Consider the following 144179-nt stretch of genomic DNA (forward strand, 5'->3'; position numbering starts at 1 on the left):
CATATATTTTAGATTTGGTGTCCACATGGTATAACATTCGCCCATTTAGTAAAATTATATTTCATATAATTCACCCCCTTAAGCCATAAGGTTATACTTTATATTAACAAATTAATTTTCAACTTTTAATTATTAAATTTAATAATAATAATAAAATATTAATGCATGATGAGCCTTGAAAGGCTAAACTTAGAGGCCCAATATAGACTTTAAAGCCAAATTCCAAAATTAATTGATTTGGCTCATACTCATACATATGAGGTTAGTGACTTTATTATATTTTAATTTGTATGCCTTGCTAAGAAATTATCTTCCTTTGGTAAGGTGCCAACACTGTCGAGAGAAAAAGAAAGGAGTTTGATGTCGAGACTGAAAGCACATAGTGAAAAATACAAATTATCTTCCTCTCGGGTCCTTACGCAAAAGACATCTCGATAAATATTTTTTCATAAATTATGTTTTTTTATTTATTTGACTTTATTTTTTTTCTTTTTCCTAATACATTGTTTAATATATTATTACAAACTTTAGGTTTTTCGATTAAATTATGGTCAACAAAAAGATCGAATCTTTTTTTTTCAAGAAAAATGTGTAAAAAAAATAATGATCTGTTGATTCCTCATCCTTCTGTTATTAGTGGAGAAAAATAAAATATTGAATCTTCCCAAGCTCCTTAGCGAGATATCAAGTCTTCTTAATCCCAAGCTCCTGAACGTGATATCGAGTCATCCCAAGCTCTTGAATGAGATATCGGGTCTGCTCAAGTTCCAGAACATCCTCGTAAGGTGTAGAGAGTAGAAACAAAGGAGTTTGATGCTTCTTCTTTAGAGTGTGATCTAGAACTTCGAAAGTCTATTTGAGATTACCCTCCAAATCAAAAGGACAAAGTCCGTCAAGCTTACATTAAGTTTGGGCCATATCAACCGATTCCTCCAAGTGAGGCTTCAAAATCTCATCAGTATATTGAAAAGAATGGATGTCAATTTCTCTTATTTTGGTACAAGTTATTCTCGGATTGGCTCAAGCTTTCACCACGTAAGAATGTCGCATATTGTCTTCCTTGTTTTCTCTTCAACAATCCATTTGGGCATCATTGAAATACTTTTACAAGCTAAGGATTTCGATCATGAAAGAAGATCAATGAAGGATCTAAATGTCCTTTGGTTACTTATGCGGGTAAGGATGCAAATTCTTTACATAAGAATGCAATGAAAAATTATCTTGATCTTTAGAATTCCTTGCAAAATATTGGGAGGATTATTGAGAAACAAAATTCTGAACAAGTTACAAGAAATCGGCTACAACTCAAGGTGACAATAGATGTTGTCAAGTGGTTTGTATTTCAAGGTTGTTCCTTTAGAAGACGCAATAAAGAATAAGATTTAAGAAATCGAGGTAACTTTCTTGAACTAATAAAACTTTTGAATTCTTATAATGAAGATATGGGGGTAATTCTCTTAGAAAATTCCCCTCAAAATGCATAGTATGTCAGTCCGACTTTTCAAAAGGACATTCTTTCTATTTAGGCGAGTAAAATCCAGTGATTCATTGGGGAAGAGATTAAAGATTCAAAATTTTGCATTATAGTAGATGAAGCTCATGATGTGTCAAAGAAAGAACAAATGGCAATTGAATTGTAGTTTGTTGATAAAGAAGGTTTTATACGTAGACAATTCTTTGATTTGGTTCATGTGAAGGACACAACATCGTTAGCTTTGGAAAAGACAATCTGTAACGTAACACCCCAAATTATAGAGTGTTAATTGTAAAGAATGACCAAGTAAATGATTAGGCTTGATGGTTAAGTGTTTAGTGTTTAGTGTACTCCCTAGAGGTCTTAGGTTCAAGTCATACTTCTACCAATCCTTTTCTTTATTTTTTAATAAGTAAGGATGAAATACAATCTAAAATATATATTAAATGAAGTAGAAATTGAACAAATGTAGGCAACAGCCCTAATGGTTAAACGTTTGCACTTCTCCCTTGCTTTCCCAAATTCATGTCACGCCAACCTCCCTTATTTTCCTTTTAATTTTGATAATAAGGGTAATTTACCATGCAACCCCTTAAAAGTTTAAAAGCTAACTATTTAGTCATTCTTATCCTAATTACCCTAGAATTTTGATTTCTTTTCTAATTCAATTTGAATTCTCCCTCTTTTCTCTTTTTAATCTTTTTTTTTTTCTTCCTCTTTTTCTTTTCATCAAATTTGTCATTCCACTACTAAAATTATTTTTGTTCCTGAATCAAAATTTATTCCCAATATTAACTCGTTTTTCAATTGGATTCATGATAGCAAATAGAAACATCCTTTAAACCTTGCTAAGAATTCGTAAGAACTGTCCAATCCCGATATTTAGACATTAAATTCCTGTAGAATTCCTTTTCGCGTTAATTTTAAGATCAATTAAATGATGTTTTACAAATCTTGTCGATATTTCCCGGTAATCTTCATAAATCTTGAAAACAATATCTAATTATTGCAAAAATCCAATTTGAATGACCCATTTTAAATACCTTAGATTAGATTTAAACGTGAGGATTGTCGCTTGAAACTTTGGTGATAGGTGTGTGTTATTTTATAAGTGAACGAGGCAAAATCGACCCTAGAATAAGGCTACACAGCCAACCACGCCGGCATGTGGGCCATCCATTTGGACTACACAGCCCCTCATGTAGTCATGTCCCCCTGAAATCCTAGGTTTTTTTATTCTCACACGGCTTGCCATACGACTATGTCTCCTCTGCACCTTGATTTTTCAATTTCCACATGCCCTCAGTTTGTTACACGATCTAGCCACACGGCCATGTACCCCTTCCACACAGCCCAAGGCTTTCCACACAATCTGGTCACACGACCTTGTGTCCCCTGATTATCAAATTTTACAGTTTTGACCCAGAATTTCATAATATGTTTATTTTAGTCCCTGATTAGTTCCCAAACTATTTTTAGTGTTTTATTTTATTCAATTAAGCTCTAGATAATATGATTAATGCTAAAATTCGTGATCTAACTGGCTAAATTATTAATATTATGTATATGTATGATATGTTCAATTTAGTCTCTATATATGCCCATAATAGTTTTAGAGTTTTATTTGTACAATTTAGTCCCTGACTTTGTGATATTCTGGAATATGTGATTTAAAGACCAAAGTGTTATGGCTATATTGTATATGAAGTGTATATACATACCGCTGTAATTGTGAAACAGATACCCTATTAGTGTTAATATTAACACCACTCTATTGAAATACTTGTTAAAGTATGTTAATTGCTAGTGAATGAATCAAATACATGTTAAGCATAAGTACTAGAGATGTGCATGGGCCAGGCCAGGCCCAACTAAAAATTTAGACCCGTTTGCTAGGCCCAGGCTCGACCCGATCTGAAAATGGGCTTAAAATTTTGACCAAGCCCGGCCCGAATAAAAATGTTAAAACCCAAGCCTGACCCAGCCCGGCCATATTAATTTTTATATTATTCTTATATAATTTTAAAATATATATAAACCATCAAAAATATTAAAACATCAAAATAAATATTTCTCAACAAATTAAAAATAAATTTTAAAAATATGTATACTTAAATAAATCTAAAATAGATGCAACTTAACAAGCAAATGCCTCTAAAATAATAACAAAATTAGCAAATGTCTTTAAAATAATAATAAAAATTAACAATAAAATAAGTTTTATATAATATCCAAACAATAACAACAAAATAGTAGCAACATAATAGTAAAATAGGGAGAAAATAATATTAAAAAATAGATTTTTTTTGTCATTTAGTGAATTCAGGCTGGGCCGGGCCCGAGGCCAAAAATGCCTTACCAGAGGCCCGGCCTATTTTTTAAACGGGCTTTCTTTTTTGGCCCAAGTACATTTTTCAGGCCTATATTTTTGCCCAAACCCTCCCATATTTCGGGCAGACCTTCGGGCTGGGCCTAATAAGTACTGCTAGTGTTGATTTATTCTATTATAAAGTGTGACATATTGCATTGCATGGGGTGGGATGATATGTACCGAGAAAGAGTGGCAATTTAATTTGCAAACAATGTGGTTCGATTAAAAACCAAGTTGTAGTTTTTTTTAATCTACAAATATGTTGTGCACTCACAACAAGTGGGAGTAACAATAAAACAACAATGGTTTATCAACAACCCAGAGTTATAAGGTTGGATGAGTTCTCAAAGTGTGGTGTGTAGTAGAGGGGTAGGATCTTTTCTATTAAATTGAAACTATATGGCATTCATAAAGCATGTGCATTCAAAATGTATTTTTTGTGATGACATATTTATATTTATGTATAAATTGTTAAGTGAACTGAAATACCGACATTCTAAAATTGATATTATGAATTTTGAGATACTTTTGATAATATGAAAAATCAGCACTCTAATTCACTAGTTCCCAGCGATTATTATATGTGTTATTATTTAGAATGACTTATCGACTGTTTGCACTGGTTTTGCTTGTGATGAAACTCACACTGAGCTTCATAGCACACTCCCTTTTTAATTTTCATCTTTTCAGATAATCCACCAGGTTAGGATGCAAACATGAAATTCTGAGAGTCTCGGCTCAGATATGTTTTTCTATATAAATATTTTAGATTTGTTGTTTGATGGTTTATTATTCAAAGATTGTATGAATTTATTTTTTAACTGTGGCATGAGACTTAGGTTTTAGTTTTATTTAGCATGCATGACATTTAACTTAATTTAAGATATGGTTTTTGATTAATTAAGCATGAAATATAGTTTTAATAAAACTAAGTTAAAAATCACTTTTCCGCTACTAGATTATAAATAAAATTTGGAAGAATAAATAAGTTTAACTAAGTTTTCAAAAATAGTCACCGTTACGAGGACAAGTTTAAAATTAATTGGATTTTGTTAACTCTCGTTAGTTTTCCTAAAAGTAAGCTAAGTTTTCTTCTAAGATAAATAAATATTTTAAATTGATTGTTTTATAAACTCTTACTGTACTAGGTCATTTCAGTGGCAGATGTAATCTTTCAAATTCGGGTCTAACGTCTAAATCGAGTCGGGAAGGTTACATGTGAAGTTCTTTTATGTCATTTCCTTAATGTGGATGATATTCATGGTCAATGATATGATGGTGCAAGTGATATGAATGGCGAATGGAATGGCTTGCAAGTGTTATTTGCTAAAAAGTGTTGATTTACATACTATGTTCATTGTCTTACTCATCGTCTCCAATTAACTTTAGTAGCTGCATCCAAGGAGGTTATTCCTATTTTTCAATATTTTTCATACTTTACTGGTATAATCAACTGGTATAATCAATTTGGTTTCTTTTTCAAGCAAACGTCATGATCAATTAAGAGACATTGGGGCATCTTATATCGCGGGGTTGATTGACAGTGGTGAGCTTAAAACTAGGAAAGGGAAAAATCAAGTTAGTACTCTCCAATGTCCAGGTGATACCCAATTGGGATCTCATTTAGTTTCTCTCCATAGCTTGATGAGGATGTTCGATTCCGTCTATGTTGTATTACAATATATCATCAAGTTCGGCAACCTTACTCAAAAGAGTGAAGCTAATGGAATATATGATGCAATGGCATTCGTTGAATTTGTTTTCATCTTACATTTCTTGATTGAGATGCTTGGAATCACTGATGATATTTGTCAAGCATTGCAGTATAAATCGCAAGATATACTAAACGCGATGTAGTTGGTGTCATCAACTAAAATGCTTCTCTAGAAATCCAGAGAACATGGGTGGGATCCTTCGTTTGAGAAAATGAAGTCATTTTGTAAAGATCATGAGATAAAAGTCCCCAATTTAAGTGCTTCATCCAAATATAGGCAAGGTCGGTCTTGCATCCAAAGAGATAACCTCACTATTGAGCATCATTATCGGTTTGATATATTCATTGCTGGTATCGATTCATTGCTAACAGAAATGAATTCTCGCTTTAATGATGAGGTAGTGGAGTAACTTGTTCTTAGCTCCGCTTTGGATCCAAGCGATAATTATAAAGCTTTTCGAGTGGAAGATATCTGCAAGCTTATAAATGATTTTTATTTGAATGATTTTACGGAGCAATAAAAGCTACACATGAAGATTCAATTGGAGCATTTTCAACTTGATGATCATCAAAGCATGGAGTTGTAGAAAGCTTCTATAGTTGTCGAGTTATGTCAAGTGCTAGCTAAGACAAAAAAGTCAAGTATTTATCCTCTTCTTTATATAACTATTTGTCTTGTGCTAACTCTTCTCATGTCTACTGCAACAATCGAACGAGCATTTTCAGCCATGAAAATTGTGAAGACAAGGCTTCACAACAGTATGGAAGATGATTTTCTTCCAATCTACTTGGTGGCATACATCAGAAAAAAGATAGCTCAAGAATTTTCAATAGATTTTATAATTGATGAGCTCGATCTTATGAAAAAACAAATGGTGTAATTTAGGATGCTTAGTATTGAGAAACGGGACTAAGGCCAAGTTCATTTTAATTTAATTTTTGGAATTGTAATGATATTTATGAAATTTTTAGTATAGTATTAGTTATTCTTTTTTGCATATTGGAAAGAAATATTTAATTTTATATAATGTGATTTTTTTTCTTTAAAATTTTTATAGTTAAATCGTTCATACTTTTTAAAAACATTAAATTAATTTGTTTGATAAAGAAAAAATATTCGAGAAAAACTAACAGTTTTTATGTTAAAAAATAGATCATTCGAATTTAAAATTCCATTCCTTTGAAGTAAAATCTTGAATCCTCCCTGATTTGTATTCTATACAGAACCACAGCTTAGAACCTTTAAAAATAAGTATTAATTCATTTATTTATAAGTTTTTATTTTTGTCAAGTATTTATTAATAAGTGATATAATATAAATCCGAACACATTCGCAATTACAGTTTTGAATATGAAACATAGTAAAACTGCTTTTGTTTTAAAGTAAAATTACCATTCTTTTAAGAAACAAATATTCATTTATATAATTTATGCATAAATTTTTCAAATATTAAGAATAAATATAAATAATTAAAATGTTTAAATATCAATTAAATTTTTAACATATAATTACGGAGTGACAATTAAAGTGATAAAATTGTTACATATTAACCCAAAAATATGATTCAAGTCACATCTCCTCTCCACTAATTTATAACAATTAAAAAGTAGTAGTAGGATTATAAGAATTTCATATTTGAAAAATCACGCTTCTAACATTATAATTATAATCAATCAATTTATTTTTATTTCAAAACAAATATTACTTAAATAAATTTTATTTGTTTCACCTACACATGATAAATTTAACATTTATGGTCTGATGGAGGATGACAAGACTTAATTCATTATTCATGTTGGCAAGTTGATGTAATTAACTAACCAAACACCAACTAAATTAAAACAATAGAGTAATTAATTTTATTATAAGATTGTTTATATCTAAAATAGTTTTTAAAATTTTTAATTAAATAATATAAACTATAATTATATATCAAAATTTAAAATAAAAGGTATCGGTTAATTACGTAAATAAAATTATTTTTATTTTCGTCACCTAATTTTCTTTTTATTAATTTGGTCATTCTAAACTAATTAAATTGGTGATTCTAGTGTTAAATGGTAAGGTTAATAATTCTAAAATTAAGATAAATTATATGTTAATCACTCGAAATAAGCCTTATTCTTATTTTAATGGTAAAGTGATTAATTTAATTTATTTATTTTTAAAATGATAAAATTAAAAAAAATTAAGTCAGTAAAATAGGAGTAACCATAAATGAGTAATCCCAGAACATAATTAATGAATGATGTTGAAGTCATACACATAGGAATACATTTGCATTTACATTGTGAATACCTAAGAAATGAAAGCGTAAGCTAAGAGAGACTTCGACTGTACAGAAAAGGTGACAGGTGATGATAAAGGGTGATCAGCTCAGCTCATGCATGTAAAGGACCAAGACAAGTGTCATTCAATATCACTAAACAAATTTTGTTATACCCTTTTCCATCTTCCACCTATCTATGTATATACAGTCCCTCCCTCCGCCTCCACACCCACCTTCCTTCTCTTTCACTACCCATACTTACATTCTCTAAAAACCTATGATAGAAGAATCCCATCTTATCTTTTGTTTCTTATCTCTGTGAGTCCCTGTTTGTTTCTTACCCGCCTTTCAGGCTCACCCATATCTTCTTCTTCTTCAACAAGTGTTCTTTTCCCCTTTCAGTAACGCACAATCTTTAATTAAATGCTCTCCACAATTCTCTCACCTTTATAATAATTCACTTGTTTGTCTACGCTTGTATTTTTATATTAGTGAGAAGTTCTTGTTCTTACATTGTTTGTAATGTTTTCATGTTTTTTGTGTTTTCCCCTTTGATGGGTAGCTTTTGTTGTTGTTGTGCTTTTCAGTGAATTCTACGATTTTTATTGTCTGTCGGAAATGGCCTCTGTTCTTAGGTTTAGGAAACTATGCTATGTAGAGTCAGCGGTTAAGTGTACTTCAGTGGGGTATGAATCTTTTGAGATTGATGAAAAACTCGACAAGAAGGAAGAGGATGTCCTTTCTGCTAACAACTTTGCCTTGGAAATCAACAAGAAGAGAAAACAACCTAAGAGGCAACCAAAAGAATGGAGGTGCTTAGATTCTTGCTGTTGGATTATTGGTTACCTTTGCACCACTTGGTGGCTCCTTTTGTTCTTCTACCACTGCTTTCCGGTTACATTGCTTCGGGTTCCTGAATTACCAGGCCCCGGAGTGAGGCTTAAGCTTGAAGGCTTGACGGCCCTTCACCCTGTCGTTTTAGTCCCTGGCATTGTCACCGGTGGCCTAGAGCTTTGGGAAGGCAGGCCTTGTGCCGATGGTCTGTTTCGTAAACGCCTTTGGGGTGGTGGTAGCTTCACTCAGATCTTCAAAAGGTACTTAAAAAAAATACTACTAACAGTTTCATCATTTGCTCATTTAATGACTTTCTTGAGATTGAAATTGATTGATGTTTAGGCCTTTGTGTTTGTTGGAGCACTTATCTTTGCACTATGAAACTGGCCTTGACCCACAAGGAATCCGAGTTCGTGCCGTTCCGGGGCTGGTTGGAGCCGACTATTTTGCTCCTGGATATTTCGTGTGGGCTGTTCTCATTGAAAATTTGGCGAAAATCGGCTATGAGGGCAAGAATTTGCATATGGCTGCTTATGATTGGAGGCTATCTTTCCAGAATACAGAGGTATAAATATAACGGCTAACCCTTTGCTTCTTGCATTGTGTTATTTTCATGTCCATCTCAACAAAACACTGCTCCTTTAGGCTTAGCAGTTGGCAGAAATAAGAATTTGGATGAAAACAACCCCTTAATTATAAGATATTAAATCGAGTGATTACTAATAAATGTATTTTTTATTGGGGAAAAGCAGATTCGGGACCATGCTCTTACTAGGCTGAAAAGTAAAATTGAGCTAATGTATATAAGCAATGGGTATAAGAAAGTGGTAGCGGTGCCCCATTCCATGGGGGTCATCTATTTTCTTCACTTCCTTAAATGGGTTGAAACACCTCCTCCTATGGGGGGCGGTGGTGGTCCAGGTTGGTGTGCCAAGCACATCAAGGCCGTCATGAATATTGGCCCTGCGTTTCTCGGTGTTCCAAAGGCTGTTAGTAATTTGTTCTCTGCTGAGGGCAAAGATGTTTCTTACATCAGGTTAGCTTTTCCATCTCTTCCTTGTAGTAGTAGTTGAGTGGATGAAACATAGTTTACTTGATGTTTTGTGCATGAAACATATACCATATTTGTTGTAGAGCTATGGCGCCGGGAGTTTTCAATTCCGAGATTTTGGGCCTTCAAACATTTGAACGTGTTATGCGAATGGCTCGGACATGGGACTCCATCGTGTCATTGCTGCCTAAAGGTGGAGAGGTCATTTGGGGAAACATGGACCGGTCTCCTGAAGAAGGTCATGTTTGTGACTTCTCCAAGAAAAGTCATTCTAAGACCTCTCTAACCACTAATAATGTCAACAACAGTGACCTTAAGAGAGGCTTCTTAGTCAAAGATCTGGCTAACTATGGAAGAATAATATCTTTCGGCAAGCCAGCCTCAATTTTACATTCCTCAAAGCTTCCCACTTCTGATTCAAAGGTATTATATTTAACCTTTATCTCTTTTGAAATGTACCCAGGAAAATATAGAAGAAAAGCCGCTTCCGTAGTGGCAATCAATAATTATGTTTCATTATTAGGTATTTTCGCGAACGAGTACTTCCGAAAATTTCAATAACTTTTCGTGTGGAGAGGCATGGACTGAATATGATGAGATGAGCAGGCAAAGCATCCAAAATGTTGCAGCAGATAAAGCTTACACAACTACAACTCTTCTTGATCTGCTTCGGTTTGTGGCACCGAAAATGATGAGACGAGCCGAAGCTCATTTTTCACATGGAATAGCTGAAAATCTTGATGACCCTAAATACAACCATTACAAATACTGGTCTAATCCACTTGAAACGAAGTAAGTACACATAATTACACTTGAGTTGTATGTATATGTAATGGATATATAGATTCTAAGCACATTGCTTTTCAGATTATCTGATGCTCCGGACATGGAGATATATTGCATGTATGGTGTCGGAATTCCGACTGAACGATCATACGTGTACAAGCTATCACCTAACAGTAGGTGCAAAAGCATTCCATACCAGATTGATAACTCAGTCCACGGAGAAGATGGTAGCTGCTTGAAAGGTGGAGTCTATTTTGCAGACGGGGACGAGAGTGTACCGGTTCTAAGTGCCGGCTTCATGTGTGCGAAAGGTTGGAGAGGACGAACCCGGTTCAATCCATCTGGTATTGCCACATACATCAGGGAGTACCGGCACAAGCCGCCAACTAGTCTGATGGAAGGGAGGGGGATCGAGAGTGGGTCACACGTCGACATCATGGGAAATTTCGCTCTGATCGAAGACATAATGCGTGTTGCATCTGGTGCCACCGGGGACGAGATAGGAGGCGATCAGATTCACTCCGACATCATAAAGATGTCGGAAAGAATTAACCTTGGGCTATGATGAGAGTAAGAAAAAATGAGGAGTGCCTAACAAGTAGTAACCAACAAAATGGAGTAAAACTAACATGGGGAAATAAAGGATGAGCTGAAAAAGGCAACCCAGAAAGGGTGGGTTGATGAGGTAGAGAAATTCATAACGTATGGTGGTGACTTTGAGAGAAAGGTGCATAAAATGGGGTATTCAATTTTCTTGTAATGTTGTAATTTTCCGACTTTTTTCCCCTGTAATCAAATAATAAATATTCTACTTAGCATTGGGCATTGATTTTCTTTCTAATGATTTAAGAGGAGAATCATCTTGAGAGATGCCTAATTCAGCAGCTCTTGTGAAAATGGAGGAGCTTTAGACTTCCTTGTCATCTATTGGAGTTGGATTTATTATATTAAATTATAAATTAATAAAATATAATATAATATTATTTTTTATTCATATAATTAATTGATCATATTAATCATAATAATAAGACATATGTTTAATGATTTATTATATAATAATAAAATTACCAATTCTATTAATTAAATTTATTTTGTTTTTAAATAAAATATAATAAAAAATGAAGTTGAATAAAGAATAATGTTTTTCCTTGTTGGAAACTTTGATGCCAGTGGAAGGACTGGAGCTTGAAGCTCCAGTGAAAATGTAGACGATCAGTGCAGTGCAGTTGATGTGATTAAACACGCTGAACTGAAGCAATCCAAATGCTTCAAAATGGTGCGTTTGCACTAAAAAGGTGCTTAATTGCACTGGACTGGAGCTCCAGTTGAATCCAAATGTTTACTCAACAGATCAATGATATCAGTAATATTGCGCACAAAGAATCTTATGTAACAAAAGTTATCAAACTTTAAGGCTTAATTTTAAAAAATATTATTTAATTATTTAAATATTTTTATTTAAGTAATTAAACTATTTAAAAAATTTTATTTAAGTTATTAGGCTATTAAATTTTTTTTTTTTTAAAAAAAAAAAGTCTGATTAGAGAGTTTCAAGCGACGATTCGACGGTTGATACGGTGGATCAATACCAATCAATGAGGAGAAGAGCATACCTTATATCAAAGTTCATATGACGGTCAATCTTGAAGATCGAAGAAAAAAACTGTTTGGATTTTAGTTTACAAATTCGTAATATCCAAAGTTGTTTCATGAAAAAAAAATTGAACTATAAAAGAGAAGGAAAATAAGAGTTTTTGATTGGTGCAGACAGTGAAAACATGGAGAGTCATAGAGTAGCTATTTTAACAGCTAGATAACTTAAATGAAAACATCCTCATAATTTAGTGACCATTTTGTAACTTTTTTGAAATTAAGTAATTAAAACATAAACTTACTAATAGGTTAATGATTTTGAATGTAGTTTCCTCCAAATTTTATTATAAAAATGAAATGTGGTTTTGATAAAGTTGAGTTTGTGAAAATTATGGTGTTTGAATTATATGATTCCTATTATGTATATATTTTAGATTTCTCAAAATATGAAAAAGAAAACATAAATACTCTTAAAATAATATTTGTTATTTTGTAAAATGAACAAGTTTTGGTAATTTTACAATCAAGTTAGAACCTAGTTAACAAGTAACATCAACTCAATCTATAAAAAATTGACATAAAAATTAAACGTGGTTTTGGTTGAAATGGTAGAGTTGGAAGGAAGAATTTAAGGATTTGGGTTCAAATATCATCATGTGTATGTATATTTTTTTAATTTGTATGTAAAAAAATAAAAGTACTCTCAAAATTATATTTATTGCTTTATTAAAATGTTGAGCTTTTGATAATTTCATAACTTAGCTGGGATTCGATTGAAGGAGACAAATTCAATCAAAAACTTTTAAATAATAGTGTAGATTGTGGGTAAAAACAAAATTAAATAACAAATTTGATATAAATACTTTAATGATAAAATACAAATGTTAAAAATTATAATTGTTTCACCTAAAATCTTATTATTTTCATAAAATATATAAATAACAAAATAATATATAATTTATTTTGTAAATTAAAGATATTTTTATTATTATGGGTTAATCATACCCAATATAGTATTTATAGAGTAGCCAGTTAAATGGATATAAAATGGAGATGCAGGGGATCGCACCCTGTACCTCTCGCATGCAAAGCTAGCGCTCTACCATTTGAGCTACATCCCCATGCTGCCTCAGTTTGGGCAGGATTTTTAGTTTTATATAACTAAACTTATAGGCAAAAGAATCCAGTTGACAACCCAGATTTAACGAAAGTGTTGCACATGTAACAGGTTGGGAATTTAAACCTTACTAATATTTTTAATTTAATCTTGATGTTCATGTTACAATCTATTTTGTACCGGAAAAATGAAAACCCAATTGAGTTAAAAAGATGAAAGAAGCAAGAAACCACTATAATCTATGATTGCCTCTTAACATACTTAAACTGTTTGAAGGGAAAGATGAGCATTGTGAATATGGGTGGAGGCCATTTTCTGCAATTCCTGCAAACCCCCTAATAGGAAGGGTTTGGGTATAAATAATTTTGTATGTAAGAAAGGGTGTCCAATCTCTTTTATCTGTCGAACCATGGTTGAAATTTACAGTATGTGAAAGTGATTGGGGAAGTGGTAGTAAATGAGAGGGCACGCAATACAAAATATATAAAAGAAACCAAAGGGTGAGTGAGTGAGTGAAGATCTTGTTTGTAATGTAAATGCAAGGTCCCATTATTTTTGTTGACCTTTGTTCTGAAATTGGGCAAAAACAGATGGAAAAAAAAGGGTGTAGCAGAAGTTAGGACAGCCTAAAGTGAAAGCTCATCAAGACACGCCACTAGGGTTTAGTTAGTTGGAACTAATGCCCATTTAACTATGCAATTTCTCCCTTTCACTACCACCACATCCCAATTTTATAACCCATACTTTACTAGCTAAAGAAACCATTAATTTAATTGGTTAATCGTATTTATTACAACATTTTGATTGAGTTATCAAAATACCAACATCAAATAAGTCTTTCATTAACCTCATCATTTGTTAAGAAATTAAATACTAACTCAAATTTGACGTGAAATATAACTTAATTAAATTTTACATGTGTATATAGCTACATCACATATTACTTGGATACAAAGTGTTATAGAAAAAGCCCTCCTATATTTCAATAACATTGTTTGCTTTGTAACACGTTAGATCCAAGTTATCTATAAAATATATATATGTTAAAAATATGGTCTACGTACCATGTCAAATTCAAGATAAATTTTAACACCTAAACTGGCGATTAGACTGACAAAAAGACTTGATTGATATAATATTGACACTTTGAAGATTCAATTAGAACATTTTAAAATTTAGAAACCATTCTAAAAAATTTTAAAATAATTTTAAATCATAATTTAAGGATGTCTATTGTAATTAATTATTTTTTAGATAACCTCCAAATACGAAAAAAAAAACTTAAAAACTTTTAATATACTTTTATCCTAACACTCAACTTCTCTTCTTCTAATTTTGGGCATGATTACCTAAAAAAAATTGGCTTCCGGTGCAACATCTATCGTCAAATATACATTCCAGACTGGCTTTACCCATATTTCCCAAAGAAACTTTTTATACAGCAACGTCAATGGCAGCTTACATTGAACATGAATCATCTCAGTAAGTCCTGACTCAAATTACCCCAAGACTTGCACATGTTAATCACACCTATAATACCAAAAATTAATTAAATATTTGGGATTTGGAATTATAGCAACTGAACGGACTTTTTTAATAGAAATTTCAATCATGAAATACTTCATCAACAAACTGTATATATACAGAACTTCATACCAATTCATATACATAGTTGCCATTTCCAACCTCTTCTCATTTTTCAATCACTTCTCTTAAGTGCATCCAACGGACAGAAGAAAATGAAGTTTTCAAGCAATTTCATAGTTGTATTTGTGCTCTTTGCATTTGTGCTCACAATGGCTAATGGACAACCCCTTGTTCCTGCCATGTTCATATTCGGGGACTCGGTTGTTGATGTAGGAAACAACAATAACCTCTACACTATCATAAAAGCAGACTTCCCTCCTTATGGGAGGGATTTTTTGAATCACAAACCAACCGGGAGATTCTGTAATGGAAAATTAGCCTCGGACTTCACTGGTTCTTAATCCCATAAAACCCTTTTCAACACCATCTTGAATTTGCTTGTTCATTTTTATATTGTTTCATCTTACAATTTGGTTTTGTTTTGTTAGCTGAGAACATTGGCTTCACTGATTACCCACCAGCTTATCTTAGCAAAAAGGCCAAAGGAAATAACCTGTTAATTGGAGCCAATTTTGCATCAGCTTCTTCTGGTTATTATGAGACTACGGCAAAGTTATATGTAAGCAAAAAAGTAAAAAGAAAACAAAAGATTTAGCATTATTTGTACTTAAGGATTTTGATACGTGTTGTTTGTTTTTGCAGCATACACTGTCATTGAGTAAGCAATTGGAGAACTACAAGCAGTATCAAAATAAATTGGTTGCCATTGTAGGGAAATCCAATGCTTCTTCAATAATATCGGATGGAATCTACCTTATCAGTTCTGGGAGCAGTGATTTTCTTCAAAACTATTACATTAATCCTCTTTTATACAAGTCCTATACACCTGATCAATTCTCGGATGTTCTCATTGAATCATATGCTAACTTCATTCAGGTTTCTCTCTGTTACGTCCAAAAATCTTCAAAACATAGAAATCTAAAATAATCTAACCCTAAAGAAAGACTCCCATTGTTGCACATATGTTTAAAAGCACAATGAATTCAGAGATGACTAAATCAAGCCCTCAAAAAGCTCAAAATAAGGGGTTTTCAAACATGTGATTACAACTTGGTTAAAGTTGAAAAGTTGTGTGACAGAATTTGTACAAGCTCGGAGCAAGGAAAATTGGAGTGACGACATTGCCACCGTTGGGATGCTTACCAGCAGCCATAACAGTTTTCGGGTCAGATAGCAACGAGTGTGTGGCTAAGTTAAATACGGAAGCAGTTTCATTCAACAACAAGCTCAATGCAACATCTCAAAGGTTACAGACAAAGCTCCCCAACCTTAAATTGGTGGTCTTTGACATCTACCAATCTCTCTATAATCTTGTCACTAAACCTGCTGACAACGGTACATCATCATTTCTTTAGTATTTATAGAAACTAATAGTTCAATTTGCAGGCAAGGCACTGATAGTTGAAGCAATGTTTGAACAGGTTTTGCAGAAGCAAGAAAAGCTTGTTGTGGAACCGGATTGTTGGAAACATCAATATTGTGCAATCCCAAATCCATTGGGACATGCGCAAATGCATCTGAATATGTTTTCTGGGATGGATTCCACCCATCAGAAGCTGCAAACAAGATTTTAGCAGATGATCTGTTGAGCAGTGGAATTTCTCTTATTTCCTAAGGCCCAAAAAGGAAAACAATAATCGCTTATGTCATAATGAATTTGGTTGTACTCTTTGTTTCCATGTTGTGATTTTCATTTCTATTTATCACTTGAATTATGAATGGAAAAAGAACTGGTTCTGCTTAGAACCTGTGATTTTCCATTTGTTTCATAAGTATCTGTAATGACCCAATCCAGACATACAATAAAAAAAATTATATCTTCTTCCTTTTATTGGCCAATTATGACACTCAATTATTAGGCTTTTCTTATTCGCAACTATTAATTGTAGGAATATATTTAGGTTTAATAGATATTTACCTCATAAAGCATCTCTTAATTGGATGATGAATTATGTCCAAAGCTTCAAAAGATAAGAAAGGATCCCATTAAAGTTTCTATTCACCTCTATATGAGTAAGTTGAATGAATGATTCATGGACTTGTATGTTCAGTAATGTTGCCCCAAGAAAGATTATTCAGAAGTACCAGATCTGCAACATGAAATTATCAAATGCATGTTTGGTAACATGCCGTATCCAAGCTTGCAAAACCAAAGGAAAGAGCAAGCAGCAATAACAATGTGCTAAATCAGGCTTGTGTCCAGGCATAACTAACTGATTACGAAATCTACACTGATAAATAAAATTGTAGCTAAACTTTTACTTGAGCATGATAACTCAGGATACCAAAATTTTGCAAAATTATGACAAAATCTAGGGCCATCGTTTGGAACATTGCTAGAAGTAACAATTACAGATAGGATGAGGAGCTTACATGTTGTGTCCATGACAGATATCCAACAATCTACCAATTTTTTCATTAGTTGCGTAATCCTCCATCATATCCTTCTCACAAAAATCCTTTAAAGCATTCCACTTGTTCAATATGCTGGTTATCCTTCTAAGCTGTTGCAAAGGTCAGGGGAAACACAGATATTGCAAGAGTAGAAATATAATATATGAGTGCAATAAATTGGCAGTTCTCTAATATATCTTCGCTTAACTATTGGCAATGTCAAATGAAAGTCAAACCAAAAGGATACAGCAAGAGTTCGGGCATCTGATTTTCTGCCAGAGGTGGCCAAGCTCTCATTTTCCTTTTTCTCATCAAATTGGTGATCAAAAAGATCATCTTCTATCACATCAGATTTGCTCAATAGAATAAACACATATTGGCGTAGATTAGAAGCACTCATCTCATCTTCTCGCACTCGAACTAGGAACCTTGCAATAACATTCCATAGTGCACATCGTGCTTCAGAATCATCTGAAGTAAATGGGAAAATATCAAACAGTCCCTGCAAGAAAGGCAAATCTGGGTAGCCCTGAGGTGTCAATACTCGTAAAATTTGATAACAGTCCAGATTTATGCAAAAACTCATAACGCAGAGAGAAGCTTGTATAGATAGAAAATATAAACAATATACCTTGTGATATGCTTGAAGCTAGATCAGGAACATCAGACAGAATATTTGCAATTAAAAGTCCAGCAGTCACACAGGAGGTAGAGACCTGAAAAATAAACATTAAGAGCGAGCATTATCATCCAAGACTGTTTAATGTGTAGAACTCCAGCCAACAAATGATGTTTATTACATGATCCCAATCTTTTACCGGGAAGAAAGACAAATATTCCTTAAACATGGAAAAGGTAAGAATGTCAAAGTCAATAATAAGGAAGAATTCACCTAATGCAGGCTTTCTATCACAATTTATTTCATGATGCCAAAGCAAAGTAGCCTTTATTGTATTTAGTGGAAATGAATACGAAAGGAGTATAGATTCTAATTTCAACATGCAATTCAAGTAAAGGAATCTCCAAGCACTCAGAAACAGAGAATGAACAAGACAACCAATAATTGACAAACTCAAGAGTCTATAACATATATCAGTTTTTACAGTAACGAAAGAGTTGCAAATTACCTCAACTTTATCAGGAAATTTGATCAAGTCACAGACTAGTTGGAAAATTTCTTTATTTGAGCAGATTTCCTGAGAACATACATCTATAACACAGAGGGCTTCAAGTGCACGAAGAATAACATCAAGAACAGGGTACCTGATATTGAATGTAAATCAAACATCAAGGCGTTTAGCATTCCATTATCTAACAGAAAAAAGACAGTTTTTTATTCAATATAACCATTATCATCAGAAGAAGAACTTATTGGTTATCCCATTTTAATTCACACAAGCATTTGTAGCTGTCAAGCATGAAAGTATGCTACCAGGTACCAGCTAAATCCAGATCCAATGTTTACATTCATGGACAGTTTATATAGCATAATAAAGCCACAAGCAGACTGCAGACCAGAATTTCAAGCAAAAGGAAGAATGATTTCCACAGCTTTATCACATTACTGAAAGAAAGAAGACTCCAAGCACAGAATATAACTTTTGTGAATCTCAGCCATGTTGTAACTGTGTTTGTTTATACAGTTGCGTATAGCACAACTACTAGCCAGAACAGCATAGACATGTCTTTGACTGTGAGTGTGTTAAAATTGCTCTTTGATGAGGCTTCTGTCAAAGTGGAACCCGAACCAGTGCAAAATGAGCTTGTTGGAAAACAGATGCTCATCAAATCAGTTTCCCCAAAATTTTTCAATTGGAAAAGGTGTGTAATTTTAAAAGCTTCAAACATAAAAGCATGTGGGACAAGAGAAATAAGCTTGTTAACAGTCCAGGACTCATTTCATTTCAAACTAAACTTTCAACTCTTTCGATGCAGATAAGATAGAATAGTACCTTTCAGGTATTCTGTCATTTGTAAGTTTGCTCATCTCAAAAGTTAAAAGATTAACCAGTACGCTTGCTAAACCAAGTTTCATCAAAGGCGAGAGAAGAATATGCTCAACTTCCCTCTGACTTTCTATCATGGACAATAGAAGTCCAACACTCTGTTAGAAAAACTTTCTTTAGATTCCATCACAAAAAATACAGGAATTTACAAAGAAAAAAGTAACAAAATTCCAAAATGACATATGAACTTGAATTAGTATATGCTTAGCAAACTTAACCCTCTTCATTTTCAAACATAAGAGCATTATTCATGACTCTATTAGGTACTAACTTAAGCACCACGCAGTATAGAATCCAAAATATCCAAAAATTCAATGGTCTCTTGAACATACAGGAAACCCAACAATTCTCTATCAAATTTGTACTTAACATCCTCAGATAATCACCCTTTACTAAATTAAAAGTATAAAATGTATAGATCGGTCACTCATGGTTGCTACAGCAAAGAATTTTTCAATTCTAAGATCATTTTTTTGAAACCAGCCTATACCGTTAATGGTATGAATATGACCCTGTGCATGTACAAGTTAGAAAGATTTACTGGAATTCTACAGAAGAAATGAATAGTAGATGTTGGTATAACCTTTTCAATAAGCTGTGGATTTAACGTGTTTTCCATGACCCATAAAATGCGGCTTAAAATGTGTTCAAACTGCAATGCTTCTGCCCATTTTATGCATTCACCACCTTGAAGACCAGAACTTAACAGCCTGTCACAGAGTATGATCTATAAGAGTGGTGCAGAACCAAAACAGTTAGAGCTAAATACGTGCATGTAACTATGATAGGCAACTGAAGAACATATTACATGATGTCACTGTTGTCAGAACAGATTTCCTTTGCCCCTTTTCCCTGCCCCTAAATGCTCCCCTAAATTCATTGGTCCATGTGTTATTTTCTTAGAACATAAAAGTTGTTCAATTTCTCTTATGAAAAGCCATGGTGGTTCTCTCTTGTGCTAGTATTCTTCTCTTTGGCGCGAAAATCCTCCAATCACCGGACTTTTCCCTCAGTAATCTATCCAAATCCATATGTTTCTTTATTGGTTCTTTCTGGTCTATGAAGTCGTAAATTGAATTCATGCAATTTATAAACTGATGAATTAATTTTGAGTTTTCGGATTTTAATTTTAGTGGTCTTGATGACTTATTCTTAGAATAATCTTCTTCAAATGGTTTAGCAACTGAAGTAGCAATTTTTTAATAAAAATTATAGATATGGTAAAAACTTATAGATTACTTTCGCTTCAATAAAATATCTCCCATATTTGCATCTGAAAAAAATGCAAAGAAGAAATGAAGTTTGATAGAAAAAAGAAGCTTTTAGGTTGAACACAAAAGATGAAACCACCACTATTGTACATAAGGGAAACTGAATAACTTTTGTGTTTTAAGGAAAAAATTAACATTTGGACCAATGAAATTTAGGGGGCACACTTAGGGGCAGAGGAAATCTGTTCCTGTTGTTAAGGCATGCACCTAGGGGTTGGGCCGTAGTGCCAGACAACATAAGTGCCTCAAACCCTTTTGAGATAGGCGAATTTGATCATGCACACAACTAGGTTGTATTCTTTTTTAGACAATAGATATAAAAAATTTAATTCAATTAAAATTCTCCTTGGTTTCTTTTTTTTTTTTAACTTTTTTCATTAGTTGTACCTTTACTAGTAGAAATAGATAAAATCAGACTCTTAATCCTCAATATGTGTACTCATCAACAAATATGGGCCATAAGGAAATCATGTATATTGGCCAACAAATGAAAATTAAAGTTTTTGCATGTTCTGTGGATAAACTACACCAATATTTAGAGTTTATTATAATAACTATATATTTTAAACTTATTTTACATGTATACACAAACACATTCACATATTGTGCCTTACTTCAATCAGGCAAATGCTTTTTCCACATCTTGCAAGCAATATCCAGATTCTAGTGCCTAGAGTGTGCCTTACGACCTTGACAACACTGCTTGCAGGATGCGGTACTTTCATTTCAGAACAAAGAGCAAATGTTCTCATCCCCTTCTCTAGGCATCTAATATGCTAATTACTTGCAGAGTAAAATGACAAAAGAAAAAAGGAAATTCCAATAGGTGGAAGACTAGATTTTAATGTCTTCCAAGAAAATTGTTGTGACTATGCATATGGTTAAATAAAACAAAGAGTATCATAACAATAGTGTTAGAATAACCATGGCCTAAAAGAACCATAAAGAAGATCAACATAGAGATCAGGACAGCATAGCAAACAAAATAACAATATTTAGAGTGAAAAAGAAAAGGGAGAAATTATAATGGTCGGTTATAAGCAAGTAAACATAAAACATAATATATGATTAACTCTAAATTACCGGAAAGCTTCACATAGACATTGGGTGTCATCTAAAAACAACTGATCTACTATCACAGCAATTAGTCCGTTTGAAGAGACTATATGCTTCAAGGGAACTTCATGGCAAGCTAAATTTCCCATAATTCCGAGACAAATCTCCTGAGACAAAGAAAGGACATAAAAACTCTCATGCGTGATGCATCAAAGTCCCTAAGAACCACCTAGTGACCAACTAAATAATCAAGATAGGAAATTAAAACAGGGGAAAATTTGTAACCTACAGTTACACGAACGGATTGGGTAACCATAAGGTTTGCTAAAAGAACTTCAAGTACAAAATTTTGCACCTGCATAGATATAATTGAGTGAGCCCAGGGCATACAATACAACAAGTAAAACTAGAAACTCTTGAATTACAATCAAACAACAGTACATTCCCCTATTATTTTTAATAAATCGTTTGTTCCTAATCTAAGATTTTCAGCCACCTAAATAGCTAAAGAAGTGGGTGACTGAGACCAACAGTATATAGAACAACCATCTATCTTCTTTATATTTCAGTTTTATATACCTAATCTCCAGTAATCTTTAACACTTAAACAAATTGTACTATTATTTTCACTTAAAATGCCATAAAGACAAGGAGCAAGTTCAAGTACCATGAGCTCAGCATGAGTTTGGTTTGCAGCAAGATCCCACAGAACACAACCACACTCCTCCCAGACCTCTTCCCCAGCTGATAAACAAGCATTTTCCTCCTTATGCGAATCTTCATCACCTTCCCCTCGAAAATCAGATTTAGTAGGATCATCAACAATACCCATGCTTTTACAACTATCATTTGATGAATTTACAACTTCATTATTACAATTTGATCCCCGAATTTCAGTATTATCAACGTTCTTCGGTTCAACTGGAAGAAGTTTCCTTATCAATGAAATTACATAACTCGGATCAACAGTTGTGGAAATATCAAATAACTACATCAAAAGAAAGAAAGAAAAAAAGAGTCGTTAACAAAATAAATTCAAAATTGCAGGCATATTTTCAAAACTAAATTAAAAAAAAGCAAATTTAAGCTAATTCAAAGTTAAACTAAAACCCTAACTTGTAGAATTTTAGATTGGAGAACACAAAAACGATGAGCAAAGAGAAAACATGGCTTAGGTGTTGATTAGCAACCTCATCGGGCGGTGCGGAAGGGTGATGCGAAGAGACAAAACGGTCTTCTTCCAGTTGCTCTCCTTCTTCTTCTTCTCTTGTAGGAGTTGATTCCGATGCCGCCATTTGTTGGGTTCCTTAGAGAAACCACAAATATTTGCAGTTTTTTTTTTTTTAATAGACAAATGTTTACGGTATTTGTTTCCCTCTCTTTTGTTATTTATTGGTTCTTGAAGTCTCCCCCCTTTTTGTGAAAAAATAGACTGCATTTTATATTCTTAAACCCGTAATTTTTCATTCTTTTCTAATTATGCCCTGTTTTATACATTTTGCTCAATTTCACCCCTTATTTTGCAAGCAATTTTTATGGTTACAGCCACGCCTCACTCTGAATTGATTAATTGTTTATATCAAATTACATATTAAAAATAAGAAGGTTAAAATATGCTCAATGATTGTGTTTTAAAAATTAATATTTTCGGTGCTTTGGATGATTTACTTAAAATTTTTCGATTATTTAACCAATTTTCCTAAAATCATTTTCTAAATGTTGTTATTAGTGAAACAAGTACAATATAAATATATTTATTACAAAATATTATAGTACCATTCTCTTTTAACAATTGAAATTTATTTTATAGTAAGATAATATTTTATAATAATAAACATCATATATAAACATAATAAAGAATATCTAATTTGATAATATTTTATAATAATAATAATAAATATTATATATAAATTTAATAATAAACAAAGCCTAATTAAAATTTCATTTAAATTGCATATACATGCTAGTTTCTTTTATCTCGGCTACGCATTTGAGTTAATTATATGTATAATTTTTTAGAACATCAAATATTTGTAATATTAAATATATTGTTGTAAATCATTTGATAAAATAAATGTTCATAACCCCAAATTCCATCCTATTGTAACTCCTAAAGAATGAATGTTCATAACCTTATAAATTTACTATGTTGTAACCCCTAAATTATTTGTAGGGTACCTTAAATATTGGTCTTAATGCCTTGTAACTTATAGTTCTTAAAGCCCTATAAATAGAGGGCATGTACAAGTTTATATACATCTTAAAATGAGAATTTAATCATCTTTTATTCCTTTGTCTTTTGTTCTTTCTTAATATTTGTATTCTTTTTAGTTTTATAATATATATATATATTATATTCTTCAATATTGTGAAATTAAATTGCTAAGATTAATTAATTTTATTCTTACTCTAAATATTTGTGTTATGTGATGTAAGATAAATGACAATTTTATTTAGGAAATTTTTGAACTAAAATTTTATTAGTAGAATATATTTTAAAATTTAAATTTAAACAAACATAATGAGCCTAGGAGTGATATGTAGTTGGAAAAAGAAAAAAGAAAACTAGAAATTTAGCAATGTTATTTTAAAAAATTACTAAAGAATAATTTAAAAGTGGTGTTGAAATAAAGTATTTTAGTGTTGAAATTATGAACTTATTAAAAATATTATTATTTATGTTATTCAAATAATAATAACAGTTTGTTATATGCTAGAGCATCTCGGTTCGAATCCGAGTGGCGGCATAGTATCTTCTAAAAGAGATAGAATAAGTCTTATAATGAAAATGAATTTCATTCTTGATTTCCATTCCATAAAATCTAGAAACCCAACCTTTTTTCATAATTTTTATGATTTTTTCAACTTTAGAGCATATATTAACTCATATACATTTTTCAGTTGTTTTAAACTTTCAATTGTAATCACAATTCATTTTTTAACCTTATTCTTATTAGTAGATGAAGTCGTAAGACTATATGATTCATCAGAAAAGGGCATGATAGTAACCTTTTTTTGTACAACAGGATTATAAGTCACTCGTTAGATTTATTCAGGACATTTCCCATTAAGTGATTTATATGAATCATTAATCTTTCTTTTATGGGGTTTCTCATTTATTCATATGGTTTCCTATTTAAAATTTAAAAAGCGTAAAAATAATTTAAGTGCAATAACCGCACCAAATATTATTTTTACCCAAAGCTTTGCCACTTCGGGTCTTTTGAAAAAAATGCCTCAATCCGCAATATTAGCACCTGCTCTCCAATCCCAGTGATTAATGATGCAAGTAAGTATGATGGTATATATAAAATTTATATGTATTTAAATTGATTTTGTTTTAAAACTTGGGCGAAGCCCCCGTAAAACACAGAGATATCCTTTTAAAATTTATTACTTTTTTGAAAATATAAAACACCTAGCTTGTAATTTCAAATCGCATAAGCCCTAAAAAGAAAAGCAAAAATATAGAAGTCCTTAATAGCAAATTTGCCTTTTACTTTTCAATATATAATGCTAAATTATTTATTTCAAAAAAAAAAAGGTAAATGATTTTCCTTGAATGTACGATCAGTTGTGTATTTTAGGAGGAAAATACATAATTGCATAACTTGATGATTAGGAGAATGATTTGAAAAAAAAAAATCAAATTTAGAAGAAAACGTATGATGAAGATTTAGTAATACATTCAACCAACAAAAAAAATTAAAAGGTGTTTTGAATCAAATGCGTTTTTTTGCGCATGTTATGGTTAACTTAAATGTGGTTTGGTTATAGTGTAAAATATATGAAATATATATCAGTTTTATAATAAATAGTAGTATGTGTTTGCTTTCGATATTATATGCAGGTTAAGCATGCTTACTTTCTTTCATTTTTCCAACAACAATAACAGTCATATGTTTCATAATTAAATGAAAACCACTTGACGTAAATATAGGGTATCTACTAGAATATATGATACGAGAGTGAATAGTGAATAGTGATATAGTAAAGTTGGAAGTGAAGATAATCATGACTTAAATAAATATTAGTATTTATTTAATTAAAATATTCATATTTTATACTATAAAATATTTATAAATTGTAATATATATTATTAAAATATTAATATAAATATTTTTCAATAATATTTTAAGAATATTATTTAAATTTTAAAATTATTATTGTTAAAATCTATCATTAAAACAAAATTGCAATATTAAATATTTATTAAAATAATAGTTTTTTCAATTTTATTAATAATTTATTATATTATTAAATATAAATAATTAAAATTTATCAAAAATATAAATAATTAAATATGCATTTTAATAATATCAAATATTATAATAGTTTATATTAATATTTCAGTATTTTAAAAATTAAAATAAAAATTATTAATAATATAATAATATTAGATTTTATTCAAGTTAATTTTATATAAAAATAATATTATTAATAAAATAGTTCTTTTCCAAAAAATTACTTACACTTTTCAAAAGGGCAAATCAATTTACAAGAAAATGAGCTTTTTTTTTTGTTAACCAAATTGTTTTCCATGAAACAAATATAAAAAAATATAGAAAATATTTTCCGTAAATCATTTTCTGTGAAAAAAATGGACCTTAGTCTCTACACACTTTGTACATTTGAAATTTAGTCCCCTACTTTTATTTTTAGGAATTTATCCTCTTTATTTTTTAAATTTCAAAATTCAGGTCCAATTGTTTTCATCGTTAAAATTATTCTATTAAATTTACATGTGCAACATTTTGAAATTAAAAAATATATATATTCTAATAAAAATAATATTGACATTTCATAGCCTCGTGTTATTTTTAAGCTTAACTCAAGAATGAGAGGTTGATAAATGCAAAGCATAGTATTAAAAAAACTATTAAAATAATATACAAATTTGGAACTATGTAAATAAATAAATACAAAATATATTTATACTAATAATCACATTTAATGATAATGGTTAAAAATTATTATTGTATCAAAAATTAATTGTTGAAATTTGAATTACTTTGTAGATCAAATTCACAAAACATTTTTCACTTACACTGAATGTATAATTATCTCAACTTTTATTAACTTATAATTATTTTTAAATATCAATTTAAGTTTATGAAGGAAAATAAAAAGTATTCTCGTTAATTCATAAAGTTTTCTAAACTCATGTTTTTATATATGTATTATAGATATAAATGTAAAAATATATAAATTATATAAATAGTGTTTTTCAAATAATATTTATAAATAATATTTTTTAAAAAGGTAGCTGTTGAAAAATTATGTAAAATATATTATTTAAATCAATAATATTTTTATAAAATAATAGTTTTATTTAAATTTTTATTTTATTTTTAAAGAGATGCTTCTTTTGTCGTGTAATTGATGGTTTTTTTTAAGGTGGAATAACATTTATATCTTTTGTTAATATGATTTTTTTTTTGAGTTAAATTTGGTCCCTAATCGTTTAAAGAGAGTAAAAAATCAACCATCAAACTTTCAAAAATGGTTGAATTGATATTCTTTTAATAGAGATACCAAGTAAAACCTTAGATTTTTAAATATGATAGCCAGCATGACAATTCTTACTTACTTCATACTTCTTTTTTGAATTTTGAATGTTTTATAAATTTTAAATTATTTATTGACATGAGATATAAAACAATATCATATTAGCATGAATTGCATGTGAACTACCATGCAAATTGTCACACCAACATCCTTAACAAAAATCAATGTTTTACTCAATATTTATGTTAATAAAAAAAAACTATTATGTTTCTTTTGAAATGTCAATGACTAAATTTAGTTATAAAAAAAAGAATAAAGACCAAATTGATAATAAAAAAACACTGTACACATCTAAGATAAAATTAAATATTATATATATTTTAGAATCCGAATATCTATTTTATATTAACCAATAATTTGTGGGAAATAGTTTAAATAAGTGATTTTGGATTTAACTCATTAAAATGCATTATTTAAATGAAATGGAATGGTTGTATAAGAGATTCATCATACAATGATGTTGGCATTCACAATGTGGGATTACTCATTGATACAAAAACTAAAAATGAGAGGAGAGAGATTGTATGTTGGAATAATGTGGTTTTTGAGAAGTTGGGGAAAAGAGACGGATAAAAGGAATATAACACTTAGAAATGATCAACCTAATGCCACAATTTTTTATTAATTTTCCTTTTTAACATAAATTAAAAGGAAAAACTTCGGTTAGTATAAATTGAATTGACTGTTAACATGATCACCTATGAATGTAATTTACAGCATTTACCTGAAGCCACACTCCCATGGAAAAATAACCTACATTTCGACCACAAGCTACCGGCATTCGACTTCTGCCGGTCACTAGGTCTAACCGGGTGAGAAAATACATGACGAAACCAAGTTTGTTAATTCCTGAATCCTTGCAGTATATGCTAGGAAAACAGTAGAGCAGCAAGCATGATCATATTTAGAAGCGAAGCTATGATGCTCTGAAGTTGATATGGTGACGAACCATCGTTGCTCATCTGCCCTGCATTCACAAATTCTGTTCTTCCGGAGTTAAGATTTGCCGACACATTGACGGACATTGAACCTAATCACATACAGAAGAGAACAGAATCAGCAATGATATAAACTTGATCTTCTAAAATTTTCTGCCTAAAGTTTCATTATTGTTAATCTGCAACACCGATATGGTGAAACTGCCGGTTTACCAGACTAAGAAGTTTGTTGCACCATATATTATCAACAGAACATATTGTCATTTGGAATCATAAGATCCAACTTACAGTCATAGTCAGTCCATCCGATCCGTTGATTTGCCAGATCATAAACAATGATTTTGTCTTTCAGAACAAGATCTGCCAACAAAGATCAAGGACAAACCTATCCAGTTCAATGGTCGGAAGCACTTAAGTTTCTTGCACAAGGTAATCATATTAGGAACTTAATGAAAATTGAACGCTTTCCTGAAGGTCCAAAATTCATTAAGTCTCCAAACTAGATAAATTCCAAACAATCAAAACATTCTGTTCGATGAAAATACCTCCTAAAATTGTTATTCCCTGACCCTGAATTTTCTGAAAACCGATGCACCAAACTGCAGCACCACCCTGTAAAACTCAAAGCCACCTATTCCATTCAGAAATTTGGGATATGAAAAAAAGAAAAAAAAAAACGCCTTGATGCAGAAACAAGGAAGTTCATCAGCCTACAGTTAAATTCAAAGCTTGTTTCAATAACTTCAACTTCGCGACTGAAAATTTGGCTAAAGATTAGACTAAAGCAGCATGTAAGCGTAAACTGAAAGTTCTCGGTATCTGGAAATAAATTAAGGTTGAACTCACAATAGAGCTCTGCTGCACGAGATAGTCGGGCGGATTTAAAATCAAGGAGGCACCACCAGCAAAGTTCAGACTAACTTGAGGGAATATGTCGGTGACACTGAATCGAATGTTAACATGATGTCAGTTATAACCGTGTTAGAATAATTAACAGCTGAAACAAAATGAAATAATAAGTTGGAATTTGACCTGGAGGTTATTAGATAACATTGATTTCCTTTGGAAAGAACAGGGCGCACAGTTTGCGAAACAGTTTTCGTGATCTGGACAAGAGAATCAAATGTAAATCAATTAAGCTCATGCTCCGCAATCACACACTACTTGTTTCATTAACCAGAAAGAGAAGCATCACAGATGAAGAGCATAATTTTAACTGAATCCGAGTATGAGTAAAACCGAGCAGTATACTTACAGCATCTACAAAAGCATCATAAGCTTCATCAGCTAGGTATGCCAAAGTTGTCCCAGAATCAACTATTGTTCCTTGGCTACTTGATGTTGAAAACACTGATGGGTCAATTGATAAAACTTGTCCACCAACGGAAATGCTCCGCAGATCAAGATTGTAGTGAGGCCTGAGATTTAGTGGTGCAAGATTGATTAAGCAAATTGTCACAAGCCCTTTTATAATCCAATCATAAATAATATATTATCAAACAAGCTGAACGATGATCTTTTATATCCTTCCCACATGATTAGTCTCTGCAAGGGGTATCTCAGCTAGTACAATGATTACACAAATCATGTTCAAACACCAATCAACCCTAGTTTAGAGCCAACTGCTAAATACAAGGACTAGGGTTTATTCACTCAGAAACTACACCGTAAGAATGAAAACCTCCAGTAGTGTCTTTTTTCTTAACACTCTTGGATATAGCAGCCTAGCAAACCCATTGCTCCTATGCGGTTAGTAAGCTAGTACGACCTGAGCCAGAGAAAATAGATGTCTGAGTACTAATTAGTAAACTGAAACAACAGAATGATCAGGCTTTTTTGCATGCTCGGTTTGATCTCAACTACTAAGAAACCTGTGTATGATTATGTATCATATAACCGCTATTGCATAACATAAAAAATCGGAAGGAACAGAAACAGTAAAGAAACTTACAATGCAGGGACCATTAACACAAATGATTAATAACAAAAAACGGGAGCTTCTACAATAAGATAAAACAAGAAAGAAAACATAACAATTCCAACCAAACGATAAAAGAACGTACTGTGATGGGACGAGCGGAGTATAAACCATATTGGGTTCCAAAATCTCTCCGAAAACAAGTATACCCCCACCACCATTTTTCCCTCTTAAGCAATGAGAAAACACTCTAGGTGCCATTCCCTGTGATGAAAGTTGTGAGATTACGGACAAACTCTGCTGTCCAAACCCGAAGATTCCATCAACTGCTCGATCAGACTTTGTCAAGTCTCCGGTCTGTAACACACTGCACCTGTTACACAATCCATAACGTAATAAGCCAACAAATCAAAACACACACAACTAGTATAGCCACATCGAAAAACTATTTGGCTCACCCAAACATAATGGGAGCTGTAGAGTTTGCAGTCATGGATCCCTCAAGAATTGTACTGAAATGCAACAAATCAGCTACATAATACCCTGATGTTCCACTTCCATCTCCATACTGAAATGTGTAACTGCATTGATTTCCCTGTCCGGAACAACCCGAATCGGATGATTGAACGCCCGCATTACATCTTTGGTCTGAACATGAGACCAATGAAGATGTTGATGAGCTTCCAGGATCATACAAATTAAGTTCAATCTGGCAGGGTAAAAAAACAAACCCGACATAATAGCTCTAAGTTCTTTATGTTTCAATCAAAATACCAAATTGAACAATAAAAACAAAGGAAAAGTAAAAGAAGAAAATTACTTGAAGTCCACTAGATTCAGGGCAACCATTGCAGGAATTGCAACCTATCCATAGAACATCACTTCCAGTATCAATTTGTACATAGTATTCCTTTGGAGGAGAACCTATTTGTAATTTTGTATAATATAATCTATAAAAAAGAAAGAAAGAAATGGAAACCCGATGAAAAATTTAAACTCAATCCAAAATTAGAAACTGGTGATCCAAAAACGAAGCCCAAATTGAAAAGAAAAAGTAAACAACTTATTTACCCAACAAGAAATGGATCATAGGTGCCTCGAACAGGAAAATCCACGACACCGCCAGAAGACTGCAACAACCTTCCATGCCTGAGTCTATCGAATTCTCTGAGTCGACCCAGCTCCACTTCATGACTCACCAGTGGAATCCTTCTCTCCAGTTTCAAACTCGCTTGAAAACCACCCATAACCAGGCTAGCCTCCAAAACCAAAATCGTTACCATGATCCAGGCGGGAAAAACCGCCGCCATTTCCCTTCTCTTACAAAAACTTCGTGACACCATCTCCTTGGTTTTTTTTTTTTTCAACGAAAGTAATTCTCTCCCTCAAACAAAACAAAGATGGGAAATTAACAACAAAAACAACGACAAAACTGGGTGTGTGTTATCTTTTTTGCGGAAAACTAGAAAACAAGAAGCAACATGATTTTAAGACAAAGATTTAGAGGCAATGAATTTGGGTCAAAGAAGATATATATACATGGGAAAGTCTGAGAGACAAGAGCAATACATCAAACAGCAGAGACGATAAAAGCAGAAGCTTTGAACAAGACGTGGATTACGTTACGTTTATAGAGTTGCATATTTATATTTCTACTTTATTTATTAAAAAAATAATTTAATTTACCAATATGATTTACTTTAACGAAAGGTTTAAAGGCTAAAGATCTTGTAGAGTCAATTACTGATATAAAAAAGAATACTTTATAATTAGGTTTAAAACATTAATTATTTCATATGTCTGCCAACTTTTTTCCTTGAATTAACTTTAAAGCTTATATAAAGAAAAAGTTCTAGAAAGAGTTGAGATGCAGCTCAAGATTATGACTCCCAAATACAGCAATCATAAGTAAGTGAGTTGCCCAATCAATTAAAACTCCATAAATTCCACTCACTCAAATTTATATTTTTTTATATTATAATAATATATCAATCGAATTAAAATTAAATTATCAATATTTAATATATGTATTATTGGCATATTTAATGTCTTACGCTGTTTTCTATTGTGTTTATAAAATATTACAAATTTATAATATTTTTATAATCATATTAAAATTAATGGTTATTTTATTTTGTTTATATAATGATAATGATAATTCTTTTTGAAATAATAATGATTACTTATTGTATGATACAGTCATTTCCGAAATCATTATATATTTGATCGTTTCTTAAAAAAAAAACTTTAAATTATAACCATAAAAGCAAATTATTGGCAGATTTTTCTTTACTCACAAATTTGTGGGGACAATTTTCCTCAATAGAACAAGTTTACAAAACTTAACCATTTATTTAAAATATGGAAATATTAATAAAATAGGTTAGAATCATACATATCAAATTTAATAAAAGAACAGGCTAACATTTTAAATTATAACCATAAATATGATATTTATAATCTGAATAAATATTATTTTTGAGGATATCTTTCTATTTTATATTTTTATATAAAATTTAAATAAATATATATAGAATAAGATTTAAACTCAAAACACTAAAATCTTCATTATCTTAATATTATCATTTCAATCAAAACTAGATTTATTTTTAAATCAATTTTTATTAATTTGTTAGATTAAGTTTTTCGCCCACATCATGGATGTCTCATAATTTAGTAACTTTTATAAAATTACTTAAAAGTCCAAAATCTTTTCCATTAAACTAAAGAATAAATTTGGGATAAATCTCAAATTTAAATATGATTTTCAATCTAGTGTGTGATTTAGTGCAATTAAACACATAAAATTTTGATTGTGGTTTAAATGTATACATGAAACTTTAATTTTAATTTTGATGTAATTTTAGATAATTAAAAGAAATTAATACTTTAATTTATTTTCATATTAGATAAATATTCTTATTTATATATGCAACATAGAAATTGTAAAATGGTGGTATGGTAATAATATCATTTGGGTTAAAATATGCTCAAAATTTTGTACTCTTCATACATTTGGAATTTAATCACTCTACTTTTATTTCAAGGATTGATCCTCTATTTTTTTATCTAAAAATGTAAGTCCATTTGCTAACAATGTTAAAAATTTTCTATTAAATTCAAGTTCTTTACAATATTTTTTCACTACATGCTACCAATCATGTGTTTTTTTTATTTGAGAATGTTACACCTACAAATTTAACAAAAGAATTTTAATGGTGTTAATAATTAGACTTGAAATTTTAAATCAGTAAAGTAGAGTAAAAATAAAGGGATTATATCTCAAATGTATAAAGAGTACATGGACTCAGAGCATATTTTAACTTAATTTTTTTATTTGTAATAATTGAATAAAATCAAAATTTTAGATATAAATTTAAACAAAATTAAATTTCATATATCACATTAAACCTTGGATCAAAGGTTATGTATAGTATTGAAATTTATTTAAAAAAATTATGAAAGAAATATCAAAATCGAATCAAACATAGTTTTTTATTCAAATACCATCATTTTTCTTTAAATATTGTTTGTTTTGGGATTATTTCTCACAATTAAAACCCTAAGATATTGTGAAGTTCGTGAAATGTTATTGTGAAATGCACGATTAAGAATTCAAATTGCTTACAAAGAAATGACAAACCCCAAGTGACCTTTTTTTTTTTTTTCATCCAAATAGCAAAAACAAATTACTGAAACCATTTTGTTGCACCAACATAATTCATCCCGCAATATATTAGCTTACATCAATTTGAGCAACTTTTATTGATTGTTGTAGCAAACATAACCACCAAAAATTTTACTTGCGTCATCTCATAACTCTATCCTTTTTCCATAAACTCTAACATTAAGTAACCAGGCGATTTTTGCTAGTATCTGCACTTGAATATAACCACCAATAATCTTGCTCATGTCACCAATTAACCCTAACCCATTTCCTTAAGCTTTAAACCTTTGGGTCCTGTATTAACAAACCACGTCTTCTAGGCTCACCTTGAACCGCAATTTGGGTGGTTTTTAATTGTTGGAAATATACTATGGCAAACAAACCATTCGCACAGATAGGAAATCAAATTAAGAATAAATAAATAAAGCAATCATTGTGTCATGGAAGAACCATTTCTTTAGAAGCGATTTTGCCCTGATCAGTGTAATTGAAAATGGACGTCGTCCCCCAGGTTAACACAGTACTTCTAAATTCGTACACCTGAATAAGGAAGATGAAACTTAAAAGGATTACTCATCTCGTAAAATTTCGGAGATAACTAGAAGAAACTCGGGTAAATCACACTAGGTTTAATTCCTGGGAAAGATTGGAGGGGTCACAGACGGTCCCGCTTAAAACCCAATCTCCTAGACAGAATATCGCACTAATGTAATTTAGTAAAACACTGAAAATTTTAGAGAGCAAGAATGGGAGAGAAAAGAGAAAACTGAGTTTTCCTATTTTTTTTGTATTATGAAAAATGAGTAGAATAATCTATTATTTATATTGTTTACAAAAAGGGCAAAATGGTAAAATAGTAATATCAATTTCAAAAAATAGTAGAGGATTTTCCTCATCCAGAAAATATTTTTCAAAAATGTTATTGATTTTGCATTGCCAACATTATTCATCTAGAGAGTTCTCTTAAATAACAAGGAAACTTGTTTGTGCCGCTAACAAACCATAATTCATTTTCCTAAACTTAAAATTATGATTCCTAACCCAAACATGAACCATAAACCTTAACTTGAAACATTTGATAAATGTTACACCAATTTGTTTTCTGGCGTCATATTCAACCTTAAATGACTTATTAACTCAAGAATTTCTATCGAGCTCTAACTTCAAACGAAGACAACTCAACTCTCTAAACGAGAATGTGTTTTCATAAACATGAACCTCCTCAAGTTTTATAGCATTAATCAAGTACAAAAACATCTTTAATGACTAACCCTAAAGGGGATTTATGGTTTATGATAGACCTTGTTTACAATTAGTTTGGATGATGTTTCCATAGTTGAATAATGCTTCAACACTTATGGAAGACAGTGGTCATAAAAAATAATAGAATCAGGTGAATCCAAATTTCCTCTGGTTAAAGTTGGAGTTGGATTAAAATCCTTGACCTAGAAATGGATTTATCTTAATAGGTTAGAGGAAAACAATTCAACAATCATTTATCAAATGATTTAATTTAAGGTTTAGAGTTGACAGAAATATGATAGTTTTAGGGGTAGTGGGTTGTGGGAAAGGACTTCATTCAACATACGTTTATAGGCCAAACAAATCATGACCTTGACATCAATGAATGTCAATGTTTTATTAATTCATACGAGATTTCATCAAGTAATTTCAAAAAATACCCTAATCTTATCACCTATAGATGTCGAGGTCTAGCTTATAAGACTTTACAATTTTAAACTTAGGGCTTAGGCTTTTATTTCTCAATGCCAAGCTTCTTTTCGAAGATTCCTAACGATATCTTGTACAAATTAAGAGGACTTCAATGCCCATAAGTATAGAGGTCCTAATACACTTGGCCTTTAAATTCAGGTTGAGCCCTAACCCTTTTCCACAACCTACTAACCTTTGGGATTCGGGTTCAAGGTTTAGTCTTTAAGATTCGGGAAAATGAGTTAGGGATTTTCAATGATGCAAACCCTCAAAGATAATCAAGGAGATACTTGAGGACGAACTTCTAGTCAATGTTCCTGGAAATGGCTATTATGGAGGCCTTTTATTTGTTTGTAAAAGACCAGATAAATGACCATTTTCATTAAGATTTCAGAGTGCTTAATTAGCTTAAAGACACTTAATTTGAGATAAGCTCAAAACATGAAGGTAAGGATGATCTTACTGCATAAAACTATTTTACCAACAAAAATGATCTACGTGCTTTTTATTTTAATTATTCAACTTTAGGGTTTTAATTTAATTTATTACCATTTTTTTTAAATTTTCTTAATATAATGATATCATTTAAATATGATTAGTCGCTTTCAACATTTAAATAAAATGTATGAAATAAAATAAAATTTAATTGAATTAAACAAAATAAATAAAATATAATTAAAATGTTTTATATTTTTAAATAAATAAAAAAATCTATACAGTCATTAATGCATTCCACACCCCATTAGGTGTAGGATATGTCCAAGATTCTAGTATAGTAGATGTTGGACATGATTTTCATCACTATTTCAATGTTGATCCCTTTTAGATGTTAGTATTAAAAATAAAACTTACTACCAAGAGGAAGATGCTAGTGAATAATGTTGCAATGGATGGAAGGGATAACATGTGTTTGGAGTCATTGGGCCAGATAGTTTAACTTGAAGAACTACTTTAACTTGAGCCCCATACTTGGCATATCTATCATTGGCGCCCTAATCAAGGATGAGCTAAGTTTGAATGACCAACGCCATCGCCAAACTAATATGAGAACACACTCGAATAGTACACAAGTGGGACAACTCCAACTGGTTTGACAAGTGGGTCAGGTTAAACAAGTTTGAGAGATTGAACACGTATGCTCTAATACACCTATCTTCAACTAGTTGGTACCCATTATTCCCTAATTAGAGGATATTATCCTTTCGCATATAAACACAATTGATAAGTTATTCAATATATATTGTTGATGATTCAAAAATATTATTCTAGATAAATTCATCAACAACAACATGTTGATCAATAGTGCCACTAAGGTTAATTTAGTCATGGTCAATATTAGGCCAACACTTCTCTTGATCTCTCTCAAATAGTAAGAAGTTGGTTGAGGTTCCTCAGCTCCCGTGGAATCTTAGACCAGGTTGAACTATCATTTCACCTAGTTAGGATGTTGCCACTCAATGATGTGGAAGAGTATAAGCAGTGCCTGCTCCTCCTCAAATGAGTGTGCTCGTATGCATATTAATCAATTTGTTGTTGGATCTAAGTAAAGTCCTCTATATAATTGGTATAATCTAAGTGACCATGAATCTATTCAAATATTAAAGGTAAGTCACATTATAAATATTCATAATGTAATTATAATATATATTTTTACCTTATATTGAAAGGGAAAATGTATGGCCGAGAAATGATAGGTGTTAACCATGGTAACCACAACTACACCCATGTTAGTAGAAGTAGGCAAAAACCATCTATTTCATCAATCTCAATTTGGTTCAACCAACAAAGCGCCTTATTGAGGAATGCCAAAATTGCTAACCCTTAGCTAAGTGTCTTGGACAAATAAAAGTTTATCACTACTTGAAAATACATATAATGCACCATATGTTAAACTTGTCCGACGTTGACACTCCTTCAATCATGAAGAGTGTGTAAATTTTAGCACATCGATCAATCTCTTTGGCAATTACATTAGCAAGTGAAAGTTGGTTGATTAGGGTTTCCAACCATGTCATTTTCATTTGGCACCTATCGAGATCTTTTTTTTCTCACAATCTTCACCCAAAAATGAAATAAGTAGTTGATCTTTTTTTTCTCACAAACTTCACCCAAAAATGAAATAAGTAGTGGCAACATCTCAAATGGAGTTTCTCCAATTAGCACATCACCATTGATCGAAAAGCTTGTTAGTATAGCTATATCTTCCAAAGTTGTTGTTCTACTGTGTGAAAATGGAAAGTATGAGTCTTTGGCCTCCATCTTCATACTAAGGCAGTAAGCAAATTCGATATAATGGAAGTGCCTCATTTGAGATATTGTGTAAGTAATCAGCAATTTAATCATTTGAAGTGTTAAATATCATATTATGACTTTCTCAAAGTTTTCTATCTTCCTCACTTTAATAATTCTAAAAAAGATCTAATCTAATAATTATAGATTTTAACAATAACAAATTTTAATAATGGAGTGACTAAATTAATCGGGCTGGTGTAAACTATAATTATGTAATTTTGTTGTCTCAATAAAATCATTTTACCATTGATAGAAATTTAGGTTAAAGAGGTTAAGGATTTAAATTATATAAGAAAGGATAGAATTTAAAGTTTAAGTTTTAGTGTGGAAAAGAAAAGAAAAGAAGGGTTATACTTATTTATCGAGTGAGACTTGTATGTCGAGGTTAAGTCAAAGAAATTGATTTGAGTTGTTGAAAAGCCTAAATAATCTCAAGTCAAACCTTGCAATATTGAGATGTAGTCAAAATTTATTTGTTCATATTTTTAAGGGATAAATATTAAATTTTACATAAACTATGATTTAATGTATAATTGTATATATGAACTTTGATTTTGTGCAATTTTATACATGAAATTTTGATTTGATCCAATCCTTGTAAATTATTAACACAATTATTGATACAACATAATTTTATGTTTATATATTGCATACATAAATAATTATATTTATCCCATATAAAAATAAATTGATGGATTTCTTTCTTTAAACTTATATGATTAAATCAAAATTAAAGTTTAAAGTATACATTTGAACCCTAATTAGAGTTTTACGTATATAATTGCACCAAATTAAAGTTCAAATATACAATTGCACATTAAATCAAAGTTTGTGTATAATTTTGAGATTTATCCCTAATTTTAAGGATGAGAAAGGATTGTATGAAACTGTGATTCCACCTCATCTTTATCCATTTTCATAGGAGAATGATAAATTTTCAGTATTTTAGTTGAATTTAAAATTTTTAGAAGAAAAAGTTAAAAATTAGGAAAAAATTAATTTATCATTGTCATTCTTTAAAAAATAAAATGACTTGAAGATATAATTTCATATAATCCTTCTCTTTTAAGATATTGATTTTGTCAAAATTAAAAGCACACAAATCTTGACAGCCATAAATATTGGAACTATCCTTAAGAATAATTTCAATCAACAATATTTGAATTAAAAAAACTCATCAAACACAATAAATTAAATCAATCTTTTTTATATTTAAATTTTTTCTTAGCCCAATACACAGTCACTACTACTTTATCAAAACCCAATGCACAATTATTGATTTTATTTTTGCATGTTTTTCACTTTACTTTGGTCGGTTTTGAAAGCAAAAAAGAAATAAAAAAAAATACATATAGGTCATGTTTCCACTAAACAATCCTTAAGGACAAAGGTGCAAATGCAATGGGCTGCTTTCGGAAAATGACTAATATATCCCCAAGTGGCCTTTACTTCTAAGTTGTAGCAATGAAGTGTGGTTATGGGATGAAGAATGTGAAGGACATTTTTGAGAAATAACGTAAAAAGTTGAGGCTATGTGGAGGGAATAGTTGAGTTGGTTTTCCAAAGCAAAGCAATGGGGGGTTGTGGCTTTGACCGAAGGCCGCCAACCAAACAGGGCATCAAAGTACGGCTCCATTACGGACACTGCCTACCAATAAATTATGTCATTAGGTGTTGTACGTGAGGCTTTCTTTTCTTAGTATCTATATTTATATTTCACTGTTTGACCTTAAAAAAATTGCCCAAAAAAGGTACCTTCAATAAACTCTTCTAATTTCATAACATGAAGTTTTTATAGGTTTTTAAGAAAGATAAATATTATGGATCGTCTCATCTATGCTGGTAGTTGAACACTTTATAATGTGTTTCTGTATTTGTGGTGGGTGCATTCTATTTTAGGTTTGACTTAAACACATTTTTCTTTTATATGTTTTTTTTTTAATTTCTTTTCAATGTCGTTTCCTTTGATTGTATGACCATAAAAAAGTATACATCTTAACATCAATTCATAATAATAATAATAATTATTATTATTATTATTAATTATACTAACTGATTCTTTTCTCTTTATTAATTCATTGTGTATTTAATAGTTAAATATGAATTAACATTGATTAAATTATAGGTGTTGTGATCAAATATAAGTGTTTTAACTTTTATCCGAAAATGAGAATTTAACATTTGTGTTGAGAAAAGGAATCTTGATTTTATGAAAGCATTGGGTTTCCTTGGTGTTTTTTGTTTACACATTTGACCGTGAAGATGTTAATGTGTCAACCTTCCAATGAAAATAGACCCATTTTCTTCTTTTCATAAAATATAACCCAGATATTTGAAAGAGAAATAAATAATGGAAGAAAGAATGAATATCCAAAGAGTTCAAGTGTTGGGTACTTTGAGTAAAGGTGATATAATTAAAATATAAATGACTTGTGAAATCAGATATACCCTGCTCCCTTCTGTCTCATTCTCTGACTTATGCTCAACTTTCCTTGCAAGATAAAACGACATCTAATCCTTTTATACCAAAATATTAATAAATTAATTAGAATATTCAATAAAAAAAATTTTATCTCAATAATTCAATTCCAAAGTGTCATAGGAATTATATGAAAAGTTCGTGTTTTTAAAAACTTTCTGGGCAATTATATTTACCTATAATTTCAATAATGAGAACTTGTTTGGACGTTATTTTGTTATTCTTTTTTGCTTTTTTTTTAAATTTAAAAGAAAAACACTGAAGGAATAGAATATAGAAAAATGGAGGTGTGAGTGAATGAATGGGTGGTGGGGCACTTTGTCCTGCTGAAAAAACATTATCTGCTTTTGTGGGTCTCTTTTCAAAGCTTATGGCTGCCTTCCCTCTCTCTCTCTCTGTTTGTTGGTATATTCAGTGCGCGCCATGAAAACCTTAAGGCTTAAGCTTAATCCTCTCCTTTTAACATTGATCGATCGACAAATAAAATACACACCACAAATTGCCAAAACTAAATATTAAAAGACTTGGCCTCACAGCCTATCCACTATCCTACCCAGAAGCAAATGAAGTTGCTCATATAAACTAGTTATATACAGACACAATCATGTTTTTTTTTTTTTTTTTAAATATTATCCTAAGTCCTATGAATTCATAATCTCTTCCAAAGGAACACACTTGTCCATATTTAATTTTAATGCATTTAAGATTATAGTGCCAATATAGTTTAAAAAGTACATGAAATCGAAGGCCAAGTTGACAAGTCCGTCCCCTTATTAACTGAACAAGCCACTTGGGGTGCAGCTTGATGGTTGCCGAAACAAATTCATATGCTGAAATGCAAGGTCCACACCTTCAAAAATGACACCAACATTTCCTTTGCTTTGCTCACTGCTTACAGTGCGGCGTGTCACCATAGTTTCATTGCCGATATCAATGCTCATCTCAATTTGGTGACCAATGCAATCTTTTGTTGGCCACCGATTAAAAACAGGGACAGTGATGACATGGGTTGCCATTTTTCCTGCCTTTTTTAATTGTTGGGGCTTTTCTCTCGTTGCAGGTGCATCATTTCTCACCATTTTTTTTGGTGTTACAAGGCAAATACTTCTCTTTCGGATGAAGTTTGATTTATTTGATTAAAAATTGACTTCATCAATGTACTCAAAATAAAAAAGCTTTGCTTCCAATTTAAGTTTTCCCTGGAATTGCCAATTTATCTGCTTAGTTACTTTGTCCACCAAATCCCATTGCTCCATAACAATACTCCCTCAACAGCTTTGCCATCCGGTTCGATATTAAAGAGATAAATACAATTTATTCTAATTGTCGAAGAAAATAAAACAAAATTCATTCAACTCTACACATCATCAGTAATGGGAACATCATTATACCACAACAGTACCTTTGAAAAACTCAACACCAAGGTTTTCTGCAACAAAATTGAGGTCTCTCAAAACTGTGAACTTGTTCATCCTGTTGACCCAACAGGTTTTTAGTGTAAGAACTAAGCTACTCCAGGCAAGCCAAAAGTATCTGCAAGGAATATCAATGGGATATTGATAGGCATATAACTTAAGTCTGACACAAAACTAGAATATAAGAAAGTGAAGTTGAAATAAAACTGACACTAGCATAAGGATACTGACACTAGCATAAGGATACTTCTTTACTTTTCACTCGCTCTCCCAAAATGGAAAACCTAAGGCTTTGCTTGGTTGCAGAAATCTTTTCTATATGGTTTCTTGACTTTTAGAAATTATTTTGAAAAGTATCCCTTGAATGCAAAAATGGAAAAGAAAACAGCAAACAGGACCATGTTTCCAACAAAGCACATCATTATTTTCATTTGATACTAGTATCCCTTGAATGCAAAAATGGAGATTAACCCATTAAGATAATACGGTACCTAGTCGGGCTACCTATTGTTCCTCCAGAAGAACTTTCGTGCAATAAATAAGCGATGACAACTCTTCTTGCTTTGCCAAACCAAAGCCTTGCCATCTTATTCTACCAAATTTGTCAAGCAGGAAAATATACCTTCAAACAAGTGAAAAAGCATCTTCTCAGACTAACAAAACAGAACTGTATGAACATTAGCTATGTTATTGATTAGGATATAAGAAACTTTTGATTACCCAGTTAGAAGGTTCAGTATCTTAAGTTCCTTTCGGAAGTAATAATGATCACCAAATGAATAAACAATATGCCTCTGAAGAGCATCCTTCGCTCCATCACTAGATTTCCTCATAAATCGAAGAAGCAGTTGTTTAATTGGATTCAAGCATAAGAGCCAAGAGTCTATAAAAGATACCTGATAACAGCAAATATATTATCATTTAGCAACACATAACAATTTCCAAACACGAGTATTTTAACAAATAACTTATATAAAACATAAAATCAGCTGCCAAGAATTTCCATTCAAATACAGTAAATAAAAGGACAACTGCATTATTAATTATAGGCTGATCTGATGAGCTATAAGCTCAACTAGGACGGTCATATAACTCATAAGTCATACCAGCATGGTTATCTTCTATTCTTGTTTGTTGTTTTATTTGTTTGTTATTATTATTGACTACAGATGCATGTAACTATAAGTTCTTTCTAGTAACAGAAAACTGAGAATAGTTGATTCACCACACATGCCAAAAAGGAATGAAAGGTTAAATAGCACAAATATAGAACCTCATATAGCTGCACGCTCTTGGACTCACTAAAGGCGTCATAAAAAGGCTTGCTCCAAGAATCGACCATAGCCTGACAAGGAAAAGGAGTTAAAATGCATCATCAACAACAATAACCAGAAACAAGAGAAAAGAAAAGTTAGCAACTAACAACATCTTTTGTTTCTCATGTTTTTGTTGTTTTCATGATTGCAATTTAGTGCTAACCCCTCCATTGCCATGGAGCCGCTGATATGCCTCTTATCACAATTTTAAAGCAATGCACTGTCTATTCAACATTCTCTTATCGTGATAAAAATGGAAGATTTATAACATCATTAAGAAATACATAAATTTAATCCAAAACAAACATAGAAAAAGGAAACCGTACCTGAGAGTTTGCTCTAAATGATAGACAGACTAAAGATGCTCCAGGGACAGCCAACTTGCTAGCATCAACGCCACTTGCATCAAAAACAATCGGCAGCTTTGATTTTCTACCGTCAGAATATATCACATCCACGGCAGGAAACTTCCTTGCTGCAATTCCGGGAATTAGAATCTTATTTGCCAGTGCAATCTGCCAGAAAAAAAAAAAAAAAATAAAAAAAAAAACTAACAATTAAAATGTTTACAGAAAGTAACATTAATTTTACTCAGAAATCAGTTGCAATTCAACTAATTTGAACAGATTTACAAATGATATAGCCTATATGTATATAAAAAGAACAAATCAGTTAATACCTTACCACCGTGTTGTTTTAGCTCAGACATATCATCAAAATATCCTCTATTCAATTCATCAGCACTGCCCTAAATCAAATTAAAACAATTATTTATATTAAATTTCATGGAAAAAAGAGCACGTAACAAAATTTCAATAAACAAACAAAGCTTAAACTTACAGTCTTGCTCGTTCTTTCTCGATTTTTTCCTTGCTTGCAAGCTGCACACACAAGACAAAAAGTTAAAAAGAACAATAACTTAAAAAATCAAATATTTTAGAGTTAAAAAGGGGGAGATGGAGGAATTGCCTTGTAAATATCGAAGAAGCGAATGGATGATTTTGAAGCGAAATGTTGAGGAGGTGAACGGGAAATCTTTGGGTCATGACTTACGAGATATTGACAATTGGAAATCGAAGCTTGTGCCCGGTTTATCACTACTCGGTTAACCCTCAACATTTTCTGTTTTCGGTTTAGATTTCAATTCCCCCTCTAAGAACCCTAAACCACTGGAAGAAATTTTTAGAGGTTCTTCGTTTTTGCCAATTTTGTCTTTGTAGTTGGAAATAAGTAATGGGCTGCCGCTTAATGCCCAAAACCTGAACAATAACTTGCGTTGTTTGGGTCACGTAATGTGCAGTTAGGCTTTGCTTCTTCCTATTCCTTTAAGAAGGTCCAATAAACATTTTTGGATTATTATTTTCATTTAAATTAATTATAATATTATAAAAATATTTTAATATTTTATTCTAGCATTAATGTATCAATATATCGTTTCAAATTTATTAAATATATTTATAATATTATATATACAAATGTACCTCAAATGTAGATAAATATATTTATATAAATATAAAATATAAAATTATTAATTAAATGAATTTATTTTATTTTTAAATGTAATTGTGAAAACTAAAAAATTGATTAAGATAAAATTATTAAAATCTTATAATATAATATTAAAATTTTGATTAAAATAGAACTTAAACTACTTGACAATTGACTACATGATAGTCAATTATTATTAAGTTTATTTTTACTCACTTATGAAAAGTTACAAAATAACCATTCAATTATTCAACTTATTATATTTTTAGTCATCCGATATTAAATAATTTAGAGAAAGATGATGTAGTAGCTTTTAAAATTGGCATAATAACAAATTTAACCCTCAACATTCACATCTTGTGTCAATTTAATCTCAATGTTAAAGAATTTCGCCTCACTTTTTATACATTACTTAATTTTATCCTATTGTGACATGAAAATATAATTTTATACAATGTAAATCATAAATAAAAGCAAAAATATATATTTTAAAAATTCCGTTATTATTAATCTAGACAACTTTCAAATACATAATTTTCTTTATACTTCAAATGACTAACAACTTGATAATTCTTGATGATAATTAATTTATTTTTGTTAGTTTGTATTAACTATCATTGATGAAGTAAATTAAAGCGAAAAAATTATTTTTCAAGCTGTTAAACTTAATTAGATTGAATTAATGAAAGCAGTATTTTTTTCAAGCAATTGAGTTTTTAAAAAAAACTTGGTGTTTGTTTCTTATTTTTGTTATTTTTTTCATTGAATCAAATATAAAAATAATGTCAAAAAATCACAAAAAACCGCAAAATAATCAAATTATATATTATGTAAGTATTAAAGTTTTTTTAGAATCAATATTAAATTGACACAAATATATAAAATGTTAAGAATTAAAGTTATTATTATGTCAATTTTAAAAATTACTATGTTTACTTTCTATTATCACTTAATAGTTTGACAAAAAATCTAATAATTAAATATTATTTTATAAATTTTCATAATTGAGTGAAATACTTTGTATTTACTTTTTGCTGGCAAAATAGATTCTATATAACTCCTTTAAAGTTATCCCTATACATTGAGAGGCCTTAATTTTGAAATTTAGATGATCTAATTTTAAGCCAAGTGAAGGTATTAATAGGTTTTTGAAGGGTGATTCGGTCATTTAAATTGGTTGGCTTGATGTTGACTTTTAGTCAAAATTATGTTTGTTGTGTTTTGCAGGGGTTCCAACGTGTAAGCAAAAGAGGTAGCACGTGGCGATTGGAAAATTTTGGTCAATTTGTCTTTTACTCTAATTTTAAATATTCACTTTACTTTTTTTTTCTTTTACTGTTTTCACTTTTCACTTTGGGGTTTTTCTTTTTCACGTCTCAATTTGTTTTTGAATGGACAATAATTATAATACAGTTTACTTTATAATTATAATAATTAATTTTATTGATATCATTATTTTTAGTTTTTAGTTTTTTTGTGAATTATATTAATAGGGTATAGCTCAAATAACGAGCGTGATTAGCGCGACTTAAATTCAAATTACACTTGAGGCAGTGAATACTCTTAACCATTATGCCATCACATAAAATTCTCGTTATTTTTAATTTTATTAAGAATAAATGTATCGTCTATTTAAAAGATGCCCTCAACTTTTATTTTTTTGTTTGATTGAGCATTTAACTTTTTGCGTTTTTTTTAACCTTTTAGTGGAAGATCTTTTACAAGTGTGGAAGGTTGCTTCAATCTTTTTCCTTTTGGTGAGTATTTTTCTTATATATATATATATATATATATATATTTATTTAGATTACTTTTGCATGTTCCTTTTTACTTCAAATTGTTTAGTATTTAACCTATTTGGTTTACTATATTCCTTGATAGCTATTTTTTTCCATTTAATTTAATTACATTGTTGAATTTTGAATTGAGAAGGCTTGCTTTGAAGACAACAAAACAAAGTAAATAATTTCGATTCATGGGTGATACATTCAAAAAAAAAAGTTTGATTTATGGGTAACAATAGGATTTGGGTATTCAGTCATTTGCTTATTTAAGATATTAAATTAACTATAATTTAACCTTACGAACACCCACCCACAAATTTGTGTAGAAATTTTAAGAAAGTTTGAGATGTAAAGATTGAATTGAACACTTACATATAATATAGGGATTAATAATAGAATTTTACCTAAATAGAATGACTAAACCTTCATCATTGAATTTTATATTCGTAAGCGTGAGAAAATCAAGCTGAACCATCTACAAATGTTTGGCCAATATTATATATTATACAGTTATTTTAAATAAAAAGGTGGACTTTGTCACAAAATCTCTTTTAGTAAAAAGATTTAGCTGTTATTTTGAGTGATTGAGATTATATTTAAATCGGATTGATTAAATTAAAAATAAGTTAATATATAAAAATAATATTGATTGAATAGGAAAAACACATTGATATGTGTAAACTAATCAAACAATAGACTGATATATAATATAAGAACGATATGTATAAAAAGAAAAGCTGGACTAAATCAAATGGAGTTGATTAAGTAAATTATATTATTTTCAAAATTCATCTGGAAGTAAATATTATCCTTTTTGGAATGCTTTAAGGTCAGCATAGTACGTTACCAACCATCCCTTGATAATACGCAGTTCTATGTTCCGTTGCTTGGTTAACCACTCTGGATCATTATCACTTTTTGGAAATAAATCTAAGCAGTGAGATCCTGCAACACAAATATACCCATCTTTTTAGTTTTAAATTATCCATCGAGATTAAAAAAAAAATGTCAATCCAATGAGCAATCTCAATTATTTCTTTATTTAAAAAAAAAAAGGAAAGAAAATTCCACGTACCATAAGTTGTAGTTACGGCTCGAATACTTTTTGAAATATGTTCCAACACCCTACAATATTTAATAAAAAAGGTTAAATAATTAACATAATTTTTTACATTTTAAGATATTGTTTGGTAAAAATATATTTACCCGCCCGCGCTGAAAGGATCTCGCAACCCATTTGAAAAAATGATGTTGCTACCAAACTTCTGGAGAATGAAGTTAAAATCCTGCAAAATTTATCTCTAAAATTGATAAAGTAAAATAGGCATTTATATATTAATTATTTTTACCAAAATAAAGCAGGTATGAGTTGAGGCTTTATTTTTAAATAATATGAAAGAAAATAATTGTGAAGAAATAGAGAAAAAAGATAGATACATTGCCACCATAATAAGAAGTGATCCAATGAGGGCGAGGAGCAACGCCATACGTTCGAATGCAATCATTTATAAATGTGTTCAAATCAAAGGGGTTAGGTTGGAACATAGTGTTTTCGCCCACGCCGATGGGCATCACCATTTCACTGCATGTCTAAAAAATAATACCAATATTACAGTTCAGGTTTATATTTAAAACTATAATTATTTTTAATATAAACAATTGTTAAGAATTACCTGCCATTTCCATCCGGTAACTGTTTGGGATTCAGGATTTGGTGGATTAATATAGCAACGGTTATTCCCATTAAAAGCGACAACGGCGGCAAAGATCTTGAAAAGAATATCGTCAGTTTGAGTTTCGTCGATGGCTGCACATACCCGGTTGACTAGATACGCTGGCTGATTAAATTGACTTGCTACCACGTAAATCGACTCTAACTCCTTTTTGAGCTCTGAAGCACTGTTCAATGGACTAATATAACACCCCCCCGGCCCAAAAAAAATAAATTTAAATACAGATCGTGTATAATTACATATATTGTTACTGAATTAATGAAAAATAAAACCATACTAGCAAGTTCTGAATTTGGAGCTGAGGACAGAAAGACCCCAGGGTAGGGAAGCATATGAATCTATTACAGACCATGATCTTCGTAGAGTTTGGTAGCAGCTCTCGCTCGTTTCCTGTACATTATTAATTCCGATTAGTTAGTTACATGAAATTATCAAGTCATACAATCCAGGAAAAAAAAAATGAGAGTTGAGTGGTAAGTACTCTAAAGGACTTAGTGATGATTGAATAGAAAGCGTCACTTGGTGTAATATTATCAAAGTAAAGAACAGGTGCGGATGAGGCCAAAGCTCCCAATGCCAGATGAGGGTACTTTAGCCGAAACCATGAAGCCAGCACTGTTTTTAAGATTCAGATTTGTGAGAGAGTAGCTTTTAATTTGGATTGAATTTGTGAGTTAAAATTTGTATGGAAATCAGACTTACTTCCCCCGTAGGATGCTCCGATGACGATCACCGGAGAATGTGAAGCTTGAAGATTGTTCTTGATATCTGCGATGATTTCTGCGTAATCTGCTAAAGCTTGGGCTGAGTTTAAATAACCCATTCTGTATGCGTTTCTAAAGGCTTCTTCCCTTGATCCGAATGGTACTGATTTTCCATAGTAACGATGCTGATGCAATTTATATAGAGAGAGGTTAATATTAGATGTTTCTTAAATCCACTTACGTTGTATCAGAGTAGTAAAGAGTTAGATACTTATAAATGGGAGATATTTATCTGTTTTTAAAATTTAATTCAACTCAAATCTAAATTTAATTAGATTCAGTATATTGTAATTTTATTTTTTCCATTTACAAATATTCAAACCGAAACTTTTTATCAAAATCACATTTCTTAATTGAAGAGACTGGAATGTTTAATTCAAAAATTCATACCTCAATGTATACAATGAGAGCATTGAAGCGGGCAGCATTATCATCGAGGAAACCAATGGTTTGAAGATCAGTTTCCAAAGCCTGCTCAGCTCCAAGACAGACAAAAATGGGAGCACTAACAGCGCCTCCGTCCCAATACTTGTAATTGATCACATACCTTTGCTGAAAAGTAGCATAGCTTTCAGGCTTGTAGTTGAAGTGATCCAGTGTTTGAGTGTAGAAATAAGTGTGAAGATCACCAGAAAATGCTCTCTTCAACGGAAGATGATGCTTCTTCAAGACGGCTGCTCCCCTCGGAATACCAATCCGGCCAGCACTGCTGCTACTTATTGAAATTGAAAGAAAAACAACGAGGAACAGGAGCCATTCAACTAAAGAATCCATGGCAAATATCATTTTGAGCTTGGAATTTGGAAAACAACTTAAAAAATTGTTCTATATATCTTTTTAGAATTTTTACAAAACATTTAAATCCTTTTCACTATTTTAAATTTTAAATTTTAAAATTATCCATTCTTAATTTCAAAAAAAAATCCATTCTTTTAACTAATAATTATATCATCAATATTGAATAATTATTCTACTAATTATCTATATTTGTAAATTTTTATCTGGACAGTTTTTTTTGTTTAAATTTTATTTGAATACTAGGTTTTTATATGTGTGATGCATAGGCTTATTGTGTGTATTGTTTATTTTTTAAAAAATTGTAATATATAAAAATTATTTATAATTATTTTTAACAAAATAAAATTTATAATTAATTAAATAATTTATTTAATTTTTGACTGAAAGATTATTTTTAGAACAAATAAAAAATGATGAGGTCTAATTTTGTAATTTTAATAAGGAAATTTCTTAATTTTTAAAAGGTTAGAAACAATGAGAACTTAAAGTGTGATTTAAGAATGTTGAGAACTTTTAAATAATTTAACAAAATATGGATGGTTTAAAAGGAATTTACCCATTCTAAAAGTTATAAATCTATTTTAAAATTTTTATTTTAATTTGACAAAAAATTAGAAGCAAATTTATTCATTTAAATAAGTGTGATTAAATAAATAATTTATATATAACCATTAATTTAAAAAATAATTCATGAAAATACACGTTAATTAAGATTTGATTTTAATTATCATTATTTAAAATTTGGTTTTAATTTTATACTTAAATAATAATTTTGTTATTATATCTTCACCAACATAAATTTAATTAATAATAAAATTAATTATTTTAAATTTTAGATAATATATCTTAGAAATAATATTATATTTAAAATTAAAATATTTAATAGTTTTATAAAATTAAATTTATTCCGATAATATGCTGATGTTTTTTTTTTTTGAAATATAAACAACTGGGCTTTTATATATAATGAAAATAAATACTTCTAAAAGTGGGCCTTAAACCTGCCCAACAACCAGAGAAGAATAAAGGCCCTAATCAGGGCAAAAATCGAACAGATTAAGTTTCCTAAAAGCAAAAATTAAAAAAAAATAAAGAAACAGAAATCGACAGCAATAATAAATGAATCTAGAAAAAAAAGAGTAACCTAATCAACCCCAGTCATTTCAACGCCGGCTGTACTCCATAATGTTATACGAGTCGTCATTTCAAACTTACCCAACCGTTCAGTCAATAGCTCTGCCCAAAAAATTAAACATTCATTGCTATCATCAAAACCCATTTCCTCTCCAGCGTATTCTAGTCTGGACTTCTTGCCCAGCGCCCTTCCAAAAGCAAGTCTAGCAGATTCGGGTCTCTTACTCCGCTCTCTAAGGCATCTTTTGCAATCTGATGGGCACGCATGTTTTCTATTCTAGGAATATGCTTGAACTCTATTGTTAGATAAAGGAAATACATGTTTTGAATATCTCAAATGATTGCTCCTATGGCTGATTTGTCTGTTTCTGTTGTTTGACACTTCCTGATTACTGTTCGTGAATCCCCTTTAATTTGTGCTTCTCAAAAACCCATTAAGATCCCTAACTTAATTGCTTCCAACCCTGCATATGTTTCTACCGCGAACGAAGATGGAACACTATTGTGAAGGACCGTCTTCAATGCCAGAATTTCATTTCTACGACCCCAAACCACCACCCCAGAGACAGATCTGAAAATTCTCTTGTTGAACGCAACTTCAAAGTGTATATTAACCATTGGTAAGATTTCCATACTTCTGTGCCTTCGAGCCAGATCTGGTGATTTCTGCTTTGTTCTTGCCCCATATTGTTCAGCCTTGAAACTTAGAATGTTTTGTTCAAGTTGTCTTCCTGTTATGGATATCCGTTCGTGTACTAGTTGGTTTCTTGAGTACCATATTAGCCATAAGGCATAGCAAAAGAGTCGACTTTACTCTTCGGACCCTTGCAGGAATACCCAGGTAAGCTATTCCCAAAACTCAGAGATTAAGTTGTTAGTAACCCAAGAAAGATCTAAAATCTTCCGAAGTTCTAAACTTGTAGGGCATTGTCTGAATACGTGAGAGCAGTCTTCATCCCTCGAACAACAACAAAGGCAACGAACGTTCGTGAGCACCCTTTTACGCCTAAGGTTTATAAGCGTGGGCAGAGAATTCCAGGAGATACGCCAAACTGTAATTGCGATTTTTGTATGAAGTTGTAGGCTCCAGAGTTTGCTGTAAAATTTTTTTGATTCAGTCTGTAATATAATACTACTAGGATCTAGTAAAGAATCTTGTAATAGTTTATAGGTACTCTGTATAGAGAATTCCCCAGATTGTTCTCCCTTCCAAACTTGAAAATTAGCATGGCTTGTTTCTGCAAGGGGGATCTGCAATATTCTTTGAGCAACCTCGTCTTGAAAGGTATTGCATATTAGCTTTGTTTTTCTTTTCATATTCGAACTTTCAATAAGATCCGAGACTAACTCTAGCTTCTCGTTTTCTATCCTACTCTGCCTATCAATTGTGTCAATCGTGGGAATCCAACAATCATTCCAAATGGATATCTCCTTCCCAGTTCCCACTCTCCAGTATAGCCCACTTTGAAGAAGTCCTTTCGAAGCTCAGATGCTCTTTCAGGTGAGGGAAGGTAGATTTCCTAACCGAGCCTCCAGAAAATTTGATTGCGGATAATATTTTGCCTTCAAAACTTTCACTAATAATAAGTTAGGGTAATTAATCAATCACCAACCTTGCTTAGCTAACAATGCAACATTAAATTGGCTTAACTTTCGAAACCCTAAACCCCTATTTTCCTTCAAACTGCAAAGATTTTGCCAAATGCACCAATGAATACCCTTTTTTCCTCTGCCCTTCTGCCACTAAAATTTCGCAATAATATTCTCAATATCATCACGTAGAGTTCTCGACAATAGAAAACAGGCTATCGCGTAAGTTGGAATTGCATGAAGGATGACTTTTATAAAGACTTTTTTCCCGCCCTGTGATAGATATTTAGTATTCCAATTGTCAATATGCATTTTAATACAATCTGTCAAAATTTGGAAAGACTCTTTCTTCCTCCTACCCACTATATTTGGCAATCCTAAGTATCGTTCCGTTTCCTCTGAGCATTGAACTGCCAGTAGGCTAGCAACTAACTGTTTATCCACTAGTGAAGTATTTTTGCTGAAGAAAACAGTTGACTTTTCGAAATTAACCTTCTGACCTGAACAAGTTCTATATTCGTTTAAAATTGCTTTAAATAGATTTACACCCCAAATTGTGGCCTTTCCAAATAAAATACAATTGTCTGCAAGTAACAAATGCGATACTGCTGGTCCGTTTTTGCTAGCCTTCACTCCTTTTAAACGTCCTTCCTGTATCGCTAGTCTCATCAAACTAGATAGACCCTCTCCACAAAAATGGGCTTAAAGGATCACCTTGTCTAAGACCTTTGGATGGTCAAAACCTCTCCCCAGTGGATCCATTAATGACAATTGAATAAGAAATAGATAAAATACAATTCATAACCCCTTCTACCCATTTAGTAGCGAACCCCATTCGAATCATCATCTCCTTCAAGAAGCTTCATTCACCCTGGTCATACGCTTTACTCATACCCAACTCCACTACCATTAATCATTTATTTCCCTGTCTTTTATGTTTAAGCGTATTAAGGATTTCACAAGCTATCAACACATTGTTTGAGATTAATCTTCTTGGCACAAAGGCGCTTTGCGCTTCATCAATACATTTTCCAATTACTCCCCAAAAATGATTTGCAATCTCCTTCATCAATATTATGTATAAAACAATGCATAGACTTATTGGACGAAAAAGGAACATATTGACGGGGTTAAGTTTTTTGGAATAAGCACAATATTAGTTGAATTCAACGAACTAACCTCCATATCGCCATTTAGTATCTGTAAGCAAAAAGAAGTGACCTCATCTCTAATAATGTGCCAGCATTTCTGGTAAAAAAAAGCTGGAAGCCCGTCTTCCTTTGGCGCTTTTGTTGCCCCCATCTCGAATACCACACCTCGAATTTCTTCATTGGTATACATTGCTGTAAATTTCACATTATCTTCCTTAGACACACAATGGTCAATACTAGATAACACATGATCATAATTACCACTATTTCCAGCTGTAAATAAATTATTGAAATAAGATCAAGCAACAGTCTTTAGTTCATGCAAGTCATCTGTTTCTCCACCTACATCACTCTGCAACTAATGAATCCAATTTTTCCTGGAAAAAGGCTGTATTTCTATCCTCAAATTTTAGCCAATTAAGCCTAGCCTCTACCCCCAATAGCGTTCATTTTTTTCTATTACAAAATTCAGTTGTATCCTTATGTTAATCAATTCCATCAGATTTCCCTCATCTTTGTCGTTACTCAACACGTCAGTCAACTTATCTATAAGAATCTGTCTCTTTCTCCTTCAACTCATTCGAATATTCCCTGCCCAAATACTCAAATCTTTCTTCAGATTTTCTAAATTCAAAAGTAGCGTTTCGGAAGAAGACTCCCATAAATGTTTGACTTCTTCAAAGAAAGTATCTTTTAGTACCTCACCAAGCTTCAAATTTGAAAGAAATACTCATTGGTCGTTCATCGTCTTTCTTCGTATTGATCAAAAGAGGACAATGATCTAAAAAAGTATGCACTAGATGTTGGACCTTGACCTCCGAAAACATGGAGATCCAATCAGCTGTGGCAACTCCTCTGTCCAACCTTTCTTGAATATTTGTCTTCGGCAGATTGCCTCTTTTCCATGTAAACGATATTTTTTTTTCAAACCCATAATCTCATTAAAGTCCCCATATACAAACCAAGAGATATCCTCCATAGTAATCAAACTTTCCAACACCCCCAAGCTTCTCTCCTGTCTCGTGCATATGGAGAGCCATAAAAACCCGTATATCTCTATTTCACCTTAGTATCACTGTCCTCGACAAAAACATCAATGTGCTGCTTGGAAAATGTTCAAAGTGTTATGTTAACATCCGCTTTCCAAGCCAAACATAACCCTTCTCTAGTACCTTTAGCGTCGACCTCAATACCATTTTGAAAACCATAACTTCGTAGTACTTGTTCCATTTGTTTTCCATATAGCTTTGTCTCCATAAAAAAGACTATTTGGGGATTATGTAACTTTAGTGTTGTAACACCCCTATCGTATTTCGAGTCTAGAATATGGTACGAGGCATTACCAAACTTAATATGATCAATCATGTAAAAATAAATTAGCCATAAAATTTTTTTCTAAATTAAAAGATTTCATACATATGTTTAACGTCCCTTATATGGGCCTACGGGACCCAAAATATACATTCAGGGTGGTTCGGGACCAAACCATAAACATATGAAACTTTTGCAACATTTAGAAAATTTTCACACTTTGGAAAGTCACACGCTCGTGTTTTCAACCCGTGTAACTCTTTGTTTATAACTTCATCATCCTTGTCAGTCGTACACTTCATATAAATAACAGGAAACGTGTATGGGTTTAATTCTCATTCAATTTCTAATATATATACACAATTTCACGTTATGTAATCATACAACATATATTAGCCAAATCTCTGTAATTTAAACATATTTTCATAACAATTTATCCTGATTTCAGACTATTTCATATTTAAGCTTAAATAACTAAAGTATTTGAAATATTATCTTTATGCAAATAGTACACATGATGTATATAATTTTATAATTATGAATAAACACATTTATCAAATATTTTCCATATTTATATATCAATGTCTCATGTCTTCATATATCAATAACCGTCATTTTCATGAATTTCGAGTTCAATTTTATAATTATTTGTCTCATGTTCAATTTATTACATATCTAAATTTTATTCATTAAAATATTTGAATTATCAATACATATGGAAAGTACATTCAAGATGAACAATTATATAATCACAAATGAATTCATTTATCAACCAAGTTCTATACTCGGATCTTATTAACTCGTACTTCCTTGTATCACATAATTCCATATATCACTTACCGAACTTTGTCAAATTAGTGAACGTCTTACGAAATTGTGTACTTCGTTTTCTCGATGCCATAGTTTAATTATGGTCTTACACATCTTCACATAATGATGCCATAGTCCAGCTATAGTCTTACACATATTCATATATCGATGCCATAGTCTAGTTATGGTCTTACACGAATTACATATCTCAGATATAGTCTTATATTGTAGCATATATCACACCGATGCCATATTCCAGATATGGTCTTATACGGAAATCACTTGTCACTTGTCATTTGTAGCCGAAGCTACCACTATTCACTGATCAGGTAGCTAGAGCTATTATTTTTCACTGATCAGGTAGTCGGAGCTATCACTTTTCACTGATCAGGTAGTCGAAACTACCACTTTTTACTGATCAGGTACAGAAGCTACCACTTTTCACTGATCAGGTAACTGAAGTTACTACTTTTCACTTGTCATTTGTCATTGATCAGATCAGTGTAGCCGAACCTATCACTTATCACTTTGACTTTTCCTTGATCAGATAAGTGTAGCCGAAGCTATTACTTATCACTTGTTGCCATGGTCCAACCATGGTCTTTTCCTTTAATTCATCTTGTCACTGAACTGAAATACTGTATTTGATCATTTATTCAATTTTCATGCTTTTACATTATTCACAATTTTATCATCAATACATATGAAATAACACATCATAAAATTCATAAAATTAACAAATAATCACTAAAATTTAGCCATATAAACTCACAAGTTCAATTTTTGTATTATAACGATAATTATAATTTCATAATAAATATACCAAATAAAGCATTATATTATTTCTAATCCAACACTTATCGATTATAATCGGGCATGTGATCAATTTATACACGAGTCATTCATATATTTTTGTATATTTTCCTCCTCCTCTCCATCCACATCCTTAGTATAAACAACACACTTGTAGGTAACATTATCCATAATTTTCACTATCTACTTATGTGAATATTCAAGCTGTTCATCTGTGTCATAGTCACTAAATTATTTTTATCTTGAGCTACAGAACTCCAAATTAAGATCTATAAATTTTCCCAGAAACTAGACTCATATGTCTTCTTACCATAAAAATTTCATGATTTTTGGTTGGGTCTTATTCATTGAAGTCTCCCCTGTTCTGCTGTCTGACAGTTCCAACCCTTCTTCACTAAAAATTAATTATCTTCTCGTACAAGATTCGAATGATGTCCTCGTTTGTTTCTCTTGAAAATATACTCATTAAGGATTTTAAACATATAAATTTAAGCCTCTAATTATTTTTATCCAATTTTTTATGATTTTCTAAATTCAGAACAGGGGAACCCTAAATCATTCTAACCTTGTCTCACAAAAATTATTGTATCTCATGATTTACAATTCCATTGCTTACATAATTTCTTTTATAAGAAACTACACTCAATAAGATTTAATTTCATATTTTATTCATCCTCTAATTCGATTTATAAAATTTTTGGTGATTTTTCAAAGTTAAACTACTGCTGCTGCCCAAAACAGTTTTAGTGCAAAATGTTGATTTTCATTTTACCCCAAATTTCACAATTCATATAATTCAGTCCTTGCTCAATTAACCCCTCAATTAAGATAATTTTATCAATTAATACTTTTTATAGACATTATAAGTTATTTCATAACTATTGAAATTCATAATTTCCACATAAAACTCTAACTTCAAACTCTTTTACAATTAGGTCCCAAACATTCACTTTCTATTCAATTCTTTCAATAAAATCAGAATATAAACAATTTAAAGCTCTAATTCCATGCCAAATCATCATATACTTCCAGCACTCATCCATAATAAGTTCAAAAATTAGACATGGAATCAAAACTAATGAAATAGTAAGTTGGACCCAATTGTAAAAGTCTAAAACATAAAAATGTCAAGGAGAAAGCAAGAATTAAACTTACATGAAGCTAGAGTATGAAAACCAGCTTGAACCCTCCTCCATGGATATTTTTCAGTTGATGAATATGAAGAGAAATGAAGAGAATTCTAGATATTCCAATTTAGTCCCATTTTTATTTAGCCAATTTTGTCAACTTTCCAATTTTGCCCTTATTTCACCCATTTCGTGATTTTTCTCAGCAATTGCCGCCCAAAATATCTCCTTTGGGCTTATTTGCACTTTAGGTCCTTCCTCATTTGACAATTGAGCTATTTAATCTTTTTAGCAACTTTTACACCCTTTTCAATTTAGTTCTTTTTATTTAATTAACCGCCCAAACGTCAAAATTTTCTGACTAAATTTTATTACTACCTCACCAACACTCCATAAATATTTTTAAAAATATTTATGGCTCGATTTATGAAGTTGAGGTCTCTATACCTCATTCTCGACCCAATTTACCTAATTAATTCTTTTAAATCATCAAATTCACTAATTCAAAAATGCTTTTATATTCACATTTGACTCATAGGAATTAATTTATTAAATTTTCAACTCACCCGTCAGATTTAGTGATCTCAAATCTCTATTCCCGATACCACTCAAAATTAGGCTGTTACAAGCGTATACCGAAGCCTTCGAATCGTTCGTGGCCTCTCCAAACCTCGAACATTCCAACTCAAGATTTTTATTGTGACCGGTCGGCTTGCCTTTTGGCAGCCGCTGATAATACATGGTCGAAACCCATCCCTCTCCTGGTCCTTGTTGTAAGAACATCATACCCTTCTTTACTAGATGACTCTTCTCTTCTTCCATTCCTCTCCGATGATAACGCCCTCCTCAAAATCATGCTCGATGGTAGTTTGCGAATGATTCATCCCAATATTCCTCCTAGATTTATCGAACGGGGACAGCCTCCGTTATAAACTAAAACCCAGAATTGGATTAATGTTTAACCCACCTCCTTCAACAATTCCCTCTTCCCATAGTCGGTTCTTCAGTACTCGACTTTCATTCCATTGATTTCCACTTTTCCCCTTGCCTTCCTCCCTAAGCCAGAAGCTAGTCATTAATAACGCTCTACAGAATTGGGCTTGCAATGATAAACCCTAACCCAACTTAGCAACCTCCACACCCAGCAACATTTTAGCATCACAAAAAGAATCACTATGCCCCAATCGACCACAATAAAAACAGAAAAAAGATAGACGTTCATATTTGAACATGACATAGGAATATCTTCCATTAAACATAACCTGCTTTTTCCTTTTCAACAGGCGTTTGATGTCCAATTTAGTTCTAACTCTCATGTAATTACGGTTTTCTTTCCCTATACCTGATCCATCATATTTTAGGAAGTCTCCTAGAAAATTCCCCAACTGCACTGCTAAATTTTCAGAGAACAAGCGAATAAGAACATCGTGAATTTGAATCCAGAATAGAGTATAAATTAATGGAATTATTAACGAATCCTCCCCTTTTTGTAAGTGAGGCAAAATCAACAAGTGATTATTGAAAGTCCATGGTGAGCCTTTTAAAACACTTTCCAAATCCATGATGTGAAAAAACTGGAATAAATACTCTTTTTCTCCCAACTCCCTAATTTGACCCCCCCGTACAAGGTGCCACAAATTAGCCATCGTACTCTTCATAGCTGGGAAGTGAATCAAGCTGGCTGTTAAAAAACAACCTACCAGTTGGAACTCTTCTTCTCTAACTGCTAGTGGATCCTTATGAATCTGCATAATTTCATCTTCCTCATCGTTAAGAGACAAAATCGCTAATTCATTCTCCATCTCTGCAGGTCATGAAGCCCAACGTAATTATAAACTCCCAGCTTACAGTAGGATAATGTTGCATTGAGAACACCGGACAGAACTAGGCAAAAAAACAATAAAGAACCAGAAGAAAACCTAAAGACTCATATCAGAGGAGGCAAACGGAAAATGTGCTAGGGTAGCTGACTCTTTCCATTAATTGTGTTCTTAAATTAACTAAATTGTATAATATGATGATGTTTTTAATTGTCAAAATTCTATTCATTTTATAAAACACATCTATAGCATAATAGTATTTTAAATATTTAAATTTATAAATTATTCATATCATTCAAATATGTTATATTCTAATTTTAAATTTTAAATTTTAATTTTAAAATATCAAAAATGAAGGTAAATAAGATAATTGCCATATGTCATCACAATAAGTATGACACATGTCAATAAATTAAGCAATCATGTCACCTGGGATCTAAAATCTTGTAATATATATATGATTTGTAATATTCTAAATATATTACTTGCATAAATATTGTGATACCCCACACCAGACCTAATCGTCAAATCCAATTGTGTGACATCACATTACGTTGCCGAAGTAATTCAGATTAATTTGACATAATTCCACAAGGTTTAATTCATATTTATTAATAACATAACAAATAAATCACTTAATAAAATCATCCACATGTATTCGTAATGTCTAAAATCTTATTTCACATAATTACGAGTTATACTAAGTCAAAATTAGAGTTAAGACACGAATCAAAACTCATTTGTCAAAGTTCAAGATTTTGTCTCGTGACAGAGGATTCCATGTCTTGAGGCAAACTATATTTTTATTTTGGGAGTTTTTATTTCAATGACAACATATCTTATGACACTAAAGGATGTGTCTCAATGTAAGATTCCTATTTCTTCAGATAGATCTCCCCTATTTTTCTATTTTAACTTTGATGTTTGGTTGTCTCGAGATAAGAGATTCTTGCCTCAAGACTTGGAACAAGATAATTTATTTAACTTCGATGTACTTCTGCCTCGAGACAAAGGTCATGTGTCTCAAGACTTAGAAGCAATTGTCTCGAGTCCAAATAGATGTGTCCCGAGACACGAAACTCTTAAATACACATTAAAATGAGTTTTGTTCTAATGGTCTTAAGACATGTTCATTCTATCTCAAAGCTTAATGGTTAAATGACCAAAATTGCACATTTCAAAGTGTTTAAACTTATCTCTTTTTGTACCTAAAACTTACCTCAATATAAAATCACCATGTCGACATATTTAAACACATCCTATTACTACCAAATCGCAATTATCAATACATCAGCTCTTAACATATTAATTAGCACATTCACACCTATATAAACAAGCACAAATAACTAATAATTAAAAGATAAAATTCAACCTTAATAACATTATATGCAACACCTTACACTCGTCCTAGTCGTTAGATCCGAATGTATGATGCCACATCATATTGCCGAAGCAACTTAGGCTATCTCATTACATAATTATAAAATTAAGTTCATAATTATCATTCAAACCAATTTCATCTTAAATCATATTCAAAATTTTACATTCATGATGTCTAAGTTTCAGATTCATCATTTTACGAAGTTATGAAAGGTCAAATTTAGAGTTAGGACTCAAATCCAAACTCAATTATCAAATTTCAATGTTGTGTCTCGAGACAGGGGAATTCTTATCTCAAAATAGGCCTTATTTTAATTTAGGAATTTTTGGTTCGAAGTTAATCTATCTCGAGACACTAAAAATTATGTCTCAAGGCATAGTCCCTTATTTCTGAAGACTAACCTTCCCTGTTTTCTTATTTTAGCTTTAATATTTTAGCTTTAATGTTTGAATGTCTTGAGACAAAGGGTTCTTGTCTCGACACTTGGAATACGAAAAAACTTAATTGACTTTGATGTTTCCTTGCTTCGAGATAATAACCACTTTGTACTGAGACCTAAATGGAAGTGTCTCGAGCCTATTTAGACAAAGTCTCGAGACATTAAAAATATAAATAGACAAAAAAGGTAAATTTTGTTCTTATGGTCTTGAGACAAATTCATGCTATATTAACACTCAATGGCAAAATGAACCTAAATGCACATTTTCAAGTTCAAACCATACCAAAATGTACTTAAACATACCTAAAACTTACCTTAATGTAAGATCATCAATTTAACACATACAAACACAACCAAACATCATCAAATCATAACCATCAATGCATCATTATCTAACCAACTATTTCACTTATTCAAAAATATATAATCTAGTGTAATTATCTATCAATCAAAAAAATGAAATTCACCTTGATAAAGTTTATATGCCAGTATCAAGTATACCTGTAACACCCCTTACACGATCAGATCGTCGAGTCTGAGCTATAGAATACTACTCTAGTTACCAGAGCATCAAACATCAAATAACATTCAATTTATAATATTACACACATAGATACAAGCACAAGAGGCATATGATGCAATATATAACTAATTTCGAAACTTACACGGACTTAGGAAGGTTCTTATATTAGTCCATGTTCGTCTCGACGTCACTCTCTATAATTTGACCGACTCTAGACGTACCAACGTCCAGAGTAGAAATCCTACACAAAATACATCAAATAAGCGATTTCCACAAGTATACGAGTCAGGTTGTAATATAGTTACAATGAAGTAAGTGTATAACACCCTCACGCCCGAAACCGTCACCGGAGTCAAGCTTGAGGTGTTACTAAACTTATCTTACCTTTTAAACAACTCTAAACCACTTATTTTAATTTTCAGAATAAATTGTTTTTCTGCGTCATGGTTGCTTAGAAATTCATTTCTTGAGTTTCAGAACTCAAAATTAAGATCCGTAAATTTTTCCTGAAAGTAGACTCATATATCTATCTACTAATTTTTTTATAGAATTTTTTACTTAGCCAATTAGTACAGTTTATTAGTTAAAGTTACCCTTGTTTCAGAATTCGACTGCACTGGCCTCTACTTACTAAGAACCACTTTTCTCTCTGTAAAAAAAATCATATGACTATACCGTTTGTTTCTATTAAAACTAGATTCAATAAGGATTCTAACCATATAAAGTGCACCACCTAATTATTTTTGTAAAATTTATGGTGAATTTTTAAAGTTGGAATAGGGGATCCAGAAATCGCTCTGGCCCTATTTCACCAAAACTCAGATACCCTATAAAATACAAAACCTTTACCTATGTTGCTTATTCCATATGAAAATAGACACAATGAGCTTTAATTTCATATATTATTCACCATCAAACCATGTCTCTACAATTTCTTGTGATTTTTCAAAATCCCGTTATTTCTGATACTTGAATCTGTTTTTAAGTTACTTTCACATTTTTCTTAGTTTTCATGTGATAGTTACTACTTAATCATACATACTATTAAACATGTATATCATCAGCCACTCTATTAGCTAATCACTAGCAAGTATTTACACATCATTCATTGATCATATCATATCAAAAGAAACCAAGTTCCTATACATGCCATACACAAAACGAAATGTTTAACTATACTAATGTGATTTCTTCGATAGTGTGATCGGGTCTCTGACGTTTCCTTCGATCCCCGAGTGACTTGATAAAAACTATAAGAAAAAGAAAATAAAGAGAGTAAGCACTAGGCTTAGTAAGCTTACAAGAAAATAAATTACAACATTCAACATAATGAATAATTATACATAATGTCACCTAGCCTCATAAACTTTCTTTACTTCTCATTTTCTACCTTCTTATTTACTCACTTACCTTCTTTCTTACCTGACCTTTCACTATTCATAAATATAATCTACCTTCCCTTTTGCTGATAATTCACTGTAATTTAACGTGTACAATGACCCGTTGAACCACTCGGAATACTAAGGATACTAGGGTCATTCCTGTCTATCAATATCCTGCCAATGCCATGTCGAAGGCATGGACTTACATGAATTATTCCTGTCTCCAATGCCATATATATATATATATATATAATATGGGCTTACATGGCTCATTCCTGTCTCCAAAGCCATATAACTGATATGGACTTACATGGCTCATTTCTGTCCTGTCCTGTCCTGTCAACCCTAATATCCTAACATTCTTAAGGTTCAAACGGGGCTTCCTAATGCTTTTTCTCTGTCACTTTGCCTTTAATTCAACTTTAAATATTCAAAGAAAATAAGTATATAAATGCTGGAAATTGACAATAATAATGTAAAATAAAAGAATATTGCATTTATTTACTGTAAACTTACCTCGATACAAAATGTGACTAAACTTTACAATTTAGTCCTTTACTTTTTCTTTTCCCCGATCTACTTCCGAATTTTGCTCTTCTTGATCTATAATAGCAAATTTAACTTATTTAATATTCACATTTATCAAAACAGTCCTTAACCCAAACTTTGGAAAAATTACATTTTTACCCCTAAACTTTCACATATTTGCACTTTTTTCCCAAGGCTCGTAATTTAAACTTCATCCTATTTTCTTATGTTTTATGACATGCTGATCATTTTTCCCTTCTATGACAACATCAAATTCACACTCTAACATGTACTTATGTCTATTAGGTATTTTTATCGATTAAGCCCTTTTACTCGTTTTCACTTAAAACCGAGTAGCACAAGTTGTCTAACATAATTTAAAACCTCATATTTTATCATAAAACATCAAAATAAACACTTTTCACCTATGGGTATTTTTCTAAATATGAACCCTAACTTAAATTATTGCTAGCATAAGCTTTATCGAGCTACCAGGACTCCGAAAACGTAAAGAACATTAAAAACGGGCTTGGAATCACTTACTATGGAGCTTGAAAGCTTGAAACAAACCCTAGCTATGGAGAACCCTTGAAATTTCGTGCTAATGAAGAAGATGATGAATTTTGTGTTATTTTTCCCTTTTTATTTCATTTAATATCCAAATGACCAAAATGCCATTCCTTATTAAACTTTTAAAAATTCCATCCATGTCCTATTTTTTCCATGAACTTAGAAATTGGTAAAATTTTATTTAAACCCTCCTAATTAATATTCCAAAGCAATTTCATACTAAAAACTTCTAGAATGCAAGTTTTGCAAATTATTCGATTTAGTCCCTAATCTTAACTTAAGTACTTTATGCATAGAATTTCATCACGAAATTTTCACACAATCATGCAATCATATCATGAACCTAAAAATAATAATAAAATAAATTTTTCTACCTCGAATTTGTGGTTTCACAACCACTGTTCCATTTAGGCCCTATTTCGGGATGTTACAAAGTGAGTACTTTGAGGATTGTACCCAAGGGAGGTGAGCACTAAATTAATCCTAACCTAAGCACAAATAGAACTAATTAGTACTTTAAATTATATTATTTCTAAACATAAAAAGAGTTTTTTTTTTTAAAAACTAAGAAATAAAATAATAAATGGAAAAACTTAGAAGATTTGCTATGGAAACTTAATCAGATACGAGCATGGGTGATTAGCTCACTTCGGTAATCATAACTAACTGTAGCATTAGGTTTCTTATTCAATCAACTAGTTGATACCTGATGCGATTTTGTACTCGTTGGGGAATTCGAGTTGCTTGTGTTCCTGATTGTAAAATGAGGTAGTATCCGGTCTAATTTCGTCAAAGGGCTGAATTTGGACAACGATAGGTTTAACAAGGGCTTATTTGGTTGTTTAGGAATTGGACAGATGAAAGATAAGCTTAAAAGCTGAAGAATGAACCAATATTAAAAAAGAATATTGAATTGAATCTTATGATTCTCCTAAGGTAGAAATAGCTGTTAGATTGCACTGCGACCTACTATTTATTGGAGATAGGAGCCAAACGGTATAATTGGAATGCCACACTTGTTAAGTGATAAGTTCGCCAAGGAAATCAGATTGACGCCACTAATTTTAGCTAGATAAGTCAATTTGAGTCTCTAAAAGAACAAAGAGAGTTGAATAACTCACAAATTGATATATAATTCATAAAAGGTTCAAAAAGTCTGAAATACAAAGTTTGAGTTTAGTATTTATAGCTCTACCAAGGTCTAGCCAAATAGACTTAATTAATTCAGCTTAATTGAGCTGAATAACCATTGAGCTATCCCACAAGACTCTTGAAGACTCCCATGCATCGGTGATGCCAACATCCATGACATTTGCACTCTCCAAATAGCCAAAAATGTGTAGCCTTTAATGTGAGCTGATGGTTCAAGTAGATGATCAGTTTTTGGTGGGTGTGAACATGGGGAAGTCGAATAAGTAATCTCCTTTTTAAATGTGCATAGGGCACATGAACAACCTTCAAGGTGTGAAAACTCAAAATTGGATGGTCACTTGGTGTAAACATAGTGATAAACCGTAATTTATACATATTTTTACCCCATGTTTAACACATTTTATGGATGATTTTCCATTAGAATTGGTAAATTTGATGCTCGTACTGCTTTAATTTCATATTTTACACTTAAGAGAGCATAGAAGAGCGAAAAGAAAGAGAAACGGGCCAAAAACGGAGAAAATGAGCCAAAGTACGAAATCAACACAGCCTGGACTTCCTCACACGGACAGACCACACGGTCGTGTCAATTTGGCAGGCTCGAGTACGGCCTGAATTAATCGCACACGGGCCTGTTACACGGGCGTGTCCTTACCGAGCCCAAGTTGAGTCCAATTCGGAAAAGGCTAATTTTGAGGGCTTTTAGGCATTCCAAAGCCTAGAAATACACCCTAGAGGAGGAAGAAAAGACACACAGAGTAGGGGGTAAGAAATTACTCTAAGAAAGCCGATTGATTCATCTCAGAAGCCGAATTCATCATCAAGACTGAAGATCTCTCCTCAATTCCCCTTCAGGAGTTTTGGGTTTTCTTTATGTTTTGTATTCTTTATTATTTTGAGATGTTTTTTTATTTAGTTATGAACTAAATCCCCTAAATACCTAAGAGGAATGAAACCTAAGACGAATCTTGTTATTATTATTATTTTCTGAATTGTATGATAAATATTTGACTTGTTCTTAATTATGTGTTCTTAATTCTTGTTTTGATATCCCAGGATACTAATTCAAGATAAGCTCTTATTCAGAGGAGGAATAGACCCTATTTAAGAGTACATTTTTCATAATTAAGCGGAGTTGATTGCGCGCCTAGACATAGGGTGACAAGATTTTGTCGGATTAGGGTGAAACCTAATAAGGGGATCCATAGATCGAGTTAATGCAACCTTAGAGTGTTAATTAGAGAAAAGTCTCGGTTATTCAATCTAGGGGTTCGACGTTATTAGTATTAAATAGGGATAATAACATAACTTAGAGATCTCTACGGAACAAGTTAAATAAATAAATCGTCCGATTCGGAGCCAGAATAACAAGTACAGTCTAGGTGGATTTTTCCTTAGGTATTTTCTTCATTCAATCGATTTTTCCAAAAGCAATTCCCCAATTCCATTCTCTGTGCGTTATTAGTTTTGATAATTAGTTAGTTAAAACAAAAACCTCTTTATTCTTAGGCTAGATAATAAAAAGACAGTCATTACTAGTACTTTTAGTTCCTTTGGATTCGACAATCCAGTCTTGCTAAAACTATACTACTGTTCGATAGGTACACTTGCCTACATCGCGATAATAGTTAGTTCAAGAACGAGTAATTATAAATATTTAAAACCTATCACGAAATCACGCGATCACATAGCAACCAGCCGATTAGACTAATGTGAAAGCTCTTGTGTCCATTGTATTCCACGAAAGGTTGCTTGGAAGAGAGCAACTAATAGCTCCCCCGTGCATGCACATCCAAATGCATGTTCTCCTCTTAAATGAAATCTATTAACACCTTACAAAACACATTAAAAATAGCTTAAACACAATTTAATTGGTCTGAACAAAAGATATCTATTATACTCGTCTAAACTAGGACATATTTAAAACATATATTTAAGATGTCCTAAAAAAACCCTTATTAGAAATGTTCAGATTATGACATAATTAAAAATCATATTAATGATGTTCAAATTATGACATAATTAAGACTCAAACTAGTTTAACTAAATAACTAAAACTGAATTAATTTCTTTCTTCCAGTAAATAAATCCACAAACTAAAAGAGCTAAAATTGAGCTATAAGCAGGTTGCGTGGAACGCATGATTTGCTTGTCCATGATTGATTAATAAACCCCGAAACAACTTCACCCCAAATTCGGTCAATAAGGCCCACAATAGCTTCCTTGAACCTCTTAGCTTGAGCTTAGGTAATCGGTCCTGTTGATAGCTCCATAGGTTTTTCGACAGCTTTGGAAGGGTCTTGGATCATGATCGTATCATCTTCTCTCTCTTCGAATCAACTTGTTCTCAAATCGTCTCTTACATCATAAGAAGATAGGTCAGATACATTAAAACTTGCACTTACATTGTACTCACCTGGAAGGTTGAATTTGTATGAATTATCGTTGATACTTTCTAAAACTTGGAAAGGACCATCGTCTTTTGGTAGTAATTTGGACCTTCATTGGGCTAGAAACCTTTTTTTCTCATATGCACTCAAACCCAATCTCTGGGTTGAAAAACAACATGGTTTCTTCCCTTATTGGCTTTGTGTGCATATTGTTCGGTTCTTGCTTCTATATTATTTCTCACCTTTTGATGTAGTTGCTTCGCGTACTCAGCCTTCTGTTTGGCATCTACATTCACAAGTTGATCATTAGGTAAAAGAATCAAATCAAGAGGTGTTAAAGGATTAAAACCATAAACGACTTCAAATGGAGAATGCTTAGTTGCCAAATGAACAGATCGATTATAAGCAAACTCAATGTGCGGTAAGTAGCACTACTTCCATGTCTTGAGATTCTTCATTATAATTACCCTCAACAATGTTGACAAGACTCGGTTCACCACTTCGATTTGTCCATTCGTTTGCGGGTGGTACGTCATAGAAAACAACAGTTTTGTGTCAAGCTTTCCCCATAATGTTATCCAAAAGTGGCTGAGAAACTTCACATCTCGATCAGACACTATAGTCCTTAGAATTCCATGCAAACGCACGGCTGCTTTGAAAAATAAATTTGCAACATGTAAAGCATCGTCAGTTTTATTGCAAACAATAAAATGTGCCATTTTAGAAAATCGGTCAACCACTACAAAAAAACGAGTCATTTCCACTCTTAGTTCTAGAAAGACCTAGGAGAAATCCATCGAGATATCAACCCAAAGCTCTTCAGGGATAGGCAAGGGCGTGTACAATCCATGTGGTTTGATTCACGATTTAGCCTTTTTACAAGTTATGCATTGATTGCACACTCTTTCTAAGTCAGGGTTTCATCTTTGGCCAAAAGAAATGCTCGTGGAGCATAGCCAATGTCTTCATAACTCCAAAATGCCTCATGAGGCCTCCGTTATGCGCCTCATTTAAGAGAATCTCCCGAATAGACCCTTGAGGAGTGCAAAGCTTACCTTTTCAGAAAAGGTAACCATCATGCTTATAAAATATTTCAAAAGCTCCATGTTCATAAGCCTTATATAATTCAGCAAAATCAAAATCATTTTCATAAAGTTCTTTCAAATAGACGAAACCAAGTAGTTTCAAATTTAAGTGGTTAAGAAGGCATACCTCATTGACAACGCATCTGCTACGACATTTTCTTTACCTTTTTTATATTTGATTACATACGGAAATGACTCAAGGAATTCCACCCACTTGGCGTGTCTCTTGTTTAACTTGTTTTGGCCCTTGAGGTGTTTTAGCGCCTCGTGATCAGTATGGATAACAAATTCTTTAGGCCACAAGTAATGCTGCCACGTTTCCAATACCAAAATCAGCGTATACATTTCCTTGTCGTAGGTTGGGTAATTGAGGGTGGTATCATTCAGCTTCTCGCTAAAATAAGCTATGGGACGCCCATATTGAGTTAGCATGGCTCCAATACTTATACCTGAGGCATCACACTTAATCTCGAACGTTTTGTTAAAATCAGGAAAAGAAAGTAAATGAGCATTTGTCAAACAATCTTTAATTAAATTAAATGACTTTTCTTGTTCTTCACTCCAATGAAAATTAAAATTTTTCTTGATGATACCTGTTAATGAAGCAACCAAAGTGCTGAAGTTAGGAACAAATTGTCTATAGAAGCTTGCCAAGCCATGAAAGCTTCTTACTTGGCTTATACTCATAGGTCATGGCCATTCTTGAATCGCCTTTATTTTATCCTGAACAACTTCGAGTCCTTCAGAGCTAACCACAAATTCTAAGAAAACAACCTTGTTAGTACGAAATGAGCATTTCTTAATGTTTGCATACAAAGTTTCTTTACGCAATACTTCCAAAACATATTTCAAGTGATGTACATGGTCTTCCAAAGACTTACTATAAATTAGTATGTCATCAAAATAAACTACGCAAAATTTACCAATGAAAGCATGCAACACATAATCCATCAGACGCATAATAGTGTTTGGTGCGTTAGTTAAGCCGAGAGGCATAACCAACCACCCATACAAATTGTGCTTTGTTTTAAATGTTGTTTTCCACTCATCTCCTTTTCACATTCGGATTTGATGATATCCGCTTTTAATATCAATTTTAGAAAAGATTTGTAAGACACTTAGTTCGTCCAACATGTTGTCAAGGTGCGGGATTGGGTTTCTATACTTGATTATGATTTTGTTGATGGCTCGACAGTCCACACACATACGCCAACTTCTATCCTTTTTGGGCACCAAAAGCACAGGCACGGTACAAGGACTTAAGCTCTCTCGAATGTACCCCTTCTCCATCAATTGGGTGACTTGCCTTTGAAGTTATTTAGTTTCTTCGGGTTTACTTCAGTAGATTGGACAGTTTGGAATTGTAGCTCTGGGTATGAAATCAATTTGATGCTCAATCCCTCGAATAGGTGGTAACCCACTAGGAACATCCTCCGGAAATACATCTTCGAAATCCTGCAACAAAGTCACAATCGTAGAAGGAAGTTTGTCATCCAAATTGTTAGTATTGAATAAACTTTCCTTGTACATAAGAACAATCATTGGCTGTTTCAACAATAAGAACTTCCGAATCTCCCTCTCTTTTGCATAGACAATTAATATTTCAATCTCTTTTTCGTCTTTTCTTTCTTTTTTTTCTCTTATTTTTATTTCACTCTCTTTATTATTTTCTCTCATTTTTACCTCTTACTTTCCTTTTTTTTTTTTCAGTTTTCTTTTCTTTTTCTTTTTCACTCTTTTCTTTTTTATTCTTTTGCTTTTAATTTTTCAATAGAATCTTTCAATTTCAATTGATCCTTGTACACTTGCTTAGGAGTCAATGGCACCAGCGTTACATTCTTTCTAAGGTGCTTGAATGTATATCGATTGGTTTAACCGTCATGGATCACTCTTCGATCGAACTGCCATAGTCTTTCCAAAAGCAAATAAATCTACAAACTAAAAGAGCTAAAATTGAGCTCGAAGCAGGTTGGATGGCACATATGATTTGCTTGTCCATGATTGATCAATAAACCCCGCAACAGCTTCACCTTAAATTCGATCAATAAGGCCTGCAATAGCTTTCTTGAACCACTTAGCTCGAGCTCGGATAGTCAGGCCCGTTGATAGCTCCATGGGTTCTTTGGCAGTTTTGGAAGGGTTTTGGACCATGATCGTATCAATACCCTAGTAGAATTTATCGATCTTCCACTAAAATAAAAAGTCGGCAAGAACTACTTATCTCTTGACCTTAGAGTCCAAACCAGTTCGTGGTTAAGGTGTTCATGGATAGGCCATACCAATTTTAGGTTAATTCCCACCTAAATGACTTCTTAGGGTTGTCAATCCTAAAGTTTATGTTCTTCCTCTCCCGAACAGTTGATTCGTTAAATGAACCTTACAAAACAATTAATTAATCATACCTCCACTTGTTAATCCCCCATAAAAGGATTAGTTCACATGGTTTGACACATGGCCGTGTGTCACACATAGGCATATGGCACATTCGTGGTGGTTATTAGATTTTGGGAAGTTATTGTTGAACATGGTCTCAGTGAGTTACATGGCTTAGATACAAGGTTGTGTGCCTCCAGCTTACATGGCCTCAACTTGTTACACCGTTTAGGACACAGCCGTGTGACTTTTGTTAGAAACTTTGCATTTAGGTCTACACGACTTTAGTCTGTTACATGGCCTGGCAACATGACCGTGTGACCCTGTTATACATGAATTTAGTTTGTTGCACAGGCTAGGTACACGACCATGTCATCTAACTTCGCACAACATTAGCCTGTCACATGGTCGTGTGACCCCTATTTTACTTTTTTACCTATCTTTTTGTAAAAGTTTCAAATTAGTCCTGAATTGGTTCTAAGGTGGTTTGAGAGCTTTGTAAACTCGACTGAGGCTCAATTTTGGTTGTAATTCATATTATACTTATGTTATTGATTGCTTGTTGTTTAATTGGATATTTAAGATGAATTCATAAGTGTTAAATGTCGTTAACTGTAGTAATATCTTATAGCTTAAGTCTGATGAACGGAATGGGTATAAGGTGTTACATTCTAAGCTAACCAAAAAACAACATTTTAATAGGAAAATAAAATGAAACAAACATACATTAACATAAATTCAAATGTAGTTGACTGTTACTGGCTATTAACTGTTGCCTCCCATATTAAAATCAATAAGGGAAAACACATAGAGATTCATTTAGCTCTATCTTTCTTGCAAGGCTGTAGAGGGGAGTGTTAAAATGATAAAGGGCTTTAACTTGCGATTTTGGGTTTGAAGGAAGAAGGAAAGACCACTATGGTGAACATGTGAAGGCATCAACATCACTAGGCCCCTGTTTAAGCTTCCAAACAATAATTTTGAAAGATTTTTGACACCATATTTTCAAAATTGGAGAGATTAGGATGAAATCCCAACTTAATATCTCTAATAAAGGTTTTAAGGGGTGTTTTACTAGTTTATATTTGCAACTGAAGACTACCAAAAAGCTACAATTTTTTTTTTTTGAAAAAACCAAAAAGCTACAATTTGTTTGGTTAAAAAAGGGAATACTTTAGTGACTAAAATAAAAATAAATAATTTGAATGCAAAATAATAAGGTGGATATTAATATCTTAGGTGAAAAATTTAAAAATAGCTTGAATGCCATGTAATATTCTTATTTGCAATTTTAACTGGAGTGATCAAAATGAACAAACTTTGAACGTGAGTGTGCATTTCACAAACCTATTTTTTTGGTACCTAAAATGAAAACTTTTGAAGTTTGAGTGACTAACTACGTAGTTTACCTGAAATAAAATAAAATAAATTCTTACACGGGCTTGAAGCCATGAACCAGTGTTCAAGATTTGATAATTAAAATTTGTTTGAAAAAATATTTTTATTAATTAAATTTAAAGTTAAAGAAAACTTTATTAAATTTAAAGTTAAAGAAAACTTTTCATTTTTTTCAATTTTACAAAACATATTAAGTAAAAAAATGAAAACATATTATTAGTTAATTTTCACATATTTTTATTTAAAAAATTCAACCAAACACATTTTCCTTTTGATTTTTATTTTATCAAGAAAATTAAAATAAAAATCACATCTATTTCTTGAAAACAAATATGAAATTATAATACTTTCTAAATAAGACTATTAGAATAATATATATTTTAGCTTATGAAATCATATTTTAAAACTGAACTAGATTGATTAAGTTGAGAATTAGTTAAAGCATCGATTTAGAATAAGGATTATATTAATTGACTCATGAATTGATATATAGATCGAATTAAAAAATTAGTGAAAGATAGTTGAATTAGTTATCTCTATTTTTTAATATATTTTTAATTATTATAATTATTTTTGAAACAAATCAATTGAAAAAAACAAATTATGTGACAACTTTGATCATCCAAATAATAAATTTAAAAGTAGAGATTTGAAATAGAGTTAAAAATACAGGATGAATATGTTACGTAGAAATAAAACTCAAAAATAGAAATGGGAGAATTGTAAAAGTAGAAGGCAAACAAGGTGCAAGGAAAATAAGGACGTTTGTCCTGGAAGTCAAACCCTGTGACACTTCTCATTGGCTTATTGCATAAAACTCCAATAACTCTCTGACCGTTCCTTCCGTTGGAGCTTCAAAACTCAACTGCTCACTATTTTTCACCGCGAAATTTCAACCAAACAGTCCCTAACCCCCCAAAAAGTAAACCAAAACCAAAACCAAAACCAAAATCAAATCTAATCTTACTCGGTTCCTAAAACCTCCTTCACTTCCCATCCGATCCCAAAAAAGAAAGCAGATCTCTATAGAAGAAAAGAAAAGTCATTGCGAGGCGGTGATGTTTGTTCTCGATCTGGAGTTGAAATGAAATGCAGCAGCCGCAGCCGCAGCCGAATCTGTTCCCCTTCGGCAGCGTTTTCGGCAATCCTATTCTGTTGAATGCCGGCATTGGCGATTTAAGCGACGCTGGATTTGAGAGCTCTAGGTTTTTCTTCTTGGTCCCGTTTTTATTATTTCAAGGCGGTGGAATGGATTTATCCAATGTGGGGGAAAAATTCCTCAGCTCCGTACGTTCCGCCCGATCGCTTGGTCTCTTGCCTTCCGTTTCTTCTTCTGACCGCCCCGAGGTAAGCAATGTAGCTCAAGGTTTATTGAATCTTTTGATATTTTGATTCTTGAGTTTGATTATCAAGTCTTTGTTGAGGTTTATTCCGCTGCATTTTGATTAGTTTTAAGAAGTTTGATAGCTGTCATAAATTAGTGTTATTTTTCTGAAATTAAATTAATTTGACTGAAGTGAAAGTTAGTTTAGTTGCTGGACTTGCTATAAGTGCTGCATTCTAAACGACTCAGGCTTTGTTTGGTTGTTACTTTTACTACTTCCCTTTTTTCTTAGAATTTTGCTATTAAGGGTAACATCAAATGCCACGAAGCAAAAAATAATGCATGTAAACTGAACATATGACTAAAATGCAACCTTGAACTCTAATATAATTGTCCACTATAAAAGTAAAATCATGCGTTTTGTTTAAAAGAAATTTAAAAAAAAAAAATCTTCAAAGGCATTATTTACTTTTTATATCTCTGCGCATACAATTTTTTTATTTATTTTTGAGGCAAAATATAAGTAGCAAAAGTAATTTCTGAACGGTCTCCAAGGAAAACAAACAAACAAACAGTGATAGAACTAGTTATGATTCTTTTATGTTTAATAAACTTGCTGGTTTTGTGATTTATATGTTAGTCACGGTTTTTAGATGTTAGTTAATAGTTCTTATTGTCATGCTCACAAGCAATCTTAACTCAAATGAGTTGTAATTTCATAAGTCCTATATTATCTTATGTAGGTTCCAGCCCGAGCTGCAGCAGCAGCTGCTATTGCTCGTGCCCTTGCAGGATTGCCACCTCATCAGAGATATAGTTTTCCCTCGGCTTCCGAAGAACTGAGGTCAATATATGGAAGCAGACCTCAAAGTCAAGTAGTTGAGGAGCTGGAGGAAGACTTCTATGAAGAGGTATTTCTTGGATATTTATGAATAGTTACATAGGCATTAATTTTCATTTCAGAACCACTGTTGATCCTTGATAGTGCAATGCAAAACCAGTGAAGCTGTATGTTTATAATTTCAGCTTCTGTTAGTTTTATTAGCTGAATACTAAGGAGTTATTATGGTTGCAATTTTTGTTGTTTCAAGTTTTATTTTTTTAGTATTTCTTTATTGCTCTATTTCTTCTCTCCATAGTAGTCATATGCTGAAAGTATATGCTTTGAATGCATAGCGGGAAAGGACATGAAAGATACTGTTATGATATTGCTGGTGGGTTCTTGCTTTTCCATTTCTTGTTGGATAAGAGATTTTGAATACAGAGAGGAAGGGGGTAGGGGTGAAGGGAAGGAGCAACTGCAACCATAGTTCATTGGAAGCATATAAGAGATAGTTTGAAAGGAATAAAAAATGGAACAACTAGTTTCTGTTTAATTTATTTATTTCTTTTCTACTCAAGCATGGTGAATTTTTTTTTTATGTTTCTTCAATTTGTTTCCCTCTATTTTTTTAAATTTGATTTTAAATATGGTCAAATTGTATTAAAAAAGTCTATCTATGGCAGGAGTTTGATCCAATAAAACACATCCTGGAGAATATTCCTTCTGAAGAAATTGATCTAGAACATTTTGAGAAACAGGTATTATTTTGATTTATTTATTTTCTTTTAATTTTCTTTTTGAATTAGACTATTTCCTATTCTACTAATATTCTCTGGATTCACTGATCAGAGTGTTAAAAAAGGTGAAAAGAATGACTTAAATAGCGTTTGTCCGTTTGGCACTTCAACTATTTTATGTTGTGTGAATGTCAAGAGTTTCAATGCTTTATGTGTTCCTTTCTTGGTGATTTTGATCCAATGAATATTGGTCAACTGCTGTGAATGTTCAGATCACCTAAATTTTTTGTTTTGCCTCGAGCAAATGTTTTTTTTTTTTTTCATTTTTTATATTGATTTATAGTGCATATTATAAGTTATGCATATGAAATTAGTTTGCTTACTCTCTTCATGAATAGTTAACCTTTATGAGTCATAATCCCATTGCTTTCTGTAACTTGTTTCGTTGTCCATAAACAGTTCTTTGCTCATTGTTACGTGTGTGAACACGCTAATAACTGATTAGTATTTGGGCATTTGATCATGAGGTCTTGTGATAATGACAAAAGGTGTTGCCTGAGTTATCACTGGGCTTCTTTTTTGGTATTGCCTGAGTTTGACTAAGCAGTGAGGAGCAAAGATCCTGGGGTGGACAGTATTCCAGTAAGCTAAACATGTTTACGATTTATTCCTTGTAATCTGTGCATAACCTTTTCTTTCCTATCCCTAATTTTACTTTTCAAGCATTTCAAGAGAAACTTGTTTGATTCTCTTAAGGCTATAACAATGGAGATGTATAGTGTTCATCATGGCTTTGGTGACATTTGTGTTTCCATAGTTACTTTTATTTTCTTGAATTATGCCCTTTCCATGAATTCAATGATTATGTGCTGCTAGTTGATATGGTCTTTTGCACAAATCAATCCAGTACCAGGCCCTTTCTCCATCATCAAGGTTTCATCAAACTTCACTAATGAGAGTTCAGATTGAAACCATAAAAAAAAAAAAGGAAGGCTCCAGATGAAAGTAGCTATCCATGGAGCTTTAATGTATACCTTGTTAGCCGTTTGATAATTTTTTTTCTTTTTTATTACTAAATTTATAAACTTCTACTTATGTTAAATATGGCTGATTAATTTCACCTGTTTGAGCATTAGCTGACTAGTGTTTTTTTTTTTTTGAAAAAATAGGTAATTAGTTGTTAAATGAGGATTTGGCAAAAGGTTGGAGAGGGAGGTTATGTATTCTGTTGAATGTTACTGTTTCTGGGAGTTCATAATGGATTGCTATGAGACAGCTTCCTCTCTGGAATTTTCATTAAGTTGATCTATTTGGTCATGCATCTCCATCTCTTTTGTAGGCCACTCTTAGATTAGCACAACTGGACATAGTAGCAGAACAGTTATCCCATCGTGTCATGGAGCATCATGAAGTAATGGGTAAGTTTTCTAATGAGATTTCTCACATTTGCACTGCAATTGCAAGGTTAAAATAAAAGGCATGTATTTTTGCATCTTTGAATGAAGTTGTCAATTGATATTTTTAAACTCACTTTTCCCAACCCATACTTTTTTCAACTGCAACAACAATGCCAAATTAGGAGTCACTAATGTTGGCCCCATGTTGCTAATTACTCAGTAAAGATTGAAACATTAGTGTGCTTATTTGTAAGTTTAACTTGGCATGATGCATTACAGTTTTGGTTTCATTGATGTTTGTATTACGATATATAATTTATACATATCTGATATCTGTGGGGTTATACAGAGTGGTTGATTTGGTTGTCTTTTGGTTCTTTCTTTAGTTAAGGGGGCAATTTTTTAATTTAACTATTGCTTTGGAGGAGGGGCTGGAAGTGTTTAAGATTTTTTATTCTATCTTAAATTTTAGTTATTGTGTGTCCTATGTTGGTGGTTTATCAGAAGTTCAGAATTCATTTTGTCTTTCTTTAAGTGAGGTTTTGATACTTGCTTTTGGCCAGTGAAGGGTATGAATTTGGTCAGGGAATTGGAGAGAGACTTGAAGGTTGCAAATATCATCTGCATGGTAAGCATATGCATTGTAGTATTCATGTACGGTTAAGGGTGTTCAAACGATTGGTTCAGTTATTAACCAAACCGAATTACTATTAACCGAATTATCTGAAATGTAAAAATCTTTAACTGTTAACTGAACCAAAATTTTTTTCAAATACATTAACCAAACCGAAATATTTCGGTTAATTCGGTCGGTTAACCAAATTAACCGAAATTTATATGTTTTTGTATTTTGGTTAAAATAAGTATAAAACATATAAAAAAAATACATTGCTAATGGTCATTTTCTTTTTCTTTAATAGTTAAAAAAAATATAATATATATAATATATATTATTTATTTCGATTAATATAAAAATAATAGTTCAAAAAATACATTGCTAATATAAAAAATATATTATATATAATATATATTATTTAATTCGGTTAATTACCCGATTTCGAACCAAATTAACTGATAACTGAAATTTCAAAAAATCATTAACCAACTTCCAACTGAACTAAATTCGGCCACTGACCAATTAACTAGATTAGATCGGTTCAGTCAGTTAATTCGGTTTTAACTGAACCCTGAACACCCCTATGTATGGTTGTTAAAGAACCACTTCTGGAGAAATGTCTGCTTATTTTTTCTGTTTGTTTCCCTGTTCCTGGTGTTTCTGATAACTACAGTTGATATTACCAGTACAGCTGTTATGCTGCTACTGGATCTGTAGCTAATTAGAGTTTGCATTATGGTGTTTGTAGAATGGAAGGAGGCATCTAACCTCATCGATGAATGAGGTTTCAAGGGACCTTGTTGTGAATACTGATTCTAAGAAGAAGCAAGCTCTTATGGTGAACCTCTCTTATACACGCCTTACCAATGCCTCTCTTTGACTGTGACTATGTATTCCTTCCTTTTTGGCTCTCTGGGAAAAAAGAATAATGTTTTAATATTCTTCATGGTTCTCATTACAGGACTTGCTTCTAGTATTGGCTGAACTTCTTCATGCACGGGACATGCAAGTATCTCTTGAATCCCTTGTTCAGGAAAATAATTACTGCAAGGTAGTTTGTGCCAGTAAGCGGTAACATAAGTTTCATTGCCTTTGATTCTTCAGTTTTTCCCTTCAATGTTCTTTATCTTAATTATTTTCTATCACTCTAAAAGAATTCACTTAGTATAAGTTACTGCACAGGCATTTCAAGTACTATCCGAGTATCTACAAGTACTTGATAGTTTCTCAGAGCTCTCAGTTATACAAGAGATGAGCAATGGTGTTGAGGTGAGTATTAACTTTTTGTTATGTAGTTCTTACATAATTTTTATCAAAAGGTATTTATCTTTCTGTCTCCCTCTCTTAGTTTCTGTTTCTATATATATTAAGAGTATATGAAAGCTATTTGTTAAGTTGTGATGCTGCATCTTATTGTTGTGGACCAAATTCTTGTTCGTTCTTATTCCTTGCTCATACCCAATTATGGATTAAAACCTTAAGTAAGCTTTTTAACTATTTTAATTATTAATGCAGTTTTGGCTAGGAAGAGCTCTTCAAAAGCTGGATTCACTCTTGTTAGGAGTGTGCCAGGAGTTTAAAGAAGAAGGCTATTTAACTGTCAGTTTTTATTCCCTGCCGCCAAATTATTTTATTTGTCTCAAGCGTTTTTAGACAAGTTCAATTTATGGTCAATATGCTTGATAAAATGGATGATGCATCATTTTTGCACCTTTGTACGACTATATTTTGTTTGTATGCATGGAATGCTAATGACGCAGATTAGAAGATCGGCTACTGATGCTTGATACTTTGAGCATGAGAACTGTCACAACTTTGTTTGGATATTTTTTTACCGGTGAAGATACTGCTGCGACCTGCTTCCTTTTTGATTTTCTGCTGGTCTAGTGCTTTTGTGTTTTCTCTTACTTACATGGAGACTAATCCAAGTTTTCTATTTAGTTTGTATGCGCATTAGAAACTCCTTTGCTCTATAGTCATTGCTGGAACTCAGATCAAGGATATTTAGTTTTCACTGATAGATAATTGCATTATTTTTATTGATAATAGAAGTTTTTATTGTAGTTGCTGAGCTAGTCATTCTTTGCCTATGACACATGCTTGGGTTAATCAATTTTAGAAATTGTTAAATTGTTATATAGTATTATATTTTTTTCTTCGCCAAAATATTCAACTCTCCTTCTTTCTCATCTGGATTGGCTTTTTGGGTTGTTTTGCAATTAGCATAAATCTTCTCATTCCTGTAGTCTACATGTTAGGCCTTGTCAAGTTTATTTACATTTTTCTCACTCTTTTGAGGGAAACTGCATATTATAGTGTTTTCATTATTTATTCTTTCAAAATTGAGGTTAGTGTGTCTGTTTTGCTTCAGGTGGTTGACGCATATGCTTTGCTAGGAGATGTCTCTGGTCTTGCTGAAAAGATGCAAAGTTTTTTCATGCAAGAAGTTATCTCAGAAACTCACTCTGTTTTGAAGAGTATTGTTCATGAGGTATGATGTCATATTAATGTTTTGGCAATACAGATAGTAGATTCTGGGAAAATACATATGGTACCTCAGTTTTGTTTACAACCATACTCTAGAAAATTATTTTAACGTACATGGTGATAAGTATGTGATGTGAAATTCTAGATTTGAGGCCTTCTCCCTTACAATCTATTAATGTACATGATGCACTACTTGAGAAAGGATGCTGAGGTTACATAGTGCCTTCTCTAGGTAATTATATTGATACAAATTCAAATTTAGTGATTTGGATGATAACGTGTAGAGTTCCATGCATAAACTAGCAGTCTTTTCCAAGGAGAAGGAATCTCGATTCACTGGCTGATCATTATGGACAGGAAACCATTAATAAAAGAGAGAACTAATCATAAATTTCTTGTTTGAGTCTTCCTCTGCTTCTCACTTTTGCATAGGTCGTTTTCTTGGAAAATTCTCCTTGGTCTTCTTTGTGTCCTCTTTGCCTTTTTCACCTTATGATACTTATTTTTTTCACTGTCTTATGATAGAAGAACTTGATTGATTTATTAACTTTTTCAGGATCAAGATGCACATTTGCAAAATAGTAGGTATGCTTTCTAAACTTAAGTAATTTTGTATCAATTATGTCTTGATATTTTGCCATGATTTCTAACTTACGTTTTGATTTGACTCCAGACTCACCTACAGTGATCTATGCCTTCAGATACCTGAATCTAAGTTTAGGCAGTGTTTATTAAAAACACTAGCTGTCTTGTTCAAATTGATTTGTTCTTATCATGAAATCACGAGCTTTCAGCTGGAGAATGAGGTCAACTTGAATCCTTCCTCTTTTGCATTTGTTTATGTAGAATATTTGTTGTTGTTTTAGTGCTAGTGACTATTTCTGCTTAAAAACTCCTGTTGCATCCAACTATTTCTTCTTGTGAAATTTATGGAATTTTCTTTTCCCCTTAGTTAGCTTTGGGAAATATGGAAAAAGAATTTTAGTGGACATTATAGAGTATCTAAGACCTGGAAATCTAGCTGCTTTATATTAATTTATATGGAAGAGCTAAGTTAGTGTGGGAGTTATGGAGTTCCCTGCTTTGGCTTACATGGTTTTCTCTTTTTGTATAGTTTCTGTTGAGACATCAGTATAAATCTATTATAATATATGGTATATAAGTGTGTGAATCTATGTGGACTTATATGAAATCTTCTGTGGTAATTCTAGGGCCTTTTGTTTGTTCCTGCTTTCTTTCCTGTTTGTGGGGGTTCTATCTTTTGATTTCTTCCATTTTGAATTTTTTTTTTAATTTTTTTTTTTGTTGCAGGCTTTAGAGTGCCCATCAACAAATGCCAAATTGATGGAAGGTAGTATCTTTTTGTAAATGCTATAGAGGTTGATCACAGTGATTCAGTTTCTGAAAACCCCTGCAATTCCAATGGGTTAACTGCTCTTTCCCCCTCTGAATCTGTAGACAGGACACCAGGTTCATCTTCCTTAGAGGAGTCTACAAGATCCACTTCCTCAGCTGATATCTCTGAAGGGACTTATTATGGAAATGTAGAATCCCATCAACCAGTTTCTGAGGGTAGAAATGGTGATGGTGCGACATCAAGCAGTGGATCTCCATGGTATCATCTAAGGAAAGAAGCCATAGCTGTTGTATCACAAACCCTGCTGAGGGGACGGAAGAATCTTTGGCAACTTACAACTAGCCGGGTACTAGTACTGCTTTCTTCTTCTGCTGCTTCTACAAGCATACATCAATTTTTGAAAAATTATGAAGATCTTAACACATTCATCTTGGCTGGGGAAGCCTTCTGTGGAGTTGAGGTAGTTGAATTCAGGAAGAAATTGAAGGGTGTTTGTGAAAACTATTTTTCAGCATTTCATCAGCAAAATATATCTGTAAGTCGGACTTTACACTTATTCTTCTTCATGGTTATTGTTCTTTTTGTTATTGGTTTTAGGTGTGGAGGGATTTAAAGTTCAGGCTTTCTTCGGAGGCAGGGTGTGGCTATCGTTAAGTTGTTTCTAATCATGGGCTTCATTATTTTTCTTCTTGAAAAGTAGAGCAACTCACTTTATTCATGGTAGAAGCACAGCCCGATATTACAGCATTACAAGATTTGATGTCAAAACAAGAGACTCATGCTCTGAAGACGAAAATTGGGAATAAAAACAGTAAAATCAAAACTACAGAAATAGGAAGCACTCTACACAGTAACAACATGCCACCAGAGAAATCCAAAGCAAAGTCGAAAGACCAGAAAGCACAAACCAGCACTTAGAAATCATAAATTCTTGTTTGCATTGTTAGTATTACACAGATAATATTGACAGATTTTCAGGCCTCTTCTTACGGGCAATATTGCTTGTAGTAACTATTGATTTGGGAATCATTTGCACCAATTTATATTAAACTGTGAATAAAAAGTGAAACATGGAGCACTGGTATTGTGGGGCTGATGTCAGTGCTTGCATGTTTATTCTTGCATATAGCATGTTATAACACTGTTTTGTCTGTAGGCATATCTTGCTGTTGCAGAATGCTGACACTTCCATTTATGGCACCAACAATATTGGGAATTGTTGCTAATTTATTTCTGCAATCAATTTATTTCCATCTGTCATATTATCCTAACAGTTGAAACAGGCAGGAGCTTATTTCTTGTTTCCTTTTCAGGCACTTAAAATGGTTTTAGAGAAGGAAACTTGGCTTATATTGCCACCGGAGATGATGCAAATAATTAATTTTGCTGGTCTAGTAGGTGACGGGGTACCTTTTATTGCTGCATCTGATGGTAACTCTTCTAAGCCTAGGGTGCTTCACACTGACAAATCAGCAAAAAAAATTGACAGAGTTGCCAAGAAGAGTGGATTTTCTCCTTGGGTTAGAAATGGAAATCCATTTTTGCTAAAACTAAGTGGTAGTGCCAAAGAAGCTAATGATTGCACCCCGCTTAGTGGAGCAACCTCTGGTGGATACGAGGGAAATGTTCATAATCTTCATGTTGATATTGTCTCTTCCTGCAATGGTGATGTAGATCGTATCAACTGCTCCAATTCTATATCAGAAGAGGAAAATGAGGATTTACTTGCTGACTTTATTGATGAAGATAGCCAACTCCCTAGTCGAATATCAAAACCCAACTTTCCAAGAAGTCGCTCTTTGCATTTCAGTAATGATGAGTTTACAGCACAAACTGGATCATCTGTTTGTCTTCTAAGGTTAGTGCTATACAGATAAAAAAAAGTATGAATCTTGCTATTAATTGCTGAATGCTGATTATGTTCTTTATGTGAATACAATTGAGCTGTTTTCTAATTTTTAAACATTAGGTCAATGGATAAATATGCAAGGTTGATGCAGAAACTTGAAATAGTAAATGTTGAGTTTTTTAAGGTCTGATTCTGGTTAACCTTTCTTTTCCTAAGCTTTACTTCTTTAACTGCTGAATTCGATCCGAATACTGATTTTTCTTTTCCCCTTTAAATTAGTCTTCCTGATTCAATATAATATTGCAGGGCATATGCCAGTTATTTGAGATGTTTTTCTATTATTTATTTGAAGCCTTTGGTCAGCAAAACACGGGTTCAAGTGGAAAGGCCGACTCTCTTACTTGTAAGTTAAATTTTTGTGAATACATGATAGAAATGCATTTGTCTATTAATATCTCTTTCAGTTATGTGTTCATTACTCATTTATACATTTGTTCTTTTGTGCGTAATCCTAGATCGGTTAAAGAGAGCCTTATCAAGAATAACAGCGGATTGTGATCAGTGGATCAAAAGTCCATCAGGATCCTTATCATCTACATCTGCACATGCAGATGTGACACGTACTGCTCCTCAAAGTTCAAATTTTGGTCATGCAGCAGGCATGTCATTTGGTCTAAAGGTATAAAGTAAATTTCTTTGTATAAGGTATCTACTGATTGATAGGATGATATTGATATGCATCTTCCTGAAATTCCTGTTCTTCCCTGGATTGGATGGGCAGAACTGCTTATGGTTAGCTGATTCTCTTGTTCTTTTTTCACCTTCTGTATTATTTGGGTAGATGTATTAATGTGATATTAACTAAGAACTAGAAAAGAATTTCGTTTATTGATGCAATAATTTTCATAAAAATGCTATGCACTGACTCTACAAAAAGAATACATTGAATGCATAAAAATACATACTGTTTCCAATTCATAGATTACTTCAAACTAAGGTTCCTTTCTTTGTATTTTGTTCTTGATACTGGAATGAAGCATTTAGAAATATATGTCCCTGTAAATAACATGACCTGTATGTTGCAGGAAAGATGTGCTGGTGCTGATACTTTAGCCCTTGTTTCTCGTATATTGCATAGATCTAGAACTCATCTCCAATCATTGCTGCTTAAGAGTAATACAGCTATAGTTGAAGATTTCTTTGAACACGTGGTATGTTTCTTATTTTCAATCATGTGGGTTAAGGAAATTCAAAACTCGAGTGATTTATGTTGACGTACATTATGGTTTTTGTCTGAATAAGACCAGAATAGTTATTAATTGACAATATAGGGCCACTGTGAATCCACATTAAGTGGAACTGAAAAATACTAGCAATAAGAAAAGGTATTTCAAGACTGTCCTGATTTGTGTAATGAGGTATTTCAAAAAAGATGAGTTTTATTAAATAAATGGTCAATGCTGTAAGCGATCAAGATTTTAGTTATGCCTTCCATAAAAAAGCAAGTACTTTGTACGTCTAGACAAGAATGGGGATCACTTTACTGAATCTTCTAAGTGACTTTGTGAGGTCAGTAATGGAGTATTGGTGACCTGGAGTACTATAAGTTATCAAAAAGTGCAAAGTTTAATCATTTCTCTTTATTCATACATTGTGTTCTGTCCAAAAAGTCAAAATGCTGGTCATAGTCGGTCAACCAAGAGTGAAATGGAAATAATTAAAGGGTAAAGACCTAATAGAAGAATTAACATACAAACAGGTACAAGCTTACCCATATAACTGATCCAAGTAGAATGCAAAAGTAAATGCCACTGAAAGAGCTAAAGGATGCAAAGCTTGATAAAAGAAATTTAATTTCCCATTTTGCTGGCTTATATTAGTTTGATTGAACTTTATTGAACATATTGAACACATTGTAATATATTCAAGCATTTGTTTTGTACTTCATACATATTGAATTCAGTGAAATCATTCTTCGGTGCAATGTATGATAAAAATATGTGAATAGTAACTCCAACCAACCAAGCCAGATTCTTTGAACAATTAGTTGTGGGAATCTGTAAATTATGAAAATATAGGCTCTTGAAGGGTTTTGACACCATCTTCCGCTAGATACCTATGATGATCGTATCAAATAAGTTTCCCTTTGTTTAATACATTAGTGAAATTCATTATTGGTTTTCCAAGTTAGTTTAGTTGTCTAATCAACTGGATCTAATTATATGTATATGTTGAATTTTATGTATTCTGATATTCTTCCATTAAGTTACTTTCTATTGTCAGGTGGATTCTGTTCCAGATCTTACAGAACACATACATAGGACAACCGCAAGAGTACTGCTCCACATTAACGGGTAAGATCATTAAATATCTCTTTTGATGGACAACCACGATTGGTTTCTCTTGTAGAAGCCAAAAAACAACCAAAAGAGTGCATATGAACAAAAGCTAAAATCTCTTCTGACAGATCATAGACTTTCATGGAAAAGAAAAACCATAATCTTACTTCTATGAATCATTAAGATTGATTACATGATAATATTAGAAATTTCCGCATTTTGATCTGTGACTTGGCTTTTGCTCTATGGTAAAATTTGAATGAAAATGCAATAAAAAAGCAAGGAGCAAAAGAGATAATCCTTTGTTTCTTATGATTTTAGAAGTTGATATCCATGTATGCACGTGTATTGCCTTGTGAATGCTAGGACTGATTTTAGGATTAATTTCTTCATTTAAACTTGTAATGTCCAAATTGCTGCAGTAGTCTTTTTTTGCAACTGAAGTCCATTCCAAATTGATTGTACCAAGGAAGATTAGAGATGGCAAAACGAACCTGAGCCTGAATTCCTGACCCGAAAATAATCGAGCCACAACATGTCCAAACTCAATTTGACCAAAATGTTAAAAAGCCAAACCTAGAAAAACCCGAACACGAAATAACCGGTACCCAAAATGGCCCGAGATTGAAACGGACTGAACTAAAAAAAGTCCAAGCTTAAAAAAGCTCAAGCCCAAAAACACTAAACCCAAAAACCCTGAACGTGAATTTAATACTAAAAATAAAATAATCAAAATTTTAATTAACTTTTTTATAAAAAATAATAATTAATTTTATTCTAATATTTTAAATAAATTATTGAAAATTAAATTTTAATATATATTTTTTGAATAAAAATTTTAATATATTTTATATATGATGAAATAGTAATTTTTAAGAAAGTGGGATTACCACTACCATTTAGAAACAGAAAAGCTTTATGCCTTTAGTACCTAATTTTTGAGTTTGCTCTCTTTAACTTCTTGTCTTAGCATTCAGCAGTATTATTTTAGCTTTTGATTCTTGAAATATAAATTTGCATTGGACCGCGTTTAATTTTTATTTTAAATGATTTAAATATAAGAAATATTTGTATTTTATAAAGCAGTATCTGTATCTCCTGCCCTAAGTATTGGTAAAAACATATAGTATAAAAACTAAAAATTACAATAAATACTTTTTAAGGGAAAAGATAAAACAATACAATCTAAGAAATAAGAACACTAAAGAAAAACCTCAAGCTCGAATTCTAATTTCATGATTCACAAATTAAATTAAACGTAAGGACATACATGTATGTAAAACAATGATTAAATCAATAAAGATGAACGGTAAAACATGCATCTTATAGCAAGTTAAGAAGTTGACTTAGTGGGTGGGAGTATAAAAAACAAATTAAAAAATAAATATAGTTGCCCGTGGGAGAGGGATAGAAAAGTTATTTAGGGGTTTTATTATTCTAAAATATATATTAAGATTCATATAATAAAGCAATAATGAAAATGATTTAAAATTTATGGTAAACATTTGTTGTGAATAATTTAATAAAAAACATAATACCAAACATTGCTAGTAAATTGTTAAGATTTGTTCATTTATATAATAAAACTATAAAACTATCATGAATGTCTAGATTTTAAAAAATTTAGCACATATCATTTAATTTAATTTAGTAATTACTTCATCAATATACCTTTGTGTTATCGAATGAAAAAATAGGGTTTGAATTTTTATTAGTTGAGATAAATAATTTTTTAAGTTAAAAAGTTTGTTTCTAAAGTTTTATATTTAAAACATATAATTTATGTAATCAAATATTAATATATGAAAGTATCATTTACTTTTAAATGATTATTATATATATATTATTATTTAGTATTATATCATATCAAACTTTTAGATTACTTCACATGGTAACATTTTTAATAATAAAAGTTGAATGCCAACTTATATTTTTCTCGTAAGGATAATCCTTTTGCATTTTACAAATGTATAAAAACTTGTTTTATTTTCTAAAAGTTTCTTATTTCATAATGAATAATAATATAAAAGATAATGTATTATTCGGGAATCAAGTTTATCTTATCAAATATTTTAAATGAATTTAGTATACATATCTTTATAATAAAATTATTTAAAGCAATTGATTTTATATAACAAATTAATGTTAATATCATTTTGATGCTAACAAATATAAAATAACAAATATTGATTTTAATAAAAATATAATTAAAAATATTATATTACAACTAAAGTTTACTTAAAATAATAATCTAATAATTTATATTGAGATGTAAACAGTAAAGTTATGTATAATAATTACATCTAATATAAAATAAACTTGAACTTAACCTGAACTTGAAACAATTCAAACACAAAAAACACAAACCCGGTAAAACTTGAAAAAACTTGAGCCTGAAATAACTTGACTTAAATCCGTCTGATTGCCACCTCTAAGGAACATAATCTGAGGTAAAAAGATAAATAAATAGAGTTGAAACGTTCTTAAACTGTTGTGTCCAAAATGCTGAGTTGTGAGAAATGGGAAGGAGAGTAAACACAAATGCAATGGGTAAACACAAATGCTGAATTTGCAGTCTATCTGAAAATCGATCAAGGTTTATGACTATAATTTCAGTCTGTGGTTGACGTGGGATAATATACTAGAATTTAGTTTCTCATGCCAACCCAAGTAATATTATGTCGCATGATTTTGATTTTTGTAACCAATTAAGTGAACCTTTGCTTTAGCTGTTGGACTTCTGATATTCTAGAATGAATCAACATTTTCAGTGAGGTATTTAATAATATTTATAGGCTGGCGCAGTACATTGCTGCTAGTTGTACAAAATTGCTTTTGTCTGGACTTTTCTCCTAAAGAGCTGGAATTTCCTGGCAGGTATGTTGATCGAATTGCTAATGCAAAATGGGAACTGAAAGACCTTGGGATGGAGCACAATGGGTATGTTCTCTCAGGATCATATTCTTTCATTACAAGTCATTGCTTTCATTTTGTTTTTTTTTTTTTTTTTTTTTCAGTTTTGTTATCTCATAGTTTCCCATAGATTCTTGCCATTATCTTTGCTTTAATAGATCCTTGATCACCATTTGATGTGGTCTCTGACATGAGTTGTTCAATGAATAGGTATGTGGATTTGTTGTTAGGAGAATTTAAGCACTATAAAACAAGGCTCGCTCATGGGGGAATTCACAAGGAGGTAACATCATCCACCTTCCTGTTAAATTCACCAAAATAACAGAATTATTGAATTATAAAATTGTTTGCCTATTGCTTTTCATTGCCACTTGATTAACTGCTCTTGAAGGAACCATTCATGTTGGAAATGATCTAGTTTGCGAATTAGTTAATAGTACTAGGTTTTTGGTTATCATCCTAATATGATAATCAGGACTGGGAACTAAAATTACAAATGTTAAGGGAGGAAGAAAGAGAAGAAAACATTATAACCAGATTGGACAATGATAATGGTGACCATAATAGAATGTGAATTTGCTTCCTTTGCGGTTGCCATAGTGGAACATAAAGGCTACATTAGTCTTAACTCTTCTTTTCTTGTTTGCATTAACATTCATGTCTGACACATTCTTTGTATGGGTATGGCAATGTGATCTTCTAAAGATCCTCCAAATACATGAAAAGACTTGGAAAAAAAATGAACACACCTATATCGGATGCATACTCATATCTGACACTCATATTGGAGTTTGAGTAACATAGAATAAATGTTATTATTTTTCATGAATCTACTTGGTTATCATGTCTTTGCTTTTTGATGAAAGAATACACAGCAATTATCAGAAATGTGAAATGACCTAACATTAAACTCTAACTTTGTTTTCTGTGAGTTAGGTTCACGACCTTCTCTTGGACTATGGGCTTGAAATTATTGCAGAAATTCTTATTGAAGGTCTATCACGAGTGAAAAGATGTACTGATGAAGGACGAGCTCTCATGTCATTAGACCTTCAGGTGATGATTTAAGTTTTGACAAGAATTTGGTATGTAGTTCCCATGCCTTCTTTTCATCTTCATCAATTTTAGGGACTGAAACCTTTTTCTTTCAGGTTTTAATCAATGGCTTGCAACACTTTGTCTCCTTGAATGTGAAGCCAAAGTTACAGATCGTTGAAACTTTCATCAAGGTAACTGCATAGCTAACATGGTCGATTCAGAAAATCAGTCAAAATTAATTGCACTCTCCATGTTTGCTCTTGTCAGGCTTATTATCTCCCTGAAACTGAATATGTACACTGGGCACGAGCTCATCCTGTAAGAAGTCTTCTGTGCTAACATTTCATTTTCATTCACACTTTATCTGCTATTTGTATAACTTAGAAACCTGAAAAATACTTTTACATTGCAGGAATACAGCAAGAATCAAATTGTGGGATTGATAAACCTTGTTGCTTCAATGAAAGGTTGGAAAAGAAAAGCCAGGTTGGAAGTGCTAGAAAAGATAGAATAAACAGGTACATAGCCTTGGAATCACTACTTAAAGTTTCACTTTCATAAATTGATTTTTTTGGTCTTTATAACAAATTGATATGTATATCTAATAGTTTCTGGATTCCTGTTTCTTAAATTGAGTGCAATTGAGGTTTGTGTATCTTCAAAATGTCACTGTTTATAATACAAAGAGTAATGATGTCTAATGTAATCTTGAGTAACACTTTCTGCTAAATAATGAGTTTACTTTTAAGTATGGAAGTTCAAGGATATTTTTTCCCCGTAAAAGTAATCGCATTTGATATTTTAATCTGATATATACACGAACTGAGTATAGTGTATGATCCTTCACATATATGCATATATATATATATATATATATATTTAAATTGTGTTTATCAGATGTATATACTCATAATTGCAAATCCGAATGGAACTAAGATAGCTTTTGAATTAAAGCCAGATTCATCATCTTGAAGTGCTGATAATTGGATACTATATTATAATTCCATTAATTTCGAATAAAATAGGCAAATATTGATGGTAATATTTTTTCTGAGACATTAAATTATGCATGTAAAGAGTAGTTAATTAAATTCATGTGTTAATGAAAGGTTAATTTGGGTTGTTTTATCTGGTCGAAAACCAAAGGTGATTGATCAAGGGAGTCAAGGTTATGTATTCTTGTTGTATATTTTTAAGCAAAGTTTGGAACGAAATAAAGCCGAAAAAACCCGGCTCGGGTCTTGGACAGAGGTTCATTTTTGTAATTTAAGTCGGTTTATTTGGAATATTTACTAGTGTGGTAGCCTGGTTTCTCATCGGGTTAATTGTTAGCGTTAAATATGTATATATCTTATTGGTAATTTTGGAATAGAGAATTATATTGCTATCAATATATATATATATATACTGAAGAAATATACTATGACTTTTTAAGCTGGGTATGTACAAAATATGAATAAATGATCATGCTAGCTGAATTGATACGTCAAATATAAAACATTTATGGTAGTGAAAAAAAGTTCTTCAAATATCAATGATTTTCTTGATAAAGGATGGAGATTAATAAATTACTATATAGCGTGGAAAACAGAACTTATGGCAAGTGCTTCATTGCATTTTGGAGTTTTAAAAATGTTTTTTAATTGCAGAAGTAATGAAGAATATCTGATTTTTAAGTCAAAGCAAAAGTTGGGGATTTAGATAATTTTTAATTTTGTGTTTGGAAGTGAAAATTATATAAAAAAATCTTTTTGTATTAACTATTTAAAATATATATAAAAATTAGATTAATTTATATTTTATGTACTATTATATTAAATTATTTAAATATTTCATGTATTGTTTTATTAAATTATTTAAATATAATTTATTATTATATTTAAAATTTTAAAATATTTTAAGTATTATTAATTTTATAAATAATTTATATTAATTAATTAAAAGGTATTTAAATTTATACTTCATGTGCCATTATATTAAAATTATTTAAATATTATATAATTTAAATATTTTTTAATAATTTTATTATAGGTTCGATTATATATGTTTTGTTTTTGAGATAATATCTAAAACTATCTATAGTTCTTCCTCAACTCATAAATAGGAGAATAATACGCTTCAACACATTCGAATCCACATCATTTGCATTAACAATAATATTCATGCTAATCGAGTTAAGACTCAATTGGTAATTTAAATTATTTTTAACTTTTCACTATCATGTCTAAAAAGGATATCTTAATTTTCAATTACAATTTTCGATAACAATGGATAACATTAAAAATGCACAATCACACTTTTCCACAATATTTTTAACCACACTTTTAAAAAGTATTTTTTTCTAAAACATCTTTAGAAAACAAATTTCAACTGCAACAATAATGGGGATTTAATCCAATATATTTAAAAACAGTTTTTTATTAGAAAGTTGACTTGGATGATTTACATCTCATCAATCATTTCACCTTCATTTTCCATAATATTTTTCCACTTCATAAGTTCTTCAATGGTTGTAGCTATATTTTAGCCTTTCTGTGTGTGGGAACTACCTTGCTCGAAGCTCTAATCTACGGCAAAAGTAAATCACCAATTTGGAGAAAAGAGATAAGGAAGAACTTGGCTTCCAATAGAGTAACTCTTTCAAAGCATTATAACCTGCATCATCGGCACCGTTATTAAATATTGCCATGTTTTCCATAGTTGCCACTGAATCACCGTTATTACATAGTAACTCTTTCTTTAAATTTAGGTTTATGAAGGTTGGGCAATCAAAGTAAGGAGAACAAAATCAGCTTCTGAAAACTACTTAATTATTATTTTAATATTTTTACATTTAATATATTATTTTTATTAAATTAAAAACAAATAATAACCCCATGACAGTTTACATCCTCTATATAATATCGTAACAAATATTTTCCCAATATCAAAAAGAAAATCTAATGTTTATATAAAAGCAAAAGGGTTTAGAAAGCTCTTAATATATAAAAAAATTGACAACCCTTTAAAGAAAGCACCTAATTTGAGTGTTGAATGTTAAAAATAAAATTAATTAAGTTTTTTCGTTAATAAAATTATCATCAATTGATTTAACTATTAATAAATATTGATAATGATTGATGGAAATAATAATAAAATTTTAAAATTATCATAAAAATAATTAAAACTATTACAGAAATTATAAAAAATTAAAAAGATATAAAAATACATCTATCTCTCAAAAATTGATAATAATAATAATAATATAAATTTTATTTTTGAAATGCAAGACACAATGAAGTACCTAAGTGGCTCAACAGGAGCAAGCCGCTTCGGGTCTAGGTCCACTACCGAGGCTTGCCCAAATGTTCGCCTGGTGGGTGTTAAAATAACAAAAATAAAATTTTTCTAAAAATATAAAATTGGTATATAACAGTGATTAAGATTGAATATATAGTGATTGGTAATAATTTTATTTTTTTAATGAAAGCAAGTACAATGAAAATAAAAAAAGAGATTGAAATGAAAAATTGAAATTAAAGTTAAAATCTCCGAAAGAAATATCACAAATAAAAAATTAAGAAAATATAAATAAAAGCAAACCTCAATTTTGATTAATGAATTTAATTAATTAATGCAAAGATGAGTTAAATATTCTTTAATAAATTAATTATAGTTAACAACATTATATTTAGCAACTAATCTTTTCTTATTTTCTCGATAATTAAGAGAAAGTTCATTGAAATTATTTATATTATTAACAAATAATCCTATAATTTAGAGAAACATAATTCTAATAAATAAATCTGCATAAACGGGATTTATTTAGAGTAAATTGTATATCTACGTAACATGAATCACAAATGTAGCTTATACATAAATATTTTAAGTTATCAAATATAAGGTATATATTCATCAAACCTAGATATTTATACTTAAAAGAGATAAAATTAATTAATTATATCTCACAAATTTGAAGAAACAGATTTTCGAAATTGATTTGAGTAGAAAAAGTTAACCCATGTTGAGAAGAAAATACAAAAATATAAAAATACTGAATGTTACAAGATCTAATTTTAATCATAATAATGTGTATTATTAAGATAAAGTTCGTATATATAAAGGTTGAAAAAACAAAAACCCCCTTAATTAAAGCATTATTTTTAGTTTTTTGATATATTTGTATCCCTGATTTCAAGGTAATTTTTGGCATCTTTCCAACATTTTTAGGCAACAAGAACTAAATTGGCATGGTTAGATATTTTAACCCTTTTTTAACGATGTATTATAGGTCTAAATCGGAGTTTTGTAATTTCGAATGTGATTAAAATAGTAAACCAGGGTCAAGCTGAGATTTTTAAATAAGTCCAAACCAAATAATTTATCAAAAATAATATTTAAGTTTCATTTTCTACTATGCTGAGATTTTTGTTTTAGTCTTTATAAGTCTTTCCGATCAATTTGTTCTCAGTAAGAATATACATTAAGAGAGTTGGTATCATTTTCGAACTGAAAATTATCTTTGTAATTAAGCAAATATTCGAAAAAAATTTAACATATTGTGCATTTAGACGATGCATGTGTCTTACATTAAACATTGAAAACATTTGTAAGTCTATTGTAACAATAATTCCAACACCTGTTGGATTAAGTCACTGTGTGATAAATCTTAACTAACTAGTAGGAATATGAATTCTCATCCAATTAAAATGTGAATCCAAACACATTAGATATCACATACATAGGCGAATTCGTTGCCAACCCCCCCTAAAATGAAAAATTGCCATTTAGACCTTTTAAAATTTTAAATTAGTAAAGGTAAAATTATACTTTCACTTCCCTTAAAATTATAAAAATTCGATTTAATTCTTAAAAAATTATAAATATATAAACTATAAAAATTAAAATTTCATTTGCCCTCCTAAAAATTTGTTATGACTTTACCCCTGATCACATATTAATAATCATTTCACATTTGACTATTATTCTAACTTAAGTAGAGTTTCGTAGGAAATTACTTAACTAAAATAATCTTAGGTGTATAACTATCAACTCAACACTCACCATAAATATGTACTCTATATGAGTCATCTTGGGACAATCTAATGAGTAAAATATAGGACTAGTCATCTTCCCCGGTGAAGTCCACTTGATAATACTTATTATGGGGTGTGACATGGGTAAAATCTGCTCAAAGTATTATCACATATTCACACAAAGACCATTGATAGAGGTTATAGGTCTTATTTAGAAATTTTCTTTCACTCAATGTTTTAAGAACATGTAAGGTTTTTATTCTAGTTTCAATCATGAATGGTTAAGTATGCAAGGACAAGTACAAGTGACATTCTCTTTCCAAAACCATATGGTATGCTTATATTATATACGCATGAACATGCAAATTTGATCTCATATCATTCTCATATAGCATGCTATAAAATTGTAAAATTAAATTAACTTTGATCAGTTAAAAGTTTTCATGATTCTATTCTAAAGAAAAAAATAAAATAATAAAAATTATAATATTTTTCCCAAAGCATTTTTTGGGATCTTTTGGGGGAAAATCAAGTATCTGGTGGGTTTTTTAAAAATATCAAAAAAAAACTTAAATTAACATGTTCTCCCAAAAAAATAGTCCCAAAACCTGACAACTAAATTTAACTAAAATGGGATCCACTGTTGGGTCATCGCTGTTGGCCACCGCCAATCGGCTCATTGCCAACAACCACCGTTGGTTCCTATAGAGTTTGTGTTGTCTCATTCAATTTTGATTTCGGTTTTGTTCACGTTGTCAGTGACCTCACTTCTTCGATTTCCGCCAGAAAATTTATGTTACAAAAATTCCTAGTCCGTTTTTGGCTCACATGAATTTTTCTAATTTTTACAAGAAATAAAAATTAAAATAAACATGCGTGGAGATGATAGTCCACGATTTAATTTCAAACCCAAAATTTACGAAAACCAATATTACATCCAATCTAGTTTCTAGGAATCACCATCTTCGATAAAATCATTTTATAACATAATATAAATAATCCATACATTCATCCTCATACATAATAATCCAAAACATGTATACAATTTAAGAATGTCACTTCTCATCTTCATTTAATCAAACAATGAGAGAAAGAGAAAAAAATTGAGATCGTTTTATACTATAAACATGGTACAACCCAACTCTGATATCAATTGTTAAAAAAATCTATTTAGAAAATAGTGTTTTTAGGCATAGTGGAAGTTTAATTTTTTCTTTAAAACTGAGTTTTATGATATTTATAACAATAAATCATTGTTCTTTGTATGAGGCGGTTAAGTCAATCTCAACTTTCCGCCAAACAATTTTCTTCGCTATTCTCAAATCACGAATTGCTTTAAGAGTGAACTCACACAACACGAACCAATCTTATAGAATGAAACTTTATTAACTTTTAGTGGGAAAGTTGATTCTTTCCATAACCAGAAACTATGCGTTTTTCACATAAAATAGAATTTATTTTGTAAAATAAATTTTCACTTTTTTCTAACAGAATAACGATGCTAACGATTTGTGTAAATGGTTTAACTCATAGTTCTTATTTATAGAAAAATAATATAAGAGTTCTGTTCGAATAAAGTCTAATTAAATAATAATATTTTAATAAAAAACACAACTTCTACCCTTAAGTAGAAGTGTTAGGGGCGACAACACCTTTAGAAAAATATTAGGATTTGTCGCCCCTTGTATGTAACAAGGCTTGATTGGGTCTTCCATATATTAGATCTAGTTATATGTGTTATCAGGATTTATTCAACTATTATACTGTTTTCTATTTTCGAAAATATTATTTATTTGATCAATTTATTTATTTAATTAAATTGTTTTCTCAACTCAATTCTAAATTGTTAAAATCATAACAATTTTACTATACTAAAATCTATAAGAAAATATATTTAATTATCTTATTCAATAAATCTATGATGACTAATTAATTTAATTTTTGGTTCGAACTTCAATTATTTAACTAAAATTAATTAAATAATAATTTAAGAAATTAAATTAATTTCTAAGTCATCTTTTGTACTTAACGAGAAAACACATTCATTGGAGATAGTGATGCATGCAATCTATTTCTCTTACTTCATTTTCATTCATTCCATATTATATTGGTTCTACATGCAATTTGTTTCTGGTTATCTTGAGCTAATGGAATAACCAATTGGATATATATAATTAGTGATCAGATAATTTGTAATTAAGCTTTGGCTCTGTACCTATTAATTATAATATTATTTAGCTATGAAGTCATTCCACCAAAGTATCATGATTAAACTCTCCCTTATTATATGTCATTATGAAAACTACTCATTAAGTGTTTGTCTAATTACTTTGTCATAATTGTGTTACCTTCATAGGATATCTTTTAACTTCTTTGGGATAAATCTGTTCTCCTAGTACGGTCTTATTTATCTCATAGTAAACATTACATATTCCTTCATGAAAAGTCAATTACTAACAAATATTAATTAAATCATTTATCCCTAAGACAAATGCCCCGTGATCACGTTATTTTTTATCTATCATGTAATGTCGATAGGAGGATATTATTTGCCCTTTATTAGTCTATGAATTTCACTATTATGGAATGATGGTACATCATGCAGAAGTGTATACCTAATATATCAATTTTTAGTTTCTTATCTATTTGAACTCAAACTTTCATTTACATCAAAGTATACGAGCCACACATAAATAGTTCATCATCCACTTAAGTCTAAGATATGCCACACTATGAATGTCATAAATTTATTAACGGATTTAGAATCTATTTACTTGAGTCCTATATGATGTACTGCTAATCTAGTCAGTCACATATATATCTCTATCTTTTAGGAGTCATTTGTTCCAATACATAAGATAAGATATCTCCCCAATTGGATTTGACAGACGACATATTAATCTTTCAATCGATTTACTCAATTTCGATTAAATTGAGGATGTTCAGATTATCTACTAATATAATTTGTCTTCTCATTATGATCCAACCACGTAATGTCGCATAATATTAATTTAAACAGTGAGCCAATATTTACTTTCTTTTTGCTTTCTGTGCAAAAACTATAAAATACAACATACAAAAAATATTAATGATTCTAATGAATTTTTATTACACCAATTTGTTTGAAAAATTAGATGCATGTAGACGAAACCATTGTAGTAATAATACTAGATCCCAATAGTTAAAACTTTATGAAATCTTTTATTAAATTCTACAAACTATATCTAGAAATGAATAAGCTGCAATTCTTCTTTCCTTTTGTGAATTTTATTTTATGATTTTGCGTTGCTTGAATTGTTACAGTTCCTTATCAATCTCTTTAAGAAATAGATATTAGTATTTTAATATTCTTCAAAGCCCTAAGATCCTTTGGTCTTTGAAATCCATGAAACCCAAAAGAATTTAGTTCGTGAATTAAAAGAAAAGCAGCATAACTTCTTTTGGCTTTCATACAAATTCAAACCATTTTGAAAAGCAAATAAAAAAAGAAAATTCGGCACACCATTTTTCTTTTTGAAACTAAAAATGAAAAATGCGACCAAACATGTAAGTTCATTACCTTAAAACATTGTTTCATTTTTTAACTATAAAATGCCTTTAAAACTTTTTTTATTTTTATTTATGAAATATGCATAAATTGTCATTAAAATTTAGTACTTCAATCAACTTTTCCTTAAAAAAAATATACATTTAACTAAAATTTTCCATAAAGACATGTAATTTAACTAAAATTGTAAATTGAGAACTAAAGTGACCCTAATCACAACTCATGACAGACTTATGTGGTTATTAAGTTGATTGGTACGAAGTTCAAAATTCAGTCATTGTATTTGTAAGCCCATGACCCTTCCCCTTCACTTGTACAAAAAAAAAACAAGGAATCAAAGACTAAATTAATCATTATGTCAAAAGAATATTGCTAAATCTTAGCATATTAAAAAAAATAACCATGAATTGATAAGGTTTAATTTTACTATTACTTTTTGCAAATTAAAAGAAAATGCAATACACAAGTTGAGAAATAAGTAATAGAATACAAGGGTAAGAATAAGAATTTTCCTTTTCCTTAAGAAAAAATTTACTCCCCTACTAAACTTCTTTCAGTAGGGCAAAAACTAAAATAATTTTGTAGAAAATTGTGATCGGCTACGAGAAAATAACTACAAAAGGGACTTTGGGGTTTTATTGATATAAACCTATATTAGTAAAACTAACTTGATAGTCTTTGTTTCACTTATTTCTGGTGATAACTCTTTGGGTGAGATCAATAAGGGCCTGCCTCGACTTTATTACATCTTCATCATCACTTTGGGGTAGTGAATCAATGGCTGCAGCAGCTAGATTTGCATGTTTCATGGCTAGTTCCTTGGTCCTTTCTATTCCCCTACTCTTCCCAAGATACTCGAGTGCCTGTATTCGATACAAGACTTGGTAATTTTGGACATGATACCAACATAACATAAAATAGAAATTAAAACATATTAAAAAACACTATTTTATACGGAGATATCAAACATTATTGTATCATGACATAATAGCAGGGACCGGAGGTTCCTTCATATTTAATACATATGTAAAGCAAGAGTAAATTAGTACAAAAAGAGAAAATGTCTAAAATCAAATATTGTTGCAAGCATAATCACTTTAAAACCTATGAGTTCAACCATCTTGAACAGAATATCAGTGTATCAAAGACCAACTCTTTTCCAGAATGCTTCAGAATCCCACAAGTTAAAAGTGAAAAGTTAAAACGACAAGAAATTTTAACCAAATTTCAGGTCTCCAAAGCCTTCATTGACATTTAACAACGACATTGTAACAGATAGTAATAGAAATTGCACATAAAACTAAGATCAATAAATATAAAACTTACTATGTCAACATTTGCGGGGTTGTCAAATCCCTTGTCAACGACTGCTCGCAGTTGAGGATATTCTTCCATAGCAAACAAGATTGGAGCTGTTATGATTCCCTGTATCACATATTTTGACAAGACAAATGTACATCATTTTATCTGCCATCGACAAACATTCATTTAACACAGTATTTCTTTTGAGATACAGTCTAGTAAATATTCTTGAAGAACCCTTATTTTTTCAGCTCTCTATGATTAACGTTGCCACGGAAAACTATTTCACAAGGTCAAGTGCCAAGGCTAAGATTCATGAACGAGTTCAAAGAGGCTCAACTGATGAATACATTTCCCTAAACATAAGTATTGCATGATGTAAACTATCATGACTTATATAATATGCCCGCATAGACCATTAGACAGCCTCTTAGATTCCTGAATGAGTTCAGAGAGCATAAATGGGACCCATAGCCATATGGCAAGAAACATATGGACAGTTAGAAAGTTTTGAAACTAAGAATTTCAGACGAAGATGTTAAGTGGGATGGTAGTGCCACAGGCATAATAAAGTGGAAAAATATGGCTTAAAAATTGCCTTGAAGCGCGGTTGGAAGGTTTGTCCAGATTTTCAGTGGGTTTTCTTTCCATCAATTCTAACAAGTAAATCACTTACATTCATGATTCATGGTCACCGTTTCTCATTTAACAAAAAAGAAGATGCGAGCACGAGGAGATAAGACATTAAGGTAGATGAATTACATGTCGGATATCAGATAAAGAACCCTTTCCAAGGGATGCTGATGTGCCTGTGAAATCAAGAACATCATCTATCAATTGAAATGCTAATCCCTGCAGAAAAAAAAAAGAAAAGAAGCAAATGATGAGACTAAAGACGCATAATAAATAGAAATAGGACAATGTTAATACTGCCAGATGGCGTGGCATAAAATGGTATGAATTGATGTCAAGTTCTAATACTCAATTGTAGAATGCTTGAAAGTTCCTGTCAGTTGATAAATTACTGAATATCAACATGGCAAATTATGGTTTTAAAAGCATGCAACCACCTTTATACCTCAGGCACCATTTTATAAGATTGAACTAGACCATAAACTTAAAACACCAATCACATTGTCATAGTGAAAGAGTACTGTTACTGTATCTCCAGAAATATTTTGCATAATTTTCCATTGACTACTGCATGAACCAAGAACAATGGAGGTATCAAAGATTCTTTTAGTAATCTTCACTTTCTAATATATCAAGCAACCATATCATGCATAAATGTTAATTGGTGTTACTACAGTCCACAGAGTTCTCCATGATACATCTGTTGTAACATGCAACATAATCTCAAAAAGGTTCCCATTAGAAACTCTTGAGGAATTTTTTTCCTTTCTGACCAAGAAATTATTTGTGTGATTTACAAACCAGATTTTTTCCGTACTCAAAGGCTAACATTGCGATTTCTGCTGTGTGCCCAGCAAGAAGGGCAACTGACTTGCAGCTGTTTGACATTAAGGATGCAGTCTTGTTGTATGTCTTCTGCATGTAATATTCCATGCTGCATTTAAAAAAAAGGTTACATGGTTACTTAAAAGTGCAATCCCAAGACTATTAATGAGTACAGCAATTATTCACCTTATTAGCCTGCCCTTGTCATGGATATGCAATCAGATGGAGACAAAGTTTAAAAAGAAAAAAAAATCACCATACATGCAATGAATCACCAAGCGTGTAAACAGGCAAGTTACTTGCAAAATACTTAATTATTTGATTGTCAAGCATTATTAGCTAGCTAACTGTGCCATATTCAAGCATTGAATCAACTGAGAGCCAGCTTAGTCGAGCTTATAATATTTAGATTATATTTGTCCTCTATACACGAAAATTGATATGCATACACAAAACACTTAAATATACTTACCTATGCATGTAGTCTCCTATTTACAATATTACAGTAACCGGAAAAGGAAACTGCATTTTTTTTTATCCCTTGAGACAGCACTAAATTGCAACAGCAGTAGCCATTTCCTATCTAAATTTGTTCCCTTCGTCAACCCCTTCTTCAAAAATAAGAAAACTATTGGACAGATTTTTATTTTCTTTTGAGCAGTTGATTGAGCAGGTTGTTTGGTAAAGGCACAAATAGCAATTATCTAGCTAGTCTTTTCTTTATACTATGTGCTCTGATTTCTTTCACAGCAAGGGTGTTCTTTTAGATATGTAGATAACTTGGATTTACAGGCCTCACATGCATACTGCTTACCCTTCGAATATTTGTTCTTACCAGAAAACATAAAGCATTAAAAATGATCAAAGGATGAAGATAACATCAAGCCTCATTACTTCCAGAAGTAGAATGATCAAATTTTACATGTATTCAACAGTATTAAATATTAAGCAGAAGGAGAAGCAACATAAAAACAATCATTATAAATACAGGGTAGAAAATGTCCTATAGGAATAAACTTTTGTCATAGGACTTTTGATGTCTATTCTCATAAAGCAAAACTGCAAGTTAGTAATGAATAAATGGGTAAACAGCAAAGTGGTATACCTAAAACGTTTATTAGAAGCAGTTGTTAGTTGCATGGTTTCACCAGTAACAAGATTCTCAACAACTGTTGCAATTAAGGTGACAACCTACATACAGTCAAAACCACAGGGAATGAATATAAATCACTCAGATAGATATTTAGAAAGCAAAGGACAGGTGTTAGTCAATCTATCATCTCCTAACTCACCCACAAACATCCACGATATCAAAAAGGGGTTAAAAATACCTCTGTATTTTTTAAAGAAGCAAGGGTCAGACAAGCTCGAGAAAGCAGGAAATCTCCTGCTAAAACAGCCAACTGCATTACAAACAGAAACTTTTAGAAAATAAAAATTGGTTTCAATCCTCTATTAACTTTTCTTCAGCCAGGTTGAATATCCATAAACAGCTCGATTAGCAAAAAGTAAGAACTACTTTTGCTAGGAGAAGCTTAATATAAAAGGAGTCCTAAAACAACAATGAGAACTTGTTGCAGAACCTTCTTTCAAGGGAACAAGAAAAATATTGGCACCTTGTTGCCCATTACAGCATTTAGTGAACCAACACCACGTCTTGTGTCTGCATCATCCAAGACATCGTCATGAAGGAGGCTTGCCACCTGATCCAAGGGCATGGCCAAGTTAATCTAGAAGAAACTATGAAGAAGTTACTTGACATCCAAGTAACTGCAGAGGTAAAATTGAAAGCAAAGGGGACATAAACATTACATGGATCATCTCTGTGATCTCAGCTATACGCTGCTGTCTTGTACGCAAATCAATTGTTAAGGTATCTCCAAATCCAGGAGGAGATAGTTCAGGGATATGCACATCCAAAGCTGTCGCCATTAAAAGTAAAACCTGCATGGAACAACTAAAATAGCCATTTGGAAACTAACCCTAATCTGAAATATAAGATGAATGGTTTTAGAATCACGAGCAGTGCTTTCCAAGTAAAAACACACCTATAAAATAAGCCTAAGAACTTAAAACAGAAAAACAGAAATAACCAAGTGGAAGGGTTTTCTTTTTTCTTTTTCTTTTTTTTGCTACAGTTGCACATCTAAATTGGGCTATGTTATTTATCTTGTGTGCATAAGACAAGTCCCAAAAAGCAAGGGTGTGATCAAAGGACTGGTTTTCATGGGAAGGACCTTAGGTTACTATTATCTAATTCATGACACCCAAAAACTATCTACAATCGAAGAAGAAAAGACAAACTTTTGGAATTAGCCTTGAGCAACTACTGTTATTACCGTGGGACGAAACCTCTTTCCTTCAGCCCCAATTTTGAAGAAGTACTCCGCAGCTGAAGCAAGATTAGGAACCTGTAGGAAATGGATACAGCAATTATCACAAGAGAGAAAGATCTTAACCTTTTTACACCAGAAAAAATAAAAACTAGTAAAACTCAGTTAAAAGACCTGAGAAAGGACAGTTACATACTTCAGCAGCTACCATTGACCGCAGTCTGGTAGCAATAAGTGATAGCTCATTGGCAACAAGGGAAAATGGGTCAACTCGTTCCTGAAAAACGTCCCACTATCTCAATAGAGTGGTAAATGAAAAATAGATAGAAAGGGGAATTAACAAAGTAGTTTTTCCAGGACATTTTTAAAAAGTGTAACAGCTTTTGTGCAACAACAATTAAAAATAAGAGACAGATCAAAGGAGTATGCGATGACATAAAACATTTTTCTTCAACTGTTTGTTTCTGAATCAAAGTATGAATGACCTAGGACATACATTCTAGAATGCTTCATAACTTAAGATCTTATATGTGTTTTATTTTCTTTGAATAGTAAACACTCTATGTGTTGATGCATTTCTTCAGCCTAAACAGCATTGGATGCTGATGGGAGTATTAAATTTGAAAATTAACAAAACCATCTAGGTTAGAAGAAGCAGTAATCACAATTACAACCATGATCGAACACCTGGTCAGACTTCCATATTTGCTATTGTGCAATCTCCCAAAGACAAGAAATTCACGTTAACAAATGAGAGGACCTTGAGGCCACCACAGGCAATTTTCCTCTATCTGCCATAACCCAAGTCTGTAACATAGGAGCCATATAAGCCCGAAGTTTTAACTATTGTAAGAAACATCAATTTCTCATCTTAGGAAAACCCTACCTCTCATTTTAAAATCAACTATAGCCCCTTTTTGTTTATTCTTCCAAAATAAGAAAAAAGAAAGTGTTCAACCTGGGACATTTTGTGACACTTCCAGACTTAATCCAAATTTCAAGAGACACCGACAACATAAATTTCTCAAGGGTTAATGCACTATTTGAGGCCTGAACTTGGCATTGTTCATTGTGGCTTGAATACTTTTTTTCCAAGTTAGTCCCTAAACTTGGCAATTGTTCCTACATTGGGGCCTAAACTTTTTTTCGGTCCAACTTTTTTATAAGAAATATCATGGACTAACTTGGACCCAAAAAAAGTTCAGGGACTAACTTGGAAAAAAATGTTTAAGCCCCAATGTGAGAGCAATTACCAAGTTAAGGGACTAACTTGGAAAAAACAAGTTCAAGCCCCAATGAGGGAATAATTGCCAAGTTAAGTGCATTGACCCATTTCTTAAAGCTGTTTTACTATGATACAGAAATAGCAAAATAACCATCAGACAATCTGACATAATAACCATTGGTGAAATTGAAATACTATATAACAGTAACCCCCCCCCCTTCATAACCAGAAAAAGAATGAACAAGGTGGAAAAGCTGATAACGGTACACTATCTAGATATAGAACAGACCCACCTATGGTTTCCATTTACAATTAAGGTAATTCATGCAATTCCCCTGTTTATTACACAGATAATGCCAGATTATAGATAGTTTAATTGTAAACTTTAGTTGGAAATTGAAACCAGAAGTTATTCGCCCCTCACTCTGTCTCTTCTCTTTTCTCTATTTTCACTGTCTTTATATAATCACTGCTTTCATATGATACATCAGAAAGACCACTGGACGCCCGAAGAATCTTATTGAAATATCATATGGAAAAACATAACAACTTCGAATGACATTAATAATTACTAGCAGCAGTAACTTCCATTGATCTTTCAATATTCTTACCTGTGGTTCCATGACTGCCACGCTGGAATCCGTATCATTACCGATAACATCATTTAGAGCAGCTTTTGAGCTGAGCAAACAAACAGCATCCACTAGTTAAAACAAATCAATTTAAACCCTATTCAAAGAAATTAAAAAGCCAAAAGAAAAAGAAAAAGATGGAACCCATTGGACCTGAAAGGTCTGCAAAAACCTGCCCACTTAATCCCTGCTGCTGGTGTCTTACTATTGCTTCTAGTCATCAGTTGCTTATATAAGCAATTGAAAAGAAAAAAAAAACATCAATTTAGGAAATACGAACCAATCAAATGAACCACGAAAGAAAACAAAATAAAAGAGAAAGTCATTGAAAACTTACGCATCTAAAGGCGGAGAGAGGTTCTGCAGCTGCGGCGGCGGAAGCCGTGCGGTATCTTAACAAATGAAGAAGAGCAGCCCTCGCCATATCAGTGAAAGGGTCGGCGTTAGTCTAGGGTTTTTGTGATTGGAAGCAATTAAACAAAGATCTGCAAATTGTATTTCCAAAGGTTTCGGGTCGGCGGCTTTAACTTCCTTTGATTCAAACGGTAATTTGTTCTGTTTGACTCTATTTTCAGGGAAATATACCTTTTTGGTACTTAGCTTAATGTTGATTTTTGATTCCTATGTTTGGTTTCCATCACATAAAATGGTTCTTGAAATGTATGGTTTTGATTACATAAAATAGTTCATGAGATAAATGTGATTGACTTTTAACAATATACTTGCCATTAAATATTTTGGGAATTTAAATGTTTCGTAAATTGACTTGTACTACATTTTCAATCTATCAAATATTTGACAGAATATTAACTATTTACTCATAATTATTTTTATATTGTTCGATGAATATTCGGTTAGTTAGTAATATAGTTTTCGTTAGAGATGTTTATGGGTTGAGTTGATATCAAGTATAATATTAGTTTACTTTATGTTTGTCTAAGCTTAATTCAACCTCAAATATGAATTTAAAATTTTGTCTAAGTCCGTTCAGATTTGTAAAAGATTTATTTAAGCCTATTTTAAGTCTGTCTATATTATTTTAATTTAATATTTAATAATTTTATATATTTTTATTTATTAATTTTTATATAATCATCTTAACATTATTTTAATTCTTACATTAGAGTAATATTATCTATTTAGTATAAATTTATTTCTTTACGTGTCATAAATTACATAATAAAAACTATTATAAACTCAAAAATACATTGGGCTAGGCTCGAGCCTTAAATGTTCAAGCTCAAGTTCAACTAAAATTTTAAACGAGCTTAGTTTTTTTGCCCAAGCCCATTTTTCGGTCTAATATTTATGCCTAGACTCTACCAAATTTTGGACAGGCCTGAGTAGGTAGCTTCAAACCCACGAACAGGTCTAATTTTCATTAAATAAAATGGTTCCCGAGACAAATGAGATTAAAATTTTCATGTTGTTTAATGAACATTTGGTTTGTGGAATAAATGGTATAGTTTCCATTAAAAAATGATTTCGAGACAAATGATATTAGAATTTTTCTTGTTGTTTAATAAATATTTGATAGGTGATGATGGTAAAAAATTTAAAATTTATCACAAAAAATTAAAAATCTAAAATATTGTGGATGAAAATTATATATTTTATTTTTATAAAAAATTACATGGTCCAATGAATATTTTCATGCTTTTGATTTTTTTATAAGATTATAAAAGTTTTGATTCCTAAGACCATTTTTATAAAGTTTTTTTATAAAATTATAATTTTTAAAACATTATAAAATTATTTTCTTAACTTTTAGATTTTTATGAAACGTTACAAAAATATTTTTATTTTTTCTACTTTTATAAAAATCATCTTCAAGTGTTAAATATTAAAATTTTCACGTCTCAAATATTTATTGAGCATCATGAAAAAGTTAACATCATTTGTTCAATATATTATGACAACTATATGGGTACATGAGGTAGTTCAACAAGTTTAAAAAACCCCACTACACTTAGATATTATTTAAGTTTGATCATGCTCTTCATCCGGCATCAACTAATTTATGTTTTCTTAAAATTTTTAAAATTTTTCTTATTGACACGTTTGTGAAAATTTTATGAATTTTTTATAAAAAAGTTGTTGGAAACTTTGATTGCCTTGTTCGAACAATAGTTAAAACAAGTTGTTTTGAGTAATTAAAGTTTTTGGTGGTGACATATTTGACTTTTAATGCCTTTTGTTTTAATATTAGTTAATAGCAAATGATAAAGGAATTTCATGGTAAATTAGAATATAATCATTATCCATTCGATTAGTCTTGAAGAGGAATGAGAGCAGTTTGAACTTTTGTGGATACGCATATTTATCCTTATCTTTAAGAGTGTTTGAAGCTAAGGAGCTTATTTATGAAGACTTTTATATGATAAATACTCAAGATATTTTAAAGGAGAGTTTAAAGCTTATTAAAACACTACTGGATGATCAATTGAAGAGGCCTATAAATAGGCAGCAAGTTGGTGACCTTAATGTGCAAAGATTTGGAGTTCCTTAGTTGTCAACTTTGTTGTGTCTTTCTTGTGGTTATATTTAACTCTCTTTTAGGCATTCTTTGAAGAGTTTACTTTGGTTGTAAGTGAGGTATTTTGGAGAGTGGTTTGTAACTATTTGGGTTTGACTTTGTCATTGCAGATATTTGTGTGTGTAAAGGTTAGTTTGAGCTTTAACCAATAGTTGTTCCGAACAAATTGTTAAATAAAATCATTCCCTAGTCGAGGCTCCGTAGAGTAGGATTAGTGAATCCGAACTGCGTTAACAAATATTACATGTTATTTCTCTCATTACTTTGCATCTTATTCTACTTGCTAAAATTTTGTTTTGTCCCATTCTTTGTTAGAACAAAATTGTTTTGCAGCCAACCAAGTGATCAGTTTGAATAATATTTGAAACGAAGTGCAAATCAAAGGCTTGTTCAATTGGTATCAAAGCAAACTTTAAATGCACTTTAAAGAGATCCTAAGCTATGGTTTCGATAATTAAGTCTAGGAGGAAAGGTAATTCTATCTTACATCCACCTTTGGTGATTAAGGCATCAAACTTAGACTACAACAATGATGTTCCTTTCAACAACCAAGAGGAAGCGTTCAACTAAATGTTGAAGAATGTGGAAATGTTGTGCCAATTAAAGGAGTCCTTGAGGGAAGAAGTTACTATTCTCAAAGGAGAAAAATAAAGGGTTGAATCTATAATCAAAGAAAAAGATGATATTATCGTCAATCTTAAGAAAGCTAACACAATGCTTGATGAAACTATCAAAGAAAATGATGAGTTGATTGCTAAAACATATACTACTTTGAAAGAAAATGAGTAAGAGTTAAAATGATACCAAAGCCATTCTGAAAAGATATGAAAGGCAAAATGAAGATATCTTAGTTGTTGGGAGATCCGAACCTAGTTGTAACAAACTTGGTAAGAAACATATATCTTCTACAAATTTTATTAGATCTAATAAGATGGTTGCTACTTTTTCCTACTATTGTGGAAAGACTGAACATATTAGATCTCATTATTACAAGTTGATGAATGATCAAAGAAGAAGAAGTACAAGGAACAATCAATCTAAGTTGCAACATTTAATGGAACAACACCTAGACAACATCATATATGTAATAAGGAGAAAGAAAGTTTAAGATGATGCCAATTTGGAAGAAGTTTAGCTTGGTTGTTAAACCTGTTTGAACAAAAAATAGAACAAGGAGACCACACATAGGCAAATTTGGCTGAGGAAGAATCGAACAAGTTTTAGTTATAAAGATTAGCATTTGATTAATGCTTACATAAAGCATGAAGTTTCAATTGATGGAGATTATATTGAAGATTTATCAAGTATTGGACAAACTTCTAGGTTTTTTTTTTTTTTTTTTAGAAAAAGCGCTTGTTGTTCCATGAGCTACAACCCGTATGGTTGATGTAGCATCCATTCTCACTCCTTTAAAAAACATGATGGAAATTGATTGGGAATTAATAGAGTAAGGGGAAGTAATACTGGTAATTTTACTTATGATTAATTTCAAATTTTCTATACATTGAATTGGTGCATCTGAAACGATATTGTTGGTTGTTATTATTGTTATATTCTTGCTGATTTTAAGAGGTTATTATGCTGAAGATACAATCTGGTTTGATCATAACATTGAAGAGATTGGTGGCTAATATTGCAAAATTTTGCTGAGTTGATATGTAATCTTCCCCAAGTATTTGAACCAAGTTCAAATCTTAAAATTGACATTTTTGGGAGAGGTTTAAATGAATATTACTTCGTCTCAAACAGAACTAAGTTCAAACCGTAAAATAGAACTAGGCTCAAATCGTAGAACTTTTTTTATTGGAAATAGAAAGGATGATTGTAGCACCCCAAACCCGGCCCAGAAGTTATGGCCGGATCCGGCATGCCACATCAAAAACGTAAAAAAAAAAATTCATTCTAAGTCCAGAAAATCGTACTTGATGTTCAAAAGATTAATTCATTAAGGGTTAAGGTGAATGGAAGCTATGCACCAGGTAGGAAACCGAAAAAGAGGAGGTGAGTCCATCGGACTGCTTAAGTACCAAACTCCCTTCGAATCCAATCCTAGACATGCAATCTGCCATTGCCATACCTTAACGTCATGTATATTTCTGGGAAACCGATTTGATTAAGTCATTTTTAGGAAAAGTGATTAATTTTGGAAAAATACTTTCATTGCGGAAACTTTGCTTGTTGTCGTGTTATTTTGAAATCAACTGTTGTTTTTGAAAACGCACCCTAAAGCTATCCAATTTCAACAGTTAAAATAAGTATTACCTATCTTAGTAATACATATTAAAACCATCAAAAATAATTAAGCGACCTTATTACATTTAAAAGCCAAAAAACTTCAACGTAAATAAAAGGATGTCCAGTTCACGGAAGAAAATCAAACTTTCGAATGGGTGGCCACTCCAATTCCCTCACTCCAAGCCCACTATGGTTGGGGATTTCTGCGTGGATGAAAATAAAAGGGGTGAGTTTGGGAAACTCGGTGTAAGGAAAACCCATTCAAAGCCCAAGTCAGCTCAAGCCTATTGGGCCTAAGCCCATTCAGTAATAAGTGGTCTGGCTAGAGCCCTTTTCAGATTACAATAAACCGGGCCTTAACCCTTATTCAGATAATGTATGGCCCATAGGCCCATTTCAAAATACATGCAACATCAAGAAACATATGCAAGCCCATTTGGGAGACTACTCAACCCACCAACCACTACACTCCACCCGTACCAGCCATACATTCCATGTGGAGAATAGCTCAACCCACCCAAATTTAACACTCCACATTGCGACCTTCTTTGCTCAGTTATCAATAAATTGAGGCAAAGCCTCCAAGACGTGGACAAGCCACTTTCAAGACTTCCTCCGTCAATATCCCAAATCCCATGCATCAGATAATAACATCATGGCATGCAGTAAATAACAACGATCAAACATGCATTTAGGTCAATTTAACCCTAGGGGTATTTTAATTTATCTACTAGGGGTAAAACTGTAAATTTTCCACTTTTAAAGGTATTTCAGTAATTTATCTATTTTAGGGTTTTTCATGCATATTCCTACCTTTCACGTACTAACAGAATCACGTACCGAGGGTTCTTACCGAATTGGGCCCGTTGGCCCATCATTCCAATTTTGGCCCATTAAGCCCAAAAATATCGAGGGCACAGAAATCATGCACTTTGCAGTCCAAACATTGCAGCTTACCAAAAACATTAATCGATTTACCTCACGAGCATTCGTACACTCGCAAATCTACAAAATACCGGTTTTCGACATTTCGGCTTTTCGACTTTTGCCGATCTAGACTAAGAAAGAGGGTGTTAGTTACACACCTGTTTGTGACGATATGCTGACGAGATCCACACACGAACCGCCTACAATTGGATTACTAACACGTTAATCTAACTATTCAAATACAAACTACGTATTAACCCCTTACAATATTCGGCCAACCACACCTACAGATCATAGTAAGCTTATAAGAAATCAATAAGCAACTCATTAACAAATTTTTGTCAATGTTTACCACATAATCATAATTTCACTGCAAGCTGTCTTCCTGAGCAACAGTCACTAAATCATTTATAACTGGAGCTACGAAACTCCAAATCAAGTTCCGTTAATTTTCCCTGAAAATAGACTCATATATCTTCTATCCATAAAATTTTCAGAATTTTTGGTTTATCCAATCAATACCAGATTTTTCTCAAAGTTTCCCATGTTTCACTATTTGACTAATCTGACCACTCTTCATTACGAATCAAATTTCTCATTGTACAGAATTCAAAATATGTTCTTGTTTATTTCATTAGAAACTAGACTCAATAAGCTTTAATTACATAATTTATGTAGCTTCTAACTCATCTCCCACAATTTATGGTGATTTTCCAAAGTCACGTTACTGCTGCTGTCCCAAGCAGATTTATTACCAAATCACTCTTTCACACCTAACTTGCATGCTTGTTATTTAAACATGTATATCACCAATCAATCATCACATATCTATGATTTTACTTAAGTATAATCTCCATTTCATCATTTTAAAGCACAACATGTTAGCCGATTTTTCCCCTTAGCATCTAAGGCACATGCATGCTCATTTGTTTGGCTCAACTTCACCTATCTTCCATTTTTCATCAAAAGAACATGAAACAACAACCATTTCCTTCATTTTAATTCATGACTAAATGCTCACAACACAACTAAAAATCAAAATATACTTCAAGAGTTAAGGTAGAATCAAGAAGAACTTATGAACCTCAAAATAGAAGCAAGGTACCAAGAACTTACCTTCAATTTTCCTCCTCCTAATGACCGAATACTCAAGAGCTTTCTCCTCTCCTTTCTCTTCTCTAACTTTCAGCTATGATGAACAAAGATGGACAAAACTTTGTTTTTTTCACCCCTTTTTCTTTTAATAAAACTTCATATTTCATCCATTTAATTCTTTAATACAAAAGACATGAAATTCTTATCATGAAACATTTACCTAACCCATTATCATGGAACATTTACCTAACCTATTATCATTGAACATTTACCTAACCTATTATCAATTTGTACCATAAATTATGAATATCAAGTGTACATTTTGTCTACAACAACATCATGGCTGGCCACTTCATGTAAAATGGGAGGTTTGTCATGCAAATCCTCCTATTTTGCACTCCTATTTATTTGGCCATTTTAATTTAGCCTATAGCATTTCCAAACATTTTCACATAGGTCCTATTTCATAATTTCACTCCATTTTTCTTATGGAACAAAAATTAACTAAAATTACCGGGTTCTATCTTAAGCTTGGGCTTTCTAGAGGCCCACTAACATAATTAAACCTATGCCAACATTCACAGGATTCCTGAAAATTGGGGCGTTACAATGATTATTTTCACATATTTTAGAAGAAGAATAATCGTCTTTTCTATTTCCAATGAAAAAATTATTTTTTTTATCATTACAATATTAAGGAGAAGAAAAGGGTGGTAAGATTGAAACCCGTTTCATTTAAATACTACATGGAAGCTTTAACTACCACTTCAAGCAAATCTCAATAATAATAAAAAGAAGAAAACTTAATTGTCAATGATTGATGGAATACTATTTTGAAATTTAAAATTTAGTCCCTATATTTAATTTTGAGATATTGAGTCATTGTACATTTTTATTTAAAAATCTTAGTCCATTTATCTAATTTTGTTGACTGTTATAAAAGGTGAAATAATTTTTTAACCCTCAACATTTATAGTTCTTTGTCAATTTGGTCCTTACTTTTTAACTGAAAATAAAAATATAAAAACTATTATTATTTCCATATCTTAAATAAAACAAAAAATCTAAAATATATATTTAAAAATATAAAATTATGAAAAACTAAAATTATTTCAAAATTAAAAAATATTTAAATATATAAAAATTTAAAATTCAATGTTGTTTAAACCGAACAACTAGAAAGACCTAGAATCGATTGTGGTATCGTGTCTAGTGAGAGGTGAAATGTCGATTGGCCTTCAAAGTAATATAAGTAGGTTGATTCAGATAAAACTGATTAAACCAATAGTTAAATTGAGTTTTATATTTTTTAACTTTTTTATTTTTTAACAATTTATTTTCTTTTACCTAGTCAAACTATTTAAATTATGAACCAATTGGTCTAACCATTTCAACCACCAATCTGGTTCCAAAAACATTGTCAATAAGCCATGTGTTGAAATCATTGAGGTAATGACATAAGCTACTTAAATTCAATGTTTAATTGAATTGATTCATGATGAAATTTATTTTCAATTGTCGAAACCCCTTTTTTATTTTGAAAACAATGGGAATCGACTTTAAAAACGAGTGTGGAGTCGCCACCAATCTTTTGATTTAGGTGTGATTAGACCACCTATTAAAATGTTTTATTTAATGTAAAAATAATTTTGGTTTAGGTAAAAAAGGGGTTTGGGAGTCGGTTACGCATGAGGAAGGGTTAGCACCCTCATTATGCCCAAAAACTGGTACCAAATTGATTTGTTGCTGTCCGTAAAAAGTTTTAAAAGAAAATATTTTTCGAGGTACATAAAAATGTTTGTATAGCTCAAATTAGCTATCAAAAATCTCTTGTTCCAAAGATACGCGGTTTCATACCCAGTACGGTTGGATACGATCCTTATACCTTTAAGATACAATCAATTTTCAAAAAACTCGCACATTAAAAGTATAAAAGGTTATCTAAATATTTGGTTCATCGGAAAAGTCATACCCAGTACGATTGAGTACAATTTTTCTGAACTCCCCAAATATTAGATATTGCCTTATTTCAAAAACTTTAAATGATTGAAATTTAGAAATTTGCTTAAAAAACATGTTTATTCCTTTTAAAATTGATGAAATATTTAATGCATTGTAAAAAAACATATGAAACAATATACCCAATAATACAATAAACCTTATCTAACAACCATTCTAAGTATAATGTAAAAAATCTTTAATCATGGATAATGAATAATCAATATAAAAATATTATACATAATCAATATACCAAATGATGTACAAAACTATGTATGAAACAAAATAAAACATATATAAGTTGACACATTTGCATAAAGCTTGGGATATATATTTATTGAAATAGTTATTATAAATTTCAAAGTTCAAATCAGATCATGTATAAAATATTTAAAACACAAGTTTATTCAAAAATGATAATTCACAAGATAATTTAAATAAAATATTAAATATGAAGGTATAACAATATATGATATAAAATAATATACAAAGTAAGTTTATGAAACCTTTATATACAAATAAGTATTGAGTATAAAAAATAAAATTAATGATGTATAAAAAAATGAAGTAAATATATGAATTATATAAGTAACAAAATATATATGTATATGAAAAACATAATGACAATATGAAATACAATAAATTACATGATTTAAAAGAGTTCTTAAGAATATTATACACGTAAATAATTTTAAAATAAGATATATATACATAGAAAAATATTTACACAAAGTTATATGAAAATAATAACACATACCATAGTAAAAATAAATTAAATTATACCATATATGTGTAAAAGTGCTAGAAATAATTATATGCCAAAATAACTTTTAATTAAAATATGAATTATAATGATTAACCTAATTTTATTATAAATTATATACATAATAAAAAATAATTAATTACAAGTTTATTAAAATCTATATATACAAAGATATCAAAACTTTAATAATAGATACAAATTAAATATAAATACAAAATATATGTTTATTAATAATTTAAATGATACAAAATATGTAAGATTTTCCTTTTGAATAAGAAATATATGTGAATAAATCTAAAAACTATATGTATAAAAATACCAATGTTCAAAAATGTATTTAAATTATATATACTAATAATTTTTGTATATGTGTAATTAAAATTTAATTATAGAACACGTGATTTCGTTTTAGAAAACAAATACATATATATCATGTAGACGAAAAATAGTTAAATATATGTATAATAATTTAATATTAATAATGTTCATGGAATAAAACTAATTATTATGAAGTATATATGTAGCGACGTAAAAAAAATTTTTAGCTTTCGGTCTCTAATTGAGGTAATTTATTGGAAATTTGAAAAACCGACTTTCATTTTTTTTTTTTAAAAGGGGAGTCGCCACCGATCCTTTTTTATAGGTGTGATCGGACACCTAATAAAATTATTTTAAAACAAAAAGAAGGCCAAATTTAGGTCTACGTGAAAGTCTAGAGAAAATTGGGGTTCGAGTCGATTCTGCGAGGAAGGTATTAGCACCTCATGACGCCCAAAATTGGTATCTCATAAACATGTGTTGACTTGATTTTCAAAGATACGAGTTCAATATAATATTTAATCGTGATCCGATTGAAAAATGAGAATTTTAGTTTTCGATTTTTTAGAAAGGGTGTCCTGCTTTTTAACACAAGCCATTTAATTTCACCCAACATAGCGATGAAATCGATGGCTTAATATTAAATCGGTACATTGCCTTATTTTTGAAATTAATTAAAACATGAGAAAAATATTCTTAAAGTGAGAAATTAAAATAGATAAAGGACGAAAAAAAATGATATCATTAATGAAAAATATTAACATGGAATACTAGAATATTAGAATAACAATAATAATGATATTTACAAAATAAAAACAAATCATGTACTAATAATAAAATAGGAAAAATGATATATTTGGTAATAATAATATAAAATAATAATATGTACATAAAAATACATATATATATATATATGCATATAATAAAAGTATGTAATAATAATAATAATAATATCTACAATAAAAGAAAATATTAGGAAACGTACATAAAAAATATATACATAAAAATTTACAACAATAATATAAAATAATGATATGTACAAATATATATATATATATATACATATGTACATAAAATATACACTAATATAATAATAGTTATAATAATACTAGCAATAGTAATAATTTGTAATAATAATATATACACAATATGGTATTTAAAATATATATATATATATGTATATATAATAGTATTTAAGAATATATACATAAGAAATATATAACTAATGGCATTAAAAATATATACATAATATATATAAAATACCTAAAAAAAAAAAAAAGGGAAAGAAGAGAGAAGAGAGGGGCAAAGGAAATCCGGCCATAGGGGCGATCACGCCGATTGTCGATCGTCATGTCAGAGGAAAAAAATTTCTTAACAATATATGTATATATAAAGAAAGAAAAAACAACACAAAAAAGAAAGAAAAAGATTCGAAAGAAAAGGAAAAAGAAAAATGCAACCTTTTATTGATGTTTTTTGTGTTCAAAATTTGAAGGATTTTGTGTTTTTCCTTTTCAATCTTTCTAAAATCTCCCTCTTCTTTTACATGATTTTTGAATGGCTTTTATAGCCATCTTTTACATGATTTTCTATTATTTTTTTCTATTTTGTAGGTGGTGGTGGTAGACAATGGGAGGAAAAATGGGGCAAGTGGGAAAGTGGTTAGGTGGCTAGGTTTTTTTATTTTTTATTTGGTTAGGTTTTTCTTTTCTCTTCTTTTTTTTTTGGGTTAGGTTTTTCTTTTTTCTTTTTTTTTTTAGGGTTAGGTTTTTTTTGGGGGGGGCTTAATGGGCTTTTGAATTGGGTTTAATAATTGGGTTTTGTAATGGGTTTGGGTAGATGTAAATGGGTCATGGGTTAAGGGTTTTAGTGGGTTTAGAGGTTTGGTTGGGTTTTGATATAATCGGGCCCGGGCAATTTGGGCTTCTACAGCTGCCCCTCTTTGCTCATTGTCGTGCAACGATAATAGAGCAAAGACTTTCAAGAAAGACCAAATTTGCCCGGTCTTGCTAGGTCTTGACTTGCTTTGGAACTCTTCTTGTTTAGTTAGTCCCTTTTCAGTCCACCGCATCTTGTAGCTTTGGTTCACTCCACTGCATCTTGTGATATACGCCTTGTAGCTTCAATTTATTCCGATGTAACTTCAAGGATATGAAATGTATGGCTTCGATCTACTTCGCTGTAACTTCAGAAAGGTGAGATCTACAACTTCAATCTACTCTTCTATCGCTTCAGTGAGATAAGGTTTGTGGTCTTTTCTTCTGCGACTCTAGAAAGGCAAGATCTGATACCCTCGATCAACTCCACTGCAACTTTAAGGAGACAGAATCTAACGTCTTCAATCAGCTTCAATCTTTATTCTCTACTCGGCATGTGATCTTGAGCTCAACTCATTTTTCGCAATACGAATTGACTCTCTAAAAACAAACATTAAAAACAGAAATTAAAAATAGCTCAGCACGTGAGCCAAGGCTCAACTCACCTCTCGCAATATGAGTTGATTTTTTGAAACTTAACTTGAAAAGCAAATTTTGAAAATACCTCGATATGTGACTGAAGGTTCAACTCACCTCTCGCAATATGAGTTGATTTTTGAAAAACAGAAATTAAAAGACTCAACTCAACTCTCGCAGAAATTAAAAAGCTCAACTCACCTCTCGCAATATGAGTTGAATTTTTTGAAAAAAAATTGAAAATAGTGAGCACGTGAGCCAAGGCTCAACTCACTTCTCATATATGAGTTGATTTTTGAAAATGAAATCAAAAAGATTTTGAAAATACCTCGACATGTGACTCGAGGCTCAACTCACATCTTGCAATGTGAGTTGATTTTTTGAAAAATATAAATTGAAAAATACCTCAGGTGTGTGATCAAGCTCAACTCACCTCTCGCAATATGAGTTGATTTTTTGAAAGACGAATTGAAAATAGCTCAACAGCGTGAGCCAAGGCTCAACTCACCTCTCGCAATATGAGTTGATTTTTTTTTTGAAAGGCAGAAATTGAAAAACGGAAATTAAAAATACCTCGGCGTTTGACCTGAGGCTCAACTCGCCTCTCACAATACGAGTTGATTTTTTTGACAACAGAAATTGAAATTACCTCAGCGTGTCCTGAGGCTCAACTCACCTCTCGCAATATGAGTTGATTTTTTTGAAAAACAGAAATTGAAAATACCTCAGCATGTCTTGAGGCTCAACTCATTTCTCACAATATGAGTTGAATTTTTTTTGAAAGACAGAAATTGAAAATACCTCAGCATGTGAACCGAGGCTCAACTCACCTCTCGCAATATGAGCTGATTTTGAAAAAGTAGAAATTAAAAGGTTCAACCCACCTCTCGCAATATGAGTTGATTCTTGAACAACGTAAATTGAAAACAGAAATTGAAAATACCTCAGCGTGACCTGAGGCTCAACCCACCTCTCGCACTATGAGTTGAAATTAAAACACAAAAATTGAAAATACCTCAAGCGTGCCCGAGGCTCAACTCACCACTAGCAATATGAGTTGATTTTGAAAAACAAAATTAAAAGGCTTAACTCACCTCTCGCAATATGAGTCAATTTAAAACATAAACTAAAAATACCTCAACAGTGCCCGAGGCTCAACTCACTTCTCGCAATATGAGTTGATTTTGAAAACAAAATTAAAAATACCTCAACGTGTCTTGAGGCTCAACTCATCTCTCACAATATGAGTTGATTAAAACACAAAATTGAAAATACCTCAACAGTGCCCGAGGCTCAACTCACCTCTAGCAATATGAGTTGATTTTGAAAAACAAAAATTAAAAGGCTTAACTCACCTCTCGCAATATGAGTCAATTTAAAACTAAAAATACCTCAGCGTGTCCCGAGGCTCAACTCACTTCTCGCAATATGAGTTGATTTTGAAAACAATAATTAAAAATACCTCAACGTGTCTTGAGGCTCAACTCATCTCTCGCAATATGAGTTGATTTTCCTTGAAAAGCATGAATTAAAAACATCAAAATACCAAAACCTGTCCTTTCGTAGAATTCGGATGTCTTTTCCTTTGATTCAGTGCGACTCTCATTCAAGATTTCTTGCTCTGTTGGAGTACCTGTATATGCCATGTATGATGTTATCATGATATGCACATGTTTGTCTTAAATGCTTTTATGCCTACATGATTATGCAGTGCTCCTTAAGCATGTTTGTCGTATGTCCATTTAGCCACGATTGTTGAGGATCTGTGTTCATTCTGTGTTCATTGCTTTGATTCTCGACTTTCTCTTCAGGCCTTATACCTGTCTTCAAGCTTCGACGTTTCTCAGATATCATTCTTCTGCCCCTGATTGAACTTTGTTCTTACTTTGAGACTCTTGTGCTTATCAAATTTTCATCCAGGTAATGCTTAACATTTCTTTTGTTTAGAGTATGTCATTTCACTATTTATCATGTAAATGAATCACATAATGAGATGCGTGAAAATAGTCAGGTAGGGACAAAAGGATACCTCACATTTATTCATTTCAAATGTAGCAAACAAAGAAAATTAACTAATGATAGTAAAAGAGTGTCATAAAGAGAAAATGGATTGCATTCAATGAATACAAATGCTCTAGATATTCAATGCATGAACTCTTCCACGTTCCTCAATCAAGAATCTTTTCGAGCATGGCTTCTTGCGTAAAAGATTTCGAGCTTTCAGAAATGTTTCAAATACGGTAGTCTCACTATTTGACCCACCGTTCAAAACGCCTTGTTCTTTAAGCCCGGGTTTGCTTCATTAGAATGCCCTTTCGGGTTTTCATCCTAATCTTTTGTTTTTAATCAAGACGCCTTTTTCGGGTTTTCACCTTGATCACCCTTTTTCTTTCTTTTTTTTTTATATGCTCTTTTTGGGTTTTCATCTTGGTTTCCTTTTTCAAGCATAATATTTCTTTACAGCATCTGAATTCACTAGACTCAGTAACTCTTTCCCATCCATCTCGGTGAGGATCAAAGCTCCGCCCGAAAATGCCTTCTTTACGACGTATGGACCTTCCCAATTTGGCGCCCATTTTCCTCAGAAATCTTTTTGTATTGGGAGAATCTTCCTCAGCACGAGTTCTCCTTCGTGGAATTCTCTTGGTCGTACCTTCTTGTCATGGGCTGCGATCATTCTCTTCTGGTACATCTGTCCATGGCAGACTGCCTGCAGACGTTTTTCTTCAATGAGGTTTAGCTGATCATATCGAGCTTGTACCCATTCTGCTTCTTCTAACTTTGATTCCATTAAGACTCGTAGAGAAGGAATCTCAACCTCGATAGGTAGCACAACTTCCATTCCATAAACCAGAGAGAAAGGAGTTGCTCCCGTAGATGTTCGTACAGATGTGCGATATGCAAACAAAGTAAATGGAAGCTTCTCGTGCCAATATTTAAACGTCTCAGTCATTTTCCCAATGATCCTCTTAATATTTTTATTGGCTGCTTCAACAGCCCCGTTCATCTTTGGGCGATAGGGCGAGGAGTTATGATGCTTTATTTGGAATTACTCGCATACTTCCTTCATCATCTTGTTATTCAGATTCATGGCGTTATCTGAAATGATTCTTTCAAGCAAACCATATCGATAAATGATTTCCTTCTTCAAAAACCTGCAAACTGCAGTCTTAGTCACATTGGCAAACGCAAGCGGCTTCTATCCATTTTGTGAAGTAATCAATGACCACAAAATGAATCGATGTCCATTAGAAGCTTTGGAAAATAGGCCTATGACATCCATGCCCCACATAGAAAAAGGCCACGGAGAAGTCATGACGTGAAGGGCGAAGGGCTACATTAATTTTATCGCCAGAGATTTGACATTTGTGGCATTTTCCGCAAAACTAATGCGATCGCTTTCCATCGTCAACCAAGAGTAACCGAAGTCTCATAGTCTTTCTGGCCATAGTAAAACCATTGGCATGCGTCCCGCAAATTCCCTCATGGACGTCTTCAAGTATTTTTCTAGCCTCAACAGCATCTACGCATCTCAAAAGTACTTGATCCTTTCCTCTTTTATACAGGATATCCCCATCAAGAACAAATCCCGTTGCCATTCTTCTGATTGTTCTTTTGTCGTTCTCATTCACTTGTTCGGGATAGCTTTGATTCTTGATATATTCTAAGATATCATAGAACCATGGTCGTCCGTCTGCCTCTTTCTCAATGCTACAACAGTGTGCAGGAACCTCGTATATGCTCATTTTGAGGGGCATTATTTCTGCTTCTTTACTTGCTTTGAACATTGAAGCCAAGGTGGCCAGAGCATCAGCCAATTGGTTTTCTTCTCGCGGGAAGTAATGAAAAGTTATTTCTTTGAATTCTTTGATCAATTCAGCTAATAAATCACTGTACTTAATCAATTTCGAGTCTCTCACTTCCCAATCTCCACGGATTTGGTAAATCACCAAGGCTGAGTTTCCGTATACCTCTAAAGTTTTGACGTTTCGTTCAATAGCTGCACGAAGTCCCATGATACATACCTCATATTCCGCTATGTTATTAGTACAGAAGAAGTTCAACCTGGCAGTGAGTGGGTAATGGTTCCCTTCTGATGATACTAAGACTGCTCCAACCCCGTGGCCCAATGTGTTTGATGCACCATCAAAGCTCATCTTCCATGACTTCTCTTTTCGTGACTCGCATTCTTTTTCTGTAATGCACATTAAGTCTTCGTCTGGGAAATCAAATTTCAAGGGCTCATATTCCTCCGTCGTTCGAGTCGCTAAGAAATTAGCTATTGCGCACCCTTTTATCGACTTCTGACTTACATAGGCAATGTCATATTCTGATAGGAGGATCTGCCATCGTGCCATTCTTCCTGAGAGTGCCGGTGATTCCATCATGTATTTTATTGGGTCTAACTTTGAAATTAGCCATGTCGTATGATACAACATATATTGTCTGAGTCTCCGAGCTACCCAAACCAGAGCGCAACAGTATTTTTCAATGGACGAATACTTTGCCTCATATTCAATAAACTTTTTGCTGAGGTAGTAGATCGCATTTTCTTTCTTTCCTGACTCGTCGTGTTGCCCCAGTACGCAACCCATTGAATTCTCGAACACAGTCAAATACAATATCAATGGTCTTCCTGACATTGGCGGTACTAGCACTGGAGGATTAGACAAATACTGTTTTATCTTGTCAAAAGCCACTTGGCACTCCTCGTTCCATTCTTCGGGATTATGTTTTCGAAGGAGTCGAAAGATTGGGTCGCATTGGTTGGTAAGTTGAGCGATAAATCCAGGCGATGTAGTTTAATCTCCTAAAATCTTGACTTCCTTTTTTTGCATGCGGGGGTGGTAACTCTTGAATGGCTTTTATTTTATCTGGATCAACTTCAATGCCTCTCTCACGACAATAAAGCCAAGCAATTTTCCGAGGTAGCCCCAAACGTACATTTGACGGATTGAGCTTTAGTGGAACTTTCTCGATCTGTCGAACAACTTCTTCAGTTCGCTAAATGCTCTTCATCCCCTAACTTAGCAATCATATCATCGACGTAGACCTCTATTTCTTTATGCCTCATGTCATGGAATAACGTCACCATAGCCCTACGATATGTTGCCCAAAGATTCTTTAACCCAAATGGTATCACCTTGTAGCGAATGTTCCCACATTGTTACGAAGGTAGTTTTTCCATATCCTCGGGGCCATCTTGATCTGATTATACCCCAAGAATTCGTCCATGAAAGAAAACAATGAATGTTTTGCTGTGTTATCCACCAACGTATCAATGTCTGGTAAGGGAAAATTATCTTTAGGACTTGCTCAATTTAGGTCACGATAATCCACGCACATTCGGACTTTGCCGTCTTTCTTTGGCACCGGAACTATGTTAGCCACCCATTCTGGATATTTGGAGGCTTGTAGGAAACCAGCATCAAATTGCTTCTTGACTTCCTCTTTTATCTTCAACAACATCTTAGGCCTCGTCCGTCTTAGCTTTTGTTGAATGGGCTTGCATTCTGGCTTTAATGGGAGCTTATGGACCGCTACATCTTCGTCTATTCCTGTCATGTCCTGATATGACCATGCGAATACATCTTTGTATTCGCGGAGCAAAGCAATCAAATTATGCCTGGTGCCCCCTGAAATAGAAGTCTCAATCTTCACTTCTTGCCTCCTTTCTTCAGTTCCCAGATTTATTGTTTCAACAGATTCTTGATGAGGCAAAATCTGTTTATCCTCTTGTTCCACCATTCTTAGCAAATCAAGAGACGAGACATAGTCTTCAGCATTTTCTTGACTTCAATTCTCCTAAACAAACAAATTTCTCAAAATCGATTTCGGGACTCAGAACGGGTTTGTTCATCTTTGTTGACATCCGAGCACCAAAGTTGAATGGAAAAGGAACTATAGAGGGCATCCAAGTATTGAAACCAACAAACGAAATGTTATGGCATGGGATGAGGCAAATGTAAGGATTGGCTATGGCATGAGAAAATGATTATGAAATTAGTGATAATGTGAAAGATTATGACGAAATGCATCTTCATTGATATTCATTTGAATGATAAAGAGCGAATGCAGGCTCTTACAAAAGAATTCTATTATATCTAAGGACATAACAGAATGTTAACGTTTGAGCATTACTCTGAAGACTTATAAACTACAAGAAGATCCTCGGCAGTCCAATTGTTCAACTTGAAACCCAGGGGACAATGGCGTATCCTTGAGACGTCTTTACTTGCGTTAGCTTCTTTGTCAATGACATTTATATCGACATTCGAAGACCCTTTCAATTAATAACAGCGTGCTTTGTATATTATCCTGTCTGGGGTATATCATTCCTGCAGATGTAAATGTTTTTGACAAAGGAGGGTACGTTATGGGCTCCCATTCTATTTCTCAGCCCAAAGTTCTCGCGATCCTTCTCTCCGATCTTCTTCCACTATTTTCTTCTTTGACGATATCCGGTGGAACCCCAAACCGTATCGGGCCTTGTGATGCACTCGGCTTTAGGGCCACGACTATTCCTTGCGGTACCTTCCCAAACCTTTCCTTGCTCGGGCTCCCTTCCCTCATCAACTTGACACCCATCTTGGTGTTTCTCGCTTTTAGCTTGGGAATTTTGTTTCCCTCGGCGACAAAAGTGGCATTGACAAATTCAAGGATCGGAAGGAACATTCCAATACGTCTTTGTTCACTTCCAAATCGGTGCATCGCCAGAGACAGATGCGACAGTGTCTTCTTCTCCCTCGACAGTGACCAAACAATCGTCCATGATAAATTTCACCTTTTGATGGAGGGATGATGGGACTGCTCCAGCAGAATGGATCCAGGGTCTTCCCAAAAGGCAGTTATAAGAGGGTGTAATGTCCATGACTTGGAACTCGACATCATAAATGTAAGGGCCCACTTCCAAAGGGATTTCGATCTTTCCCATGACTTCGCGCCTCGTCCCGTCGAATGCCCTTACCGTGGAATGATAGGGCCTTAAGTAGGACAAATCCATCGGTATTCTGAAAAGCGTGGCCAATGGCATAACATTTAACGCTGACCCATTATCGATGAGCACGTTCGGTATTATGTAGCCCTTGCAGCGAGTCGTGATATGCAGCGCTTTCACTGAGCCTCTACCATTGGGCGATATTTCATCATCGCTAAAAGAAATGAAATTATCCGCATTCAAGTTGTTCATCCATCTAGCCAGTTTTTCAATAGATACATTGTTTGCCACATAAGCTTGATTTAACACTTTCAGCAGAGCGTTTCGGTGTGGTTCTGAATTCAACAGCAGAGATAATACCGAAATTCACACTGGCTGCTTACTCAATTGTTCTACCACGTTGTACTCACTATGCTTGATAAATTTTAAGAATTCCTGTGCTTCCTCCTTGTCCACAGGATTTTTAGCTTCTTGTTCAGGCGCAGTTTCATGCTCATCATCGGTCACGTGCATCGGTGCTTTTCCTTTTTATTTCAAGTCACTATTCTTCTTTATCTCCTTCGAATAACATCTTCCACTACGAGTGAAATGACCTATTTCCCCGACGTTTCCAGTCATGGCTTTGGGCTTTTCATCTTCAGGTGTGACAATATTAACGTCATATTTCCATGGTACTGCTTTATTGTCCTTGTAAGGGAAAGGAGACGGTACTTTGATTATCATTTTTGGTTTCACCAGCTCTTTCGTCGCATCGTAATAAATTACTAACAGGTCGATCAGCGCTATAAGGGGGACCTGATGACTGGCTATCAGAGGCGCATACTTCTCTTTCATTAGTCTCTTCCCTTTTGTTAAGAACCTTAATCTCCTTATTATCCATCCGGTCTTGAAGAAACCTTTTAAATTCCTCACACGACTGAATGTCGTGTCCCACAATTCCATGGAAATTGCAAAAACTTTGACCTTCTTCTCCGAGAATTCTATCGGGGTGACAAAGTAATCCTTTCTTAACTAGTACCTCCCAGATTCTCTGCAGAGGTGTTTTTATTTCAGTAACTCATCTTCTGACTTTCCGTTCGTCCACTTTCCCCACTATGCTCACATCCCTTTCGGTATGGTTAGGGAATGGGTTCCCAGTTGCATTACTGGCACTATCGAATCATAGGATACCGCATCAATGAGTCCTTGAACTCTTCTCTTAAAGGCTAGGCGCTTTTCGTGGAATGTCCCTGGTTTCCGTATGGTATGCACAACTAGCTAATTGTATGTTTTAACCTCAATGACGAGTATGGAATATGCAATGAATGAATAAATGCATAAATGAATGCATGAATGTTAAATGAATGTCATCATGAATGAATATGCAAAAATTTGGTGTTAATTTCAAGATAGCCCTATTTAGGCATTTTCTTAATCAAAGGAGTATTACACAACGTTTGGTCACTCGTATAATTGACTCCTCCATTAGAAACCCGTTTTGGCAACCAATCTCTAATCAACACCTTCCTAACAAGATGCCTTCGATGCATGATGAAAAATAAAATACTGGACAAACGACCTTGGTTAGCGCAACACATATAAACAGAGAAAAAGCTGTGAAAAATCTAACAAATTAAGCTACTTGGTCCATGGACTCGATTCCCTTGCTTAGAAAGCACAAATGTAAAAGAAATAGAAGGTAAGATGTGCTTTTCCGTGTACTTATTTGGTGACTACTAAACGAGCGGAGGTTCGGCATGGCTCTAGTTAGGTGGCTCGTATAGTTTATTATATGCGCTTTGGTTCTAGATAGGTACTCGAATTGTCCGTCTTGTCATCTGCTAAGATTAGTACTGAAGCCTCGATCATAACCCATCACAGCTCACGAGTTCAATTCGAGGATTACATTTACTTATGCCTATACGGAGGACAAGTTAACTCACGAAAGCATAAGTCATATGTAACCAAAGTATTCACTAGCTTTGTGTGGAGGGACGAGTTAACTCACGAAGCGTAGCGGTTACTTTCACTTAAACGGACGGAGCCGGGTAGAGAGCTCATGTTATGCGAAAATGCAAGTGCACGGTGTGGGGGAAAAACTCATAAACCTTTACGTTTTACTTAAAGAAACTAAACCAAAATTAAAACCATAAAATTGAAAACTGGAAAACAACCAAATAACAAGTTATAAGAAATATTTACAACACGATACAAATGCATGAATTTTGAAAACGAGATTTTCGGATCACGACCAAAATTTACTTTGAACAAGGAAATTTGAAAATTTTGACAAAACGTGTTTAATTCGACTCGACTCACAAGTTTTGTCCCTAGTGGAGTCGCCAGCTGTAGCGACGTAAAAAAAAAATTTTTAGCTTTCGGTCGCTCATTGAGGTAATTTATTGGAAATTTGAAAAACCGACTTTCGTTTTTTTTAAAAGGGGAGTCGCCACCGATCCTTTTTTATAGGTGTGATCGGACACCTAATAAAATTATTTTAAAACAAAAAGAAGGCCAAATTTAGGTCTACGTGAAAGTCTAGAGAAAAATTGGGGTTCGGGAGTCAGTTACGCGCGAGGAAGGTATTAGCACCCTCGCGATGCCCAAAATTGGTATCTCATAAACATGTGTTGACTTGATTTTCAAAGATACGAGTTCAATATAATATTTAATCGTGATCCGATTGAAAAATGAGAATTTTTAGTTTTAGATTTGTTTAGAAAGGGTGTCCCGTTTTTTAACACAAGCCGACGAATTTCACCCAACATAGCGATGAAACCGATGGGTTAATATTAAATCGGTACATTGCCTTATTTTTGAAATTAATTAAAACATAAGAAAAATATTCCTAAAGTGAGAAATTAAAAATAGATAAAGGACGAAAAAAAATGATATCATTAATGAAAAATATTAACATGGAATACTAGAATATTAGAATAACAATAATAATGATATTTACAAAATAAAAACAAATCATGTACTAATAATAAAATAGGAAAAATGATATATTTGATAATAATAATATAAAATAATAATATGTACATAAAAATACATATATATATATATGCATATAATAAAAGTATGTAAAAATAATAATAATAATATCTACAATAAAAGAAAATATTAGGAAACGTACATAAAAAATATATACATAAAAATTTACAACAATAATATAAAATAATAATATGTACAAATATATATATATATATACATATGTACATAAAATATACACTAATATAATAATAGTTATAATAATACTAGCAATAGTAATAATTTGTAATAATAATATATACACAATATGGTATTTAAAATATATATATATATATATATATATATATATGTATATATAATAGTATTTAAGAATATATACATAAGAAATATATAACTAATGGCATTAAAAAATATATACATAATATATATAAAATACCTAAAAAAAAAAGAAGGGGGAAAGAAGAGAGAAGAGAGGGGGCAAAGGAAATCCGGCCAAGGGGGGCCGATCACCGGCCGATTGTCGGTCGCCGCTCATCGCCGGCGCCGGCCACCGCCCACGGTGGCCGAAAAAAAATTTTCTTAACAATATATGTATATATAAAGAAAGAAAAAAAACAACACAAAAAAGAAAGAAAAAGATTCAAAGAAGAGGAAAAAGAAAAATGCAACCTTTTATTGATGTTTTTGTGTTCAAAATTTGAAGGATTTTGTGTTTTTCCTTTTCAATCTTTCTAAAATCTCCCTCTTCTTTTACATGATTTTTGAATGGCTTTTATAGCCATCTTTTACATGATTTTCTATTATTTTTTTCTATTTTGTAGGTGGTGGTGGTAGACAATGGGAGGAAAAATGGGGCAAGTGGGAAAGTGGTTAGGTGGCTAGGTTTTTTTTTTTTTTTGGTTAGGTTTTTCTTTTTCTTCTTTTTTTTTTGAGTTAGGTTTTTTTTTTTTTTTTTTTTAGGGTTAGGTTTTTTTTTGGGGGGCTTAATGGGCTTTTGAATTGGGTTTAATAATTGGGTTTTGTAATGGGTTTGGGTAGATGTAAATGGGTCATGGGTTAAGGGTTTTAGTGGGTTTAGAGGTTTGGTTGGGTTTTGATATAATCGGGCTGGGCAATTTGGGCTTCTACAATGCCCTCTTTGCTCATTGTCGTTAAACGATAATAGAGCAAAACTTTCAAGGAAGACCAAATTTGCCGGTCTTGCTAGGTCTTGACTTGCTTTGGAACTCTTCTTGTTTAGTTAGTCCTTTTCATCCACCGCATCTTGTAGCTTTGGTTCACTCCACGCATCTTGTGATATATGCCTTGTAGCTTCAATTTATTCCGATGTAACTTCAAGGATATGAAATGTATGGCTTCGATCTACTTATTGTAACTTGAAAGGTGAGATCTACAACTTCAATCTACTCTTCTATCGCTTCGGTGAGATAAGGTTTGTGGTTTTTCTTCTGCGACTCGAAAGGCAAGATCGATACCTCGATCAACTCCATCGCAACTTTAAGGAGACAGAATCTAACGTCTTCAATCGACTTCAATCTTTATTCTCTACTCGGCATGTGATCCTGAGCTCAACTTATTTTTCGCAATATGAATTGACTCTATAAAAACAGACATTAAAAATAGAAATTAAAAATAGCTCAGCACGTGAGCCAAGGCTCAACTCACCTCTCGCAATATGAGTTGATTTTTTGAAACTTAACTTGAAAAGCAAATTTTGAAAATACCTCGATATGTGACTGAAGGTTCAACTCACCTCTCGCAATATGAGTTGATTTTTGAAAAACAGAAATTAAAAGACTCAACTCAACTCTCGCAGAAATTAAAAAGCTCAACTCACCTCTCGCAATATGAGTTGAACCCTTTTAAAAAAAAAAATGAAAGTCGGTTTTTCAAATTTCCAATAAATTACCTCAATTAGCGACCGAAAGCTAAATTTTTTTTTTTTACGTCGCTACAATATACATGTATAATAACACATAAAAACATTACATAAAATAATGTACAATCATATGGAAATTCAAGTACCCCAAATTACAACAAATAAATAACCAATAATACAAATAACACAATTAACATGTACATTACAAATAATATAAATGACCAGAAAGAAAAGAATAAACATATCAAACAAAGTAATTCAACATGTACAGGCAAATAAAAATCTAATTTAAACTTATAACACAAATCTTGCAAATTACTTAATGGAAATCAAAACAAACTAAAAAAAGACAAATAGCGTAAATAAATAAACTATGAAAAAAAAAGAAATAAAGACTCATATATGACGCATTTAATTTCACAAGAACCATATTTGAAATTATTCCCAATCTTAAAACATTGTATGGAAATAAGGATTAGAATGCCAAAATATACAAATCTGATGAACAATGTAAAAAACAGAGAATAAAGCAATTTAGGCGCAAAAGGGGAGCATATCTTGATGCAGCGCAAAGAGGAGGGACCTTCTGCGTAAAAATACCATTCCAGGCGCAAAGGAACAGAATAGGTGAATCAGGGGAAAATTGAAAGGGCGCACAAAGAAAAAGGATCAGACGCGTAATTTTCCCCATTTCCCCAATCAGGCGCATACCCGGCCTACCAAAACGGGACGCGCAGGTCATTGCGCAAGGAAACGCCGCCGTAATGAAGAAAACCCTTTGCCCTTCATTTACCCTTTTATTTTCCAGAACCAAAACACTTTCATTCATTTTTGAAATTAGAACACATTTTTTTGCTAAGGTTTTTCCACAGGCAGCTGAATCACCATCAGATCTGGTGTCTAGCAGCACGCGAAACCACTCCTGACTCCTGCTGTAAATACTCGACCACCTATTGAAGAGCTTGGTGAGGATTTTCCCTTCCTTCTTCCTTGTTTGAATGAAGTTTTCAGATCTCAAGTTATCTTTCTTTAATTTTTTTAAAAAAAAATGAAAACAGATTTGTAAAATAAATTGAGTTCCACTATTGTGTGACCTCTTGTTCTTATAGTTGCATGGCAGACTTAGAGCTTTCCTTGGCCTTGAGTTATATAAAAAACGAGCAAACACATAGGAAAATAAAGAGAAGATAAAAAACGAAAGAAATCTGAAGAGAAAAAAAAAAATGAGATCACCTCTATTGATTCTAAATCGCTTTTCTCCCTTCTATGCATGTATAATGTATGTGTAAAGTATATTCTGTGTCAAATTTCTAGAGTACAGAATGAGGCTCTTTATAGCCTAGATTTACAGAATAATAATATATATAGAAAAAATGAAATTCTATTTTCATTGCTGTCAATTATGTTATCCTTCTTCTCGTATATTCTAATGCAGGGATGGAGCAACGGCTGTACGGAAAAAACTTGCTCGTGAAAGTCGTGATTGCAGCACTAGTGTGTTCCAGAAACCTCTAGTGCTTTCAGCTGCTGAGATTCCCCTTTTGGGATTCTTTCAAGTTTGGGCCTCTTTGCAAATTGGGCTCATTGGTCTTTGGGCCTTTGTATATGTTTGGGCTATTTGTTAGTGTTTATTTAAGGTTGTAAATGGACTATTGGGACTTTATTTAAGTTTATTTGACTAGCTATTGAATGTATAAATAAAATAAAGACCCGGGCAAAATTGGTTGACTACATCAATGATTAATAATGTTTTAATTTTGGATTAGGAAACTCTTATAATCTATTCATGAAAGAAAATTTGTGCAATTTTTCCCCCTAAAATTGTCGACTATCATGTCATTTTGAAAATGTCTTTAAAAAATGTTAAATTACACCCATGGTCACTCTAAAATAAGATTTGTCCTATTTTGGTCACTTAATTTTTTTCACAATTTAGTCACTTCAATTCAAATAATTCTTTGAGGAAGTCATTCCAGTTAAAAATCTCATTTTCCACTAACATATTGCATAGTTAACAATTCATGTCTTCTTTTTCCATGTAAGAAAAGCTATAAACACCAAATGAAAATTCTAAAAAAAAAAAATCATAAACCCTCCCGCAAAAAAAATACTTGAAAGGAAAAGTAACAAAGAATACAATCACAAGTAGATAAGAGAAAAAAAAAAAGCTTGAGCAATAGTTTGTGTCTTTTGCTCAAAGATTTGAATGGAGGCTCAATCGAAACTGTAGCTATTGGATAGCCAAAAAAGTGAATCAGAGAAGGTTAAGGGTTTAGACTTTAGGTTTGGATTCATTAAATCTAGGACCTTTTCAAGATAAATATTTGGGGATTAGAGAAAAAGACATAGAGCCGACTCGACCAATGCCATTTTGTGTCGAAAGCAATGATGACAATGATAGTGATGGTGTTACTATAACAGTCCAATTTTCAATGGTGTTAGAAATAGTGATTCGAGATCACTAAATTCAACGAATGAGTATGCAAATTTTATTATTATTTAATAATTATGAGTCAAGTGTGATTTTAGAAATATGCTTGAATTAGTGAATTTTGTGATTTAAAGAATTATTAGGTTAATTAGTTTCGAAAAGGAGGTATCGAGACCTTGATTTCATAAATTGAGCCGTAAATATTTATAAGTTAGTATTAAAGTTTTGTTAGAAAATTTTAACGTTTTGATAGTTAATTAATTAAAAAGGACTAAACTAACAAAGATGCAAAACTTGCTAAAGTGATTAGATAGCTCAAGGTTAAATGAGGAAGGATTAAAAGAGAAAATTAGCCCAAAGGGGTATGGATGGGCAGTATTAACAAGAAAAAAATCTGAAATTAGGAGAAATAAGGGTAAAATTGGAAATTTCACAAAATTAAGTAAATAAAATAACAAATTAAAAGAAATCTAGATATATATTCACAATTCCTCAGCCAAAAAGGCCATTGAAGAGTCCCTCTAAGCTTTTTTTTCATATATTTGCACCATGTGAGCTCAATTCTTGCTCTTTTCTTGTAATTTTTGAGTTTTTAAGACTTTTACAATTAGATCCAATTGTCTATTTCATTAGTTTTTTATTCTATGGGTAATTTTGAAAGTTACCATTGATGAATTCTGTATATTTATGATGAATTAACATGGATTTGAAGCTTTAATTTTGTTATATGATGATTTTATTAAGTAATTTTGATAGATATTGATTTTAGGACCAAATTGTGAAAAGGTTAAGAATTAGGGTTTTATATTGAAATTATAAATATAAAAGGCTTAATAATAGTATAAAATAATTAGATAAAGTGTTAATTGAGAAAAATTAGCTCAGTTAATGGGTAAATTGATGAGGGACTAAATTGTAAAAACTGTAAAAGTTGAGGCAAATGTGTAATTTCAAAATTTGAAGGGTATAAATTGTAAAGTGTAATGAGGTTGATATATGTGCTAATCGATGAATAATTTTATATTTTAGATCAAAAGTCTATATATCAACGAGAAAAAGAGAAATTAGAAGAATAGTTCCCAAATTACTACGAATTCTACAATTTAGTCCAGGTAAGATCGTATGGTTAAATTTTAATATTATATGTTAATTGATAAATGTTATTTTGTATTTATTTGTAATATTTGTTGAAAATAAAATTATTATTAAATTTACAAAATTGAATCAAGTGTTCAAAGTGAATAGAACGTAGGATTGAGTACAATCGTTCAGTACAAAAGGGGAATTGACAGCAAAAATTACCCAAGTAAACCGAGGTTCAGCATTTGTTGCGAACACTCATGTTTGCTTTCTGTTTAGCTCTCATAAGCTTCAGTTAACTCATATGAGTTTCAGTTAACCTTATTGGGTTTCAGTTCAACTCTTACGAGTTTTAGTTTAACCTTACTGGTTTTTCATTAAACTCTTATGAGCTTTTATTTAACCTTTACTGGTTTTCGTTAGCACTTATGTTCTTCTGTTCAGCCCTCAGGCTTTCGTTTACGATGTACTTATATTCATAAGGCGTTCATTATTCTGACAAAGGTTGATAATTCGGTAAGTGATATTTGATATTAATGGTTGAAGACTCAATGATATTGTTGATTTTGAGATGAAATAAATGAATTCATCAACTGAAATTGTGGTTGGTAGGAAATGTGAAATGAATGATTTACTTAAATGAGTTGTTTTAGTATGTTCGGTAAGATTTATGTTTAAAGCTAACGAACTTACTAAGCTTCATTAAGCTTACTTGTGTTGTTCAATGTTCTTTGTAGATTTTCAAGACATTCGGAGGATTGGATCAACACATCAGGTCACACTATCCAGATTACTCCAGTAGATTTTATTGTACATTTTATGGTTTATATGGCATGTATAAGGATGTATTGAAAAGGGCTAAACTTGAAGTATAATTATGAATGACAATTATATATATATATATATGTGTGTGTGTGTTTGTATATATATAATTAGGAGTAGGTTTTGGTAAATCAATGAATGAAGTTAGTTTGGCAAATTTAGATAATTGATTTTTGTGTTAACATATTGTGTTAAATACATATTTTTGCTTGAATTGGTTGCTTGGTTGAAATGTATTAATGTATTTTAGTGTTGTGTGCAAGTGGACAATAAAAGGGTGAGAAAAGTGGCATTGAAATGGCCTATTTTCGTCCACACGGGCAGAGACACGGGAGTGTGTCTCAGCGGTGTGTGTCACACGGCCTGGAACATGGGCGTGTAGTCTGGCCGTGTGTCCCCTGCACCTTTAAATTTCAAAAACAGAATGCTCAGGTTTTTACACACGGCTTAGCACATGGGCGTGTGGCTTGGCCGTGTGACCCCTGCACTTCACACATGGCCTAACACACAGGTGTGTGGTTGGCTGTATGACCCAAGTCGGTAGCTACCCTAAATTGGACACAGGCTGGGACACAGCTTGTACCTTACATCGAATACCCATACAGCCTAAGACACGGGCGTGTCTCCTAGCCGTGTGAGCCACACGGTCGGCCACACGGGCATGTGTCCTCTGGTCCTAAGAAAAATTTTGAAATTTAGGAAAAAATTCTCTAAGTTTCCGATTTGGTCCCGGTTTGTTTCTAATGCATATTTTGGGCCTCGAGGGCCCATATAAGGGACAATATGAGTAATAAATGAATGAATCTTCAAATGTATTTTAATGTTTGTGAAATGTTTGTATTTAATCCGTAAAGCCCAGTAATATTTCGTAACCCTATTCTGGTGATGGATAAGGGTTAGGGGTGTTATAGTTACCATTCAAAAATCAAAAGGAAATCGAAAGTCATTTATTAGAGTGACTATAGGTATAGTTTACCCCTAAAAAATATAAATATTAATATAGGAACTATATCTAATTTCCTTATGCTCGTATTTTATTTCCATAAATGATATGTGATTCAAATTTTGAAGAAATTTTTAATTTTTTACTTGAGATTTTTAGAGTTTACATCAAGTCCACTATTTTCTATAACCTTCCAACATACTAATTATAATCATTTATATGTGTAGGATTAATTCATGAATTGTGTAAGTCAAATTTGGCTCCCTTCCATTACTTTTATATCTATTCTTATCCAATACAAGTTCAGTCACCATTCACAATTATGACTTTCATAAATCATGGATGGACCCTTACACATTTAAATGGTAATAGTTACAGCATGTTTGGTTGGATGGAATTGCTATTCCATTCCTGCCCTATTCCGTACGCTACAGTAATTCATACGTTTGGTTCATTGTTTAGGTGATTCCACAGCTTTGCTATTACACCCATATTCCCTTAACTGTCGTAATAGGTATTCAGGGGTAGGGGCCCTGAATTGCTATTCAACACCACACGCCGAATAGATTTTCACATTTTGGGACCAAAATAGCTTGCTTTCTTCTCTCTAAAATTCTGCTCCAGATTTCTTCCAACATTTATCCCCAAATCAAGCATCCATTTGCCCTTCATCTTCATCTCCTCAAAGGGTACATTTTCTTTTTTTATGATGAGCTCCTAAAACATGATTCTATTTCTCCTTCCTCATAACTTCATAACTCTTCTTGTATGGGAACGACCTTTGAATGTGAAGAACGACCTTTGTTTTCTGCGTTTCAAAGTTAAGACCTTTGTTTAGTCTTCTTTTGGCCTGTAGAATGTCACACCTTAGATCCAAGAAGGGAACACCTTAGATTTTGCTATCATGAGTTCTTGAACTAAGCCTGTAGCATGTCTTTGTCAATTTGGTTATATATATATATATTTCTATTTCCAATTCATGACCAGTCAAAGCTTGTTATTTGTTTGACAGGAAAGTATTGCGGTAGAATTTCAGATCCCTTGGAAGAAGGTTGCAAGCTTGGCCCCATTGTTAGTAGAGGGCAGGTATTATTTCGATTTCGTTGTTTGATTTTAGGTGCTTTAAAGATTTGTATTTTCAATTTTTTTGTTTCTCAGATTCTTAATTTTATCATTTTTGTTTGTGTAAATGCGTTAGTTTCTTCTGATAGTTTCGTGTTATCTTCAACTCCGAGCAGATTTCAGTGATTGAATTGCTCTTCATAATCATCTCTATTTATTTGAGTTTGACTGTTTCCTTAGAAAGGAGGAATAAATTTGTAATAGCTGGGGATTCTGGGCTTTGATTAATTTATTTATTTCTACTCTGTTGATGAGAAGTTATTTATCCATTTATGCGGTTCTGATTTCTAATGTGTAAAATGTAAAAAAGTGAACTTTTGGCTTAGTTTAAAAACTATTTGGCATTGTAAGAAAAAGGGTATTCTTTGTTTTCTTTTTCTTTTTCCTTTTTATTGCTTTCTTCCAACTGGGAGCTCCTTATCTCCAGAGTTTGCAAATTAGACGCACTTAGAAGTTTTGGAAAGCCTCCATGAGCAATAGTAATCGGGGAGAAACATTTTAAGTTTTCACAATTGAAGATACTAATCCGAGTCAAATTAGGAAAGCAAATAGGTTGGAGTTGAAGGTCATGTGATGCAGTTTGATCCTTCTCAGTAATCTGCTTCTCTTCTTCAAAATTACATATATCTAAATTGCTCAATTACTCACTTGTCATTCTTCGTAGCTCCAATTTCTATAAACAAATTATTTCAAAATGTTTAATAAAAGTGAACAACTTATCATTTTATTAATTAATTTCTCTTACAAATCATAAAAAATCTCTTAATGAAATTTTATCTGAGTTATTAAATTGTATTATAGTCGGCTAGCTGTACTGTTACTTGTAAAATGGTATTATTTCTTCCAACTGGTAAAAATTTTTTTGAGATAAGGAACTGCTCCCAGTTGGAGGTTTTTCTTTAGTTTGTTAGCGGTTTTCTATCTTGAATGGTAAAAAGGAAGCAACCTGTTACTTGTAAAACTAGCCTCCCTCCCTCCCCAAAGGGAGCTCTTCTAGTTTGAATATGGTTCTTTGAGCATATATGTTATCACAACTAATTTTACTGCATTTAAAATGTGCATTTCATTTATATCTTTTAAGGAGATAATGCTGCAACTCATATTGAGGTAATGCTTGATTTTACTGAAATAACTGGTCTGGACATTCTTCTCAGAATCGAGAGTTAGTAACCTGTCAGTTTGGCAAAATGCTATTTAATAATTTTGGTAATGATGGTTGCTTTTCTGTACTGATATCTTGAAATGGATTCTAATATAATGAAAATCCGAGTAGTTCAGTGTTAGGCAACAGTGGGATATGATGTATGTATGCTTCTGCAGCACTTAATTTGTACACATGAACAAATTGGCATTGGCTCCAGTGACATTATCAAGATAGGAACTAAGTTGAAACTTGTCTATGTCATTAAGTTATCAATCTTTTTCTCTTCTAATATTTTTTATATAATGACCTATTTGGTCCTTCAACTTTACAAAAAAGTCGTTTTAATCATCCATTTAAATTTTCACTTCTCTTAGCCCTTGAGCTTACATTATTTAATAAATCACTCCGAAATGAATAAAAAAGTTATTGTGTGTTAACTTTGTTGGCGTGGATTAATTTTAAAAACTAAAAATAATTTTTGTAACTTTTATTTTTAATAGTTTTAATAAATTTTAGTTTTTCTTAAACAATTTTTAAAATTTTTATATTTTAAAAATTAATTACTTATTGATCTGAGATCGTGATTCACAAATAACACAAGTTTAAGGGCTAGAAAAACCAAGAATTTAAATAAAAACTAAAACAATTTAAAAAAGTTAAATAGCTAAATAAATTATTGTAACTATCTTTTTGTTTTTATCCTTACAAATATAAGGAGGATGAATTACATAAAACTCAAACCGTGATGGTTAACATTTTACCACTCCAACTGTGGTTACATTGATTAAGAAAATAGCCTGGATTTAATGATAGTAATATATGTTATTTTTAATAGTAATATGTAGTAGGAAAATGTAAAATTGATTTTACCATAAGTTATTTTTAGAAGACTATTTATTCACATTTACATGTTTTTAAATTAATTAATGATTTTAATGTAAGTTGATGAGTGGTGGTAAAGCATGATTGAAAGAATCTAATTATTAAACATGTTTAAGAACAAATGGTATCATATTTTAATTATTTCTGATTGGTCTACCTGGCATGGATTAGGAACGTTGTTTTTGTATGTATATTATATACTTGTTCTTTTAATGAGATTTTGTCATCTTCGGCCTACCTTTCATAAGATTCAGTGATATGGGATAAATGAATTGTCCATTTGTAAAACAAAGGAGCTGTGTTGTAAAACTCTGTAATGGACACTATTTTTTTTCTTGTAAAAGCATTCTAGGAATTACCAATCTATGTCTTAATTTTTGTTCGGTTTTTTTATTGCTTATTGCATATAATATGAATTTTTCATGGCGATGATGAAACAAGTTCGAAGGTGGTGGAATGTTTTATATTGATTTTGTTTTGCACCATCAGTATACATCATTTGCTGAGAATTTTATATGGTTTTTTCTCTTGTGACCCACAATATTTGATGTCAACTAAATCCATTGAACCCTGAACGACAACGCTGTTTTTTTTCAATCCATAAAATTTGAACCTGAAATCTTACTTAAAGAAATATCCACACCCAACATGTGTTGGTGCCAAATTGCAAATTTATGCTATCGTGTAAATAAAAATGATGTATGCTAATAAATGAAATGGTTCCTTTTGCCTGTCTTTTTGTAATACTAATAAACTTCAAATATTGTCTGCAAATCTCTTTTGTCGCAATTATTTTTACCTCATTGTAATAAGTTATTGTAAACATCTTTGATAGGTTGTAATTTCTATTTTGTGCTTTGTAAATATTCTTAATATGTATGGTTTATTTTTCTTTGACAGGTTGTTATTGCTTCCTCTTCTTATTTGGCTTGTTTGATTGCTTCCTCCATCCAGGGTTGAGCATCTTGTATTCACTGAATCACTGTAAGTTATTTGGCAATTAAATTCTTTGATTTTGTTTTACTATCATTGAAATTAGTATTGGAGAAATGTGACCCTTTTACTACAATTTAAAGATATGTAACACTTTAATATCTTGCAGTAATAGCTCGTCTGCCCTTAATTGTACAAAGTGAGAGGCGTAAAAGAATTGGTCTTGCTATTACAATATGGTTGCAAATCTGTACAATGGCAAGTTGGTTCTCAGTTGCATTGGGTGCCATCCATAGCCTACACACTTATATACCAAAGATTAGATCCTATATTTTAGATTTTTATGCAAAATGAGATTATGTGAAAAGACTTGTATATGTTAGTGACGAGACTGTATTGAATAAGTTAGGATGAATATAATTGCCTTTTTTAAACTATGTGAGATGTTACAAACTTTAGGGGGATTGAAGTTGTCAAGGAACATGCTTGTTGATAAGCAAGTGGCAATGTTTTTACATATCATTTCTCATCATCTTAAAAATCGAGTTATCAAGCATCACTTTAATAGGTCCAGGGAAACTGTTAGTAGATCATTTCACAATGTTTTAAATGCTATCATACGCTTACAAGATGTGTTATTTAAAAAGGCAGAGCCAATTACAATTAATTCTACAGACCTAAGGTGGAAATAGTTCAAGGTATTGGAGTGAGTTTTATATATAGCAAAAAAATAATTTAGTCCATTTAGATTTAAATATAGTATCCTAACCCGAGGTTTTATACATGTGATGTAGAATTGCTTAGGTGCTTTAGATGGAACCTACATCAAGATTAGGGTTCCAACAGTTGATAAACCTAGATATTGAAAGTGAAAAAGTGACATAGCAACAAATATGTTAGGTGTTTGTACACCTGATATGCAATTTGTTTACGTTCTTCCTGGTTGGGAAGGTTCTGTTGCTGATAGACGAGTTCTTTAAGATGCTATTAGTAGGAGACATGGATTAAAAGTTCTTCATGGTAAAGTACAAAATTAGAGGAATTTGAATTAATTTTTAAGATCATACTTTTTGGGGAAATTAATCATGATAAATAGTTTCTTTTTATAGGTTGTTATTATCTAGTTGATGCTGGATACAAAAATTCTGAGAGATTTCTTAAGCCTTTAAGAGGACAAAGATATCATTTGAATGAGTGGCGTCAGGGTTACCAGCCAAGTAGTCTAGAAGAACTTTTCAATATGAAACATGCTTCAGCGCGTAATGTTATTGAAAGATGTTTTGGGTTATTAAAACTTAGATGGGAAATACTTAGGAGTCCATCATTCTATCATGTAAGGGTGCATAATAGAATCATTATTGCATGTTGTTTGCTTCATAATTTTATTCGAACCTATATGAGTCTTGATCCTATTGAAGCGGAGTTGGGAGAAGGATTACCTAGTAATGTGACAGATGATGATGAACCGAATATCGTAAATATTTATCCATCGGATGCATGGGCTACTTAGAGGATAGAACTAGCCAACCAAATGTTCGATGAATGGCAAGCATCTAGAAATTAATTAGGTTTAGAGTAAAAATAGTAAACGTTAAGTTGTGTATGTTATTTCATATATCTAGTTTATGAAACTTTGGGGTGTTTGAATTGTTTTTTTGTATTGTACTAGACTTGGTGAATGATAATTTATTTTCTTTTGATTCATCATGTGTTATAATTTTATAAAGTGTTGACCTTTTGATGTATAATATTGAACTGAATTTTAATTTGCGTTTTTTCTTAAAATAGTTATGTCAGGTTTTTCAAAATCAAGTGTTTCTTCCCAAAATTCTTGAGGAATCAAAAGGAAATGGGTTCCAAAAGAAGATGCTGCATTGGTTGCTTGTATAGTCGACTTGTACAATGTTGGAACCTTTAATGCAAATACGGGATTCAAAGCCGGTTATCTAAATGAGTTGGAAAAAACGTTAGAAAAATTTTTACCCAATGCCATGTTAAAGGCTAAACCTGATCTTGAATCGAGGATTAGGACATTGAAAAGGGATTGGTCAATCGTTTATGAGATGCTTAGTGGAAAAAACAATAGCGACTTTGGTTGGGATGAGCATAGGCAGCTTGTTGTTGCTGAAGATGCAGTGTGGAACTCATATATAAATGTAAGAATTATTTCAAGTCTTTATTATCTTATTTTGACCAAACTTATATCTAATATGAATTCCTCATTTTTATAGAGTCATAAAGCAGCTGCTCAATTCAAACATCGGAGTTTCCCTTATTATGAACAACTTACTGCCATCTACACAAAAGATCGAGCCATTGGGAAAAATGCTCAAACAGCCGTTGATATTATTTAAGAAATAGATGTTGAGGATGTAGCTACTACAAATACTCATGAAGAAAGAAACGATCCCCATGGATGCGAAGCTGATGTTTCTTTGGATGACATGGATCTTTCAACTACACAACCACAACCAACTAGAAACGAAGGTGATTCCACATTATCAAAGAAGAAAAAAAAGATTTTTGATGCAAGTGATTCTTCTACTTCATTTAATGATGTTGTCATTTTATTGGCGGAAAACATACGGGGCATTGGCCTTGAAATCAATAAGAGTATTGCCTTTGAAGTGCTAATTCAACAAAAGTCAGAAATGGCCATTCAAGAAAGTGCTCTGAAATTATATCCAACATTATGTGAAGTAGAAGGTTTAACTGAGGATGAGTGCTATCACGCATTGAGCAAAATTCCAGATCATCCAACGCAAATGCTTATTTTCTTTAGTTTACCTTCTGCTGTGCGATTGAAATGGGTCGGAAGATTTCTTGCTGACCATTAAAAATCATAGTTGTATTGATGATATTTTGGTAACATTTTGGGTTTGTAATATTTGGATGGTATAATGACATGATAGAATGTCGTTACAATGTTGTAACTTTTTGAGGTTGTAAAATTTTATAACATATGGATTATTACATATAAACTAATGAAATCATATAACTTTTTGTTAATATATGAATATTATGTTTGGATGTGAAATATAATTCTCAAGTTATTTATTACTTCTAATATTTTATTTTTATTGTAGAATAATTAATTTATTTGTTTCACTAATGATATTTTAGCACATTAAATATGTATTGCGTTTAAATATAATAAAGTAGATTATATATTATTTTTATAGTATTATATATTATGATTTTTTAATTCATATAATAATAATTATATTAAGAATTTTATTAAATTATATTTAATAGTAATTATGTTAAAATATGGTTAAATTATTTATTATTTTTATTAAATTGTTTTTAATAATAATCTTATTAAAATTTAATAACAATAATAGTAATCATCTATTTAAAAAAAATTCTGCTAAGGGTATTCTGGTCATTTTAGTTTTTTTCCTTATACTATTACAACATCATTCCATTCAACCAAACACAAGAATACTATTACAGTTCTATTCCATTCCATTCAACCAAACAGTTGAATTACTGATTACAGCTCTATTCCATTACAACTCTATTCAATTACAGCCTTATTCCATTATAGCCAACCAAATGTACCCTTAGTGTATTTGGAAATTAATGGATGAGAAAAAAAATAATGGACAAGATATCCAAATCTTTTTATGCTACAAAATTGGCAAGTATATCATTTTATTTGATAAATGGTAAGTATATTATTAGTTAACTATTTATGGTTATAATATTAAGTGGGAAAGTATATCATTTTTATTTGATAAACGGTAAGTATATTATTAGTTCACTATTTATGGTTTTAATATTAGGTTAGTAAAACTTTACATGTAGAGAAATTTGCTATAAAATCCTCATTACCTACCATTCTTTGTCCATCATTAGCTCAGCTTCATCCACAATACATACAAAAAATAGATAATTGGTTCTTAATTTCATCTTTCATTCCATTAATTTTCAAACTATGGCTTCTTTTGGCATTATTTCTCTTCTCATTGCCTTGCTTCTAGCCTCTTGTTAGTATACACATTCTTTCTCCATTTTGATATTTTATCATCATATATCATAAGAGAAAAAAATTGCAAATACCATAATTCAAACCCAGAAAATCTTGAGTTCATATACATATGTGGGTTTAACAAATTAGTTAAATGAAATATTTACTTGATGTAAAATTTGTTGTTAATTTGTAGATGTATCAAACTTGGAAGCAGCAGAATGTTCTCGTGACATAGACTATAGATTCAAGTGCAAATATGGTCGCATTTGTGATGACACAAACACCAGAAAATGCTTTTGTTGGCCACCTAAGGTGTTCATGGAGGATGCTCGATGCATTAACGACGATGATTGCATTAAGATTTGCGCCCCAGGTTGCAAAATCCATGTCTGCCAACATGGCCTTTGTTTATGCCAATGTAGTGCCTAAACACATACTTCTTTTATCACTCAAATTTTTGCATTTCAAAAATAGTGGCCCTGATTTTGTTTCAAAAAATTGGTTAATAAATGAGTGGACTAGAAATGAGTTAAGGAAACTTAATTTTTCCTTTATTATATATATATTTTCTAATCTTGCATATATAAAAAACCATATAATTTTCATTTTTTTTGCCACACTCAATCCAAATCAATCATAAATTATAATTACAGCATAAATAATAATCACATCCATCAGAATTTTGCCACCTCCCACAATGTGGCCTAAAAATGGTACCCCGCGTTAAGCAAGTGAACATTTTTCTTTTTTGACATAAAGCTCATTTTCTCATAAGGTCTGGAACACTTCCCTCAAATGTTCTATATGATCTCCAAGCGACTTACTGTACACCACAATTTTGTTAAGATAAGCAAACATAAAACGATCTAGAAAAGGTTGAAGTACCTTATTCATTAGGGTGTAGAATGTGGCTGGAGCATTCGTAAATTCGAAAGGTATCACAAGGAACTCATATGAGCCATAACGAGTCACACACATGGTCTTTAGCTCATCGCTTTTGGCTATTCTGACTTGATGGCACCTCAACCGCAAATCCGACTTGGTAAATTATATCGCATTACCAAGTTGATCAAACATATCTATAATGAGTGGAATTGGGTACCTATTCTTCATAGTGATTTTATTTGATGCCCAATAATCTATGCACATCCTTAACGGCCCATTGTGTTTCTTCTGAAACAATGTTGGTACACCGAATGAAGATTTAGATGGTTTAATAAATCCAACATCTAAAATCTCCTTCAACTGTTTCTACAACTCTTCTAATTCTGGCGGGGACATATGATATGGGGCCCTACCCAGCGGTTCCATGTTGGGCATTAACTCAATCCTGTGATCCACCTCCCTTTTTTGTGGTAACTTCTTACGCAACTCAGCAGGCATCACATCACGAAATGATTGCATTAACTGTCCCACTTCCTTTAGAATCTCACCAATAGTTTTCACGACTTCATCGACCTTTAAGGTGGCTAGGTAGGAGACTTCATCTCTACGTACCATTTTAGAAAATTAGATTTCTAATAGTGTCTTGGCTTTCACACCCTTTTCTTTTCATTGGCACCACACATCGATGGTTTGAATCCAAGATCAACATATAGTCGACAATAGGGACAACACATGCTTTAATTCGGTCAAGAAAACTTAATCCAACCACAAAGTCAAAGTCATCAAGTGGTATTACTTTATAGTCTCATTACCAGTCCAAATGCAAAGTTGGATTTCCACTCCTTTTGTCACACCTTCTATTTCAATGCTTTTTGAATTAATTATCTTGATCCAACTTGACTCCTTCTCAACCTTAAGCCTAAGATCTCGAGCAGTCTCTTTGGACATGGACAAATTTGACGCACTTGTATCAACAAGCGCATTCAATCTTTTGCCAACTACAGAGATGTCTACAAATATCAAT

The 144179-nt window shown here is 32.0% G+C and overlaps 9 protein-coding genes and 3 long non-coding RNA genes across 20 annotated transcripts; 6 read left to right on the forward strand and 6 right to left on the reverse strand.

Moving 5' to 3' along the window:
* Nucleotides 1-7845: 7845 nt before the first annotated feature.
* LOC108480395 (putative phospholipid:diacylglycerol acyltransferase 2) lies at nucleotides 7846-11325 on the forward strand. Its single transcript, XM_017783422.2, has 6 exons — nucleotides 7846-8923; nucleotides 9006-9228; nucleotides 9416-9699; nucleotides 9798-10137; nucleotides 10238-10506; nucleotides 10582-11325. Exons 1-6 carry the CDS (start codon nucleotides 8448-8450, stop codon nucleotides 11063-11065), a joined length of 2076 nt encoding a protein of 691 aa, XP_017638911.1. The 5' UTR covers nucleotides 7846-8447; the 3' UTR covers nucleotides 11066-11325.
* Nucleotides 11326-14822: 3497 nt separating this feature from the next.
* LOC108457793 (GDSL esterase/lipase At5g22810) lies at nucleotides 14823-16696 on the forward strand. Its single transcript, XM_017756942.2, has 5 exons — nucleotides 14823-15190; nucleotides 15286-15416; nucleotides 15500-15733; nucleotides 15937-16192; nucleotides 16279-16696. Exons 1-5 carry the CDS (start codon nucleotides 14950-14952, stop codon nucleotides 16470-16472), a joined length of 1056 nt encoding a protein of 351 aa, XP_017612431.1. The 5' UTR covers nucleotides 14823-14949; the 3' UTR covers nucleotides 16473-16696.
* On the reverse strand, nucleotides 15634-22999 carry LOC108457765 (uncharacterized). Of its 2 annotated transcripts, none has more exons than XM_017756904.2 (12): nucleotides 22775-22999; nucleotides 22252-22572; nucleotides 21874-21939; nucleotides 21612-21751; nucleotides 19841-19967; nucleotides 19204-19355; nucleotides 18379-18514; nucleotides 17883-17967; nucleotides 17499-17770; nucleotides 17231-17361; nucleotides 16776-16947; nucleotides 15634-16180 (listed from the first exon to the last, which is right to left on the reverse strand). In XM_017756904.2, the coding sequence occupies exons 1-11, from the start codon at nucleotides 22877-22879 to the stop codon at nucleotides 16929-16931; spliced, it is 1554 nt and encodes a 517-aa protein (XP_017612393.1). In that variant the 5' UTR covers nucleotides 22880-22999; the 3' UTR covers nucleotides 15634-16180; nucleotides 16776-16928. The 2 variants fall into 2 exon arrangements, with proteins under 2 accessions (XP_017612393.1, XP_017612385.1); XM_017756896.2 differs by having other exon boundaries at nucleotides 15634-16413.
* A 4797-nt stretch (nucleotides 23000-27796) lies between these two features.
* On the reverse strand, nucleotides 27797-31750 carry LOC108471930 (aspartic proteinase 36-like). Of its 2 annotated transcripts, none has more exons than XM_017773473.2 (10): nucleotides 31080-31750; nucleotides 30829-30958; nucleotides 30467-30717; nucleotides 30154-30381; nucleotides 29346-29508; nucleotides 29123-29196; nucleotides 28937-29033; nucleotides 28636-28702; nucleotides 28379-28450; nucleotides 27797-28182 (listed from the first exon to the last, which is right to left on the reverse strand). In XM_017773473.2, the coding sequence occupies exons 1-10, from the start codon at nucleotides 31349-31351 to the stop codon at nucleotides 28022-28024; spliced, it is 1515 nt and encodes a 504-aa protein (XP_017628962.1). In that variant the 5' UTR covers nucleotides 31352-31750; the 3' UTR covers nucleotides 27797-28021. The 2 variants fall into 2 exon arrangements, with proteins under 2 accessions (XP_017628962.1, XP_017628967.1); XM_017773478.2 differs by having other exon boundaries at nucleotides 28054-28182; nucleotides 28379-28475.
* A 9585-nt stretch (nucleotides 31751-41335) lies between these two features.
* LOC108468269 (uncharacterized) lies at nucleotides 41336-44186 on the reverse strand. 4 transcript variants are annotated; one of them, XM_017769170.2, is made up of 8 exons: nucleotides 43860-44186; nucleotides 43731-43771; nucleotides 43570-43633; nucleotides 43217-43405; nucleotides 42848-42919; nucleotides 42295-42470; nucleotides 42079-42196; nucleotides 41527-41692 (listed from the first exon to the last, which is right to left on the reverse strand). In XM_017769170.2, exons 1-7 carry the CDS (start codon nucleotides 44007-44009, stop codon nucleotides 42079-42081), a joined length of 810 nt encoding a protein of 269 aa, XP_017624659.1. In that variant the 5' UTR covers nucleotides 44010-44186; the 3' UTR covers nucleotides 41527-41692. The 4 variants fall into 4 exon arrangements, with proteins under 4 accessions (XP_052886288.1, XP_052886289.1, XP_017624659.1 ...); XM_017769162.2 differs by having other exon boundaries at nucleotides 42066-42196; nucleotides 43860-44183; XM_053030328.1 differs by lacking the exon at nucleotides 42079-42196 and having other exon boundaries at nucleotides 41336-41692; nucleotides 43860-44182.
* Nucleotides 44187-46844: 2658 nt separating this feature from the next.
* On the reverse strand, nucleotides 46845-58215 carry LOC108477924 (uncharacterized). Its single transcript, XM_017780392.2, has 10 exons — nucleotides 57999-58215; nucleotides 49050-49420; nucleotides 48598-48784; nucleotides 48377-48510; nucleotides 48173-48285; nucleotides 47836-48073; nucleotides 47600-47752; nucleotides 47369-47448; nucleotides 47238-47287; nucleotides 46845-47107 (listed from the first exon to the last, which is right to left on the reverse strand). The coding sequence occupies exons 1-10, from the start codon at nucleotides 58213-58215 to the stop codon at nucleotides 46968-46970; spliced, it is 1683 nt and encodes a 560-aa protein (XP_017635881.2). The 3' UTR covers nucleotides 46845-46967.
* LOC108457704 (uncharacterized) lies at nucleotides 50572-52196 on the forward strand. 2 transcript variants are annotated; one of them, XR_008285887.1, is made up of 4 exons: nucleotides 50572-51211; nucleotides 51315-51432; nucleotides 51515-51876; nucleotides 52031-52196. It is a non-coding gene; the product is annotated as an uncharacterized LOC108457704 (long non-coding RNA). The 2 variants fall into 2 exon arrangements; XR_001867146.2 differs by having other exon boundaries at nucleotides 50572-51432.
* Nucleotides 58216-73153: 14938 nt separating the features above from the next.
* Nucleotides 73154-90097, forward strand: LOC108455514 (uncharacterized). Of its 2 annotated transcripts, XM_017754064.2 has the most exons (26): nucleotides 73154-73781; nucleotides 74502-74669; nucleotides 75265-75339; nucleotides 76658-76736; nucleotides 77279-77343; nucleotides 78080-78169; nucleotides 78293-78382; nucleotides 78514-78600; nucleotides 78847-78930; nucleotides 79703-79822; nucleotides 80375-80403; nucleotides 80492-80624; nucleotides 81130-81169; nucleotides 81277-81710; nucleotides 82489-83033; nucleotides 83145-83208; nucleotides 83331-83427; nucleotides 83540-83703; nucleotides 84110-84235; nucleotides 85308-85378; nucleotides 88241-88303; nucleotides 88487-88559; nucleotides 89213-89332; nucleotides 89428-89505; nucleotides 89582-89632; nucleotides 89727-90097. In XM_017754064.2, exons 1-26 carry the CDS (start codon nucleotides 73524-73526, stop codon nucleotides 89826-89828), a joined length of 3306 nt encoding a protein of 1101 aa, XP_017609553.1. In that variant the 5' UTR covers nucleotides 73154-73523; the 3' UTR covers nucleotides 89829-90097. The 2 variants fall into 2 exon arrangements, with proteins under 2 accessions (XP_017609553.1, XP_017609558.1); XM_017754069.2 differs by lacking the exons at nucleotides 73154-73781; nucleotides 74502-74669 and having other exon boundaries at nucleotides 75281-75339; nucleotides 77284-77343.
* Nucleotides 90098-98283: 8186 nt separating this feature from the next.
* LOC108481922 (solanesyl-diphosphate synthase 1, mitochondrial-like) lies at nucleotides 98284-105540 on the reverse strand. Of its 2 annotated transcripts, XM_017785037.2 has the most exons (13): nucleotides 105164-105540; nucleotides 104980-105053; nucleotides 104806-104875; nucleotides 103166-103246; nucleotides 102976-103047; nucleotides 102449-102580; nucleotides 102253-102339; nucleotides 101968-102039; nucleotides 101742-101827; nucleotides 100613-100745; nucleotides 99941-100030; nucleotides 99203-99301; nucleotides 98284-98739 (listed from the first exon to the last, which is right to left on the reverse strand). In XM_017785037.2, exons 1-13 carry the CDS (start codon nucleotides 105248-105250, stop codon nucleotides 98560-98562), a joined length of 1263 nt encoding a protein of 420 aa, XP_017640526.1. In that variant the 5' UTR covers nucleotides 105251-105540; the 3' UTR covers nucleotides 98284-98559. The 2 variants fall into 2 exon arrangements, with proteins under 2 accessions (XP_017640526.1, XP_052887075.1); XM_053031115.1 differs by lacking the exons at nucleotides 104980-105053; nucleotides 105164-105540 and adding an exon at nucleotides 103657-103776 and having other exon boundaries at nucleotides 104806-104829.
* A 23727-nt stretch (nucleotides 105541-129267) lies between these two features.
* Nucleotides 129268-130644, forward strand: LOC108471774 (uncharacterized). Its single transcript, XR_001869517.2, has 2 exons — nucleotides 129268-129902; nucleotides 130373-130644. It is a non-coding gene; the product is annotated as an uncharacterized LOC108471774 (long non-coding RNA).
* On the reverse strand, nucleotides 129755-130378 carry LOC128295083 (uncharacterized). The gene is made up of 2 exons (XR_008285385.1): nucleotides 130171-130378; nucleotides 129755-129926 (listed from the first exon to the last, which is right to left on the reverse strand). It is a non-coding gene; the product is annotated as an uncharacterized LOC128295083 (long non-coding RNA).
* Nucleotides 130645-142147: 11503 nt separating the features above from the next.
* LOC108488671 (putative defensin-like protein 263) lies at nucleotides 142148-142808 on the forward strand. The gene is made up of 2 exons (XM_017792964.2): nucleotides 142148-142286; nucleotides 142464-142808. Exons 1-2 carry the CDS (start codon nucleotides 142235-142237, stop codon nucleotides 142697-142699), a joined length of 288 nt encoding a protein of 95 aa, XP_017648453.1. The 5' UTR covers nucleotides 142148-142234; the 3' UTR covers nucleotides 142700-142808.
* The last annotated feature ends 1371 nt before the right edge of the window (nucleotides 142809-144179 follow it).

The sequence above is a fragment of the Gossypium arboreum genome, chromosome 7 (assembly GCF_025698485.1).
Source record: "Gossypium arboreum isolate Shixiya-1 chromosome 7, ASM2569848v2, whole genome shotgun sequence".
Taxonomy (NCBI): domain Eukaryota; kingdom Viridiplantae; phylum Streptophyta; class Magnoliopsida; order Malvales; family Malvaceae; genus Gossypium; species Gossypium arboreum.

Coding starts and splice junctions, on each gene's coding strand:
- LOC108480395 (XM_017783422.2), top strand. CDS start 8,448: ATGGCCTCTGTTCTTAGGTTTAGGAAACTATGCTATGTAGAGTCAGCG. Junction 9,229..9,415: donor TATCTTTCCAGAATACAGAG/GTATAAATATAA, acceptor GGGGAAAAGCAG/ATTCGGGACCATGCTCTTAC. Junction 10,138..10,237: donor TTCCCACTTCTGATTCAAAG/GTATTATATTTA, acceptor TTTCATTATTAG/GTATTTTCGCGAACGAGTAC.
- LOC108457793 (XM_017756942.2), top strand. CDS start 14,950: ATGAAGTTTTCAAGCAATTTCATAGTTGTATTTGTGCTCTTTGCATTT. Junction 15,191..15,285: donor ATTAGCCTCGGACTTCACTG/GTTCTTAATCCC, acceptor TTGTTTTGTTAG/CTGAGAACATTGGCTTCACT. Junction 15,417..15,499: donor AGACTACGGCAAAGTTATAT/GTAAGCAAAAAA, acceptor TTGTTTTTGCAG/CATACACTGTCATTGAGTAA.
- LOC108457765 (XM_017756904.2), bottom strand. CDS start 22,879: ATGGCGGCATCGGAATCAACTCCTACAAGAGAAGAAGAAGAAGGAGAG. Junction 21,752..21,873: donor CCCAATCCGTTCGTGTAACT/GTAGGTTACAAA, acceptor TCTTTGTCTCAG/GAGATTTGTCTCGGAATTAT. Junction 17,362..17,498: donor CAGATGCCCGAACTCTTGCT/GTATCCTTTTGG, acceptor CCTTTGCAACAG/CTTAGAAGGATAACCAGCAT.
- LOC108471930 (XM_017773473.2), bottom strand. CDS start 31,351: ATGGTGTCACGAAGTTTTTGTAAGAGAAGGGAAATGGCGGCGGTTTTT. Junction 30,382..30,466: donor ACAGCTCCCATTATGTTTGG/GTGAGCCAAATA, acceptor ATTGTGTAACAG/GTGCAGTGTGTTACAGACCG. Junction 29,197..29,345: donor ATGATGCTTTTGTAGATGCT/GTAAGTATACTG, acceptor TCTCTTGTCCAG/ATCACGAAAACTGTTTCGCA.
- LOC108468269 (XM_053030328.1), bottom strand. CDS start 44,009: ATGTTGAGGGTTAACCGAGTAGTGATAAACCGGGCACAAGCTTCGATT. Junction 42,471..42,847: donor AGAGCGTGCAGCTATATGAG/GTTCTATATTTG, acceptor TGCTGTTATCAG/GTATCTTTTATAGACTCTTG. Junction 41,693..42,294: donor ATACTGAACCTTCTAACTGG/GTAATCAAAAGT, acceptor TATTCCTTGCAG/ATACTTTTGGCTTGCCTGGA.
- LOC108477924 (XM_017780392.2), bottom strand. CDS start 58,215: ATGGAAGAAGAGAAGAGTCATCTAGTAAAGAAGGGTATGATGTTCTTA. Junction 47,449..47,599: donor CTTCTTATTATGGTGGCAAT/GTATCTATCTTT, acceptor TAAATTTTGCAG/GATTTTAACTTCATTCTCCA. Junction 47,288..47,368: donor GATCCTTTCAGCGCGGGCGG/GTAAATATATTT, acceptor TAAATATTGTAG/GGTGTTGGAACATATTTCAA.
- LOC108455514 (XM_017754064.2), top strand. CDS start 73,524: ATGCAGCAGCCGCAGCCGCAGCCGAATCTGTTCCCCTTCGGCAGCGTT. Junction 78,601..78,846: donor AGATGAGCAATGGTGTTGAG/GTGAGTATTAAC, acceptor TTATTAATGCAG/TTTTGGCTAGGAAGAGCTCT. Junction 81,711..82,488: donor TTCATCAGCAAAATATATCT/GTAAGTCGGACT, acceptor TTTCCTTTTCAG/GCACTTAAAATGGTTTTAGA.
- LOC108481922 (XM_017785037.2), bottom strand. CDS start 105,250: ATGGCGAGGGCTGCTCTTCTTCATTTGTTAAGATACCGCACGGCTTCC. Junction 102,040..102,252: donor ATGCTGTAATGGGCAACAAG/GTGCCAATATTT, acceptor TTTGTAATGCAG/TTGGCTGTTTTAGCAGGAGA. Junction 100,031..100,612: donor TTGAGTACGGAAAAAATCTG/GTTTGTAAATCA, acceptor TTTTTTCTGCAG/GGATTAGCATTTCAATTGAT.
- LOC108488671 (XM_017792964.2), top strand. CDS start 142,235: ATGGCTTCTTTTGGCATTATTTCTCTTCTCATTGCCTTGCTTCTAGCC. Junction 142,287..142,463: donor TGCCTTGCTTCTAGCCTCTT/GTTAGTATACAC, acceptor GTTAATTTGTAG/ATGTATCAAACTTGGAAGCA.